This window comes from Lycium barbarum, chromosome 3 (assembly GCF_019175385.1).
Source record: "Lycium barbarum isolate Lr01 chromosome 3, ASM1917538v2, whole genome shotgun sequence".
Taxonomy (NCBI): Eukaryota; Viridiplantae; Streptophyta; class Magnoliopsida; order Solanales; family Solanaceae; genus Lycium; species Lycium barbarum.
The window spans coordinates 5,352,998-5,497,176 of record NC_083339.1 but is presented as its reverse complement, the minus strand read 5'-3'; the positions used below and the strand labels follow the sequence as shown (position 1 = coordinate 5,497,176).

Here is a 144,179-nt window from a genome sequence, read left to right as displayed (position 1 = left end):
ATCGTTTAAGGTGATTCCTAGTACTTATTCTCTAGTATATTTAGTATTTTTTGAACAAACCATTATTCCAATGTAATATTTCCTCGATCTTTGATATAACTTTTTTTTTTTAAAATCTATATTTAAATAAAAAATTACTCATGAAAGTGCTACATGAAAATATATTACTCATTGTTTTTGGTATATGTAGTATGAGTGTGAGAATAAAAGATGTGAAAAGAGGAGGAAGTAAGCCGACAACAAGAATCCTTAGAGGAATGTGCCTATATATTTATAAATGCAAGATAATATTTCTCTACACATATATTTTATTTAATTACTTCCTTTGTTTCAAATAGAGCGCATTCATGATTTAAATTTTATGATTAATTTTAGGATTATTAGCATTAAATCTATTATATTTTTAAAGTTATAAGTTTATATCTATATTTATTACAATTTTAGTAATTTTCTCACATAAATTTACGCTCTGTGTTGAAAGTTAGGAGTTGAACCCCTAACCATAATGCTACATACGCCTCTGGTCCCAAACTATTCCAAAATAATTGTTAGTTTAGAAATTCAAGACTAAAATTTGTAATTATTTTCAACTATACCTTTGATATTTAAGAAGTATTTAATAAAATGCATAATATTTAAGAGAAAAAATTAATCTATTTACTCTTATTAAATAGGAGTAACTTAATAAGCCATACCATAATTTTTTTTTTAATGAAAATGAAAAGAGCTAACACTATAATTAAAATAAGATGAGGTGAGTATTTTAATTTTAATTTTAACTGTCAAAATTAATTTATTTAATTTAATGCAAAATATCATATGCGAGACAAATTTTTATCATAGTACTACCTTATATAATTGGGCTAGGACTTAGGAGTGGGTGGTCCTTAGCAGTACGCAGCAGTGTTAGCTCACCCTCCTTTTATCTTCCATTTTATGTTCTTTTTTGGGGTCTAAAATCTCTTACTTTTTCTTTGTTTTTTTTCTAAAAGAAACTCAACTCTCGTTTAGTCATAAATTTTGAAGTTGAAACTTGAAATTTTGAGTTTTTGAAATAGTGTTTAGATATGCGTTTTGCTTGAAAAAAAATTAAATTTTGCGAGTGGAAGCGAAATTTCTCTCAAAAACTGATCTGAACAGGTAATAGAGATTGATTATTACCACAAACACATTTGCTAGCGGTGGTTGGCAATGAATGGATCAATTGACCATTAAGCGATGTGTTGGTTGGATAAGATGTCTTTAATTAAAAGTTTTGAGTTCTATCCCTAAATATGATTTTTTTTTTTTATAAAAGCGCTTTCCTCCATAATTGAAACTTATGTTATACAAACTCGAATTAATCGAAATTCTGACACAGGTATAGGATATCTTGTGAGAAACAAAAAATGGAGCAATAGTACATATCTCATTTAGGGCTGTGTATATTAACGGTTAAATCAATAACCCGAACCGATTATTGGGTTATTGGGGTTAATGGTTCGGATTAATGGATTACTGGTTCGGGTATCAGGTGGTGCCTTGTGGTTATTAGCTTATTGGGTCGGGTCATGGTTTGGCCATTATTGTTAACGGGTGAACCGATAACTTGATAACCATTTATTTAATTACAATTCTACCTTTTTATATACAAAGTCACTTGACTAGATTTAGAGTTACTTGATTTCCACTTCATAAACAGTCTCTCAAGTCTCACGCGGCGATTTCACTTGACTAGTAAACATTATTTTGTTTTACTTTGGAAAGAAAAGAAGTGAGTCTTTTTTACATCTTCTACATTCTTTTCAATTCTCACTCTTATTTCTGTGTTTTTGTATTTCTCTTTCGTTCACAATCGTGCATGAATTCTTGTTCTTAAAAACTTTTTGTGTGAAATCTTAACGGTTAAACCGATAACTGAACCGATAACAAACAACAATCAGTTAACCGATAACCCATTAACCGATATCTTAACGGTTCTTTAGCCGTTTAACATATTTACAAATTGATAACCAATAAGTTAAATCGTTAACTTTAAAATCCGAACCGAACAGACGGATATACAGCTCTAATCTCACTACATCCACCGTAAGTATTTTAGTAAGTGTTGGTAGGTCAAAGTTCAAGGAGAATTGGTAAGTGTAAATCATATGGTAAAATTACTTTTGCACGTGAATCTCTGACAACCTTTGAAATTCACTTTGGTTGATTTGCTAGGCTTTTATATTAATGACTTCTACGTGGAAATGCACGTATGCGCACAAAGTAAGAAAAAGTACTTGTACCTTTTTAACCTGAGTTGAAATTATACATACACTACTATAGAATTCCACCCTGTCGAATTACTCAAAGTTATTTTTTAAGAAATCTTATCAAAACGTAGCTAAATCAAGATTGACGGTAAAGTCAACAATTTTCATGATGATGTTCAACCTTCCCATAATCTCAGTCCATAGTGAAAGATTCTGCCCTCAAATTTCGTTAGACTCAGCTAAAGTGTAAAATGTAATTGAAGAAATCAAATTCGTCCCTTAGCCTACTCTATTTCCACAATTGACTTAATTCCATGCCTGCATCTTTTCATGCCTACATCTTTTCATTTTATTGAAATTGATTAACAGCTAAGCGCTTTTATAACATAAGTTTTTTTTTTTTTTTTTTTGTAAGAGATTGCTTTCCTCCGAGGCTTGCACTATACATTGTATTTATCTTAGTGAGGGCAAAATAAGAAGGAAAAAAAAAAAGAATGCGCAAAAGAATAAAAATGAATAAAATAGATCATGAATTTAAGTCGTATATACTTGTAATGTAATGGCTTTTTACACAATCAATGTAATTTAAAATGTTATAGCATGTTGATTATTTATCATTTATTTTAAGTTATCAGTCACTGCTATTAAATAGGATTACTTACCATGACTTAAAAATGATTTGATCGTGTAGATATTTTCTACAACACCACGACATAAATATGTAAATAACTTAACTATATCCATGAAAACTTCAATTTTGCCACATTTTTTTTTACCTTCAAACTTGTCAGGCGCATGTCCCATGCAAATCTGGATTTTCTTTGTGCATTGATATATCTAGGATTGTGGAAATTATTGCACTTTCTCTGACTCTATACACGAAGGCCTCGTCATATTAGTCAGAACAAATTAACATGCATGGTGAAACTGAACCATTCCATTCTTTGTTGAATTCACTCATTGCTTAATTTTTATGTTTTTTTTTCTCATTTTCTTTTTTGCTTATTGTTTTATGAATGTTATTGATTGTACGTAAAAACTTATATATTTCACGTTTGGGACGCAATATTAATCAATTCAATTAGTGTTCCTACACATATTTTTCTCGACTTGATAGATTCATCACTTACACTCATAATAACTAAAGTCACTAATATTTTACCCTATTTTATAATATGTATGTGGTAGACTAATTATATTTTCCTGGAGAACTGATAAATAATGATACTATGTGAAAAAGGATTGTGATAAGAAGCACTCAATTTTTTGTGCCCTTGACGCGATTAGATGACCCTCTTTGAATAATTTGTCCAATTCAAAGATATCTATAATATCCTGAAGTTCTTTGTAACGTTGTAAGGTTTGCTTAACTCTTTAGGAAGTATCGTAATATTCCTCACCAACGATCCAAGGCTGAAGCCAAACTGCTTCGATACAATAATTTTGGTCTAAAAAGCATAAAACTAGGATGATCGATACAACAAATGCGCTACAATAATCAACATACACATATTATAGGTTATGTTTGTCAGACTTGAGTTATATACACTGACAGTATAAATGTTTTCTAACTCAATATCAGTATCTATGTACTTACCCTAAATTTAGGTTATGTAGATGGAAGCCGAATAGCTTATTTAACATGCATGAGAGGCAAAGTGGCAGAAGGTATAGTGTGGTAGGGTAGAAGGTGCACCCTTTTAGCCATGATGGGTACGGTGTTTATGTCAAGGCCCAAGGTGTCTCTCTTCCTTTTAATTTCATTGCACATAGCTAGTGCAGCATCATTTTGATTTGATGTTTTTGTAACTGAAATATCTTCATAGGTTCTTCCATTCATGTGCTTGCAAGCTAATAACTAACTGTGATCAATAAGGCCTTTCTTTTCGTTGAGCACACAAACTGCTTGACAAGAAGATCGTCGTGTGTGTCTCTGCAAGTTTCGTCTAAATGGGCAATGTGTTGTCTTGAGTTTCCTTTCCATCAAATTGCTATTATTTTCAGTGGTTAATTGATAGCCAGTTAGCATCACCAGACAATCAACTTGCTTGGAATACAACTTTAAGTAACCTAGGGAGGTTTGTATTGGACTACTTTATTGACCTCTAATTCTCAATCGAAGAATATATGCTCGACTTCACGATTCAGATAACGAGTGTGATGTTATTATACATACACATTATTCATTGAATGTGTTTGCACATGCATACATAAATTTGAGCTAAAAGTACTGAATTCAATTGAACCCCGTAAACTCGTTCTAGCCCGTCTCTGGAGGGTATCCTAATTTTCTCCTATATATGGTCCTAAGTAGGGGTGTACATGGACTGGGTTGGTTCGGATTTTTTAAATACCAAACCAAATCAATTGCGTCGCCTTTTTAAATTTATAAACCAAACGAAACCAATAAAATTCGGGTTTTTCAACCTCAGGTTTTTTCGGATTTTTCGGGTTTTTTTTCCGGAAAAGTCTTCATACAAAACATATAACTTTTACTTCAATTATTTCTTTAGTCCAGTAAAATATAATCATATAATCAAGGTGTTTCTTAAGAAAAGAACACAAAATGTGAGATGAGTGATGACATTGTATTAAAATATTCAATAAACAAAAAAATCTGTTAAAATATAAAAGATAATAAAATCAGTTAAAATAAATATCGGAAAGCAATATGCAAAACTAAAGAATAGATATCTAACATTACTGTCATTCCTAGTGGTAGAATTGAATTTCTTTTGTTAGTATTAGTGTTGAGTTGGTTTTGGTTTGGACTTTATTTGAGTTACTAACATCCATGAGATATAAAACTTATAAACATTCAAAATTTTATGTTCAAGCTTGAAATAATATGATAAAAGACAAAAAACTACGAAAAAATTTCAAGAAATATTTATAAGTTACATTACAAATAAATATTTTAAAAATTGAATACATGTAATGTGAGGTTGGTTTGGTTCGGTTTGACTTTTTTTAGCTAAAACCAAACCAATTATGATCGAATTTTTTTTTCTAACACCAAATCAAGTCAAACCAAACACTAATCGGATTTTTTTTTCTTCAATTTATCGATTTGGTGTTATTTATCGGTTTATCTTTTACACCGGTAGTCCTAAGTTATTTTATTAAATGTGCGTGAAGGGACTCTTTCGTATATGCACGATACTCCCATTACTGCAAAACATCATGTCAAGACTAAGCGTAACATGGTTGGTGCTAGCTATATATAGTACAACATTAATTTCTTTTTTATCACAGGAAAAAATGATAAAGTTTCTTGATTAGATTTGACACCATTATATTATATCATGAAAGAGGGAGAAAATCCCATGAGAGAATGTCAGAAAAATAGGTCAATATATGAACATGCAGCGAATAGGCTAAGAATTTCATTGAATTAGGAGACAATAATCTTGAGTCTCTAGCATATTCATGTGGACTTGCTTGCTTTGTGTTCGTTTTGTGTTCCTTTCAATTTAAAAAAATACTTGCAAAGGACAACTTCTATCTCTAAACAATAAAATTTGTCGCTAAGTCTATTTAACGATAGATTAGCAACGGATTATCAAAAAATCATGTTAGTTACGGGATATTTAGCGACAGATTAGCAATAAATTTCATAATTAAATCCTATTTTTTTGTAGTGTTCCTTTTCAAACACATTTAAATGAGATATCCCTGTTCTGCCTTAATTTTAAGGAACATATATGACTCATGTAAGTCCATGTTCCTCCTGCATTTATACTTTTCTAGTACTTCTTAATTAGGGTCAAAACCTAATAATAGTGGAGTCTTGTATTTCAAAGATACGACATTAATATTTGTAAGTGGATGACCAGATAGTAGAGTTCGTACATGAGTATTGATATTATAGGCATATGCTCTCACGAGCCTTAATTAAGTCAGTTCCATAAACCAACTAATTAATTTTCCAGCTTTCCTAATTTCTACTGCTAGGGATCAAGTAAGTACCATTTAACAAATAGAAGTAGGATCAAAAGGTGTAGTCTAAACGTATTGAAAAAAGGTAGCATTTCAAATAACGCAATGTTACAATAAGTTTAAGCAAGGTGGCATTTTGTTAAAGAGTTATGCTTAAGTTGGCCTCCTTCAACTAAAAAGGACGGCACATTAGTGTGATAGAAAAAATTTACCCGCACTCAGCGTTTATATCACATCAATAGATGCGTGATCATATGTATTTGCTAATAACTATTATCACTTAATTATGATTAATTAATACATACTTTCACTCTATTATATCCTTTAAAGATGATAAGTTGATATAATTTGGTGTTAATAACAGGTGTGGGTAAATATTTACCTATAGTGCAATTAATGAACTCATAAGCGTATCTTATGATAATTTACTTTTCGTCTAATTAGGCACATTATGTTTTGGGATTAATTTGTGACATTTTAAACAAAACATTTTTTTCTTATAAGTGTTTGTTTTACTGTATGGTCCAGTATCTCAACTTCAAATTTGAAATAGAAAATTTAAAGCTTAAAAAAAACAAAAAAACACAGGTGTGGATGACGAAATTTTATTAAAAGTAAATCCATAAGAAATTTGAATTACGTTAAATCTGTGGTATATTAGTCCAAATAAATATCATGGGCTAATATAATTGGATCAATTGAGTAAGTCTAATTGGTATGGATTTAATTGAAAGTCCAATTTCACCGGGCTAGTCTATTGAGTTGGTCATCAAATCATGAGCCCGCTCCATTAGCCCAAAGTCCATGCCACATATTAAATGACGTGGCGCGCCAAGTCAAGTCAAGCACCAATGAAACCGTGCCACGTGTATAAGTGATGCACCATGCCAAGTCAATAGAGGAACCAATCAATCAAATGTCGCCAAATGTTCAAATGACATGATTTAACCAATCACATATATACCCTAGCTCTCCCTGGTGGTATCAAAACGCCGATATGTCTCGCAGGAATCAATAGAAAAGGCAAATCCCTTATGATACACCAAACCTAAGGGTTCCTCCGCAAGGTTCGTCCACGGAGGGTGAGTCAGGGTTTCGGTGCGGGCCGCGAGAGCGGTACCAAATCGAGGCAAACTCTGAATACTAGATATGACCTCAAAACAACAGGGGTCAAGTATAGAGGTCTTCATAAAGCCAAAAGGAGATCAAGAAAAATACATAGAGAAGCTCTCATCCGCAAGTCTTCCGCATACTAAGAAGTCTTCGCTCCAAGTGGTGAGCCACAAGTTTCCACACCTCTACGTTTATGATTAAAGCTCAGCTCCGCATTCGTAGTGAAATCTCGACAACTAGTAATCCGTTCATTCAAGAACAAGCAAAGTCCTTGATTGACGGCCGTATCGTGAGGAGAAGAATCAGAGGATTACATCTTTTTATTTAAGATTTCATAAAGATTTTAACCCCTGCACAAATTCTTGAAATCAAATATTATTCTGTCACTATTTTTTTTCTTGTCTTGATTATTATTTTCAGGAACGAAAGATTAGTCGTTACAACAAGTTAGAGGAGTAATTCAAGTTAGGAATTAGAGGACTAGAACGAATGCGATTTTCTTGTTCTTACAAGTTAACATGGTGACGTTAATATGTAACTCTAGACTAAGTAGTAAATTGAAGTGCTAATTTGAGTTTGACATTGATACATGTAGCATTAGTTGCTAGATCCCTCATATCATTGTTCCCTCAATGATCTATACGATAAAAAGAAAGGAAGGAGCAAAGTAAGCTTCTAAAAGAATAGACGGAAAGTACCCTAGCATACCTATGTGGTACCCCTTTTGAGCATCGATTTAACTAAATTAAGTGTGAACAGACCTATGTTTATATGGGCACCCATTTTTGTATATACACTTGTATCATTTAATCAATGATTAGTTAATGCATATTCTACTATATTAAATCACTTATTGATAAAACTTTATGCTAGTTTGGTGAAAACACTCAATACGAGTAAATATTTACCTAAGTCACATGCGTACACTCTAGACTTTGATTCAAAGGCGGATCTACAACTTAAAATTAACTGAATTCACGTGAACCCGCACATTACGTTTTAATTCTGCCCCTGCTTTGGTTCACCTCAAGGGGTCCCCCTCTAATGAATATAATATATCTTCTTGATACATGAAAAAGAAAATTTCCTTAATTAAACCTCTCCATATGCGTTCAATCTTATGGTTAAAGTTCCCTGTGTAACAATTATATGCAGCAATACAAGTTGTGCTACTTATCTGGTGGAAACTTCAGTCAGAAGGGAACTCTCTTTCTCAATAAGATCTAGTGCTTTTAAATACACAAAATAATAGCTACAATATTTTTTGTGTAAAGCTGAGAAAGATCAAAATAATATTACAAACTCTGGGCAATGAATGGAAATACCGAATTTGCCAACTCCAAAGTTTCTTCAGAATAATTACTAATAAGATAATGAAAATAAGTTTTGATAATCTAGCTATATAGGTCATCTTCATCTGCAGCACCAGCAGAAGTTGCAAACGGATCAGCAGTTCCGGTGGTGTGACCCGTGCCAGCCTCTGCGAACCGGAACTCAGAACCAAAACCTCGGGACTGCTGCAACGTTTGAGCAAAAGCTTGGTACTTGCGGATATCAGCATCGCTGACACTTCTCCTAGCATATTTCATTGATTCCTCAAAGTGAGCAGGCTTGATCTCAGATACCTCATCATCAACGTCTTCCTCCATGGCTTCCGGATTATCTCTTCTCCTCCTCTCCCTCTCAATATCCTGCAAACACAATGCAACATTAGTTTGTACTCAAGATGTAGCAACTACAGTGTTTGTGTTTTTGTTGGAACTGATCTTTCATGTTATGTTATATTATATGTTCTCTATGACAGCATTTCGCTAAAACAGCCAAAAAATATCAGAACAAAGAACGCTATAATAGAGAGGTTTGACTGTAATATCTATTGCCTCAAAATCTATCGGAAAAACTTACTTTCTCAATGTTCTCTCGGATAGCATATTTGCATGCACGTTGGCAGATCTCCGTAATGTCAGCTCCGCTGAACCCTTGCGTATATTTTGCAAGAGCTCTGAGATCTATATCCTTAGAAAGGGGTGATTTCCGCAGGCATGCCTTGAAAATTTGATGGCGAGAGTCCTCGTCAGGTAGAGGAATGTAGATCAATTGGTCAAGACGACCGGGCCTCAGAAGTGCAGGATCAATAATGTCGGGCCTGTTGGTGGCACCAATAATGAAAACAGTTTTCTTGGCATTCATCCCATCCATTTCAGTGAGGAGTTGATTCAAAACTCTATCAGCCGCTCCTCCGGCATCTCCACTGCTACCTCCTCTCTGCAAAAGCAAGTCATATTTAGCAAACGAAGCAAATAATTTGCAAAGAATACAGCGAACCTTGGTTGCTGGTTAGAGTTATACAGGATTAATTATGCAAGGTTTCGGTATATTCATGCAGCAGTTATTCTATCTTCTACCCTGCATAAAATAATTACATAAATTGACTCATAATTTATACATGTTTTAGTTATGCGGGATTGTAAACTAATAACCAAATACCGTACTTGGTGTGCTGAATTGCTACCAAACATGGTACTAGTTATGCTGGTTTGAATACATGAATAACTCATTTACTAACCAGCAACCAAATGGACCCTAACAGTTCAATGGAAACATGAGAACAAGGAACAGCACCTGAGTAGCAATCGAGTCCAACTCGTCAAAAAACAGGACACATGGAGCAGACCCTCGAGCCTTGTCGAATATTTCTCTAACGTTGGCTTCACTCTCTCCGAACCACATAGTAAGCAATTCTGGACCCTTGACACTAATAAAGTTGGCCTGACATTCATTAGCAATAGCCTTCGCCAGTAAAGTTTTCCCACATCCAGGTGGCCCATAGAAGAGAACACCCTTTGAGGGAGACATACCAAACTTCTCGAACTTCTCAGGATGTTCCACTGGATATTGAACAGTCTACAAAACAAATAATAGGCCAAGTAAATCAATAAGCTTAACAGAATAGACCCTAATATTCATCATTATATGTTTAGTATCCGTATAATATACAAACCTCTTGGAGCTCACGCTTGACAGTCTCAAGGCCTCCAATGTCCTCCCAGGAGACATTAGGAACTTCAACAACCTGTTCACCCAGGCATACATAATTAGGAATCAAATGGAGAACTGTGTAGCAGAAAAAGCTGAAAATGTAACGAAATCTAGAAACTTACAGTTTCACGCAAGGCAGATGGATTGCTTGTCCCAAGGGCAGTTGAGAAGTGCTCATTAGTCACGGCCATGGAGTTCAATATCTCGGCATCGATAGATTCATCTTCCAAGTCAATCACGTCCATCTTCTCTCTGATGCACTGAAGTGCAGCCTCGGTACACAAAGCTGCCAAATCCGCACCAACATGACCATGTGTGTCTCTAGCAATTCTTTCCAAATCTACCTGCAAACAAACATCAATATATTACCAAACTGCAAATCTTTTAAAAGTCAGAATACTAATAAAAAATTGAAGATATGAAATTACATCTTCGGCGAGCTTCATGTTCTTTGTATGGATACGAAGCACCTCAAGGCGCCCGACTTCATCAGGCACACCGATATCTATTTCCCTATCAAATCTGCCAAACCTTCTTAGGGCGGGGTCAATACTATTAGGGCGATTAGTGGCACCCATGACAATTACGTGAGCACGTGATTTGAGACCATCCATGAGAGTCAAAAGCTGAGAAACAATCCTCCTCTCAACCTCTCCATGTGTCTTCTCACGTTTAGGAGCTATTGAGTCAATTTCATCAATAAAGATGATCGAAGGTGCATTCTTCTCGGCTTCCTCGAATGCTTTCCTGAGATTGCTTTCACTTTCTCCAGCCAATTTGGACATGATCTCTGGCCCATTAATGCAAAAGAAGAACGCGCCAGTCTCATTAGCAACTGCTCGAGCTATCAATGTTTTACCCGATCCAGGAGGTCCATACAGAAGAATTCCTTTGGGAGGTTTCACACCAATAGATTTGAAGAGTTGTGGATGCCTCAACGGAAGCTCAACAAGCTCGCGGATCTGAGCCATTTGTTTACGAACGCCACCAACATCATCATAACCAACCTCATCTAGCCGATTCTCATCTTCTCTGTTCACAGGTTCACCCTCGCAAAATATCTCGGTATCTGGGGCAACAACACAATATTCAGGAGGATCAGTCTCGATAACCTTGAACTCTACACTTCTCATTCCTCCTCTTACAATAAATAAATCGCCCTTTCTCACTGGTCGATATGCTTCAAGGAAATAGGCTGCAGACAAATAACAAAAGGAAGACAAGAAGAATCAGCGTTTGCATATACAATTAGGTTCAAGTGCAACAACTGCAACAGAAGAATACCATCAGCTAACTAAAACCTAAACTCTAACAGAAGAACCACAAATAACACCACGTATTCAAAAATTCTAACAAGAAATAAGCAAATCGATAGTAGAAATCTAAAACACTTACGTTTCAAGTAAGCGTCAAATAGATTTCCAGTAACCCCTTCAATGGTGTCATCAATGGGAAGAATGTGCACACGTTTCCCGTACTTGACATCAGGACATTGATGCACAGACACAACATCACCAAGACGAACTCTAAGGTTATTTCTAACAACCTTGTTCATCCTAATCTTTGGCTCCTCGCAGGTGTCATCAGCAAGAGCAATGCAGATTGTATCTTTTCGTTTCTTTCCCTATACAACAAAATACAAAGTTTAAGAACTATACCAACTCCAGTTACAAACTAAACACAGAGTAAAATAGAAAGGTTAATAAAGTAGACCAACAAAGGGCACCAAACACTTATCACCATTCTTCATGGTTTCACAAGGCACAAAAAAATCTGTGAGCGAGACAAATACACAGGACAACACAAAGCTGAAGGCTTTAAGAAAGAACCAGCCTTTTTGGCTTATATCACAAATTCATTGACCTTAAGCTTTTTTCACTTGCACAATTGATTTCCAGCAAACAAGGAGCAAGGGCACCAAACTTTCCCATATAGCTAAAATATCTAACCTACTGTAATATATCATGTAAATCTGTTCCTTCCTTTTTGCATCCTTAATCTTATAAAACCTTATACCTAAGCACAAGCAGGGATAAAAACATCAATCTTCAGTAGAAGAATTGAAGAACATTCTCAAAAAAATTGAAGAACAATCGAAAATCCAAGAACCCTCAATTCAGTTCCAAGAAAACTCCCCCTAACTCATTAGAATTCTCAGTTTATCCACATTGATTATTAATATTTGCATTAGGAAATCCATTAAATATGTATAAATACTTAAATGCGGACTCAGTAACTACATGGTTCGGTGGCAAATTCTGAACCCATAAACACTAGTTACAAACTTACAACCCTTGTCACATAAGTGACAGTTAACCCCAATAAACTACCAAATTTACATATTACCTATGAAAACACAGCAAATTTCAAGAAAACTTAAACAACACAAGGCTAAAAATCTAACCTTTATCAAGATTGTGTCACCACGGAAAAGCTGAAGCTTTTCCATAGTATCAGGGTGAAGAGAAACAACAGAGTTATCATCATTGATTGCTTCATCAACAACAAGTCGATTAGGTGACTTCTTTCTCTCAAGAATCGCTGTACTAAAATCCCTCTTAGTCCCTTTCCTACAAAAAATCATTAAAATAAAGCACAAAAATTAAAAAGCTTTTATAACCAAGAATCAAAATACAAATACACCAACATATTATTATGCAAACACACAAAAAAATTGAAAAACTTTAAGGACCCGTTTGGCCATGAGAATTTTTCACTATTTTCCTGAATTTTTTTCTCTATTTGAAAATCAGCTTTTGGCCATGAAAAACCCCTAAAATCCTGTTTTCACTTTCAGTACATTCAAACCAGATATTACTTGCAAAAACTATAACCAAACACAACTCCATTTTCAACTCCAACTTCAAGATTCCAAATAAAGTGAAAAATATTTTTCTTTCATGGCCAAACGCCTACTAATAACCAAGAATCAAAAATACAATTACACCAACATATTATGCAAAAACACAATAAAACAAAATTTGAAATACTGTAGTAATAACCAAGAACCAAAGTACAAGTACACCAACATATTTTTATACAAACATCACCAAAAAAATTGAACAACTTTAGAAACCAAGAATCAAAATACAAGTACCCCAACATATTATTATGCAAACATACAAAAAGCCAAAAATTGAAAACTTTTAATAATCAAGAATCAAAATACAAGTACGCCAACATATTTTTATACAAACACCACCAGAAAAAATGAAAAACTTGAGAAACCAAGAATCAAAAATACAAGTACACCAACATATTATTATGCACACAAACACAAAAAAAAAAAAATTGAAAAATTGTAATAACCAAGAATCAAAATACAAGTACACCAACATATTATTACGCAAACACACAAAATAAAAATAAAAATTTGAAAATTTGTAATAACGAAGAATCAAAATACAAGTACACCAACGTATCATTATGCAAAAAAACAAAACTAAAAAAATTGAAAAACTTAAATAAGCAAGAATCAAAAATACAAGTACAAGAACATATTTTTATACAAAAATTTGATAAAGGGTACTTACAAATCAGATGATTCAGCTTCGTTAGTCATGATTTTCTTTTTTTCTTTTTGGTTTTGTAGAGTTCAAAGAGTTTTCTTATAATGTGTACTTATAAAATATCTGACAATGGCAAGGTGTTCTATATATATAGGACTATAGAATATAAATAGTCCGTTTCTTGTTAGGAAAGAAATGCTTATTTTATTTTTTTTAATCACTTTTTCTCTTTTTTAATGTTGCCTTTTTTTGCTTTTTCTTTTTATGATGTTGATGATATTTTTAAAAATATTTTTCCTTGCTTTGGTTTTATATGAAAATACGTTTTGAGGGAATAATTGATAATGTGACATGTCAACATTTTGCTAACATGGCATTCCTTTATTTGTTCACCAAACAAGTCACCAATAATAATTTAGACTTGAAGAGAAATATAGTCAAACTTAATAAACTCTTAATAGATATTTTATCATGTATTATTGAAGTGAACACTTTTTAAAATTTTCTTTTGAGCATGTATTTTTTCTATGACAAAAATACTTGTTTGCTTGAAATTTTGGATTTTTTTTTTTAACAAAAGTTGTTTGTTTGAACTGTTTTAACTTACTTGTGAAATTACACTGAGTATGTTGTTGTTTTTTGTTTGAACAGATTTTTTTTTTTTTTTTAGCAAAAGCTAATAATTGAGTCTTGAAAGGTTTTAAAAACTAAATTTAGACATTCTCGAAAAAAAATTAACCCTTTATTCAAAAACAATTCAACAAACACTTCCAATTGTTTTTTTAACAAAAAAACCTCAAAGCTAAGTTTTCAAATATCAACAAACAAGTCCAAGTCAATAAGCTATCAAAACCTCCTCTTCAAATGCAAAATTCCAGAACATTCCAGCCAATTCTATTGTCCCAAATTCCCTATTATCATAAAAGGACAACTAATTTTTCCACTTTTCAGGCATTTAACCTTAGTAATTACTTATAAATTAAAATGAAAATTTAACCATAAATAAAGTGATAATGTGGGTATAAAAATATAATTCTTGCATTGACTAATATGGAGTAAATGTAGAGCATAAACAAACTTTTTCAACTCTATACTGATACTTATTTTGTCAATTTCATTCCAATTATTTTGCAATCTAAAGGTAGGCTAAGATTTTAAAGCACCTTTGCTTGTTATGCATAGCTACTAGATATTCCTCCCAATGCTTTCAAGAGCATTATTTTCTTGGAATCATCATATTATATAATAAAGTCCACAACCACCAACCTTAACTCTTGCCCAAGTTAGGCAGCTGAAACTCACCTCCACTTCTTAGTAGGTTCACAAGAAAGTTACTTCAAGGGAAAAAGAAAAAAGAAAAACCCCACCAACTAAATTAAAAAGAAACAAAAAATAAAGTGTTTTTTTTTAATAATTGAGATATCTGAACTAGTTTACGCGCCCATTCCATTGTGTACTTGATATCACTAATTCTATCCATTAATATTTGCACATATGAGAAAAAAATATTACCTAGTGCTTATGTCTTTATCGTGATTTGAATCTGAAACCTCATGATTCTTTAATACACTTCATTGACCACTAGATCACTCTCGAATGCATAAAGGCTTGATACTTGCAAAACAATAGTAAGATCCATACAAATAGATGAACACCTTACTAACTACATTCAAAATCCTTTGTTCTTCCAACTTTTCGATCTTCCCATACCAACGAACTCTATAAAATAATTTGTAAATCTAAATATGTTAATTGTTCTCAGGTAGCACATTTGGCCATTTCCAAGTACCATATAATATAAACCAGGACGAAAGAACAAACAGTTATCTTTTCATTGCATAAAACAAAGAAATTGCCTTGCAAAAACTAGGTGCATATTGAAAAACTAAAGAACAAAAGCAACATTATTAATGGTTGTTTGAGCAAGCACAGTTTTTCAAACAGCAGCCTCCGTAGTTTTACTTTCATACATATGGATTCAGCTGCAAACAAAAATAACAAAGATAATTAACATGAGCTCAAGCTATCAAGAGCATGAATAACTTTAAAGCCCAATGTAAGGGAAAATGAACAGTGATTATTCATACGCCACAAAATATCCTTAATCTTCTTTGAGAAACAATCAAACTCCAATCAAAGTTACTCAACAGAATCCGGTCATCACTTCCGAAAATAACAAAGAGATGGCCACACGTCTTAAAGAATATATAGCCATAGCCACTGCAGTAAAGAGGAAAAATAGCAAAACTTAAAAACCCAGCTTAACAATCCAAAACAAACCATAAGGTTAAAAAGTGCAGCACCATAGCCATCATAAAGCCATCCAATCTCATGATTATCATCCCTGCTACTTAGAACTCTATCTATAAGTTTCCTCAACCACTACCACTATGCATAGCAGTCAATTCAATTTTCCAATTATGCTATTAAGTCCTTTTCCAACAGTTTCTCATGGTGGAGAAACAACAATCTCTGAAAGCCTAATTAGATGTCAATTGGCTACAAAATGTTGTATTTTCTTCCTTTCTCTCCAAAATATACTATCAAGGCCTGACTTTGAGGGAGAATATGACCGTTGGAAGAGAGAGACAGTGCTCTCATGCGAGCTTCTCTGGCGAAACTAGAAAGTATCTGGCACCACGACAGACTCTTCAAGACCAGCAAGACGTAACATATCCGGAGATTTCACGTGCCTGCATGCACCGGGAAAAGAGGCAGCTTCTTCCATGACTAATTTACACCTAGATCCGAGCAAGGTAAAGCATTATGGGGATCGGCTCCCTCTCTAGATTTCATCCATCTTAAAACCACTCGTCTCCGACAATTGTAAAGTGGGCAGATTCTCAAAAAAAGCGATGGCTAGTGAGAAATGCACATATATACTTGTTCGTAGAATCAAGGAAGTTAAGAGTCCATATCATCTTTCAAAGAAGCTCTTGCCTGGCCAGTCCTCTCTAATAGCTCAGTAATGAACATAAATCAAAAAGGGAAAATAACAGCCAAATACCATTCGGCCACAAGGGGTTCTAAATCCAATAAAAAAGACTCACTTTCTTAGCCCAATTTTAAGGGATATCTACATTGTATAGCCACCCATCAAAATAATAGCTGGAAAATGTATATTCTCTGTATACAAAAATCAATACACAAGAAAAATACATATTTTATACAAAATTGTGTATATTTTTTGTATATTTGGCTAGCAAATGTAATTTCTTTTTTCTTTTTTCTTTTTTTCCAAATGTGTAACTTTCCCTTTCAATAACTCAAATGTTCTAGTCTCAAACAGCTGAAAATACAGAATAAACCCAAAAAAGGGTGTAAAAAGTATACCTTTACAAGTATGGAAACCAGTGGGTTGGCAATTTTTTCGTTTGTAGCAATTTCTTGGACCCCTTTTGGCTGTGAGAATGTCAAGAGAAGCTGTGTTCTTCATTATAAAAGTCCTTCCTCTTCCAAGTAACAATCCCAGTGCCATTTTCCTCCGATTTTCAACAACATGAAGAACTTATTAAGAAAAAGAAAAAGTGAAACACAGTAGAGTTGAAGGTCTTATGGGGTTTTAGACTCTACGTATTATTTCATAATGCATCGTATTGTGTTGTACTGTATTGTTTTGATGAATATAACGTTTGGATAGATTGTATCTGTTTTCCGTTGTTACATAATGTTAGACTTGAACAATTTGAATGATAAACCTACAATAGGGTACAGTATGAGAAAATGTATGATAAAGGATAAAATATGATTATAAGATAATAAGTAAAAACGAAATAAGAAAAAATAAATAAGCTAAGACGCAATAACACCAATTCGATGTTACATAAAATGAGACTTTTCGTCGTATCCTAACGATGAATTTTACGATACGATACAATAAAGTAACAATCAAAACAAGCTATTAGGCAAGGTTTTGGCCTTTCTCTTTTAGCCAAATTCAACTGCATCAAAAGCAAATTCTGTATCAGTAATGCGAGAAAATGACAAAATTGGTCCTTTTATGTTTTGAGGGTAGATTCAAAATAGTCCATTAAGTATGTATTGAACTGTTTTGGTCCTTCAAGTTTATAAAAAATTAACACCCTTTAATTTCTGTCAAATATTACTGAATTCTTGTTAGTCAGATTTGAGGGAAATTATGGGGGGGGGGGGGGGGGGGGGGGAAGGAAATTGGTGGTAACTCACAATTTGATTTACAAGTTTTGTAGTTTCTGTTATTTTAAATTTATTTCTCGAGTTTGGTGTAGCTTTTTGAAGTGTAATTTCTGCTAATTTATATTTTTTGTGTTGCATATTGTAGAATTTGATGGTACTTTTTTGGTGTTTATAGTTAAATCTTTTTGCTACTGTTTCCGTCAAATCTAACAGGCATAATTCACCAAAAATATTTGACAGAAACTAAAAGTGTTAACTTTAAGCAAACTTAAAGGACCAAAATTGTCCAGTTTATATTAAAAGACTATTTTGAACCTACATTCAAACATAAGGGATCATTTTTCCCATATGTTGTCACTTGTACCCTTGTAATTTTTATAAGTGTGGGTCAATACTTCTACGATGAAGCAAACTCTCCTGGCTCGAAAGAATAGAAACTTCCTTTCATCACATTAATCTCATAATCGTTAGACAAATAATTTATTTTTTCATGAGATGAAAAAATCTATTTTGGAAACTAAAGTTTTCGGCCTACAAAATATTTTGGAAATCAACTCTAATAGTTAGTTCAACTGAAAAACTAACCATCAAAACATATAATTGGCATCGTTGATAGCAATTGTTTGCAACTACTAATAATTATACATTTCTTTGAATAACCTCATAACATTGTCAAAATATAAGAGGACCTTTCCTCCTATCATCTCAAAATTTTTGAAATAAACTCAACTAAAATATTTATTGAACAAACAACTTTTATATTCAGTGGCCTGAATTTACCTAAGCAAAAATAAAATTCAAAGAGCAAAAAATATAACAAGAGCACAACATAGCCAAAAAAGAAAAGAAAGAGATAGAACCATAGCCCAAATGCAATGGCCCAAACTCCTACACCTAACTTGGGCCCTTTAGCCCATATTCTTACAATTAACATTAGATTTCAAAGATTCAATGGATCAGCCCATTACCATTTTGGTAAATTGGACTAGCATGCCCATTAGAAAGCCCAGCCCTTTTCCTCACATTGACCTTTATGTCTTCCATGAATTGATGAAAATTCTTCTCTGATGATCCATCTTGTCCTAATGCATTTTCTAATGTCTTTCTCACTTCCTTCACTGCCTTTCTCAATGCTTGAGTACTATTTCCACACATAAAATTCCTAACCTTTTTGGAGACTTCCTCGTGTGTGACACGTTCTTTGTCACACAGATTAATTCCGATCTTCCAATCATTTACAACTAGTTTTCGGTTAGTGAATTGATCGGTCAACAAAGGAAAACAAATTAACGGTATACCACACCATATACTTTCCAATGTCGAGTTCCAACCACAGTGAGTCAGGAATCCACCTATAGCAGGGTGCGAGATAACCTCAATTTGTCTACACCATGGCACGATCAAGCCACGGTCTTTTATACTCTCCTCGAACCCAACGGGCAGGAAATCTGTCTCGTCCGAACTCACAATATCGGGCCTTAGAACCCAAATGAAGTTCACCCCACTAAGTTGAAGCCCATGGGCTATTTCCAAAAGATCTTCTTTACTAGTGTGAGCATAGCTACCAAATGAGACATACAAAACTGAAGTATTGGGCTTGCTATTGAGCCATTGAGAGCAATCAGACTCAGACCATAGGCTAATACTGAATGGGGCCTTAGTGATCCCAGATGGAAAAATGGGCCCAATAGCATATGTGGGCTGGTTCTTGTTTAGGGCTGAGAGAGTGTCATATTCAAGTTCTTGGACTGTATTACAAATGATGATATCAGCCTTTTTAATATCTGCAAAGGCCTTGTAGAGTACCCTGTGGACACAAGTCCAAATATCAGTTGCTTGGAGATATGACATCAAGTCCCTTGGTTCAATAGCTTTAACTCCTGGTATGTAATCTATAGTGTCCTTGCGATTATCTGACAAATAAGAATATAATTTATTCAGATCATAAAAATAAATAATTTATTCAGATCATAAAAATAACACGAGTAAGTTGAGTTGGTTTGATGTTAACACCCACAAATATAAAGTATTCAATCAAAAGAAAAGAAAAAATTCCAAAATATAGTGGGTTGGTGTGGTACTTGTAGCACATATTGAGACAAAGAGGCCTACTCATAAGCTGAAATGTCACATCATTAACATCAAATAATTTCAAGTAGACTCACCAATCCCACTATGCACCAATAATTAGTTAGTAAAGGATTCTCAATATAAGAATGATTAGCTAACTTTCTTAAAATTAAACAATTATGTTCCAACTCTATGGTCCAAATTTAAACATATAAAATGAACAAACGTTTTAATAACTCCTTTCTAGTAAATGAAATACAAATGTGACAATCCACTGGGTCAAGGCCATGCTAGGAGGCTTAAAAAGACAGCTATTGAAATACTATAGTAAAATGAAATCCTAAGCCCACCAAACATGCACAGACTTGGCAAAGTTTAGGCATCTTTAATATTTTTAGTTAGCCAGCTAAAAAGTTTCAACCACCTAGTTGTTATTGGTGTATATTCAGTGTATAACAAGAGTATAATTAATGTAAAATCGTGTAAACACATAATTATACATTTATTGTTGACTTTGTTGGGTTATTATGTGGTGTAAAAATTTCTAATTTTTTATTCTAAGATATCTCCAAGTGTGATTTCTAATTTTTTATTCTAAGATATCTCCAAGTGTGAACACCTATCCTATTATGATGTCCACATGCGAAAATAGACGAGAAAAAGAAAAAACCAACTAAACAATTACATTAAAGACACCATTAGACCAATTTAACTAATTTATCTGATCATGTGAAAATCTGTTTCATACAAAAACCTTTTTGTTGGTATATCTCAACCAACAACCATTAATGTTTTCTGAAAACAAAACAAAAACATTTCTAGTTAAGACATAAACTATTTTTAGAAAACAAGTTGTTTGTTCTGAAAATCAGAAAACTAGTACTGTAGTAAATTGGTATCTCAACTAACCACCGTTACCACCATCAAACTTTCTTGGGATCCCACAACCAAAAACAGGACAAAAACAAAAAGAAAGAAGAGAGACCCACATGGCCACTCCACTGGTCTACCCTGCATTTTACACCAGTTATGTAGGTCCATTGTCACAATCCAATTTACAATTGAAATTATAATTTGACTATATTAGTCGGTGGCATTTAAGGGTATCACCTGGTGACTAATGAAATTGATTAAGAATAATGAGGCTTTATATTCAAATGAGGCAAAAATATTACTATGTAATTTTTCTCCAACTGTTTAAGTCTTGATGGACAGTGTTATGTGATACATGTTGATGGGGAATAGCATGTACCTGTAAAATTAGTTTAGTCAAAGTACGCCCAAACTAGCCTGAACATTATGATTATTAAAAAAAAAAATATATGTTGCTTGGTTCTCAGACTTCACATGTTGGCTGGTTTTGAGACTTCACTTTCTGATTGACATTTATTCCATGTTAATTTAAAGCAGGGCGTCGGTCGCCTACTGTATATATACATTATTATATTTTTACAAAAAATACTTATACACATTTATTTACTTATTATTAATAATTTTTTTGGCAAAATGACAGAAAAGGAATTACACTTTTTTTCTATAAGGTGATCAGACATGCAAGGTAAAACAAGATTTCGGAACGGATTGCGAAAGAAGTATCAAATCGATCCAAACTCCGAATAGTAGATATGCTCTCAAAATATCAGAAATTACTCGAAGTGCGCGCAAGTGGAGTACATTAAAGTTAACAAAAAAAAACAAGGTTGGTTGGTGAAATGAGGGAAGATAAATATCATTATCGAGAGAGAAAGAGCCCGAATCACGAAGCTAGGATCCTAAACATAACTCAGTGATAAAAGAGGAATTGTAAAACAGCTACCATGCATGATTTTCCAATTCCACTAATGAAACTCCGTGACATTGATAATTTATCAGAAATGACTCAAAAATATCATCTTTTTATCTATTCGATTAATTTTTTCCTAAAGTTATTTTCAGACTTAAAATTACATGACAGAGTCCATTTTTCTTGAGGAGAAAAAAAAAAAAAAAAAAAAAAAAGGTGAAAGCAAAGTGGCACTAACCTTGACAAGCAAAATGTCCATTTTTCTTGAGGAGTTCCATATGATAATAGAGATTAAAAACCAAAGCAGGTTCTGTCCAAAACGAAACATAACACAAATTATACTTCTCAGCAATCATGGCTGGCCACACATAAAATGTATCAGCAATCAAGCACGTCACAGGTGGGTCCCCTTTAACCAAATCTTCAACCAATTCATCAAAATGTGCCGAAAAAACATGCAATAATCCTTCAACAAATTGATCATGATTTAATGACCTATCAAACCTTAATGGAAATCCATCATTAACTGTCTTGTAACGAATGTCTAGTCCAGATTCACGTGCTCTAGCAAATAAATCATCTTTGTTTATAATTTGGCAATTTTGTTGAGATGATTGTTGTGAGTTTGAAATCTTGGAATGTATGTAATGTGTGTTAACAAATGTTATTGTGAAACCATGTGAAGCTAGTTTAATGGCTAGATAGACAAAGGGTGTGATGTGACCTTGATATGGATATGGAATCATTATAGCATGAGGTTTTTGGCTATGATTTGTTGCCATTGATGATGGTGATGATGAGTGTTTTTTTTTTTGTTTGTTTTTTTTTTTTTTTTTTTGAAGATGTTTTTTCGAGATTTGGAGAAGATGAAGATGATTGATTGACTAGTTTTGTGGAGTGTTTTGGGGTCTTATGAGTATCAAGTGGCATTTATTTGTGTTCCATAATTGAAGGGAAAAGGAAGGGAAATGAATTAAAGGAGGGCAAGAATTTCTAGGAAGGGAATTAAGTTTTGTAAAATTATAATTTGAGTAACCAAACAAACTTAATTTATTTATTTTTATTTTGTTTTTGTATAGGTAAGGCATTAATTGGGCCATGGTTTAGTCAATAGATATTGGAAAAAAAGGAGTCAATTGATATTGACTACTCTAATGTCCCCTTTAACTCTCAGGCACCAAACATGCTCATAAAGATTTATTTGATTTTCCTCATACTTTAGATGTGATTGCATCTTTTTCTTATTTTCATTCTTTTCGGCTCGTCTGGTTCCGGACTAAGTTATCCGAAATTATGGTCTTGAAATCATAATTTTTTGATTAATTTATCTCTTCTGAGGCGAGATAAAATAACACCAAATTTGATGAGATAAGATTGGATATTCAGTACTAAGTTTTAGATTAAATTTATTCGTTATTTGATTGAATTTATTCTAGAATAATTTATACCTTCAATCAAACAAAATATAAATTTAATCTCAAACTTAATTCTGGAATATCTCATCTTATTTTATGAACCAAACGACCCCTCATCGGAGTCCCAAATAATTGGTTAAAGATATGTATTGTTATCTGCTTATACGGTCTTTAAATAAAGATTTTGGTAAGACCAAGGTTCATTCTTTTCGCATTATATCATAGTCAGGTCCATTTCAATTGTTGATCTATCAATGTTGCAGCTCATGTTATATTGCAAGTCCCATGTTATATTGCATGTCCAAATGTCCAGTCCTACGCATGCATATGAGTGTTAGAGTCTCTCAATGATTTAGAGTATAGATTGTTTTCTCCTTATATAATTTTGGTTAAGTTTTCACCTTATGAAAGGTTGAGCTAGATTGCATCTCTATTTTCCTTGCTCAATAATCATCTATTTTCTGATTTATCTTAATCTTTTAACATAGCAAATAATCATCTATATTGAAGGGGGAATATGATTAGTTGGAAGTCATGATGGCCAAAAGTAGAACCCATAGGTATCTGCAATTTTTGCTTTGCTTAAAACTGTACAATTAGGTATCCCATGTTAGAATTTTAAGAACTCTGATACCCTTTTTGAAATTCTACAAAAAACAAATTAAAGGTTGTTGCACTTTAGATTCAGTGTGTGTTAATAAATTTATTGGATCTTAGTGGCTTAGAATTGGCATCTCAGAATATGCATATAAAGTAAGAGTAGAAAGTAATTAAATTAAAAATTTGAAGTGACTTAAGAAACGAAGGGATTGGTGGCTCAGAGGAAGTGGACCATATGAGGTTTGGTGAGACGGGGAACATAAGTTAATGATTTTTTTTAAAAAAAAAAGTAATCTCTACAAATAAAATATTGCAGGATCTTAGAGTTAAACAATAAAAAAAAAATTGACTCTATTTGGGTTGAACAAGTCTAAAGTTGTCGTCTGTCAAACGTTTAGTATTTTTTTATGCCAATTGTGTTTTTTTCCTCTGCTGATAAGCACGAAAATAAAAGCTTCAATCGTATAGATACACTCAATTTGTCGAAACTTATTGTCCATGAATAAAGAAAAACCCTTCAATATTGAAAACAATAAAAATTAGAGTAAACATATAACAGTGCGATGAAGAATAGATCTGAAAAAAGACTTTCATTTCCAGTTCCTATTTTATTTTTAATTGAATTTTACTTTTTCTAAAAAAAGAAATAATAAATTGAAAGTGTATGCCAATTAAATTGTTACCGCTACTTCTTCACTATCCACATTTGATGTTTACACTTGTTCAATGAATGTAAGACATATGTTTTGCATATACAGTTTTAACACTTAAACATGGTTAATGGTACTTATTTTTACTTTGATTTTGTAATTATTGCATGATCTTAGAGTTAACAATAAAAAATATTGACTATATCTGGGTTGAAGTTTATGTCAATTGTTTTCTTTCTTCTGCTGATAAGCACAAAAATAAAAGCTTGTACTATTATATAGATACTTTCAATTCGTCGAGACATATTGCCCATGAGTAAAGAAAACTGTTCAATATCAATAACAATAAAAATTAGAGCAAACATATAACAATGTGATGAAGAATAGATTCGAGAAAGAAACTTTCATTACCAGTCTGCTACTTTTATCTTTATTTTTTGTTTTTATTGAATTTTGAATCTTTTAAAAGGAAAAATAGTAAATTGAAGAGTTTATGCCAGTTAAATTGTTGTTTTTTCTTTTTGCTGAGAGCCAATTAAATTGTTGCGGCTACTGTAAAACTACTACTTTTCACTGTTTAACTTTATTGCTTGACCTTATCATCATTGTCCCATTTAAATTAGGGGGGAAAGGTGAGTCGTTTTTGTTTTTCTGGAGTGTAGCAAAACTTTCTATAGTGCCAACTTTATTTGAAAATTTCACGGCTATTATATTGAAATATTGTTATATATATATACTGACATTTAATGTTTAGATCTCATTTAGTTGTTATATATAAAAGTACGCAAAAAAAAACTTATATTTTTTATATTATAAACGAACAAAATACTTGTTAATTTTAAAATTTCAATTGATTTTCATATTTTATTATTATTAATTAAATTGACTAACAAATCCATAACTAAATTGTACCGTACTGATAAAAGAATTAAATCTAAGGAACATATGCTTTTAAAATTTAAATATTTCAAGTTTGACATAAGAATTCTGCAGTTATGGGTTGTTTCGTAAATTTCAGTCTCTTAGTGATCATATAATGTTTGAATTGACGAAATATTTTGTCCAAACTTTCTTTAAAAAGGAATTTAATAACTTTCTCTTGATGATTACCATACATATTTTAATATTTTATATATAATATATTTCTTACAAAATATTATTACACAATGTTTGAGTATGGCTGCTATAGAAAGACAATTTTACAAAGAGTGTGCCGCTATAATGAATGTTACTGCTGTTATAGATAGAATGTTGTTATAGAGAAGTAAAATATAACATGAAAAATCGGTGCCGTTATAATAAAATGTTGTTATAACGAATGACAATTATAGAGAGATTTGGTCCTAGTATATAAAGACAATTAAATGACAAAGGAAAAAGAAAGGACAATTAAATTGAGTAGTCAGCCTTAAAAATGGAGGATTAAAACTCTGAAAATTGTGCTTTTCTTTTTAAATTTTTTTACATCAAGCAGGGAAAAGAAATTCACCGAGCCCTCAACACATAAAAATGAGCAACTTCTTATTTTTGGAAAGAATAGCAACAATTATTTAAAGTTTTCTTTTCTCTTTTTAAATTTGTGCAAGTGAGCCTACTGATATTGGCATTGGATGTTTACACTTGCTCAGTGAATGTAAGACATATGTTTTGCATATACTAACACTTAACCATGGTTAAGTGGTACTTATTTTTATTTTTATTTTGTTAATTCTTAAAGTTAATTATTGCATGATCATAGAGTTAACAATAAAAAATATTGACTAACAAGAAGTCCAAAGTTGTCGTCTGTCAAACGTTTAGTATTTATGCAAATTGTTTTTTTTTTCTTTTTTCTTTTTTTGCGCTGAAGAGTTTACGCCAATTAAATTGTTACTACTAGTTCTTTTCACTACTATTATTTTTATTGCTTGCCCTTATCATCATTGTCACTAATAAATATGTGTGCTATTTTATATATTCGTGTGGGTGAGCCTATGGATAATGAGGAACTGTAAGATCACTAATCTGTAATTTAAATCTCTTTTTATCTTTTTGGATGTTGCATTTGATTTTTTTTTTTTAAAGGTTAGTTAGGGGGCTCAAGCTAATAAAACAAAAGCCTAATATTTGAAATTCGAATCTTACACCTATAAAACATCATAAAATTTAAAATACCAACTTCCGTAAATCTTGAAATTCACAACGACATGTTACAAAACATTCTTATCGTTAGCATATATATGTGAATATCTTTACCTTATTAGCTTGGGGGATTATGTTATCTGATTATCCCTTACAAAATCTTTTCACATATGTTGCGGACAAGGATCAGACTTAGGAACTTATGAGTTTGAATTCTAACTCGGTTGAATTATTGGGTTCTAAATTTATAATTTATATATATATTGTGTGTGTGTTTAATAAATCTCGTAATACAAATACATAAACACAGGTCAAAGCTATTGGGTTTGACGTAACGGTACATTTGCCCCGGAGAACATGAATAATATGTTGTCAGTTATCACAGCGCAACATGTACTCCAATTTCTGATACTAAAATAATGCACCACCATTTGACACTTATAAATAATTTGTTGATTAGCATATACCCACAGATCCTAAAATTATGAAATAGCAATTGCACATGTCTTAGGTAGAAATGATTGGTCTGCCAAAAAAAAAAAAATGAGAGAGCAGTGATGATATGGCGGCTTCTTCAAGAAAAATGATTTTTTTTTTAAAAAAAATGGTAATAGAATGGAAATAATATACTGTTAGGTAGTTTAATTTGTAATATATAGAGGGCTTAAAATTGAACAGGCACATTTGTTCATGAAAGAACATGACGATTCTGAAAAGTCATTTCTCAAATTCTATAAATATAAAGACACTCGTGAAACAACATATAGAAAAATCGACTGGCATAACCACAAACTTTGTTGTATCCTAAAGGGAATTGCTTATATTTTCACCAATCTTTATACGGGCAATATTTCTTTAAGAAAGGTCGATTCTTCGCACCTCAAAGCTATTTCTTCTTTAATCATATTTACCTATTTTTCTAACATATACTACTGGTATTTTTTTTTTTTTTGGTAATTGAATATTAAAAACACGAATTTGGTAAGCCAACAGGACAAGCAAATCTATGACTATCCTAAGAGACCAAGAGAGGTCATAATCTAATTGATCTATAACCACTACATCACTACTGTTTATTAGACCATTTTTGTTCTCTTGTTAATTAAATTTGTTATGAAATAAAAACACCTATTTTTTTCTCAGGAAATACCTATTTAAATATTTCCAAGGACAACATTTACAGTAGTAGGATTAACGTGGGCAAAGTTTCAGTCTTGCCTCATAATGGTGAAGTAAATGATTTACTTAGATTAAAGGCGGCTTGAGGATTATAAATTTACAAATTTTGAATTTTAGGACAGGCATGTGGCATTCCATGATCATATTGCCACTAAGATAAAGGAGAATCGAGGACGGTTGTCATAAGCTGACAGCCAACGTAAAACATGTCAGCTCAATAATCCTCATTGGAGTTCAAAATTGCACCTAAATGTGACCTCTCCTTACAAGTTTAGATTAGTGAGGTTAGTCAATCCTGCATACTCGATGATTGAAAGAACAAGTTGAAATACTTACAAGTTGAAGGATGTAAAAATCTATTTCTTAACCTTTCCCAATGGGCTTCAGAGTTTCAGAATGTTGAGGCTTGGATTGTGTGACCAATTATAATAGGAGTATGGGTTTTCTTTAATCAGTGTTTTCCACTTGCAAATTTTAAGGCCCCCCATGTTTCTAGTTTACAGACCATGTATCTATTTGTTTTTTAAGTTCCAAGACATCATCGAACCAGCTGCCTCTGTGGCAGAATATTCATCTATATATGATCAAAATCTTCATGAGCATATTCCATGAATAAAACTAACAAGTGTTTAACGGTTAGGAAGCGTTTTTATTCGAACTATGTAACTTTTTTTAATTACATGTATACATATAATAAGATCATAATTATTTTAACACTACTAATTTTATTAATTCTAAATGCTGAATTTAACTGAATGCATTATTTTTTCAATCGAAATATATATGCATATGTACACGAATTTTTCTTATAAAAATGTACGTAGACATAATCTCCAGTTGGAATCAGTCAATTACATTGAACGTGTAAATATGTTTTACGCCATTAGTAGATTAATTACAAATTTTTTTCTTATTTTAATTCACGCTCTGCCTTACCAAATGATGTTATGCTGGTCCACTTACTAGATATCTAAGTGAATTATTTTATGGAATATTCTAAATATAAATACCAACTGGACTTACTGATTTTTTTTTAACTTAGTATACATAAATTACATTGAATATATACAATTATACATATAATATATATTCATCGGATATTTTTAACTTAGGCAATTGATAAACGTCTATTTAGATTAATCCTTCTCTCAAATAAAACAATAATGCATAATCTAGTCTAGGATAGAAGGAAAAGATAAGTTCAAAGAACAACATACTTAATAGGGAAAAGGGCCTGATTTACCCCTCTACTATTGGAAATAGTCCATAAATACCCCCCGTTATACTATCAGCACAGATTTGCCCCTGTCGTTACATTACTTGCAATATTTGCCCCTATTTCTAACTGTGCTCCAGCATGGCTATTAAAATTCCACGTGGCTGACATTTGGATAAGGTGGGTGTCACATGGCATGCCACCTCACCGCCCTCTCCCCTCTCCATTTCTTTCTTCCATCTCCAACCACCATTAAAGCCACACAACCCCAAATCAGATTCAAGTAACTTAAAATTTTGTGATTTTGATTTTAAGCCACACAACCACCATTGAAGCCACATCAAGAAAGTTGTAATATAGCTCTTTTTTCTAGGGACATTTCGACAATAAAATAAAACCCAGAATACTACTCCATAAGTTTTCTCCAATATTTTATTTTCAGCAATCAGCATCAGTCATAGCAAGAGAGATTCAGTATATTCAGTATACAATCATTAACCAGCAAAATCACTTTTTTTTTTATAAAAAATTAAACAGCAAAATAACTAAATATTGGGGTTCCTTGGTACATTACTTACATCATAGACCGAAACCTAATATCATACCAACATTTTCAGAGAGAAAAATAAAAGGATAAATTAAACCCACTACCCCATTTTTTCAGAATTGAAAAATAATCGCCACTAAAATCCAATTAGATTTGTAGATTACCATATTCCAGATTTTTTATCTTTACTGTTGACATCTTCAACATTGAGGGAGGTCTCTTTTTCTGTGGACTCAGTCAAGCTAGTCTCCGTTTGAGGGTTAGTTCAGGGGTGTTTTGATTGGATGAAGAATCATTTTCTGATGAAGAGAAAAATCTAATCTTTGAAGGAAAATTAGAAACAACTGGGCCATGAATGATTTTACTACTGTTGAAATAATTGGGATTAGATTTGAAGTTTTGAGAGGGATGGAAATTGCGCGAGCAAAGAGAAAGAGCTCGTCTCATGGTTTTAGGGTGGAAGATAGAAATGGAGAGGGGAGAGGATGGTGAGGTGGCATGCCATGTATCCAAATGTCAGGCCACGTGAAATTTTAATAGCCATGCTGGAGCACAGTTAGAAATAGGGGGCAAATATTGCAAGTAATGTAACGCCAAGGACAAATCTGTGCTGATAGTATAACGGGGGGTAAATATGGACTATTTTCAATAGTAGAGGGGTAAATCAGGCCCTTTTCCCTACTTAATATAATTGCACGGTTTCTCTTCAAATGGGTTGGTCTTTAATTTTTCCCTTCAAATGGTCTGGTCTTTAATTTTTGTGCTTCAAAATCAAACTTCTACCTAGTGTGTATAAGTTTTTTAAGGCACCGGCCATAAGTTATGGGATGTTATGATCCGAAAATATAAATTTAATGCCCTGAGAAAAAGTTGTTTGCATTGAGGGGCAAAATTAAAGACCAGCACAAAATAGAGACAAAAGTGCAAATGACCCACATACTTTGGTTTGGGCCATTCGGGATCGTCACCTTAGAAAATGGCCCAGCCCGACTCAATGGCCTAAACAAAAGCTGAAAGTTCCAAGTATAAGTTGGGCAATTCGCAGAATTGCCCTTCTTTTGGGGTGGTCTTTAAATTTTGCCCCTCATATTTGAAATCTTTAAGTTTTGCCCTTCGGCTAAACCCCATGGGTTTCAGGTTCGAACCTCCACACAATCAAAATTTTAAAAAAAAATCGCAAGGCAGAGTTTAAATTCGCTATGCCCCCACCGGCATACACTTATGAAGAAATTACCAAAGTTATGCTGGACCCGGCATACTTATGCCTTATGGGCACACTTGGCATAAGTATGTCGGGTCCGGCATAACTTTGGTAATTCCTTCATAAGTTTATGCCGGATCCGGCATAAAAGTTTGCCCATTAAAAGTATGTCTCCAACGGCATAAACTTGTTAAGGAATTACCAAACTTATGCCGGTCCCGGCATACTTATGCCTTATGGGCAGACTTGGCGTAAGTATGCCGGGTCCGACATAACTTTGGTAATTCCTTCACAAGTTTATGTCGGGTCCGACATCAAAGTTTGCCCATTAAAAGTATGCCCCCACCGGATGAGGGTACCTAGGAAGAATTTCATTGTCCTCCTTCCAATATTATTACAGAACTAAAAGGCTTCATGGTAAAAACTTTGTGCGTGACCTCTTCCACTCATCGTCATGCAAATGCTGTCAACAATTATCATAGTGTTAATACTCATGAAAAACTAAGCTTAGATATAATGGAACAAAATCACGACAACTACTCTTTTCTAACACTACCCCATAATATATTAACAAGAGCAGTTATAATATATCCAATACAGGAAATGTAGCAAAGAAAATCTTTAGGCCACATTGACACAAAAACCACTTGAATTTTAATAGAGCATTTTGATGTCACTAAAAATCTGTAAAAAGTTGACATGAGATCTCAAAGTTATGCCGGACCCGACATAAACTTATGAAGGAATTACCAAAGTTATGTCGGACCCGGCATACTTATGCCAAGTCTGCCCATAAGGCATGAGTATGCCGGATCCGGCATACACGCGACCCAAACCTTGCCTTTCAGTTTTCTTTTTTAATTTATGTTTGAGCGAGGGTTCGAACTCAGAACCTCATGATTTCTGCGTGAACGCTCAGTGTTGTAATGCGAAGGGCAAAAATTAAAGACCAACAATATGAGGGACATAATTTAAAGACCACAAATATGAGGGGCAAAATTTAAAGACCACCCCAAAAGAAGGGCAATCCGCGCAAAAAAATGGTATAAGTTCCTCCAAATCCAAAAATACGTCCTTTCCACGAGAAACATTTATTAACTTGAACAGAAGAAGACAGGAAACAAAGAAAGAAAATTTTCTTTCTTAAATGTCTCTTTTTAAAAAACATCTCTCAAGCTAAACTAGTCTTCATCTTCAGTTCTTCAACTAACTTGTTAAAATTAACATTTGATGATCCATTCATGGCCAATGCGTTATGAAATGTCTCTTTCACTTGCGCAGTATTCTTCCTTAAACTGCTCGAAGTCTCTCTGTTCATCAAATATTTAATCTTGTCATGTACTTCCTCCCTCTTGATCAACTCCCCATCACGAAGATTGATTCCAACTTTCCAATCGTAAACCACTAATTTTCGGTTAGCAAGTTGATCGGTGACCAAAGGATAACAAATTAATGGCACCCCGCACCAAATGCTTTCCACTACAGAATTCCATCCACAATGACTCAAGAAACCTCCGATTGCTGAATGTGAAATCACTCTCTTTTGATTGCACCATGGCACGATCAATCCTCGATCCTTCACCTTCTCTTTATACTCAAGGGGCAAAATACTTTTTTCATCTTGACCTAACTTAAGTATCCAAATGAAATTAACTTCACTAAGCATAAGGCCATGAGCTAGTTCAAGAATATCTCCTTTATTAACAAGGGCTATACTCCCAAATGAGACGTACAAGACCGAAACACGGGGCTTGGTATCGAGCCATTGGGTGCAATCAATCTCAGACCATAGGCTACTCGGGATAGTCAATTCAGTGAAATTCGCGGACACAATTGGACCGATTGAGTAGAAATTGAGATTTTCTTGAATTGTTGTGACAGTTTCCAATTCAAGTTCTTCAATTGTGTTAGCAATTATGATATCTGTTTTCCTAACATCTTGAAATGCATTGTAGATACTTTGGTCCACCATTGGATTCTGGAACAAGAAGGGCAAGTCACTTGCTTCAATAGACTTAACTCCAGGAATATAATCAACAGGGTCTTTGCGATTTTCTGTTCAACAATAATGGAAATATCAATTTGTTGACAGTGCTATATTATACTATAAGGTTAAAAAATGGAGAAGCATCGTATTTTTCATGAAAGAGAAGTCTTGTTCGTTTATTTCGTTGTTACGAGTATTAGCCTTGATAAATGTTTTAATTAAAATTAAAACGTCTGAATTTGAATATATATTTGAACATTAAGATTAAAAAATTTGAATAAGATTATGTATCTGAATATTAATATGTCATATTAAGTTATTATAATTAAGATTGATTATTTTCTCTCTATCCGGATGTATAAACATTGTCTTTATTTAGAATTAATAAATATTAAATTTAATAATCACTAATAATATATCAACAAAATATTTTGAAAAAAATATATGATGGTTGGTGGCAGTGATGACTAACAATTGCAGTTGTGGGTGCCCGCGAGAGGTGATGATTGGTGATGATGGTGGTTGATAGTGGTGGTTAACGATAGTGGATAATGGTGAGTGATGTCGACATCAACGGTGGTTAGCATCGAAAGTTGATAAAGTAGCTGTGAAATGTCACCTTTGAATAAATTCTTCAACGAATAACATCTTAATATAAGATACTTAATGATTGAAATATGAATAATTAAGATTCAAACCTCAAAAACAAACATTCTTAATGATGAAAATCTGAATAATTAAGATTTATACCTTCATCAAGTGAAAACATGCCTTAATTATTACTCCCTCCGTCTCAAAATATTTGTCGCATTTTTTATTTACACGCCCATTAAGAAAGCATTTATAAGGGTGACATTTTGATTATTTTACCCTCTTAATATATTTCATTATGTTCTCTCTCCGCAATAAATATTTACTCTATTAATGATGAAACCTCTTAGGTGTTGGTATATGAACTCACAAAATCAGCTCATTGGTAATTAATACAAGGTAAAATGGGAAAAAGCTACTTAATTTTGTTTTGGGTAAATAAAACGACAAATATCGTGAGATAAACATTTTTAGTAAGGACAATAAATATTTTGAGACTGATGGAGTACTACTATTTACTTCCCTTTTGGAAAGATCAACTAATTATTACTCTTTTTATCATATTATTAATTACTATTTATCATAAAAATTTACTTATAATTACTTTATACCAAACCAAATTGTGTAAATAGTTTTCAGGTCAATCCATAGAACTTCGAGAAAACAACAGCTTTGTAAGGACCACAAAAAGAGATGTGGATATGCTACAAGCATGTGGAAATCCCACAGGATAACTGATAACATACTTTAAGAAGCAATGACCATATAAGATCAATCGCATACGAATATCTTTACCTAAAATAATTTATTAGTACTAGTAGTTTGCTTGTATTTACTTCCTGCGCATTAATCTACACTAAATAATTAACTTGGCATCAATCGAAATTTAACCAACTTATCTACATGTGATTTCTTGTATGATTCTTATTTACGAAATATAATTAACTAAATAAAGTGTGTGTTTTCTAACTACTTGAATTTTTAGATGATATGATCATACATTTCAACATTTGAGTTTCAACGACACATATTATATAAAAGAATACCCACTTGCTTGGGGCATAGAAAAATCAGCTACACGGGTGTGTTGAAGACATAATATAATTAAGTAAATAAAATGTGTTCTCTCAAACAACTTAAACGTAAATGAGATTATCATAGTCACAATCTTGCGGTCACTCATTTCAAACTTTTTTTCTTTTTATGATGGTATTTGTCTTGGTATGAAATTCTAACAAATATCATTAAAACTTATGATCTTAAACATGTTAGTTTAAAGACGTACCGTCAGAGTATGGCCATTTTGTGTAAGCAAATCCGAGTGATAATACAAGGCAAAAACCAAAGCTGGTTCAGAGAAGAAAGAGACATGAACAATCTCATATTTCTTGGCAATAATTGATGGCCAAGAAAAGAAAGTATCAGCAACCAAACAATTGATTGGATCAACACGATTATCCTTCACTGATTTCCCAACAAGTTCATCAACATGACCTGAAAAATTATTTGCAAAACCTTCCCAAAATTGCAATGAACTTAGGCTTCGATCAAAATCTAATGGAAAACCATCAGAAATAGTTACATAACGTATGTCAAGCCCAGATTCACGGGCTTTAGAGAAAATATCATCATTGTTAGGCCCTGATGATGTTAATTGGGCTTTTGTTATTTGAGAGTGAATGAATTGAGTGTTGACAAAAGTGACGATGAAACCTTTCGAAGCAAGTTTTAAAGATAGATGAATTGTTGGGTTTATATGGCCTTGAAAAGTGTTTGGAATTACTAAGGCATGAGGCAATTTTTGGTCTCTAATTTCTGCCATTTTTTTTTTGTTGGTGTGTGGTGCTTAATTTGGTGAACTTCAACTCTATTTATCTTGAAGAGTTGATAGCTCTTCAAGATAACTCTATTGATAACTCTATTGCTTGATTTGACTATAAACCCAAGTGTCTTTCATTTTATTCCAAGTGCGTCCACTGCATAGAATCTTGGGTCCCCTTCTACAGCTACGTATGATTTGGGCTAAATATTTTATGGCATATATCTCATGATTACATCTATATGATCTCTTTTCAATGTAACTTTTCAACCACTAAACAAGGGAAACGGGTTTTTACAATAAATGCTTTGATGAGAAATGGAAAAGACACTTGCTTTTATTCCCTATAATTGAATTCCTTTCATTTTCAGCCTTGTTAATAAAAATAAAAGAAAGATTTTGAACACTCCTTCAAAACACTCCTTGAGTTCTAAAAGTACCAACTTCCACATCCCAAATGGCATTCTAAATGGCTATGCTAACCCCCATCCCCCGCACCGCCTGCACAAGCTCCTGACCCTCGTGTTGGCGGACTACTATGGGAAGTACCAGCTACCAACGACAGCATTAACACGTTACAAGACTCTGTGTGTCGTCTTGAGAAGGAAATGTGGTATGTCCGTTACCTTGTTTTGAACACGAGAGTTGAGAACGAGCAGCATCGTAGAATCAATAAGATTCTCGGTGAGCTCCTCGGTGAAAGACACTCAATGACTACAAAACATGACTTGGTCATCAGTATGCTTTAGGGTGGAGCTGATAAAGAAAAGGTCTTAGGCCCAAAATTTTTGAGGCTCCATTTTTCACTATTATAGGTTTATAAATTAGTTTTTGAAAAAAAAAGAAGAGTATTTTAAAGTAAAAAGTATAATTATTTAATCTTTTTATTCTAATACGAAATTATTTATCACAGGACCATCTCATGTTGTACAGATACATTTAAAATTTTAAAACTTTATTATTTCCTTTGTTCGTTATTTGACCTGTATGTTGACTTTAATAATACAATAACTCTCCAATCCAAGTTTTGTTTCCTACGTTTTTATATAACATTAGATGGCCTATGCCCGTGTTGCGCACGGGCCCAACACTTCGGATTATAGTGTATCTATGTATATATAGTTGTGTTTAGATAATATATATATATATATATATATAGATTATGTTCAAAATATGATTAATATAGCATTGTAGTTTGTGCTCCGTATCTAGAACTTTATTTTATTCGTATTTGCTACGAAAATTTATTAATACTTTTTAAAAGAGAAGACTTGTATAAAAAGAAACTATTTTCCTCTCTTTGAGATAAAACAATAGCAATATTTAAGCATCAGTTGATACTTTCAATTTTAATTCGATTAATTTAACGGTGTAAAATACTTATTATTTTTTATCAAATTTTGATTTAGATAATTCTAATTCAAATTATTAAATTAATTTTACATGTTTAAAACGAAACAAAGTAGAAATTGATTTTTTCCTTATTCTAAAGAGTCCATCATTATTGATTTAATTGTTTGATTTTCTAAGCATTTGTTTTTTAACATTGTTTGTTTTATTAATATGCGATTCACATTTTTTTTAATATTGCTTGATTATGTTAATATGGGGTCCACTTTTTTTTCCCGTGAGTTTGGATGTGGTCAGTTCCACTTTTTTTCTTCCTTTTTTTTTAAAGGGACAACGGACGATGAAGCATGGGTCTAAACCCATGCTTTATATAGCTTCTTCTTCTTCTTTTTTTTTTTTTTTTATATTGCTTGGTGTCGTTTAGTATGGGACCCACCCTTTTGGACATTATTAGTTTGCATTATTTTTATGTATAATATATATATATATTGTAATTTGTGCTCCGTATCTAAAACTTTATTATATTAGTGTTTGCTAAGAATACAAAGTCTGCACTTTTTTTTTTGACATTGTTTATTTTTTTAATATGGGATTCACTTTTTTTATATATATATATATATTGCTTGATTTTGTCAATATGGGATACTATGTTCAAAACACGATTAATATAACATTGTAGTTTGTGCTCCGTATTTAAAATTTTATTATATTAGTGTTTGCTACAAATACGCATGGTGTTTAATATGGGAACCACAATTATTTTCACATTTATTAGAGTAAGGAAAAAATGAAAAAGTAACTAAATTCTATCTTATTTTAATATATAAGTATTTTAAGTATGTTACTGTACAATAATTTCATTTGCTCCCACTAATGTATTGATACACACGCGGTAATGAATCCATCATTATTGACTTAATGAGATACTTTAGAAATTACATGAATATTGTTTGATTTTTTAATATGGGGTGCATTTTTTTTTTTTTTTGACATTATTAATTTGCATTATTTTTATGCATATATATATACTATGTTCAAAACACGATTAATATAACATTGTAGTTTGTGCTCCGTATCTAAAACTTTATTATATTAGTGTTTACTACGAATACGAAGTCTTTTTTGACATTATTTTTTTTTAGTATGGGGTTCAATTTTTATTTTTTTGATATTGCTTGATTTTGTTAATACGGGGTCCACTTTTTTTACCGTGAGTTTGGAGATGATGGGTTCCACTCTTTTTTTTTTATATATATATTGCTTGATGTTGTTTAGTATGGGGTCAATATATATGGGGCCCACAATTTGTTTTTTACAATTTTGTTTTTTTTATGGGTCTGTTTAATATGAGGCCCAATTTTATTTTATTTTTTTATATATACTATGTTCAAAATATGATTGATATAACATTGTAATTTGTGCTCCGTATCTAAAACTTTATTATATTAGTGTTTGCTAAGAATACAAAGTCTGCACTTTTTTTTTGACATTGTTTACTTTTTTAATATGGGATTCATTTTTTTATATATATTGTTTGATTTTGTCAATATGGGATACTATGTTGAAAACACGATTAATATAACATTGTAGTTTGTGCTCCGTATTTAAAATTTTATTATATTAGTGTTTGCTATGAATACGCATTGTGTTTAATATGGGGCCCACATTTTTTTAAAAATTGTTTGTTTTTTAAATATGGGATTCACTTTTTTTTTCAATATTGCTTGATTTTGTTAATATGGGGTCCACTTTTTTTTTCCCGTGAGTTTGGATGTGGTGGGTTCCACTTTTTTTTTAATACTGAATGTTGTTTAATATGGGGCCCACAATTGTTTTTAATACTGGATTGTTGAATATGGGGCCCCCATTTTTTTTTTTAATTTTTTTTAGAGCCTGTTTAATATGGGGTTTACTTGTTTTTTTAATATTGCTTGATTTTGTTAATATGGGGTCCATTTTTTTTTCCCGTGAGTTTGGATGTGGTGGGTCCACTTTTTTTTTAATACTGGATGCTGTTTAATATGGGGCTCACAATTTTTTTAATACTGGATGTTGTTGAATATGGGGCCCACAATTTTTTTAGGGCCTTTTTTTTATTATTATGTTGGTGGGGGGGGGGGGGGGGTCCACACACGGACGACGAAAGAAGCACCAACCGGTGCTTCTAATATAGTAGAAAATAAAAGAAAATAGTAAGTGATATATGAATGCCTTAAATCTTCTTTTCAAAATTTAAAAAAAAAATTAAGTATGTAATTTAATATCTCTAAGTTACAATTACTTTTAGATTCTCCGGTGAAATTAACAACAAATTTTGTCTTATAACCAAAACGAAAAGGACTAAAAATGCCCCTGAACTATCAAAAAAGGTCTAAAGATATCCTTTGCTCATCTATTTTGCTAAAAATACCCCTCTAGTTACATTTTTGGCTCACTTAAGCCTTTTCACTAACGGTCAACACTGAGTTACAAAAGCTGTTTATTTAAACTCCACGTGCCAAATTTTTTTGGGTGAAATAAAACACCCGACCCATTAAAAAAAAATCCACCCATATGTACCCATTTTTTGGACTAACCCGACCCACCAAAAAATCTAAGTAAAAAAAAAAAAAAAGACCTCACTTGATCCAATTGCCAGCTGCAACAGAACAGCAGATGAGCAGCTTGGCCATACCCCCTTGAGCATCAATATCATCAGCTTCACTACTATGCCTTCACCGATGAAGAAATTAAGTGAATAGTGGTTTTTGAAGCAAAGAGTTCAAAAGAAAGATAAAATATTTACAAAATTTAGAATAGCTGATCTTCAAATATACTCTATCTCCACTTATGTTAAATCTAGTATGGATTAATTACACTCAGCACAAAATAATCTAATAGTTTTCCTTTCCCGAACTAATGGAAGAGCAGATTAAGTTTTCTTTTCCTTTAAATAATTTTCATGGGGCTTTTGCTTCTATGGAGTTTAATTGAAACGAGGTTCTATTTTTAGAGTCCGGAATCAAAATGTCCAAAAAAAAATCACTTTGAATCAAAATATTCCAATAAAAAAAAAAGTTATCAAAGTACCTTTAGCGCAGTAAAATACTGCGCTATAGCACTTCACGGAGACGGAGCCGTTAAGTGCTATAGCGCAGTATTTTACTGCGTTATAGGAAAAAAAAAATTCTATAACGCAGTAAAATACTGCGTTATAGAAAAGAGTACCAAATTTTTTTTTCTATAACGCAGTAAAATACTGCGTTATAGAAACAGTACCAAAACAAAATAAAAAATTGGCCAACTTTATTTTTTGCAACACTTAGTGTTATTTTCCATACTTTGACCAATGATTAGTCGTGTGTCAAGACTCCAAAACGTCAATATTTTATATAGAACCTGATATTTTTTTCTGCATACAATAATGTAGGCTCAATACATCAAGGATACGTAAACGTTCAGATAGTCATTTTAGGGGTTGAAAAGGTGCTCGAAGTAAGTTTTATTTGTAAATTTTAGGTTTAAGTGTTCTATATACATAGACGTCCATTTTTGTTTGAAGACTCTGAAACGTCAATATTTTATAAAGAACCTGATATTTTTTTTGCGTACAATAATGTAGGCTCAATACATCAAGGATACGTATACATTCGGATCGTCATTTTAGGGGTTGAAAAGATGCCCGAAGTAAGTTTTGTTTGAAAAAACTTAGTGTTTAACTGTGAGGTTATTTTAGTCAACTTTATATGTCGAGAAAATTAGTCAACTTTATTTTCAAAAATTGAAACCGCAGAAGTGAAATTGATATTCACAACTACATTACCCCGGGATTTTTACGTTGAAATCTATTGCGTATCATCATCTTATAAGTAAATAAAACTGAAAATTTCAGACCAATTTGGGGGGAAATTGAAATTGAATGGGATAAAAGGTGTTTTTTTAAAAATCGGCTCGGTCAAACCGCCTTATAGTAGTTTGTCCGCGTAGATCTCGAAAAAATTGGCAAGTTAAAAAAAAAAACGCGTAAAACGGACGTCCGAGCGCAAAGTTATGACCATCTAAAGTTTAACGACTTTACAACTAGTTTTTCTCCCTATATTTTTTAGAATTATATTTATATACAAAATAAAGTTATGTCTTGATTAAAAAATAACACGCTTAAATCAAAATCTTAAAAAATAAAACATCCTAATTTTTTCAAACAAAACTTACTTCGGACACCTTTTCAACCCCTAAAATGACGATCCGAACGTCTACGTATCGTTGATGTATTGGGCCTACATTATTGTACGCAGAAAAAAATATCATGTTCTATATAAAATATTGACGTTTCGGAGTCTTGACACACGACTAATCGTTGGTCAAAGTATGGAAAAAACACTAAGTTTTTTCAAACAAAACTTACTTCGGACACCTTTTCAACCCCTAAAATGACGATCCGAACGTCTACGTATCCTTGATGTATTGGGCCTACATTATTGTACGCAGAAAAAAATATCAGGTTCTATATAAAATACTGACGTTTCGGAGTCTTGACACACGACTAATCGTTGGTCAAAGTATAGAAAAAACACAAAGGTTTTTCAAACAAAACTTACTTCGGGCACCTTTTCAACCCCTAAAATGATGATCCGAACGTCTACGTATCCTTGATGTATTGGGCCTACATTATTGTACGCAGAAAAAAAATCAGGTTCTATATAAAATATTGACCTTTCGGAGTCTTGACACACGACTAATTATTGGTTAAAGTATGGAAAAAAATACTTAGTATTGCAAAAATAAAGTTGGCCAACTTTTTTTTTTTTGGTACTGTTTCTATAACGCAGTATTTTACTGCAAATACTGCGTTATAGAAAAAAAAATTTGGTACTCTTTTCTATAACTCAGTACTTTACTGCGTTATAGAAAAAATATATTTTTTTTGGTACTGTTTCTATACTGCGTTATAGAATTTTTTTTTTCCTATAACGCAGTAAAATACTGCGCTATAGCACTTAACGGCTCTGTCTCCGTGAAGTGCTATAGCGCAGTATTTTACTGCGCTAAAGGTACTTTGATAACTTTTTTTTTTGTTGGAGTATTTTGGTTCAAAGTGATTTTTTTGGGGGCATTTTGGTTCCGGACTCCTTTTTTTTCGGTTAGACTTTTTGTTCGGGTCGGGTTGGTGTTTGGGGACGGTTGGTCTGAAAGATGGGTATATATAGGTAGGTCTTTTTAATGAGTTAGATGTTTTAATTTCGGCTAGTAAGAAGTTGCCACGTGCAATTTAAATAATTTTTTTTAATTCAGTGTTGAACGTTAGTCAAAGGACATAAGTGAGCCAAAAACATAAACATATGAGTATTTAAACATATGCAAAAGGGTATATTTAGACCTTTCCCGATAGTTCAGAGGAATATTTAATCATTTTCCGTAAGCAAAGATTAGAACTAATGCATGATGGGCAACGGGGGCAAAGCTTACCTATATTGCAGAAATTCAGGATATTTCAAGACTGTGAACCTGCTCAATTGACCACAAATTCTGCCTTACAGGTAAAAGCTAGAGCTTATGCCTGATGGGCAATAAAAAAAATTCCCAACGAATTTTTTCAAGTTAAAGTCATTTTAAAGATTTTATTAAGCGGACACAAAAATTCTAGACTAAAAACTTTTCTAAACCGCACTTCATTTACTGCCCAAAGACAAGTAATATTTAGAAACTTCTTTGATAAGACTGATTATCCAAGAGAGTCATAGTATGAGAATATTGGACTTTTATTCATAGCTTAGCTTTACCTAATCAGTAATTGTGTTACTTCTTCATTTTTTTTTTTAAAGACATGAAGAACTACTTAAAACTCCTTGGATACTGACAAGTACAATTCTAGCCATGTCTATCAACAACAAAATCAGTTTCAAACATAAAGCAACAGTGGTGAAGTATGTTGCGATCAATACAAATGATAGGGTCAAAGACTATCAATAAGAAAAGACAACTGAAGCGTGCCGAGAGAATCTGGGAAAGCTTTGAAACTCTTTTTCCATTTTAACATAATCGTGAGATGCATTACTCCCTTTAGACTAGGCAACAACAATGACAAAATTTTCTATTACTGGTGCATTTTTGAGCAAAAATTTCACTGATGGCAGTACAGACTTATTTCCAACAATTTAATGACCTTGATGGTCTTCAGATGTGGCAAAGAGCCGTAAAATTATGTGTCTTGTGGTCTGGCCTTTCCACGGACCCCACGTATACCGGGGTGTACCTTGTCGGCTCTCTTGGTTCGTGATTGTAACAGTCAATGACTAAAGTCTCAAGATTAGATGAACTCCGTAGAAGGTGGCAAATTCCAGGAAAGTCAAACTGTTTCAAGGCTGTGTCAAGTTTTAAGAACTTTCGGTTTCATGGTGGAGACTGTCAGCCTTCCGACTCCAGTATATGCACCAGGGACCTAATTCAAGATTTCATAGGCAACACTTTGAAGAAGTTGCTTCAAACAACTAAACTCCTCCTGAAATTTGTCTCAAACTCCAAAATCAAAATCTAGAAAAAGGACTGCAGTGACAAGTGAAGCCACATTTCTCAAGCGTATCCCACAGCACGAGCCCAGAAGTTGCAATTTTTGAACATGGGGGCCTAAGATTTCGAACCAAATGTCATGTTTCACTAATTCGTAGTTTTGTATGGTGAATTCTCTCACCTTCTCAGAACCAATTTCCAGACGTTGTATGTACGTAACAATATCCAATTCCAAGCACTCCAAGTAACCTTCTCCATGACAACTTCTAACAACCTCATGGGGCTAAGTGAAAGAGAAACAAGACCACTCCAGTTCACATTAGTGGTAGGGTAGAACATGCAGTTTCTTACAACCAAATTCCTCAGGGACGGATTCTTAAATGCAAACTCTGGAAAATCATATGTGTCAGTGTTACTGACAATGAGAAATTCTAGAGCAAAATGTTCAACATCAGCAAATTTTGTTGCAAAATACAAATTTTCCAAGTACGTTGTTAGACAAACCCTTAATTTTCAGATTTTCTAGAAAGCCCTCCAATAATAAAGCTCTCTATGGCTGGAAGTTAGGAAATGAATAATCTCCTCTTTTTCGCCGACAATATGCTTGTCCGCACCGCTTATTTTCCGTCTAGCAACATAGATAGTATATGAATTAGAATCGGCACTGGCAAATCACTGAGCTGGTCTCCTCTTGCCTTCATTTGCTTCTTCATTTCCAGTTGAGGGAGCTCCCTATTGAATGTGAAGAGCAAAGTTTTTTGCAAGGGCAAAGGAAGAGGCCTGACAAGCCGTTTTGGCTTTTGCTTTTTGGTCTTTAGATGGAGAGATATGTCAAGTAAAAACTAAAGCTGGGGATAGTTTATTCATAGGTTCTTTTCATTCTATTAGATTCTATTCATAGGTTCTTTTCATTCTGTTAGTTAAATTTTTCGTCTTTTTAGAACTTTGTCAATTATTTTAGAATGTTCAATTAATTATCCTTTTTTTTTTTTTGTTATCTGGCAGGGAAGTAGGCAAAGCAATGTATGTTTTGAACAAAGCTGGTCTGTTTAGCAAAAATATTATGTTTATCAATAATATCATTCATAATGCTGAAAACAACTATCTAGGCATTTGGTTTGGGAGTGACCTAAGACCTAGGCTCTCCAGTTTCAAGTTTGGAGATAACAATTTCAAGGACTCGATGAAAAATGAAGATGATCTAACAAAGGAAAAACTCTAAGAGTTTTACAAAGTCGAGAAAAAACATTGGACCAACAATGACTTGAGAGAAGATCTTCTTCAATACAAAAAATTAATTTCAGTATGTGGTGAATAACAATAAATCAAAATTTGTTTTCCGACCTCTGCCTACATTCAAGGACAACACCACCACATTTCCGGACACAAGTACGCTCATAGATATATTTTCAACTCATCCTGGTAATGACAAGCATATTTAAATTATTGGATGAGTCTGTAGATTACAACTTTGAAATACTTTCTTAGAAATTACTGTTTCAATTCTCTGATTGACATGAATTTTTTAAACACCACGATGCAACAATGGAAAAAGGTTATAACACACAAGATGATCAATTACAATATTCACCTCAAGAAAAAAAGTGATGAATCAAAGCATTATTCAGAAAGGGGTATGGCTTTGTGAGATTTGTCACAAACTACGCAGAACACTTTAATCACGGAGATTACGAAGATACGATCCGGAAAGGCAAAAAACGCAATTAGAAACCTTCGAGGAAGTCTTCAACATATTTCCATACATAACTGTATTGATTCATCAAGATGTTTGCCTAGATATGTATTCGCAAACAACTGCAAACTCCGATAATGTTCAATTCCATCACCGATTCTTGTCATTGGGTGAGCCATTTGTTCACCCAAGTCTTTGACGGTGAGATTGATCCTTACATATAAACTAAAATGGTAAGATTATTAAGAAACAAAATAATGACAAAAGAGTTAGGCTAACGGTAATCGTTTCTATCCTAACGCGCATGTTACTTTATGGGGTGTTGAAGAGTTCCACATCGGACGAAAATGGAATGAGTGGTCTCTTTATATGGATTTGAGCGAGCTAGCTTTTAGAGATTGAGTTAGGCTCAAAAATTATTATTTTTACACATCTCTGCATAAATGTTTGCTTAATCAACATACAAGAAGATTGTATCATAAGTTCGAATTCCATTCCCTCCGAAACTAAATAGGTGCACAAAATTATGTGAGAAAAAAAAAAAACCTTTTTGAAGCGATCAATTAGTTGGCAAGTCAAAGTTGCGGATCGAATGGCCTCCTTGAGCCACAACCTGGCCAACTTATACATTTGCACAGACTTCAACTTGCTCCCTAGACAAGTGAAAGGGCTCCTCAACACTGACAGATGACAACTCCCATCTTTTCGAGTCGAGAAAAGAAAATCAAGCTTGCTCACTTTTGAGCCACCTTGAATCATTAGCTTTATTACTACCTTAGTTCTCTCAAAGTACTTCTCTCTACTTCACTTTTAGCCTGGAAACAGGCTCTTTTGTTAAAGAAGGTTAGGCCTAGTCCCCTTCTTCTTTTGTACTTTTGACAAATGTTAGCAATAAAAAAAAAAGAAAAAAAAGAATTTGCTGATGAAAAAAAAAAAAATAGTTGGCAAGTCAGGAAAAATGGATGAAGTTAAGCATTCTTTTCGAATTGATTCCAAATTAAAAAAAGTGTCATCTAAGAGGAAAAACGGATGAAGTTGAGAATTCTTTTCGAATTGATTATAAATAAATAAAAAAGTATCATCTAAGATGAAATTTGAGTACAATTTTCATTTCCACTATATCGTGGTCAAAAAGAGAAGAACCCAAAAACAATTGTGACATTCAAGGCTATCTAACAAAAGTAGCCATGTAATGTCATTCATTACTTAAAAGGTGCTATTTTTGTTTTGGCCATTACATCTTCTACAAACAAGTCAAAAAAATTCTCTGACAGCCTTCCTCAACCCCATTGAATTTTCTTCAGTCATATTTTTTTTTTTTTAAATCTTTTTTGCCACTTCCTCCTTTGTGATTGATTTACTATAATTATCACAAAGATTTATCCCGACTTTCCACTCATCAACCACCAACTTTCTATTAGTTGTTTGATCAACAGCTATAGGATGACATATCATTGGAACGCTTGCCCATAAACTCTCCAGAATCGAATTCCATCCACAGTGCGTCAGAAATCCTCCAATAGCCGAATGTGAAAATACTACCCGTTGATCGCACCACGGTACAACCAACCCTCGATCTACGTTTTTTTGGAATCCAACTGACAAAAAGTTTGTTTCGTCCGTAACCGCCAAATTAGGCCTAAGTACCCAAATAAAACTCACTTTGCTAAGCATTAAGCCTTGAGCAAATTCCATAACATCTTCTTTACTTAGACTAAATAAGCTACCAAGTGAGAAGTACAACACTGAGGATTTGGGCTTAGTGTTTAGGCATTCCAAACAGTTTGATTCTGGGCACAAACTTTTGGAAAATGTGACACTAGTTGATAAAACTGGACCAATAGCATAAAAGGGTTTTTTTTTATTTTTTCTAGGAGTGTTAAAATTACTTTGGATTCAAGCTCTTGTACTGTGTTACAAATTATAATGTCTGATTTCTTGGCATCTTCAAGACCTTTGTAGATAGTTTGATGAATGATAGTGGATGTCTCTTTTGTTTGGAAGAATGAAGGTAAGTCACTTGGCTCAATTGCTGAAATTCCTGGTATATAATCTATAGTATCCTTGCGATTATCTACGAAAATATAGTAGAAAAAGTTAGCCAATTCAATATCATGATGAAGTTAATTAAATGCAAATAGGCAAAACATGAGTGACTTATTGTTACAAAAGAAACAAAAGTGACTTTACTAGGTAATTTTCACAACTTAAATGACCATGCAAGTAATGAACTTTGCAGTGTGCTATGTTTCTCGGGGCCCTCCAAAATGTCCGTGGGTGCGTGTCAAATCATCCAAAAGTAGTGCTATATTTTGGAGGATTAGACACGAATATCAGCAACATTTTTAGAGAATTCGTGCAACGCAGATTGCAGTGCGTATAAAGCTTAATCTTTTTTTCCAAAGAGAGGCAGAGGGGCAAAATGAACATACCTTTTGAACCAAAATGACTATTTTTCAGAAGAAGGTCAAGATGATAGTCTATAGTAAACATCAAAACAGATTGAGTGAAAAATGAAACACTAACAAGTTCATACTTGTTAGCAATTGCAGTCCCCCAAGCCAAGAAAGTGTCAACAACCAAACATGTTGGCCTAGGATTTTCCAACACTACTAACTTCCCAACAATTTCATCAACATGAACAGAATAATTCAGCAAAAAACCTTCCAAAAAGTCATCATGATTCGACCAGGAAAATCTATCGAATTCTAAAGGAAAACCATCACTAACTGTTTGATAATGTATGTCAAGGCCAGATTCTTGAAATTTTGCAAATATGTCATGAATTGTTATTGTTGTTGAGTTTTGGTCTAGTTGTTGTGATTTGGTTATTTGGGCATGAGTGTACTCAGTGTTGATAAATGTTACGGAAAAGCCTTTTGTTGCAAGTTTGAGTGAAAGGAGAATACTAGGATTTATGTGGCCTTGAAATGGGCATGGAATTACTACTGCATGAGGCTTTTGGTTGCCATTTGCCGTTGTTATTTTTTTTGCTTGTTGTTGATAAGGGGACTCTTATATTTAGGCGTATGTAGCCTATAAGGTTGGGGTTCAATTGAACTCCAAATTTTTGATGCGGAGCCTAAATTTATGTGTAAAAAATTATTAAAATTGCAATAAATAGTAGATATGAACCTTAACTTTAAAAATATAATAGGTTCAATGCTAAAAATCTATAAATTGAACCCATAAAATTTAAATCCTGAATCTGTTTCTGCTTATATATATATATAAGAAAATGGGTGGATATATCTCTCTGATTCATTTTATTCCACAAATGATGGTGCAAGGGGATGCCACAAAATATTGTTGGGCTTTTTGAACATATGTTTTACTTTCTTACCAAAAATAATAAAATAAGTAAGAAAATCATCTATTTTTCAAAAAAAAAAAAAAAAACATTTTCGATAAAAAATATTTTCCTCGGTACCAAATAAACCTTAATCATATTTTTTAAATCATACATACATAGAGTAAGAAGTGAATCTAAGAAGTCAGAAATGAAGGGTCTTGGCTTTTAGAACAATTGCACAAAATAAATTCTTTTCCACTCTCCGGCGCAACCAAACATCAAAAAATAAATAATAAAATTTATTTTTCATTATAAATTTTTCCTATCATACAAACACGCCCCAAAAGAAAAAGAAGCACGAGTAAAAAACTTCAACTTGTGTCGAGCTTCTTCGGCATCACAGTGCATATATTTGAGAATGAACGAAAAGTTATTACAATGTTTTCAAGTGCATATATTTGAGAATGAAGGAAAAACATATAACAGATCGTATATTTCAACTCCAAGCACCCATCACCAGTGGCGGAATCAGGATTTTCACCTCGAGGGTTCAAAAATATGAAGAAATTAATATACGAAGGAGCCAAGTGGGTTCAACATCTACTATATGTACATAAAAAATAATTTTAACCTTGTATATACAGTGTAATTTTTCATCGAGGGGGTTCGGATGAATCCCGTGGAGCCTACCTAGCTCCGCCTTTGCCCATCAATACTCTGGAGTTTTAAACTACGAAGAGTAACAGAAATTAAATTATAGGGGAAAAACTGTTAAAAGTTGCCAGCGTTAACAAGAAGATATTTAATCAATATAACCGTATGTGTAAAAACAAATGTGGGAAAAGCATAATCGTGTTATATATCGTGGTTAAGTATGGAATATTGTAGTTCAAATGGTCAAGCTATATTACATTTTAATGGAACTGGAGATGATCGAGGATTCGAACTAATCCTTTCTAATTATTTTAATTAGTATGAATCAACTCCGCCTTAACTTGTCGTATAATATTTTCAATAAGGCCTCCCAAATCATCATTCCCTTGACAATTGTTAACAAAGCCTAGGGCAGCAGTAGCTGAGGAAATAACATAATTGTACTGTCTTTCGTTGTATCCCTGGATTGCAGCTTCAAGGTTGCTTTGTGCATTCAAGAATTGCTCGATACAATATTCGTCCTCCACTTGGCCAGCTTGATTTGCTTTCAAGTTAGCAAGTGCTTTTGCTGAATCAAGATCGCTTTCTATACAATTTTGAGCCACAGTATATTGGGAAATATTGAATAAGAACAGTGCTAGGGAAAATATGGATAAAGCCATGAAGGTGGTGCCAAATAGAGAAGTCATTATATATATGTTATATTCTCTCAAAGCTCCTCTTATAAATTATTAGAGCCAATGTTTCTTTAATTTTAGAAGGGCAAACACGAATCTGAAATTCGGTCATTTCAATTATCGTAGGACTGAAAAATCAACTATCATACTTGCAATGCATTTTATGATTTCAACTAAGTCCAAGTAAAGAAAAACAAGTCAAAGGTCACTGCTAACTATACTTCTGATTCCAAATCCTCGGTGGTGTTGTTTCCAATAAACGTTTGTTCTTGGATTCGGAAAACCTTTAATTTTATAGGTTTGTTTATGTCTACAGATTAGAGCCTGTTTGGATAGGCTTATGCCTATAAGCTGAAAACAGCTTATAAGCTAAAAAAAATAAGTTGGGGTAGTCTAACTTATTTTTTTTGGCTTATAAGCTGTTTTTAGCTTATAAGCTGCTTTAGATAAGCTAAGTCAAATGGGCCAAATTATTTTTTGGAGCTTATTTTAAGCACAAAATGACTTTAAGCTGGCCAGTCAAACACTCAAAAAAGCTGAAAACAGCTTATAAGCAACTTATAAGCCAATCCAAACGGGCTCTATATAAGGTGGAATTTTAATAGGATTAAACAAATTCTACAAAAAAAACTAATGCATTAGTGGTGTGAAGAGCAAATCCAGTGTTATCTGTGGCCGTGCTTAAAGTTGTCCGCCGACCTTCAGTGAACTATTTAAATAAATTTTGAATATTATTCAATGAGTACAGTTTAAGTAGAGATGGAGTCAGGATTTGAAATTTATAGTTGCTGAATTGTAAATTAATAATATGTACATACTTAACGGATTCTCAAGATAAATATAGAGTTTGAATCAAAGTTTAAGCCAAACCCATAACCAGAGGCAGTGCCGGAATTTGAGGCATACGGGTTCAAAATTCTACTCATTTTAAGCTACTAGCTTTAAATTAATAATTTGTACATGTATAATCAATTTTTAAAGATAAATATAATATTTGAATCAAAATTACTGAGTTTGGCTGAGCATGTAACTTGTACTCTTGCTTCGCTCCTGCCCATAGCTCACACTAGCTCCGCCCCTAAATTTATGTCATTATCAAACTTACATAAATAACTATCTTTTAGGAGCAATTAACCATCCATAACTACCATTTGCATATTTACAATTCATAGCTACATTAGGCATTTTCGCTGTATTTGATGTATTTGAATACACTGTTCAGTTGTATCCAATATTATCTGATGTTAAATGTATTTGACTGTATTTGAATGTATTCGAGCTGCTGCGAAATTGAATATATTCACTCTATTTGAATGTATCTCATATGTATTTGGCTCATATGTATTCACTCTATTTGAATGTATCTCAAATGTATTTGGCTCATATGTCTTGTATCTCATATGTATTTGGCTTCTTGTCTTGTATCTGAATGTATTTGAGCTTCTTGTCTTGTATCTGAATGTATTTGGCTTCATATACATCCAGATACAAGACAAGAAGCCAAATACATATGAGATACAACATAAGCTAAATACATATGACAAAATAAACTCAGGCCAAATATATATGAGATACAATATGAGCCACGACCGCTTGATGTATTTTGATATAGCTATGAATAGTAATTTATAAAATCATTATAGTTACTAAATATAAATAAATTAAAATTAGCAATAACTACCTCTTAGAGGTAGCTATGCAAAGTAATTATTTCTTATTATTAAGCTGGCATATAATGTAATATTTCTTCTTTATAAATAAATAAGAAAGCATGACTCAGTCAGTCACTAACGGAATAAAATAGTTATATCCCAACATATCATGAATAAATTAATAAACTAACACCTTTAGAGAGTGTTTGGCTAAGCTTATAAGCTGGTCAAACTAGTTTATAAGCACTTTTTAACTTATCTGCGTGTTTGGTAAAACATAACAGTGCTTATAAGCCAAAATAAGCAATAAGCCATAAGTTGGTCTTTCCCAACTTATTATTTTTTTAGCTTATAAGCACTTTTAGTTTGACTAAGACTTTTACTATTCTATCCCTAATATTATTTGTAATCTCTGAAATACCCTTAGCTTGTAAGCACTTTTAGTTTGACCAAAACTTTTACTAATCTGTCCCTAATATTATTTTGTAATCTCTGAAATACCCTTAGCTTATAAGCACTTTTTGTTTGACCAAGACTTTTACTATTGTATCCCCAATATTATTTTGTAATCCCTGAAATACCTATACTATAAGAAAACCCCTAACCTTCTCCATCACGTCATTTCCTCACCCTACATCTTTAAAAATTAAAACCCAGCAACTCGTGATTTGATTGCTCAGAATTTTTATCACAGTTGAATATTTTAATTTTAGTAGCATCAAACAAAATTTCATTAATTGCATATGCGTTTCTTCTATTCAAATATTTTGTGTACTATTAAAGTATGTTATCCTAACAAATTTTAGTATAATTATTAAGTATTTTATTAAAGCTTATGATTGTAGTTTTGCTTATCATAAAATAATTTATATGCATAAGAAATAATTTTATCTAATCAAGTTTATATTAAAAATAAATGAGGCATAAATTATTTTGTATTTGAATTTATTTGGAATTTACATTCTTATTAGTATAAACAACTTTAAGGGTATTTAAGTCATTCTAACAGAAAAAAATGCTTATCAGCACATTTTTGCCAAACACTTCAGCAACTTATTATCAGTTTCAGCAATTTTATCCAAACGCGTAACTGCTTATTTATTAAATCAGCTTCAGCGCTTAAAAATACTTATTAGCACTTAATGCTTATCAGCTACTTTAAATCAGCTAAGCCAAACGGGCTCTTAATCCTTGCTACGTGTCTCTCTAATTAACCTGTGATAGAAAGAAAGACCTTGATACATATAAAAAGTATCTTTTAAATTTATGATCTTAAATATATCATGACATTTATATAGTTTCAAGAACAATTCATTAACACTAAGAGTAAAATGATAAATTTAAATTTAAAGAGTTCCCAAATAAAAATTTTGGAATTATTCTTTTCAAATGTACTATAAATGCAAGAGTGACATTTAAAATGAAATAGGAGTACAATTTTCATTTTCCACTCAAGAGAAGAATCCCCAAAAACAATTGTGACCTTGGAGACCATAACAAGAAGAGGTCCATTACATCCTCAACAAACAAGTCAAAAAATTTCTCTGAACTTCCATTGGCTAATAATGCAATTTCCCCAGTCTTTGTCACTTCCTTGACAGCCTCCCTCAACCCCTTTGAATTTTTTTCACTCATAAGAAAATTAATCTTTTTTGCTACTTCCTCCTTTGTGATTGATTATTATAATTATCACAAAGATTTATCCCAACTTTCCACTCATCAACCACCAATTTTCTATTAGTTGTTTGATCAACAACTATAGGATGACATATCATTGGAACACTTGCCCATAAACTCTCCAGAATCGAATTCCATCAACAGTGCGTCAGAAATCCTCCAATAGCGGATGTGAAAGTACTACCTGTTGATCGCACCACGGTACAATTAACCCTCGATCTACGTTTTCTTGGAATCCAACTGACAAAAAGTTTGTTTCGTCCGTAACCGTCAAATTAGGCCTAAGTACCCAAATAAAACTCACTTCGCTAAGCATTAAGCCTTGAGCAAATTCCATAACATCTTCTTTACTTAAGACTAATTAAGCTACCAAGTGAGAAGTACAAAACTGAGGATTTGGGCTTAGTGTTTAGACCATTCCACACAGTTTGACTCTGGCCACCAACTTTTGGAAAATGTGACACTAGTTGATAAAACTGGACCAATAGCATAAAAGGGTTTTTTTATTGTTTTCTAGGACTGTTAAAATTACTTTGGATTCAATCTCTTGTATGTGTTACAAATTATAATGTCTGATTTCTTGGCATCTTCAAGACCTTTGTAGATAGTTTGATGAATGATAGTGGATGTCTCTTTTGTTTGGAAGAATGAAGGTAAGTCACTTGGCTCAATTGCTGAAATTCCTGGTATATAATTTATAGTATCCTTGCGATTATCTACGAAAATATAGTAGAAAAAGTTAGCCAATTCAATATCATAATGAAGTTAATTAAATGCAAATAGGCAAAACATGAGTGACTTATTGTTACAAAAGAAACAAAAGTGGCTTTACTAGGTAATTTTCACAACTTAAATGACCATACAAGTAATGAACTTTGCAGTGTGCTATGTTTCTCGGGCCCTCCAAAATGTCCCTGGGTGCGTGTCAAATCATCTAAAAGTAGTGCAGTATTTTGGAGGATTAGACACGAATATCAGCAGCATTTTTAGAGAATTCGTGCAACGTAGATTGCAGTGCGTATAAAGCTTAATCTTTTTTTCCAAAGAGAGACAGAGGAGCAAAATGAACATACCTTTTGAACCAAAATGACCATTTTTCAGAAGAAGGTCAAGATGATAGTCTATAGTAAACATCAAAGCAGATTGAGTGAAAAATGAAACACTAACAAGTTCATACTTGTTAGCAATTGCAGTCCCCCAAGCCAAGAAAGTGTCAACAACCAAACATGTTGGCCTAGGACTTTCCAACACTACTAACTTCCCAACAATTTCATCAACATGAACAGAATAATTCGGCAAAAAACCTTCCAAAAAGTCATCATGATTCGACCAGGAAAATCTATCGAATTCTAAAGGAAAACCATCACTAACTGTTTGATAATGTATGTCAAGCCCAGATTCTTGAAATTTTGCAAATATGTCATGAATTGTTATTGTTGTTGAGTTTTGGTATAGTTGTTGTGATTTGGTTATTTGGGCATGAGTTACGGCAAAGCCTTTTGTTGCAAGTTTGAGTGAAAGGTGAATACTAGGATTTATGTGGCCTTGAAATGGGCATGGAATTACTATTGCATGAGGCTTTTGGTTGCCATTTGCCATTTTTTTTTTGCTTGTTGTTGATAAGGGGACTCTTATATATATAAGAAAATGGGTGGATATATCTCTCTGCTTCATTTTATTCCACAAATGATGGTGCAAGGGGGTGTAGCATATTAGCTACGAGTTCAATCACACCCAGTATTTTCAATATAGAATATGAATGAAGTGTGTGTGAAAAGTACTAACATATACCTCTAAGGAATATAGTGGGATGGATGGAATCCCCCCTCACGTACGCTCTTAACCAGAGATCTACAGTTCGATCCTAAAATGGATCCCAAACATGATTTTCCTATTCTGAAAGGGAAAGGTAGTTCCCTTTTGGACGGGTAATTTTGTGCGGGCAGGGATTCAAACCCTTGACAACATTGGTTTGTAACCACATGTAGTTATCCTTTGTGCTACAGGTCAACCCCGTCTCCACGGGTATTCTCGAGGTATCCTAAAAAAATAATATGGTAAGGAGCGGTTTCTCTTAAAATAGGTTTTGTGTAGCAAATTCAAATAAATTAGGTTATTAGGTTTCAGGTACCAGATAATTAAATGAAAAAAATACTAAACTTCTATTAAATATTATATTCTGAACGCATAATTTTAAAAATATAATAGATTCAGTATTATGAATGGTAAAGGCTAAACCCAATCAAGTCCAAGTTTTGAATCGGTCTTTGATGGTGCACAACTAGTATTAGTTGGTTGAGTTAGAGGGACTATGCAATGAGACAATGAAATGTAACTATCTAGCAGAACATTAAATTGACCCCTTCCGCCTCATTTTAATCTTCTATAATTTAATATAAATTCAATTTAGCCGGTAGAACATATATATTTCAATATTAAATTTATTAAGAAAAGGAGTAAAAAAAATCATGCACATGAAAAAAATAATCAGGTTCGCATATGAGGAGGTATGTTGAAGATACTAAATAAGTAAAGTGTGTGCTTTCTTGAACAGTTAAGCTTTTAGATAAAATGATCACATATTTTAACATGAATTTGTGGTAGAAATTCTTCATGATTTTACATAGCCAAATGAAATCCAAGTCCAGCAAAATTTGAATTTTCCCAAGAACACATCGTGAATCTTTTGTGTTTGTATTGGAGATAAAACACATATGTTCATATATACTTTAACCGTTGAGAAAAAGGCAATAACAAACACACTTCCAAGTTAAAATTCAAACTTGACTTCTCTTCTCCAACTCATTAGAATTTGGGTCTAAAATTTTTGATGTAATGGGTCTCATTTTCACCATACTTTGGCCGTATTAAGTCGAGTTTTGTACCCTTCTAAATTATATTAGAGGATTACAATTACCATATGTTAGGATCATTTTAAAGTGCCTTTACTTAAAATTAATTAAGCGCATCTGGTGAAGGGGAGTCTTGGAGTAGTGGTAAAATTGGGAGATTTGGAGTAATGATAAAATTATTTCCGGCTGGGTTATAAATTACGGGTTCGAGCCGTGAAATCAACCATTGATAGTTGTGTTAAGATAGACGGTTTGTATTACACCCTCTCGAGGCAACCCTCCCCCAAATCATGCCTGAACAAGGAATACTCTATGCTTATACACATGGTAAATTAATTAAGGGACAATCACAAGTAAAGTGACTTCAAAGTGGTCTGGCTATTGTGGCATTATTTGACAAGAAAAATGTCATTGTAAGGGTTGGACGAAGGATAGCTCATCTTTATAACTTTTGTAGGTTTCTTACTAACCCTATCCTGCTAAAAGGACATTCTAAAGTCTGACTATTTATCGGGACAAGGCCCCCGGCATACCTGACTGACTAGAAATACTGAAAGGACTATAAAGTGTGATAACGCCCCAAGGGAACTGGGGCTCACCAAATAGCTGGTACGATAATCCTCGACCTGTAAATCGTGAAATGCAAGCCCCTGGGCAATAAAAGGGGATGTCAGTACATTTGAATTGCACTGGTATGTAAAGCAACTGAAAGAAAGAACTTGTCACGACCTATTTTGCCTAAGTCGTGCGGGCACTTACCTTCCCACCTCGGTAAGCGAACCCTCAACCCAATAATGAATAAATACATAAACGGATGAAATTAAGCAACGGAATCGAATAAATACGTAAGTCTCACGATATATATATATATATATATATATATATATATATATATATATATATATATATATATATATATATATATATATATATATATATATATATAAGTAGTAGAATAGTGCGGAATGACGATAACACCCCCAGGATCTAGTCTGAATAACACAAGAGTAGCTAAAAGGGAAATAATACAATCTGGAATACTAATACATAAAGTATCTATGTCTCTGAATAGAATAGGACATAAAAATAGAAAAGTCTTCAAGGCAGCGGACGGCCATGCTCACCCTGGAAACTCAAAGAGAAAGCTGAAGCCAGTATCAGCCACGCGTAACAAAAGTGGATCCAACCTGATACTCTGCATTCATAAAAGAATGCAGCAAGTGCAGGTCAGTACAAAACAACAGTACTGGTAGGCATCATCAGCCGACTAAGCATAGCTAATACAACTCAGATAATAAAGCAGATAAGCAAATAAACCAACAGGTATAAGTCAATGTAATGAAATCCAAGTATTCGTCATCGCCTATGTAGAGTATCTAATCCCAAATGTGCCAAGTCTGAGTATATCCAATCCAATCCAACATCACAATACAACACCAAACATCTCAAATCAAGTCATAATGCAATGCAGTGGTGTATGTCATGCAAATGCGGTGTACACATGTACTCCGGACGGAAATATCGACGTCTCGGTAGCACAACCCAGCGTGACTCGCGAAGTCTAAGTGCCACCCGTCCCGGATCTTTGTCCAACAGACAGACGGGACCCCGGATCTTTGCCCACGGGGGATTCTCACCAGCACCACTCTGGGGGACCTGCGGAGTCCGTGCACTATCAACGATTTCGAAACTAACATCGAATATCGGCCATGCAACAACGATTTCAGAATGAACATCGGATATCGGCCATCTCACATCACTCAAGTAAAAGAGTTTCATCAAGTATCCATTTCACACAATCAACGATTCCGGAATGAACATCGGATATCGGCCATCTCACGTCACTCAAGTAAAAGAGTTTTACCATTGTTATAGTTACTGGATTGTAAATTAATAATATGTACATACTTAACGGATTTGAAATTTATAGTTACTAGATTGTAAATTAATAATATGTTCATACTTAATGGATTCTCAAGATAAATATAGAGTTTTAATCAAAGTTTAAGCCGAACCCATAACCAGAGGCAGAGCCGGAATTTGAGGCACGAAATTATACTCATTTTAAGCTACTAATTTTAAATTAATAATTTATACATGTATAATATATTTTTAAAGATAAAAATAATATTTGAATCAAAATTACAGAGTTTAGCTGAACCCGTAACTTGTACTCTTGCTTCGCTCCTGCCCATAGCTCACACTACCTCCGCCCCTAAATTTATGTCATTATTATTATTAAGCTGGCATATAGTGCAATATTTCTTCTTTATAAATAAATAAGAAAGCATGACTCAGTCAGTAACTAACGGAATAAAATAGTCATATCCCAACATACGAATAAATTAATAAACTAGCACCTTTAATCCTTGCTACGTGTTTCTCTAATTAACCTGTGATAGAAAGAAAGGCCTTGATACATGTAAAAAGTATCTTTTAAATTTATAATCTTAAATATATCATGACATTTATATAGTTCCAAGAACAATTCATTAACATTAAGAGTAAAACGATAAATTTAAAGTTAAAGAGTTCCCACATAAAAATTTAGGAACTATTCTTTTCAAATGCACTATAAATGCAAGAGTGTGATCTAAAATGAAATAGGAGTACAATTTTCATTTTCCACTCAAGAGAAGAATCTCAAAAACAATTGTGACATTCAAGACCATAACAAGAAGAGGCCATGTAATGTAAATTTAGTTCTAAAGAATAGCTATTTTTGTTTTGGCCATTACATCCTCAACAAACAAGTCAAAAAATTTCTCTGAACTTCCATTGGCTAATAATGCAATTTTCATAGTCTTTGTCACTTCCTTGACAGCCTCCCTCAACCCCTTTGAATTTTCTTCACTCATAAGAAAATTAATCGTTTTTGCTACTTCCTCCTTTGTGATTGATTTATTATAATTATCACAAAGATTTATCCCAACTTTCCACTCATCAACCACCAACTTTCTATTAGTTGTTTGATCAACAGCTATAGGATGACATATCATTGGAACACTTGCCCATAAACTTTCCAGAATCGAATTCCATCCACAATGCGTCAGAAATCCTCCAATAGCCGGATGTGAAAGTACTACCCGTTGATTGCACCACGGTACAACCAACCCTCGATCTACGTTTTCTTGGAATCCAACTGGCAAAAAGTTTGTTTCATCCGTAACTGCCAAATTAGGCCTAAGTACCCAAATAAAACTCACTTTGCTAAGCATTAAGCCTTGAGCAAATTCCATAACATCTTCTTTACTTAGACTAAATAAGCTACCAAGTGAGAAGTACAACACTGAGGATTTGGGCTTAGTGTTTAGCCATTCCACACAGTTTGACTCTGGCCACAAACTTTTGGAAAATGTGACACTAGTTGATAAAATTGGACCAATAGCATAAAAAGTTTTTTTTATTTTTTCTTGGAGTGTTGAAATTACTTTGGATTCTAGTTCTTGTACTGTGTTACAAATTATAATGTCTGATTTCTTGGCATCTTCAAGACCTTTGTAGATAGTTTGATGAAGGATAGTGGATGTCTCTTTTGTTTTGAAGTATGAAGGTAAGTCACTTGGCTCAATTGCTGAAATTCCTGGTATATAATCTATAGTATCCTTGCGGTCATCTACGAAAATAAAGTAGAAAAAAGTTAGCCAAATCAATATCATGATGAAGTTAATTAAATGCAAATAGTGTAAATATTTTCTAATAACGATATGCTCATCTAGTGTTTGGAATCCAGTGTTGGTCCGACTAATTTAGATTCGCATCTCGTAAAGTTCATTAAAAGGGGAAACATTTCCTATTAAGGGTTCTTCCATTCGTAGGGGTCGAACCCTAGGTTAATATTGTCTGTTCCACAATGCCCTTTGAGTGGTGTAAAGTATTTTACACTATCCATATGTATTAACATGCTACAATCAATATATATATTAACATGTTGTAGCATATGACTTGCTTAAATTTTTGTGTTACTAATCATATATTATTAGGGGTTTTTACACTATGCAATAGCCCAACAAAAGTATAATAAGAATAGCTCTAATCCTTAATTTTTACAAAGAGTTGAAATAGTCAAAAGAAGTTGTTTTCTGACTGGAGTGATTAATGGTGAAACAAAGAAAGAAATTTTCCGGTAGGAGTGATTTGTAGAATAATGAGCAACATGAGCGTTTTATTGTTGTAAAAGAAACAAAAGTGACTTATTAGGTAGTTGCTATAACTTAAATGAACATACAAATAATTAACTCAACATTACATGTCAGCTATGTAGCCGGACTCTCCAAAAATGTCGTCGAATGCATGTCGGATCCATCAAAATTAAATAGTTCATTTTGGAGGATTAGACACGAATACAACATCGTTTTTGGAGAATCTACAGTACATACATTGTCAGTGTATATAAAATTTACTCCTATTTTCAAAGAGAGACGGAGAGGATATAGAATGAAACTTACCATTTGAACCAAAATGACCATTTTTCAGCAGAAGGTCAAGATGATAGTCTATAGTAAACATCAAAGCAGATTGAGTGAAGAATGAAACACTAACGAGTTCATATTTGTTAGAAATTTTTGTCCCCCAAGCCAAGAAAGTGTCAACAACCAAACATGTTGGCTTAGGATTTTCCAATTCTACTAACTTCCCAACAACTTCGTCAACATGAACAGGGTAATTTAGTAAAAATCCTTCCAAAAAATCATCTTGATTCGACCCCGAAAATCGATCAAATTCTAAGGGAAAACCATCACTAACTGTTTGATAATGTATGTCAAGGCCAGATTCTTGAAATTTTTCAAATATGTCATGAATTGTGGAGTTTTGGTCTAATTGTTGTGATTTGGTTATTTGGGCATGAGTGTACTCGGTGTTGATAAATGTTACGGCAAAGCCTTTTGTTGCAAGTTTTAGTGAAAGGTAAATACTAGGATTTATGTGGCCTTGAAATGGGCATGGAATTACTATTGCATGAGGCTTTTGGTTGCCTCTTGCCATTGTTGTTTTTGCTTGTTGTTGATAGGGGAGAATTCTTATATATGAGAATGGGTGGATGTGTTCTCTCTCTTCACTTTATTCCACAAATGATGGTGCAAGGCGATGTAGAATATTAGCTACGGGTTCAATCGAACCAGTATTTTCGATATAGAATATGAATAAAGTTTTTTTTTTTGTGTGAAAAATACTAAAGTTTACCACTAAGGAACTTAATGGCATGACGAATCTCTTCAACCTTAACAAGAAATTTACGGTTTGAGCCCTGAAATGGATCCCAAACATGATTTTCCTATTCCGAAAGGGAAATGTACTTCCCTTTTTGACTACTTGTGTGTGAGGAGGAATTTGAACCCTTGACAACATTGTAACCACGTGCTCTTATCGTTTGAGCTAAGCCCCACCCCGTCTCCACAAGATGTTCTGTGGGTACCCTCAAAAAAATTAATTAAAATTTTTGCTAAAGAGCGATTTCTCATTAAATAAATTTTGTGCGGTGTGAATTTGAATTAGGTAGATCACTGAATTTCAAATATCAAATGGTTAAATTAAAGTACTACTAAGTTTTAATAAATATTAAATTCTGAACTCGTAATTTTTAAAATATCATAAATTCAGTATTATGAATGGTAAAGGCTAAACTCAATCAAGTCCAAAGTTCTGAATCTGTCTTTGAGGCTGGACAACAAGTATTAGTTGACTGAGTTAGCAGAGGGACCACTATGTAATGAGACAATGAAATGTAACTATCTAGTAGAACATTAAATTGGATCCTGCCGCCTCATTTTTGTCTTTTATTTATTTATTTCATATTCATATAAATTCAGTTTAGCCGGTAGAACAAATCTCAATATTAAATTTAATAAAAGGAGTAAAAATTATCATGCACATGAAGAAAATAATCAGGCTCGCATGTGAGGAGGCTTGTTGAAGGTACTTAATAAATAAGTGTGTGCTCTCTTACGGTTAAACTTTTAGATAAAATGATTACATAATTTAACGTGAGTAGTTGCCGAACGAAATCCAAGTCCAGCAAAAATTTGAATTTTCGCAAGAACACAGCTTGAATCTTTTGGGTCTGTATTGGAGATCAACACATATGTTCAACCGTCGAGAAAAAGGGAATAACAAACACACTTCCAAGTTAAAATTCAAACTTGACTTCTCTTCTCCAACTCATTTACACTAACATCCAACCCATTAGAATTTGGTCAAACTATCTTTGTATCCACAAGATTGATATAATGGGTCTCATTTAATTTTTACCAAAGTTTGGCCATCTTAAGTCGAGTTTTGTACCCTTCTAAATTATATTAGAGGATTACTATAACCATATGTTCGGATCATTTTAAAGTGTCTTTGCTTAAAATTAAAATTAAGCGCATATGGTGAAGGGGAGTCTTGAAGTAATGGTAAAATTGAGAGACCTGAAGTAATGATAAAATTATCTCCATCTGAGTTATAAGTTACAGGTTCAAGCGGTGGAATCAGCCTTTGATAGTGATGTCAAAATAAACGGTTTGTATTACACCGTCCGGTGACAAACCTCCCCAGATCAAGCCTGAACGAGGAATACTTTATGCATTGAACTTCTTCTTTTTCTAGTGGACCACACGTGGTATATTAATGGCTTAATACCTAGATGGACCCTTAAACTTGACATGTTTTGTAAGATAGGCATATAAACTTATAAGGTGACCAGATAGACACTTAAACTTACTCAAAGTGTATTTTTCAAGTTTTTCAGTTGTTTTGAAAACAAAAACTATATTTTTCAAACACTCACAATTTTCATAGCCAAACAAGCCCTAAATATATCACAATTTTTTTTTTAAAATGCAAAAATAAGGCAAACGCATATACATGAGACTATAAATGTGCACTTAAACCAATAAATACTCGCTAATCGCAATTTTGCAGCTTTCAATTAACTCGGTTTTTTTTTTTACACTTGAATAATTAAAAAAAAATAACTTTAACCAATAAAAATCCTTAAAAAAAAGAAATTTCAAATTAAGAAATTTCTAAGTTCAGTATTTCAAGTGTAAAAGAAATTTCAAATTAAGAAAACTGTAAAGCCGAGAAGAAAATCCTTAAAAAACAAAAAAATCTTAATTTGAAATTTCTTTTTTTAAGGATTTTTATTGGTTAAAGTTATTGTTTTTTAATTATTCAAGTGTAAAAAAAAAACCGAGTTAATTGAAAGCTGCAAAATTGCGATTAGCGAGTATTTATTGGTTTAAGTGCACATTTATAGTCTCATGTATATGCGTTTGCCTTATTTTTGCATTTTAAAAAAAAAATTGTGATATATTTAGGGCTTGTTTGGCCATGAAAATTGTGAGTGTTTGAAAAATATAGTTTTTGTTTTCAAAACAACTGAAAAACTTGAAAAATACACTTTGAGTAAGTTTAAGTGTCTATCTGGTCACCTTATAAGTTTATATGTCTATCTTACAAAACATGTCAAGTTTAAGGGTCCATCTAGGTATTAAGCCTATATTAATCAAAGGACAAGCACAAGTAAAGTGACTTCAAACTGGTCTGTCTATTGTGGCATTATTTGACAAGAAAAATCTCATTGTAAGAGTTGAACGGAGGACAGCTCATCTTTATAACTTTTGTAGGTTTCTTACTAACCCCATCTTGCTAAAAGGACATTCCAAAGTCATATCCCATCAATTAAACCAAATTATTTTAAAATCGAAAAATTGCAAGACATGTGAATTTCCTCCTTGAGTTACTGAATATATAGAGAGAGAAAAACGGTAAGGATTTTCTTCTTTTCTTTTAAATTATTTTCTAGGAAGAGCTGGCCGGAAATAGCGATAACCAAAAGTCAGAAGGAAAAAAGGATCTTTGTAGGATTAGAACCTTCCACCTGAGTGATAATCAAATTAGTATCATCATATATTGGGTCATATTGATCAGATAAAAACTACTATCAATTAATCCTATCCACAAGCATATTGCTTTATCCACATTATATTTACGGCATAATGGAGTATACTTTTGTATTATAACTACTAGAGTAGAAAAACAATCAGCAACATTGAAGTATAGTGGGAACATTATAGGAAGCCTGAATTTGGGAGATAAAACAGTGAATATTTTGAAATTTTGGTTTCCCCATGTCTATTTATAATATTCACGTTCTTTTTGTTATCGATTAATTAATATCGATATCAACCTTGTCATGCCAAAGTCCAGAATTTGCAACATCCATCAGTTGAAAAACCAAAAAAGATTGGCATTTTCACATGCTGCACATAAGATCTACACAATGTACAACATCCAGAGACACCTGAAATACTCTGCATTAAGTAACATTTGTCCCGTTTCAACCCTTTTCTCTTTTCAAGAGCCATGCTTACTTGCGCATGCAGGAAGTTCTGTACTAGAGATTGTTGTGACAACGACCCCTATAAGTCAGTCGAACTAAGTTTAACAAATAAACACCGCTTACTCCAGTCCCACAGTCAAGAAACTTAGACCTCAGCGCCGATCTTTAAGTCTGAAAATGTAGTAGTCTTAGTCTCTACGGGTTCAACAGTAGATCCAGGATCTTTCTTGTCCAACCCAAAGAACGAGCAATTTTGAAATGCATCCAGACTGCTAGCTATGAGACGGTGCAAGCCATCAATACTATCACCCAGAATTAGGTCTTCACTATGATATCTACATGAAGGTGGTGCATCCAATTCTAGCGGTCCTAAAGAGTCCGTCTGCAGAAAAACGAGGAATTAGGTAAATAACACCTCAAAGCCGACATATTAGAGGGTTGTATATATAACTGATGCCAATTGCCAGCACCAGTATTAGCAGAAAGGCAGGCGTTAATTATCCAAAATGCCTCCACATTCAGAAGCATAAGCAGGACAAGTAAGAAACGATTTACCCAATATATTTCAGAGAGCCCATTAGGATCCTTTGAAGAACCATCCAAAGCTTGCGCATCGGATTGACACCCATCCACTGGGTCATCACGAGCAGTTTCATCAGTAAAGGATTCCATGTTCCCAGGTAAATCCTGCAAAAGAAAATAAAAATGATGTATATGCTCCATCTATAACTAGCACAAAGTGATACTTGATAAGATTCTCTTTGACATAAACCTTTATTCCTGAATCCAATACTAGGGAACATGACTGAGCAATCCGCTGGCAGTTCTCAGCACCAATATTGCTGGATGAACTCTGCGCTTTGTCATTGAAAGCAACATTTTTCTTAAATGCAAAAGCATCACATGTATCTTCAGCATTCCAAATGGAAGATGCTTGAGGTGGAAGAGCCATCTGAGAATCAGCTTTGCTTTGATGCTTATATATATGAGCAGCAATCGCTGCATCAAAGGAGTCGCAGCTAAATGCCATCTGTTGGAGAAACTGAGAGCTTCCAGGTAAAGTTGAGTTAACGCAGTCTGTTTCCTCATCATCAGGTGCATCAGAGAGAAGATCTCCAATGCTTATGTTGGTAAGGCTATCTTCCCAACCCCCTACTGATAAAACACTGGCCTTACCTCCCTGCATATCATGATAATGGGAAGTAGGAAAAAAATCAGGAACAGAATAATGAGCAAGTTGCAACTTATTCATCTATCTGCAACCGAACATTCTTTTAAAGCAAAAATTACTCCCCTTAACACACACACACAAAACAGGCAAAAAGAAACAATAACCAGAATAAAAAAGGGAGAACCTCAAATGACATTTGCTAAAAATTTGACCATCTGGTGATAAAACTTCAGTTTCTCTCCACCAAGTAAAAACATGTTTTACTCAATCATTATCTTGGAATCTGATAGCTTCACAATCAGACAAACGAGTGCCAAATGATGTGTCCTGGGATGCTACTTCAAATAGGCGGTTTCTCTATGGGAGTCCATGTCCCCTTTGACATGCTTTACCAGTAGATTTTACTTTGATTCCTACCCTAGACCAAAACCAATGCTAACCATGTCGTTAAAAATTTGTACCAAGAATGGTTTCCTTAATAAGCTATTGCATCATCAAGATAAGGCGGTCTTCAACATATCTCACATAGAGCAAAATCCGAATACTAGAAGAATAGAAATAGCCCGTATAAAGCAGACAAACCCAAGTTTGCTGAAGTTCATCATGTAATAGGATAACTCAGCAAGTTACAAAAAAGGTGTGCTATTTTTTATGCATCACACAAAAATATAGACAATAAAAGCAAACACAATGATAAGCTGAACGTAAAAGAGCCAAAAGGAATTCAACTGAATTGCCAGTTCTCTGAGTTTCTATAAAGCAAATTAAGCCAAAATGATAATGAGAATGAAACTAAAGGAAAAAAAATACCACCTCAGTTTGTTCTGCTGTGGTTGCATCCCCGTACTCCCTTCTATGCAATGGCAAAGTTTCATCATGATCAGAAGTGTAGGTATTCAGACCCACGCTAGCTTGCAAGTCTGACTCGCCAGACAGCTCCATTGAGGAGGATGTCACAGTCATTCTTGGGTTAGAAACTAGTGGTTCTTTAGAAAATCGTACAAGTTTACCATGGGATGATGCTAGTATTTCTGCATTCTTTTCTTTTGTTATGTTAGTGTTAGAATTTTGCGTAAACGGGGTGGTAGATGACAATGGTTCTTGAGACATTCCAAGCTCAGCATTTGGAAACCAACCATATCTAAAATAAGAAAAAATAAATCACTCCCACAAGGCCACAACTATTGTAGAGATAACTTCCGAAGGATACAAAAAGAAAACGTAAAACACGGACCTGAGACGGAAAACTGGAGGGCGTCCAATCAGATTATGCACATCTGCCGCACTTTGTGCAGTATCTTTGGTCCATCTCAGGGAGTGCACCAGGTTTTCCATCTGTACATGGTAAGGAAAAAGCACCAGTTCTCCAGTTGCTATGCTCGAACTTCCCCATTTACGATTGAGATGTTCCAAAACAGATGACATCTTCTTTCGATTACTTAGAGTGAGTTCCAAGTACGGGTTATGATTATCCTGGCACAGAAAGGAAAAGAGAAGTGATAGGAAATAAATTTTGCATCAAATGTTGTAACCAGTTAATCACAGAACAGCAAAGAGATTTAGTTAACCTACCATTTCCAGGGCTCTCCTAGTTCCTTCATCAACAGGAAACAGCTGGAGCTTGAGTTTCATACAACTCTGTAAATTGGCCTCATTTAACAGATTTTGTGATAAAGTCGCCAAAGAATGCATATCTTTGCCAACATGTTCAAAACCATTTATACCTGCAAGTTATTCGCATAAAGGATGGCTAGAAGTTAGATGCATTTGATAGAATCAAAAACCCACAATGGAAACAAGAAAGCTTCAACTAATTACTCACCCTGTGAATTCTGGACCTGTCCGACATCTTTATCAATAGTTGCCCGTTCCAAATGCTCGGCAGCATCAGCTACCAATGAAACTCCAGCAATTGCAGCCTTCTCCCACCTTTTATATGCAGCTGTTGATGCAGAACCTGCCACCCAGAGACAATACAACTCAGAGTTGAGCTCAGAGACAGCCTTGTTATTTAGGAAAATGATAGAACACCAAAAAGAAAAAAGACAAAGCAGTAGATAGACTATATCAGTCACAGGAATATCACTATTAACCCTCCTCTGAACAATGTCAGCTAAGGTATGGAGGGTGGGAGGAAGAAAACGTTTTGGCTTGTCACTCAAGACATGTGCAACGCAGTCAGATAATTTTTCTGATGCCATCTGGAAGTAGTGTGTAAGAAGACCAAAAACAAGTATTTCCATGTAAAAGAAACACCTACACTCATAGTTCCATAATATGTCATACAAAAAACAATTACTACTCTATGTAAAAGAATTGCGCAACGAACTCAAAACATACGGAATGGGAGGAGTTCACAAACCTATGCCCCAATATATCCAGTATGAAGCAATGTATATCTCTAAAATATGCTTTGGGAAAAGATGCAGGGGAAGCATAAAATCCAAAGAAGCAACAATTGCAATTCATTCATGAGTCTATTAACTAACAAACCTATCCTTCGTCGATGTCTAGCATTTTTCACAGAAGAGTCTGCTTTTGCATTGCTTCTATTGACACCCATAGTGACATGGCGTTTCAGAGAAGAGCCTTTTCCAGATCCAAACTTTTGTACGTCCTGGTTGTCGAGAAGAACCACTTTAACCGTCCGATTATCAGTAGTTGACACTCTTCCATGACTTGAAAGAGATGCAGCAGCTGTAGAACTACTTTCTCCTTGAGAAGGACGCCTTCTTACATTCTTTTTCCGGTCTTTCAACAGCTGACTCTCCTTTATGACAATATAATGTTTGTTCAGTCCAGCTAAGAATAAAACAAATCATGCTGAAACCTGGAGCGTTATAAAGGAAAAAATTGATGTTCTTGACTGACCAAAGTTTCAATAAATATTTTAAATCTCCGTGGTTTCAAATGAAGCTTTGAAGCTTTACAGCTATACTTTTCCAGTAAAGACCACCTGCAGACAAAGTCAAAGGTAGCTATAGCATTAGAAGTAGCTATTTAACATGTAAAAGTGTCAAATGTAAGCTACATTTCGCTTCAAGTTTACATAATAGATTTTGTTGTGAATATGACAAAGTCAGTGAGTTACTTCTCCAAACCAACAAACAGAACATATTATATTAGCTGGTTTGCTTCACCATGGGAAAGAAATACAAGTGTAGCATGCCTTTAATGCATAATTACCACAGCAATAACACTACATTTTAAATGCTTAAAAAAAGACAACATTGATCCCATGACTTCATTTTGTTACTACAAACACCATCCTTACATTTAACGCATACCATGCTTCTATGTCATAAAAAATGGACCAAAAGAGGATCGCGCTGCTAACAAAATGGCAGAAAATATTTCCGGCCAATAGTTTCATTAGTTTGAAATAAGCAGAAGAGAGATGAATAACTAGGTAATGGCTCCCACATACCATCGCAGCATTGCAGCATTAGTATCTTTGGAATTTTTGGCATCAAGACAAAGATCCGGACCCAACAACTTGTTCATACGCCTCACAAGACGATAATAATAATGTCTGACCTGCCAAATCAAAGGAATAGAAGAGTTCAAAAAAAAAAAAAAAAAAAAAGGAAGCAAAGAGCATAGAAGAAAAAGATATGTGGCCAATTAAATAAATAAATGGCGCCATATATACCTGATCCTTGTTTTTGCTCTGCACGCGACTAGTAATTTTCTCGAAATTCTGAAACAGAAAGTGCCACAGCACAATAATTATTGATCCCACGAGAAAAACAAAAAACAAAAGAGGACTCTAGCTATATGCCTATATATACACCAAAACAGTGAATTACGTACCTTGCCAACTTGTCGCAGTGCAGAAAAAAAGCTTTCTTCCTCCTGACGTGTCCATGCAGCCCATTGGCGTGTCTGCTTTTTGGCTGCATTAGTAATCAATATCCCAGCAGCAGAAATGACAAGTTAACCACCCGCAACTAGGGAATATCAAGTGTAAGACAGCTAAGATAAAGCGTATATTTCGATGACATACCTGGCTGCAGTAGCATAACCTGGTCTTGAGAGGATGGTACCAGCTGTGTCACCGCATGATCATGTGTCAGCACAGACTGCTGTGAATCAGGATGATCTTTTGAGGGTATCAATGGGAGTGCTGCTGCAGGATATTGTGTTACACCAGAAACCCCATCCTTTCGCATAAAAGTCTCAGGATGGAGGCATGTGTCACACTCTAAGGAGACTCGTTGCTCCATTTGCATGTTGAAGTCATCCAAAGTACTAGCTTTGCATTCTATTTTCAACTGCAAACACCAGAAGATACTTCTCAAACCTCCAACAGATAAAATGCGCAGATAAAAAGTACCTACCAAAACAAATAAAAGACCACTCAACATTCAAACAGAGAAATTTAAAATTGATTAAGCCACTTATAGTTAGACTTGCAGAAAAAGGAAGTAACATCAATCACTGTATATATCAAGATACTACCCTGAACAGATCCATGCATTAGCACATGCTCACAATACGACAACTTACTAAAGCCCACTATTATTCCAAAGATGTCCCTTCGAGACCCATTATCCTTGGTATAAGATCAGGTACGCACTAATTTCAAGGTGCAAAAAGGAAGAGAGGGAAAAAAGGAATAAAAAGAAAAAAGATGGGAAAGAACTAAATGTTGTAACAGTTTCATTATACCTCACGTGTTAAAGCAAGCAGGAATAAATGTGGAAGAAAAAGATAACTCATTTGCAAACTATAGTTGTTAGGAAGGATCATATAGAAAAGCCTTAGAAGGAAATGGTTTCAGTGAATCCTAATATTCATCTGGAACTGAAAAGCTAATACGTTATAGCCGAATTTCAATAAGAAGCTGTTTAGTACAAAGTATGGGTGCATTTTTTGATAATAATATCAAAAGATATAATTAAAATTATATTAACATCGCTAAAGAAGATCAATTAAAATTAACATCACTTTTACTTAGAAAACAAGTTAATCATGCGAATAAAAGCTTGAATGCATAAAGGACTAGAAGGAATAGTAGCAATAAAGTAACAAATAATAATAATTAGTAGTAGTAGTAATAGTAGTATTTTATACGTAATAAAGTCGCAAATTATTTATAGAACGTATCAAATTATATACAGATGTGCCATTCAATACTTAAATGTTTTAAAACTTGCAAAATTCATATCTTATCTTTACATCATAATTCTTCTGTGCACAAACTATCGGTTTTTCCTTTTAAGAATAAAGTAAGCATGTAATATTACCTTTCTGAACAAAATAAAAAAGAAAAAAGGAAGCATGTAGCGGAATAAATACATTTGGTACGTCCCTGATTCAAAAATGTTAGGAATTAGTAAGGTCAATTAAAGCATCTACATTGTTAACATATTTACACCTATAGCAAAAGGCAAGAGTCAGTAAACACGTTGACTTTAATATGAGCAGAAATTGGTACACCGTCAAATCTCTGATATTTCTTCCTCCATAAAAGCCACAAGATAATGCTGGGAATAGTATAGATTTTGTGTCTTTCTCCCAAACCAACTCAATATGCATATTGCCCAATGGATCCCTAATAGGTTTAGGAACATATACCACAGCTCCCTTGCTGCCCACAACGCAGGAACACATTTTCTTTTTCTTTTACAATTCGAAAGTATCAACTTATAAATATGCACCAAGATGAAGCCAGAAGGTTACATGGTAACATGTATACTGTTGACTGGTACCGCAGTGTAACAATACATGATTAGGATCTCCAGTGTATCAGAAGCCAGAACCCCCTTTTCCTAACAAATATCTCTTCTGAGGCATGCTTCATTAGCTCTCCACCTAACGCTAGAGACTTTTCGGGGTCGGGGGGGAGGACACGGATTTGTGCTTCCAAAGCAATTGTAATGCCATGGTCTCTTTGTTCTGCCAGAACATGCCTTCACAGGAAAAAAAACCTTAACATTACTTTTCCACTTCATGGAGTGAAGCTTTGAGACCCATTTCACCTCCCTATTTCCTCAGTAGACGAATCAAGCTCTCACTCGTCCACCCTTAACAATTTCTTTGATGTCCAACAATGGTTTTTAGCACTGTGCTATGTTAGCTTCAGAACATGAAGTAAATTTGAAGGGATTAGGAACTATTTCCTCAAACGAGTCAGACCAAGCTATTGCTTGTTCAAAAAAATTATCTTCAGATAATCCCCATATTCAACATATATGATTCTTTTAATTTCCTCCCAGAACATTGAAAATATCTTTCCAATGCTCCACTCGATAAGTAGAGGAAGCAATTCTAGTGTACCAGTGATCTTCTATGACTACTTAGCATTTGCAACCTTTCCCTAACAAAATAATCTTCTTAGTGGTTAAACCTCTATAGCTATTTGTATAGAAGACTTCAATTTTGAATCTTCATATACAACAGCAACAACAACATACCCAGTGTAATCTTCATATACATGATACTTTATTACAAATGCCTCTTTTCTTGTAAGATCTTAAACTCATCCCCATTATCAAATGGTATTAAAGTTGCCAGCTATTAAGTTCTCCAAGTTTCTTCGAATTTTGTCTAACTGCTTCATGACCCTAGAGCAGTGGACAAACTATCTTTCCTCGTGAGTTAAAAAGCTTTGGATCACTTTCCTTCATATCTGAAGCCTACATGTCATGCTTTGTTTTCTCTAAGTAAGATTTTGTTGATTAAAAGCACTGAGAAGTTACTGGTATTTACATAGCAAGATTCTTAAAGGTACCGATTCCCCTACAGTTCATGAAAAGATTGCAGGAACCAGTGGTGTTAAAGGCTCATTTAAGCATGCTTAAGTTCTGAAGCTAGGTGAAGCTCACGTTGCAGCGCTAAGGGCTAAGGCGTACTCCTCATCATCTGGGGCTCTATTCTAGGAGAGTGACAATGTGGAAAGAAAGGAACACAAGATGTATCGAAGAGAAACTAGTACACAGAAGATCAAGTACAAATGTTCATGGCTTTTGGCTATTGGTGCAGCTTTTTTAAGCTATATTCAGTTGTTCTGTAAGTCCTATTCAATCCTAGATGATACGAGGAATGAATCAGAAGAGTAGTCAACCCCATGTTCGAAAAGAGAAGAAAGATATGCAGCTTGCTTGAAGATTTTAAAGGGATCTTTCCTTCCTTCTCTACCCACTTCTTAGTTCTCAATAATATTTACCCCTTGGAAAAGAGCCCGAGGCACCTCTTCACCAATAAAAAGAATAGATAGAAAGAATGGGTTTGGTGAGTGGAGGAGAGAGCTTTTCCAAGAGAACCTTTTGGTGGTCGCTCTCTTCCTTATGATTTTGGGGAGTCTTTAATTGGGGTGAGGCTCTTGACTGCCCCGTCGTTCTTATATGGATCGGTTATTCCTCTCTGATCGTATCACTTTTTTCGATTTCGACCTCGATTAGTTCACAATATTGAGGCCAATTCTCCTTCAAACCCTCGATTCGATTGTTCAAAAAAAATAGCAAATATAATTGGAAAAGAGATTAATTGTTGAGGGAACGTTATTAATGAACTTTGTACTTTTCAGGACAAAGAATTTAGAGATCAATACTAGTCACTTAAATTGAATTAGAAACTTGACTGCACTTTTGTGTTTAAATAAAAAATTTTAATTGGTTTTTGAACTTAATTTGCAAGATCTTTACTTCACTTCAAGTACCTAAAAAGCTTCTTAAAAAAAGTAAATTTGTGCAAACAATCGGACACTTTCTCGAATGACTCCTTTTGTTTTCTTATCATGCTTTTTTGTATTAGTTAGCTTCTTTGTTTTCTATTTTTATATGGTATAATTTGAAGTAACTGTGGGGTAGTCCAACCACGGGTTAAATCATCTGGAGCAATTGGCCATTGTTGGAGCTTTAAAACAATATGATGAAGTGCTTCAACCGTAAGAATACGTAATAGAACTAAGTGTGGGGTCGTAGCCAACCCCCTCTGGTTGTTGAAGTATGTACTAATGGTTGACCATTTGCATTTAGAGATCAATACTAGTCATTTAAATTGAAAATTGACTGCACTTTTGCATCTAAATCAAAATTTAAAATTGGTTTTTGAACTTAATTTGCAAGATCTTTACTTCATTTATTTCACTTAAATATAATTTACTTTTTTTAAGAAGCTTTTTAAATACTTGATTTCTTTTCCTTTTTTTAATGATGGTCATGTCCGGACCAGGGTGCTCAAACCTCGATATTCTATTCTACCAGGTACCCCCTTCCTCCCACCAGCACAGGAACCCACCATCTGTGCAGTTTGGCCTTCAGTGTCCCACATTGACATCGGTAGAAGGATGAGTTTGTCTCCTTATACTCACCTCATGAGCTAGCTTTTGGGTTGGTTCACCGAAACGCATGTAGGATGGCACTATGATCAATAAGGCTTTAAGCTTCTCATAACTAATTAAAAGATTTTTGGAACTTGTCTTAAACATGACATGGCACTTATGTGGCTATAAAATCATGTCCTTAAGCGTAAAACAAAAAGCCAAAACTAAATTGTTTCTAAGAATAAAAGAGTAATTGCTTTTAGCCTTCCATGTTACAAGATTGTAAAGCTATTATTCCTTTATCAGTCTTGATTCATTACTCAATTAGGCCAGATTTCAATCCCGCTAGATGTTATACAAGGATTGATAGTGAGGGAATCCAAGGCAAAAGTCTTGATTCATTACTCCATTAGGCAAGATTTGGCTCCTGCTAAACGTTATAAAGGGATTGGTAGTGAGGGAATCCAACGCAAAAGGATGGTGGAGTTATGACTCTAATCCAAGGCAAAAGGATGGTGTAGTTATTCTTTTGTCGTGCTCGGTTTTAAGTGAAATTAAAGCTCCAGGGTATTCTCATCCATATCTCATGTTTATAGCTCTCTAATTACACACTTTCCTAATACATTTTCGACTAAAAAATTAAAGCTTCACGCCATATTCAGTTTAATTTAGTCTTTTTTATGCTTACAATAACTAGATTTATTCGTTTCCTATTACATTGTAGTCTCAGTTATACTTATATCCTATGTTACCCGGACTCTTCAAAAATGGACACGGGTGCGTGTCGGATCCTCCAAAAGTAGTGCATTTTTGAAGGATCCGACACGGGTGCGGCTACATTTTTGGAGAGTCCAAGCAACATAGCTTATATCCATAAAAAATCAAGCAAATTCTAATCAATACCACATCAGCTCATTAATACAGACAACAAATAGATGCACAACAAAAAAGAAGTAAAGTCCTACAATTTCTAAAATTGAATATGGAAAAGGCCTAAAAGCAGAAATTTAGAATTTCTATAGACCATGTACAAGTTTCCTAGGGAAGAATGTACTATATAATTCCGTACCTACAGTAATCAACAACGAATAATCAAATTAAAGCTGTGAATCTAAATAGTAAGCAAATAAAACAGGAAAAGTTAGAGAAAATTCGTGAAATTTAGGTCGGCTTCAGAATACAAAGAGTTAGACAGTTACCGTAAAATGGAACAAAAGGAGTAATAGCTTTTAGCCTTCCACGTTACAAGATTGTAAAGCTAATAATCCTTTACCAGTCTTGATTCACTACTCAATTGCGCCAGATTTACATTCCGCTAGACGTTATAAAAGGATTGGTAGTTAGGGAATCCAAGGCAGAAGGATGGTGGAGTTATGACTTGAATCCCGAGCTTAATTCATGAGATTCAAGGGGACATATCAGATACCTACTATTACTTTGTCGTACTCGGTTTTAAGTGAAATTTAAGCTCAATAATATTCTCATCGGTATCTCACGTTTATAGCTCTCTAATTACACACTTACCTAATACGTTTTCGCCTAAAAAAACCTAACGATTGGCGCCAAATTCAGTTTAATTCAGTCTTTTTGATGCTTACAAAAACTAAACTTATTCGTTTCCTATTACATTATAGTCTCAGTTGCATCCATCAGAAATAAAAACAGACAAGAAATCAATGCACAATAAAAAAGACACGTAAAGTCCTACAATTAACCACTCAAATTATTAAAATTATATATAACAAAAGCCTAAGATCACCAATTTCGAATTTCTATCGAACACATACAAGTAATGTAGTATACAATTCGTAATCAACAACGAATAATAATCAAATTAAAGCTAATGAATCTACATAATAACCAAATAAAACACGAAAAAAATCGACAAACATAGCAAAATTCAGGTCAATTTTACAGTTAACTTGAATCAATACAATATAAGCTCATTAAAACACGAACAAAATGGACGAACTACACTTAATCATCAACAAAAAAAATTAATATCATGTTTCAATTACTAAAAATTGAATACAAATACAAAAAAAGCCTAAAATCAGCAATTTCAAATTTCTATAGACAAAAATGTAGTATATAATTCCATACATACAGTAATCACAAACTAATAATCAAATTAAAGCTATTAAATATAAATAAAACAGGAAAAAAAAAAAGAGAAAAATAACGAAATTTAGGTCGGTTTAGTTACCGGAAATCACCGTCAGGAAACACAAGCGGCAAGTCGGTGAAAAGAGGAAAGTTATTAAGAATTGGATCGATTCAATTGGAAAGCAGAGGAACAAAAAAGTTAAATATACAAGAATTTAGCTTTAGGCTACTAATTTTAAATCACGTTGAACTACATGTAAAGACGGGGGGGGGGGGCAAATTTGTCATTTAACTCTAGAGACTCTATTTGGAAGGTTGTTAGGTATATTGTTTGAAAGATAAACCTACAAGAATTATACTAAATTGGTGGTTACATAAAATGGAATTTTTCGTCATTATGTAATGATGGATTTAATAATACGATACAATAAATAAAGTAATAATCAAAATAAATATTGTATATAAACTAATAACACAATACGATACATTAGGTAACAACTATTCAAACAAGTTGTTCATCCCGTAAAGGGTTGATTAATGAATCGTTTTTTCTTTCTTTTCATTTTATAATTTACTTTATATGTTTAGGTTCGGGTTACATTTTGATTTCATTTGATTGCACTCTTTTGAAATGTTTTAATTTTAATAATCTGATGTGTCATTTCAAGTTCAAATTATTGGATCAATTCAACAGATACTCAACCCGACAACAGAGCGGAAGGTAATCAAAGATCAAACGTACCAAGAAGACATCAAAAAAAGAATCAAGCAAATATAGGAAGCAAGAATCAAACTTGTAACATTAATTAAAATAAACTTGAACTAGGAAAATACAATTTTAATCTTAGGGCCCGTTTAGCCGTAAAATTTTCACTTTTTCTCGGAAAACGTTTTCACTTTATTTGAAAATCAACGTTTGGCTTGAAAATTTCAAATACAACTTCAAGTTGTATTTGGAATTTGAAAAACACCAAAAAAAACTTGTTTTCACTTTTTTCACTTTCAATGCATTCAAACAACCAAATATTCTCTACAAAAATTATGAAATATTCTCTACAAAAATTATGACCTAACACAACTCCATCTTCAACTCCAACTCCAAAATACCAAATAAGGTGAAAAATATTTGATTTTCATGGCCAAACGCCAACTTAGTTTTTCTTACATAAGTACACTTACAGTGTACGATTAAAAATACAAGAGAATCCCTATAAAACTCGGTTTTATATATGGTAATTTATAAGAATGATCTTGGAGACGGGTGATCTTAAACTTTGATTTCGCTTGCCCCATGGGGCAAAACTTCAGGTTAACAAGCTTTAATTTTTAAAGGTTTGCTCATGGAACAAACGAAAATTAAAAGTTTAAGATCACTGTGTTGTAAAATTATTCTAAAAGAGTAGTACAATCAAAAGATGAAGCAAAAACAATAAAGAGATAAAGAGACACAAGAGATGAGAACTTTCTTATTCATCCAAGTATGTTCAAGTGTGTAGTACATCACATATCATACCCCTATTTATACTACTTCATAGAGGGGGGTTGCAAAATTGTCTTGAATATGTCATTAACCCCTTGAGAAGGTAGGGAAGAATATGGGGTTGTGGGAGATGAATGAGGGAGTAGTGGAGGTGTGGTATAACTACACATAATGGTGAAATAACTCCTAGAAGTTATGGACATCCACATTATTATCATATTTACAACACCCCCCTTGGATGTCCGATAATGAGCCTCGTTAAAACCTTACTAAAAAAAAAAAAACCTGTGGGAAAAATTATAGTGAAGGAAAAAGAGCACACATAACTTGTACTAGGCATTATTTGTTGCTTCGTTAAAAACCTTATCAGGAAAACCCAATGGGACAAAACCTTGACCAAGGAAAAAAAAGTGCAGCGCGTATTTTCTCCCCTGATGAAAAGACTACTTTATTTGTCGGAGACGACACATCTCAATCTTGTATATCAGCTTATCAAATGTCGAGGTTAGTAATCTTTAGTGAACACATTCGTCAAATCATCAATCGAGCGTATTTGTTGAACACATATTTCACCTTTCTATTGAGGTGATGTTTAGAAAAGAACTTTGACGAAATATGTTGTATATTGTCTCCTCTGTTATATCCTTCTTTAAATTGAGCTATATTGTTGAAATCTTCATTTCCAAATAAACATCATACTATTGCAAAATGTGTTGAATAATTGATCTCAGCTAGACACTCATCACTGACTTGCTTTGTAAGTAGCTATCACATGCAAATCGGTAACTCGCTTAAAGAATAAACTTCATGTAATAATAAAAATAATGCTCTGCATTTTACATAACCAACAATACCTTCATAATATTTGTTAGGATAAACAAATCTATATTAATAATTTCTTCTGCGGTATGCAATACAATATACTCATTATTATCACAAGGTCAACATGATGTTTAATTACATTTAGCGACATCACAATCATTGGGGTACTCAATGGAATCGCTTTAACCTATATAAAGATTTGTTGAAGCTTTATTTTCGTAAACCTTAAATGTTTCAAACCAATTTAAATCCCTTCAGATTTTCTTTCATTGTCTGTATAACCATATTGACAACATTTAATCATACGCATTCAAAATTTTCATATATTGCCAGACTGATAGAAAACCCTATTGCATCCACCACAGAAGAATGCGTACATCCATACAATAATGTTTGGACTTTTGCGAAAAACTTTATGCCACAAGGCACAAGCCGTATTTTATATTTACGGTTTTTATTTCCCATTTTACCTTTCGCACAAGAACCCATTTGTACCCCCATTGACATTATACCTTGAGGTCCTTGGACTATAGGTCCAAAACATCACTTTTCCAAGTGAAACAAAATATACTTGAACTACGTATTTTATTTGGCCAATCATTATATTTGTCCACATCCTTTGACAGATTTGAATTCAAATTCCTCATCACCATTATAATGTTGAGCTCTACATTATTTCAAAGATACCGCCGACGGTCATTTGATATCGGTTCCAATGCGACATAAATTCTCGAGATCTCTTCATTTTCCATCATTTTCAGGTACCTGAACCTATCCCAAGGTTTGATGAAGTGTTATGTCTTGGTGCTCTTTAAAGAACTTGCCTCATTATATAACCGTTTTAATCATTTGCTCCTCTCGTTCATCTAGGAGTTTTATCTTTAGAACCGATCGATGTATCGCCATAGACTCTATTCTTTAAAAACTTTAATTCTAATTGGAGCATTTGCGGCTGAAATATAATATTCACTTTTGGGTCAGTAAATGTGTCTGGCAATTAATTTGAATTATCTTTTCAACGAGGATCATACCAGTGATAATTCATTACATATACATTATTTTACAGCTGCTTATCATCCCTCCCCGTAATGTTAGGAAATCTAGCATTTACCTCCCAACCTTATTTGGGGGGCCATCTTTGTACTTTGTGGTGGAGCAATTAAACCATATACCGCACATTTAAATTTCTAGACGGAAATTATTTGGTTCCTGACCCTGAACCACTTGTAATAGGGGAACTTATTATCACTTGTTGGCTTGATGCATACAAGTGCAGCTACATATTAAATAACATATCTCATCCCAAATTTCTTTTTAGAAGTTTTGTTCTCATAACCAATTGTTTAGCTATAATTGGAGGCATACAATTTCTGCTAAATCAACTTGGATATATACCAGCATTATCAACATAGAGCCTGTTTGGATGGGCTTATGCCTATAAGCTGCAAACAGCTTATAAGCTAAAAAAAATAAGTTGGGGTAGTCTAACTTATTTTTTTTTGGCTTATAAGCTGTTTTCAGCTTATAAGCTGCTTTAGATAAGCTAAGTCAAATTGGCCCAATTATTTTTTTAAGCTTATTTTAAGCACAAAATGACTTTAAGCTGGCCAGCCAAACACTCAAAAAAACTGAAAACAGCTTATAAGCAACTTATAAGCCAATCCAAACGGGCTCATAATTTCATAGTTTGGAGCTGTGCTCTTCAAATAGCAATTTAAGCAAACAATCTTGCAAAAACCAAATTGCAAGTTGATACCAAATGCATATGTGACCATAACATAGATGCATCTATTAAAATCATATAATACTAAACTGGTCCACATGGTAGGTGATTGGGCCCATATATATATATATATATATATATATATATATATATATATATCACATTTTATACGTTCAAAAATCAGGGAATACAATCCCAACCTTAGCTGGTACAATAATTAATTTTTCATGAGAACACACAACACAAGAGAATTCGTGAAGGATTTTCTATTTATTCAATATATAATAACCACATGAATTCTCAATTATTTTTGCATCATATTTGAACCGGGATGGCCAACCGATCATGCCAACCTTCCATCATGCTTGTATTTATGTGTATAAATTCTAAGGAAAAACATGCAACATTTCACATACATTTTGTTTACCCGCTATAGTTGTAGTAACATGAAGATATTAAACTTTCGCATAATTTATAGTCTCAATATAATTCATTTTCCGCCAGTGCCCTTAGAAACATAATTAGTTTCTTTTGAGACTTACTACAAGTCTACAACACCAATATTATGAAAAAAAAAATCTTCCACTGGGTAGTAACTCTTTAGTTCTTTCAGAGTTCCCAATTAATTTTGTACTGCCAAATCTTTCATCACACCATTTGCAAGGTGAACATCTCCTCTTAGAGAGAAAATTATTGTCATTATGGTCTATAGGTAAGACTTATTTCTTGCATTTACCCTTCGGTAATTAATGATAAGGCAACCACAATATCTATGACGAACTAAAAATATGTGGCCAATGACCATTTATTCCAAAATAAAACTTAATTATTTCTCTCAAACCTCCTGTAGAGGTGAGTTGTTGTATGTATCCAACCATATATGAGCACGTCCTTATCCATAATTTTACACATTTCACTTTCAAAAATGGGCGCATTCATAATGCTTATCACAAGTCACGTTCTTTTCAAGGAATGAACCATAATCATATATACGTGCTTCATAAACTTTCATTATAAACCCATTGTCTTTATCATATTCATAGACCCACCTCGACATCACTTTGAAATTGTATTCCTTTCTTTTGATGGAGGATTTATAAAACTTATCAAATTTGGTCGCACGACAAGCGCGTGCCCAATGACCTTTCATACCAAATTGATGACAAAAATTACCTTCACCTTTAGAAGGACCATTGCTGCACCCTATTTTAACCGAGGCTAAACAAAGCACAACTTATGGGACTCTAAAATAATTAATTATGTACAGAGTCGCCACCTAGCATTTAAGGTATACTAGGGTACCTATAAATTGTTAATATATGCAGCTTAACATGGTCTACGAAAATAAGTGAGATTCTAGGTAAGGGTTCAAATTATTCCGAAGGGAAGGTGTTAGGCATCCTTCAGAATCCACAAATGTGGTTCCCGGCTGGACCAATTTAACTATACGAGGGATGTGTAAAAAAAGGCTTGATTATTATTTATAAAAAATATTAATGGAATTTAGACTAAAGAATAACTAATATGACTATTCACGTAATAAAGGGTGTAAGTATTTACATATGTAGAAAATACGTATACATGATTATTTACAAGTGAACAAAGTGCACAACTACAGTGACTAACAATTTTGGCTTTACATGAATATATCATAAGGTATTTACTTAACAATGAACGATTTACCTTTGAATGAAAAAAGAAAGATTCAAAACATATGTGATATAATAATTATTTAAAAAAAGTTAAAGTTATCTGCAACTTAAGAGCTTGTATGAAAAAAGGTATAAGGAATGGACATGAAATTATTTTGCACTCAAAGTGAGTTAACTAATTTAACTAGCTAAGTATATACGCCTAATCAATTAATTATGAGAGTATATTCTAAAGCCTAAATATTGAGGCAAATCACCCTATTTATTCACTTAAGTGTGCTAAGCTACTAAATTAAAACTCTAGCGAAACGTGGTAACTATAAGAATATTAGCTACGAAAAATAATAACTGTCTAATGTTAATTTGTCTAAAAACACATAAAAATTTAAATCACGTAAGCGGATCATAAATAAATACCACCAACCTGCACCCTAAAAAGTAAAGTTTCACTATATTTTATGCTTGCATAATTTAAGAATGTAAATATATATATATATATATATATATATATATATATATATATATATATATATAAACAAAGAATTTAAGAAGCTATTTGAACTTCTTTTGAGTGTCATCTTCAAAAGCAACTCTGGATGCCTGCATGAGACTTAATAAAAAATGTTAGTAAGAGTATAAATAATTATCGGATGAATTTAAAAAAATAATGAATAAACTTAAAATAAAAATCCGTCTTTGTACATGGAAGGCCTTGGAAATCGACGGAAATTTCTTCATCGGCCAAACAATCTTTCCCTCAGCTTTCCATCCCAATAGTTCAAAATGAAATTGTGGGGGCAAGTCATACATAAAAACTTTAAGGACTTTTTTACTAGAACTACACTTAAACAAATTGTATTTTTTTTTTCAATGTTTGACTACTGGAATGTGAATAACCTTCATCAGACAAAGCAAGAATCTTGGACTTAGGTAATATATTGACGTAAAGAAAGTTATGCCGACCAGTTGAACGCAAAACAAATAATTTGTGCTATAACATGAACAAGATTGAAGTAATTGAAAACATACTAAATAAGGATTTTCGACCGAAAAATCCCCTAACAGAATGTACATTTCTCTCTGCCATTTCAATTCTCTAAATCAGTAACAAGTCACAACTAATATGTGCTATAAGCTACCTTTTTTTTGCTCCAAAACTTAGGATTTATCAAAGAAGATGCAAAGCCATTAACTACCATCAAAATAGTGGGTTTTTTTGTTTTGCATTATTAGACCATAAAACAGATCATATTATATAGCCAAGAACTATATAATCATTTCATTCTAAACAAAACTACACAAAACTCCTAACATTAGCTTACACCAAAAATCATATCTTTATCATTCCCTAAGCATTTATCACACTATGAAACAAAAAATAATTCAAGAAAATGATAGAATTGAAGACCCTTTTGTTAAAAAAGAACGGGGTTGTTAAAAAAACAAGAAAACAAAAAACAAAACAAGAAATGCGTTTTTATGATACCAACAAGAAAATTTGTCTATGGAACTGAAAAAAAAAAAAAAGTTCCAGAAATCACAACCCCAGATCAAGAAATTGAAAACCCATATCAGAATAACATCAATTTGATACCCCAAATATAGAAAAAAAATATGAAAATGAACAAAAAAAGGGTCAAAAACAAGAAAGAAAAGAGGTTAAAATGGAAGAAAAAGACAAAATGGAGGATAGAGCAGTTACACCAAATACAAAAAGGGTGATTTGGTTGTTGGCTGCTTGGGTTCAGCAGCGAAAGAGATGAGGACGAGAAGGGGGGGACTATTTTGGGTTGCTCCGGCGACGTGAGTTCGCCGGAGAAGGTGGCGGAGAGGCGGCTGGAAAGAGGTGTGAGGGGAGGAGAGAAATGGGGGCAGTGGCGTCATTGGCGGTACTGGGTTGGCGAGGACAGAGGAAAATGGTGGTGTAGTTGGGTGAATCGCCGGAGCTCGTGGTGTGGCGGCGGCTAGGGAGAAATGGGGGGGAAAATGTTTAGGGTTTTTTTTAGAGAGAGAGAGAAAAAATCTGAGGTTCTTTTGTGCTTGTGTGTGTATGTGTAAATATATGTACAACATGAATACCCCTCCTTTTCTTATAATGCAAAATGGCCCCTTATTTTGTCCAAAGAATAGAAGATTGCACTCTTTTGTCTCCTCAATGCTTACTTTAATCCCTTTTTTTTTTTTAAAGTGATGAACCTTGACTTGATCAGATTTTACTCTGCGTTAAAAAATTAGTTACTCCGATTTTCTCTGCACTGTCGGACTATACTAAAATATAGTTAATTAATACATGTATAAATAATAACGCAAGTATAAAATATAAATATTAATGTCTATGATATGAAAATGTATTGATATAAAATTAAGAAACAATTATTAATTGCATAAAAATGGTAATAATACGCTGTACATGTGCAAAATAATGATTCTTGAAAAAATGACAATAAAATGAGAAAATTTCTAAAATAATGATAATCATCAATAAATTGTTGAAAAAGTGTAAAAATGTGTAAAAATGTATTTCGTGCTCTTTAACGAATCAGGGCCCCCCAAAACGTTAATTTTAAGCACGTCGAGCCAAAATTAGGTGTCAACAACCATTATGAAGACACATAATGTTCTTCCTCTTATATTACCACAATGATGATTAACATTATTTTTTGCTTTGCCACGTCCACGTTCATTCGTTTAACCACTTGTTTTCATTGAGACTTATTATGCACCTACCACATTCCCCTCACAGAATGGAGCATATCAAGTGGGATGTGCTTTACAATTTTTTCATCAAATACACATTATTTTATCTTAATCATTATTATATCATCAATATAGTGAATTGGGACTCAAACACAACGTCTTATCCATATAAAAGCTTGTTAGGCCATAAATCGATGGGGCTCGAACTCAACATTTTATCATCATGGTGCATCGAGACTCCAACCCGATGTCTTACCCTTTTGGTGCAATGGAACTTGAATCCACCGCCTTACCCTTAACAAGTGGCATAAGAGGCCAAAGTACGATGAGACTCAACCACGAGCCTTCAAAGTATTGCCCCTTGATCGCATACATAAGCCAATTAAAAGATGAAATATCAGACGAATCCAATATACCTTTGTTCATTCATCTCAACTCACTAATCAGAACCAAGTAATTGTATGAAAGTACATCCAAGTTAGTGTGATATCACATGAAAAACTTATTATAAGTTAGATCAATTTGTTAACTTGGAACCGTATAAGTAAAGAAGAAGTAATGCCTAATCTGATAAAATAAGCAAACTGACTTCTTTGAACAATGATATATTTATTATATTCTCAACGGAAAAGGGCCTAAAATACCCTCGAACTATTGAAAATGGAGTAAAAATACCCTCCATCCACCTTTCAGCCCCCAAATACCCTTATCATCCACCTATTGGGTCTAAAATACTCTTATCACCACCTATTGGGTCTAAAATACCCTTATCACTAACAGAATCTTTTCATTAAACACGTGTCATTTTTCTATTGGTTGGATTATAAAATTAATTAAACTAATTAACTTTTGCAATATTGACCAGATAGTGCCCCCACCCCCCGACCCGACCCCCCCCCGGTGAAATTTTTTTTTTTTTTTTGAAAAAAAAGTTGACATTTTTTTTTGCACCCCACCCCGCACCCTACCCCTACCCCCCCCCCCCCCCCCGACGCAAAAAAAAAAATATTTTTGAAAAAAAAAGTTTTGACGTTTTTTTTGGGTTTTTTTAGCTGGGAGGGGAGGGGGGCGTAGGGTGCGGGGTTTGGGGGGTGGGGGGAGGGGGAGGGTGCGGGGTGAAAAAAAAAGTCAACTTTTTTTTTCAGCTGGGAGGGGGGGGGAGGTGTAGGGTGCGGGGTGGGGTGCAAAAAAAATATTGTTACGCTTCTCAACTTCCTAGTAAAAAGCACAAGTACTGTGAAATGTCTTGATAAATTAAAATGTCTAATGTAATTGAGTTACCAAAAAAAAATATCTCACCCTAAAAAACATGGTATATTTTCAACCAAAAATCTAAAAGGCACAAGTGTAGACTACAATATTTTTTTTGCACCCCACCCCGCACCCTACACCTCCCCTGCACCCCCCCCCTCCCACCCCCCAAAAATCTAAAAGGCACAAGTTGACTTTTTTTCCACCCCGCACCCTCCCCCTACGCCCCCCTCCCCTCCCAGCTAAAAAAACCCAAAAAAAACGTCAAAACTTTTTTTTTTCAAAAATATTAATTTTTTTTTGAGTCGGGGGGGGGGGGGTAGGGGTGCGGGGTGGGGTGTAAAAAAAATGTCAACTTTTTTTTCAAAAAAAAAAAAAAAATCATCGGGGGGGGGGGGGGGGTAGGGGAGTGGGGGGCACTTGGGTTATCTGGTCAATTAGTTTAATTAATTTTATAAGTTAACCAATAAAAAAATGCCACGTGTTTGACCAGAATATTCTGTTAGCAATAGGGGTATTTTAGACCCAATAGGTGGATGGTAAGGGTATTTGGGGGCTGAAAGGTGGATGGAGGGTATTTTTGCTCTATTTTCAATAGTTCGAGGATATTTTAGGCCCTTTTCCGTATTCTCAAAAAATGGCTAACCAACTCATCGAATCAGATAAATTATTGAACGGATAATAACATAGTTTCAACACTCAAGGAGATAAACCACATGTGCTCATTAGGAAATTAACTTTATTTATGCCATGGTTATTAAAGCTGGTAAGATAATTTTCTAACTGTTCACCAGATTTTAGTGCCTTAAAAATCAAGGCTACTGTCTTGTATATATCAAATCATTATATAACACACAAGGATTAGTCATAATTACATGGCAGAGACATAACTATAATATTTCTAACTAGAATATGTTATCCTAATATACCGTTTGGTATGAAGCACGTAATAGTAATTGCATATATCATCTTTGCCTAAGATTAATAACCTAGTGAATCATTTACAAATTAGTAGAACATCTATCCTTCCGTGATCGAAACTAAACAAACTGACATTAAATGTAAAAACTTTTCAATCTACCAGACGAATATATTTTATATCAATATTAAGAGGTGGTCAGATCGCATACCAGAAGCGGTGAGGCTAAAACTAGAAGGAAAATAAAACCTTACGAGACGTACAATAAGCAAAGTGATAGGATCGTTAGGCAAACTTGAGCAAACTCGTGCTGATAACGTGTTGTAAAATCATTCTAAAAGAGGTAGTACAATTTATCACAAGATGAAGCAAGAACAATAAAGAGATGGAAGCTTTCTTATTCATCCAAGTATGTTCAAGTGTGTAGTAAAAGGGCCTAAAATACCCTCAAACTATTAGAATTGGTACCAAAATACCCTCCATTTCACCTTTGAACCTCCAAATACCCCAGACGTCCACCTATGGGGTCTAATATACCCCTGCTGTCTACCTATGGGGTCTAATATACCCTTATTTCTAACAACCCCATCTCATTGACATGTCAGCATTTAATTGGTTATCCCATATAATTAACTAATGTAATTAATTTTAAACTATGTTGACCGGATCCCAACCCACCTACCCGGCAAATCCGACCCGCCCCAAATTAAATAAGGCTAAAAACAAAGCAATTTTATCAAATTATCACCTATTTCTGTTTGAAACAATAAAAATTATGGTACGCTAATGCTTAATTCAAGCACTAATACCAGGCTGCATAATAGTTTATCCACTGTTCGCTCAGTTATTCTCATCCAACTAATAACCCTTATATAACCATCTAAAAGGAAGAGTAATTTAACAAAAACCAAAAGAAAAGGAAAAAAATAGTTAAAATTAGCAAAAAAAAATAAAACCAGTATGCAACGAGTGATGGGTTACCATTTCCTTTCGTACCTACCAGGAAATACTTATGGTATACTTGTGGTGGGTCGGGTTTGACGAGGTGGGTTGGGATCCGGTCAACATAGTTTAAAATTAATTAGATTAGTTAATTATAAGGGGTAACCAATTAAATGTTGTCATGCCACATCATAAATGAGATGAGACTATTAGAAATAAGGGTAGATAGACCCCATAGGTGGACGTCAGAGGTATACTAGACCCCATAGGTGGACGTCAGGGGTATTTGGGGGCTCAAAGGTGGATAGAGGGTATTTTTGTACCAATTCTAATAGTTCGAGGTATTTTAGGCCCTTTTCCGTTTATACTACTTCATAGAGGGGGTTACAAGATTGTTTTGAATATGTCATTAACCTCCTGAGACTGTCATTTGACTTTTTAAAAGAGTTAATTTTAACTTGTTAGTTTGAGGGGTATATTTAAGCCAAAAACAAACCTTAAGGGTATTTTTAGACCTAAAATGTGGATGGAGGGATATTTTTAGACCAAAAGGTGAAAGGAGGGTATTTATGAGCCTTTTTCAATAGGTTAGAGATATTTATGAGCCTTTTCCGTTTTATATATGATGTTAATATTAATGAAAATTCGGGCTTGAAAAAAGTAGATAACTTCCTGCAATTGGTATGTTAAAAACACTCACATTACTCTTTTATGAAGAAATTTCCAAATATATTAATCTCCATTTTAAGCACTCTCTTTGTCTTCTATTACTACTATACTATAACTATATAGTAAATTAAATAAAAAACAATAAAAAATAAAAAAATTCAAATAAAAAAATATTAATTATGATTATGGTAGAATGATAAGTACTCTTTCATCATTAACTAGAACATTTGAATAAGAGCATTAGGTATGTAGTCGCCCTTATTATATAGTGCTTTACCCTTAACCTTAGATTTTCCGACGCGAATCGAATTTAGTTGAATTTGAATGCGGTTACAATAAAAAAATCAAACAAATTATCCTTATGACAAAAAAAAAAAAATCAAATAATTTTAATTATAAGATAAACACTCTACATTTGTTCCAAAAATATGTGATTTGTTTTTCCAGTCAAACGTCATATAAATTTTCAGGTTTTGCAAAAACTTTAAAACTTTTCTCTGGGAGTATTTACATGAAAAAGTTTTTTTTTTTTTTTTCTTTTTACAGAAAACCTTTCTGAAAAAATATTTTTGTTAGGCTTGGCCGCTTGGGAGTGAACGTTAAAACTAAAAACGTATACAAAGTTGTTCAAATTAGGGCTCCTCATTCTTTCAACTCTAGTGTACAAAATTTCCACCTTTTTGCTTTGCAAAGTTATTAAGGCATTAACAAGTGTTGGAACAAATATTGAGACATGCCTTCAATGGCTGCTAATAATTTTTCAAGAAACACTCATCACCATCAAACGAAAGGGGACTTTTTTGCCAGGTATTTTTTTTTTTAATTTTTAGTATACTCCATTTATTTAATTTACTTGTACACCTTGTTGGTTCAATCCAAGAAGCTAAATTATGTTCAAAGGTTTGATTTTTTTGGTCAGGTTTCTACTTTTTAGCATACCCCATTTGTTTATTTAGTTTATCTCTTGTTGGTTCAGTCCAAGAAGCTAAATGCTTCCATTTGTGGCTATTTAACTATGTATGTATTCAAAGGTTTGATTTTTTTGGCCAGGTTTCTAATTTTTAGCATACCCAATTTGTTTAATTTGCTTTTATCTCTTGTTGGTTCAGTCCAAGAAGCTAAATGCTTCTTTTTGCGGGTATATAACTATGTATATGCACATGTTTATGCTCAAAGATTTGATTTTTTTTGTCAGGTTTCTATTTTTTAGCATACCCATTTATTTAATTTAGTTTTATCCCTTGTTGGTTCAATCCAAGAAGCTAAATGCTTCCTTTGTGGGTTTTAAACTATGTGTATGCACGCATTTATGTTCAAAGATTTGATTCTTTGCCAGGTTTCTACTTTTTAGCATATCCATTTGCTTAATTTTGTTTTATCCCTTGTTGGTTCAGTCCCAACAACAACAACGACAACGCACCCAGTGAAATCCCACAAAAGTGGGGTTTGAGGAGGGTAGAGTGTACGCAGACCTTATCCCTACCTTGGGTAAGGAGGCTGTTTCCGGTAGATTCTCAGCATAAGAAACAAGCAATTCAAAGTAGGATGAAATAGAAATAACGAATACACCATGAAAACAAAGTAATACAACCGTCAAAGGACAAGAAACAACAAATAGTAACAGTAACAGAAATCGAAGGGCAAGAAACTACAAGAGTAATACTACAACCACTAGTATGGAAGGCTAAGTGGGACAATACTCAACTACCTACTACCCTTTTACTCTAATCTGTGTCCTCCAAAACCTCCTATCTATGGTCATGTTCTCGGTAAGCAGCTGGGACTGTGCCATGTCCTATCTAATCACCTCTCCCCAATACTTCTTCGGTCTACTTCTACCTCTTCTGAAACCGTCCATAGCCAACCTCTCACACCTCCTCACTGGGGCATTCGGGCATCTCCTCTTCACATGTCCAAACCACCTCAGTCTCGCTTCTCGCATCTTGTCCTCCACCGATGCCACCCCTACCATGTCCCGGATATCGTCATTTCTAATTCTATCTCTCCTAGTATGCTGACATATCCATCGCAACATCCTCATTTCCGCTACTTTCATCTTCTGAACGTGAGAGTTCTTGACTGGCCAACACTCCGCCCCATATAACATAGTCGGTCTAACCACCACTTTGTATAACTTGCCTTTAAGTTTCGGTGGCACCTTCTTGTCAGATAAGACACCTGATGTGATACGATGTGTGACATCACCGTCAATTTCCCCATTTCCTCCCAGAAACTAAAAAATGCTTCCTTTTTAGGGTATTTAACTATGTATATGCACAGTTATGTTCAAAGGTTTGATCTATTTTGCCAGGTTTCTACTTTTTAGCATACCCCGTTTGTTTATTTTAGTTTTATCCCTTGTTGTGGTTCAGTCCAAGAAGCTAAATGCTTCCATTTGTAGGTATATAACTATGTATATGCACGCCTTTATGTTCAAAGGTTTGATTATTTTGGGTCTGAAATTTTTGCAGGAAGCAAAAGATTGAGCAACAGAGAAAAAATTTACCAATTGCTGCAGGTATTGCTTTAGTTATTTAATTTGAACCCCTTAGTCTAATGCCTGCTCTTTTTTGTTGCCTTTTTTTTTTCACTCACCCTGTTCTGAGTATTCAATTGTGAGCTGTTTTTCAGTTTACTGACTGTTTTATAATAATTTTTTTGTTGGGAGTTGGCATTTTATTCAATTATTGTATGGCCTGTGGGAAATTTATTCTTTCTTGTAGTTACAGCCAATTTTATTTAGAGATTCTAGGTTACTGCGTAACTGCTCGAGATGACGGGGGTTGCATTATTTTTCATTTTAAGGCTATTCTGTTGTTCCGTTTTCAACTAATCTGGGTTTTGGTTTGCTGTATTCTGTAGATTTTAATCTTACGTGTTATTTGATTGACTCTAGTTGAAAGGAGACTCTTGGAGGAGGTGCGGAACAATGACACTCTGATAATTGTTGGAGAAACCGGAAGCGGAAAGACAACTCGTAAGTACTTTGCTACACGTCCTCTTAGATTGACTGACATGTATTTGAAGCAGAATCATTTGCATTGCAGTACTTTAAGTACTACTTCAATGATGGTGGTCATTTTATGATGTTGCATAGTGTCAGTTCTAAGGCTTTCCACGGCTTCAGTTGGAGTAGTAAACAGGATAACTCTTTTTTTTTTTTTTTAACGAATATTGCATCTTTCTTCTTTATCTGGTTGTTTGTGGGTTGGCTTATGTTTGGTTTATCAATCTTTACTGAGGTGTATAAAGGTGTCTATCTGCCTGTTTGTGCAAATCAATCACTATAGAGCTGGGGAAAATTTGAAGATCGATGGCATATATGATTTATTGATTCCCTGGTGAACATGTGACAGATGATGTACGTGTGGATTTAGTAATCACAACACTAAATAATTTCTCAGGTTTATCCTGTTGTGGCCTATATCTTTGCAGAAATACCTCAGTATCTTTTTAAAGGAGGATTTTGCCGTGATGGTGGTATCATTGGGATAACTCAACCTAGACGTGTGGCTGCTATCACTGTTGCTAAACGTGTTGCTGAGGAATGTGGAGTTCCGTTGGGTCAAAAGGTTGGATATGCTATTAGATTTGAAGATGTAACTTCTGGCCAAACAAAAATCAAATATATGACAGATGGTTTGCTTCTGAGGTAATAAGGCAAAAAAAGTTTGATGCATAACATGTATGAGTCTCACTTTTCTTAAAAAAAATGAGAGTAATATACCCATGACTATTAAGACCGTTTGGCCAAGCTTCTAAAAAGCACTTTTGGTGGCAGTTTTTGTTTGGCTGATTAATCTGAAAAGCACTTTTGAGCAGCAGTTAATTTAAAAAGTGTTTCTAAGTGCATTTTCCCAAAATGTGCTTTTCAAAAAAGTACTTTTGGGGAGAAGCTACTTTTTTCAGCTTCTCAAAAACAACTTTTGCTTCTACTCAAAAGCACTTTTCTTCCCGCAAGAGCTTGGCCAAACACCTCAACTTTGAACAAAAAAGCACTTTGGCCAAACCGGCTATATGGGCTCAATTTTTTGCATATGTGGAGGGATTGTTCATATTCGATGTGGAGTTTACTTCACATCACATGATAGAGCTATATATGATTGAGTCCGGAACTAAAATGACCCAAAAAAAGATGAAGTGAACCAAAATACCCCAAGAAAAAAATGTGTTACTAAAATACCTTTAACGCATTAATTTACTACGTTATTGGACTTAACTGTAACGGCTCAGTTAAGTCCAATAACACAGTAAATTACTGCGTCATTCTGCTCGTTTTTTTACAACTTCAGTAACACACTTTTTTTGTGCGTTCTTTGCAAAACCACCCCTTCTCTGACACTCTCCACCCCTTCTGTTCCCCACCCTTCTCTGACACTCTCCTTACACCCCCCCACCACCTTACCCCTTTCACTTAACCAATTTTCTGAAGTTTGTAGAGCCACTTCTTATATTATGCTTTGCTTTTTCTTTTTAATTTTTACATGTCGCTTAAGTATAAAAATCAAAATAAGCACTTACAAAATCTTTTCATAGAAGAAAAAGTAACAGCGTGCTTAAAACTTTCATTTAAACATTAGTTTTCATCTTTGTATGTTCTCCATAAACACAACGATGACATTGTAAGTAGAATTTACACATTAAAAAATTACATGAAAATGCAATCATAATTTTTCAAAATTGTTGGGAAAATAATAATTCGAATAGTAAAAATATTATTCCATATATTTAAAAATTTTGTGATAATATTTGATTAAGTCATTTATCTTGTGTACACCCTAAAAGATAAATTAAATGATATAAACTATTACAGTTTTAGATTTAGTCATGTATCTTTATACTCTTTAACATCAATAATTTCAATATATTACACAAAATTTAAAATATCCGTTTCAATTTATGTGAACCTTTTCGGAGTACAAAGGTCAAACTTTATAACTTTGACCTTAATTTTGTCATAGATTTTTCAAGTTTGTAAAAGTAAAATTTATATATATTTAGAAACTACATAAAAAGTATTATAAGTCATGATAATTTATAATTCAAATAATTTAGAAAAAACGTCAGGAAAACATGGTCAAAGAACCACCTCGAAGACTCCCCAAATAGTAATAGGTTCACATAAATTGAATCAGGGGGAATTTTAATGTTATATACAAAAAATTTAAATATATGGAATAATATTTTTACTTTTCGAAATACTTATTGATTTAGTGTAATATCTAGAACTGTATATAAACTAACATTAAAATATTATTATATTTTAAATTTTGTGTAATATATTGAAATTATTGATGTTCAAGTGTATAAAGATACATGACTAAATCTAAAACTGTAATAGTTTATGTCATTTAATTTTAAGTAGAATTTACACAGATAGTTTATAAACTATTACAGTTCCTTCAAATAATGTTAGTTTATAATACTAATATTAAAATATTATACTATAAGAAGTGGCTTTAGAAAATTGGTTAAAGTGAAAGTGGGAGAGAGGGGGTGGGGTAAGGGGAGTGTCAGAGAAGGGGTTGGGGAACAGAAGTGGGTAGTGTTGCAAATAACGCACAAAAAAAGTGCGTTTATTGAAGTTGTAAAAAAACATGGCAGAATGATGCAGTAATTTACTGCGTTATTGGACTTAATTGAGCCGTTACAGTTAAGTCCAAAAACGCAGTAAATTACTGTGTTAAAGTTACTTTGGTATCATTTTTTTTTGGGGTATTTTGGTTCACTTCGTCTTTTTTTGGGTCATTTTGGTTCTGGACTCATATATGATTATCTAAAGCTGTATCTGGAAAAATCAATTGACAAATGTCGGATGACATGTCGCTTTTACAGGGAAGCATTATTGGATCAATACCTCTCCAAGTATTCTGTTATTATTGTTGATGAGGCGCACGAGCGGACTATCCACACTGATGTATTGCTTGGCTTGTTAAAGAATGTACAGAAAGCAAGGTCAAAATCTATTAATGGACTGGTAAATACTGATCATAATAATTCTACTAACGGTCATGCCTTGGCGGAAAGGACTGACAATCAGAATGACGGGAAAAAGTACAACCCATTGAAATTGATCATCATGTCAGCCAGTCTGGATGCACGAGTTTTCTCCGAGTACTTTGGTGGTGCAAGAGCTGTTCATGTTCAGGGACGGCAGTTTCCTGTCGATATATTCTACACGCATAAGCCTGAGACAGATTGCATAGATGCAGCTTTGATTACTATATTTCAGGTGCTTACATTGATCTTGTTGCTCCGCAAATTAGAGTTTGAACAGATCGACAGTGTCATTAAATTTTCAAAAGGCATAGCTGCTTTGTGCCTTTGTTGTTGCTTTCTCATAGTATCTTTTATCAGCTCATAGCTTGATTCGTTACTACATTGGCCTTTTTCCATAGCTAAGTTTAATGTTCCCTTATGTTTGAGGGTAGGTTCAAAATAGTCCCTTAAGGAGCAAAACTGTCAAGTGCATACTTAAGGGAGTAAAACCATTTTTGTCATTTTCTCTAGCATTGGGGGGTTCAATTAGTCAAGTTTACAGTTTGTGATGTTGCTGAATGTCTTATTTTCTGTTCATTCATTTCCATTGTTTTGCTAGATACATCTAGAGGAGGGTCCAGGTGATGTACTTGTATTCCTTACTGGTCAAGAAGAGATTGAATCAGTTGAGAGGCTTATCCATGAACGCCTCCGACAATTACCTGAATGCAGTAGGAAGCTCTTAACTTTTCCCATATTCTCATCACTTCCCTCTGAGAAGCAAATGAAAGTTTTCATGCCTTCACCAGCTGGATATCGTAAGGTTGAATTGTTTCTTCAGATAGCTTATTTTTTGAATTTTGAGATGGATTCAATTTTTTTCTATATCTCGGGGTTGCATTTAGGTCTTGTGTGTAACAACATGACTTAAATGAACTTCTTTCATTGAATTGTTCAAACGATAATTTAATAAGTATTTGCTCCGAGTTGGCAAGCTATGTCCATTAAAACCAGATTTTAATTCTTTCATTTGGTGTTTAGGTGATACTGGCAACAAATATTGCTGAGACATCGGTGACTATACCTGGAATTAAGTATGTTGTTGATCCTGGACTGGTGAAAGCACGGACATATGATCCTAAGATGGGAGTTGATTCATTGATCATTGTCACAACATCTAAAGCTCAAGCTCTTCAAAGGAGGTACTTTTGGGGAGAAGCTACTTTTTTCAGCTTCTCAAAAACAGCTTCTGCTTTTACTCAAAAGCACTTTTTCTTCTCCTAAAAGTGCACTTTAGGGGTTTAGCACCTGAAAGTTATAGTTCAGGGGGGTAACGTAAACAAGACATAGTTAAGTATAATGATGAAAATTTTGTAGTTTAGGGAGGTTTTAGCACCTGAAAGTTATATTTCAGGGGGGTAACGTAAACATGGCATAGTTTAAGTATGAAACTAGTAAAAATGTGACAGTTTAGGGGGGTTTTGATCCATTATCTCTTTTTGAAAAACGTTTTTCAAAATAAGCTGATTCTAGAAGCTTTGCCAAACAGGCTATAAATCACCTCTTTTCCTCAACTAACTTTATTCAGAAGCATCTTTTGTCCAGCTTTTATAAAATATAGTAGTGGTTTGAACCATAATTCCGTTCTTACTTTTCATTGTTCAAGAATGCGCATATACCAATAAGTCCTCACATGCATGGCATGTTCATTCTCGTGCTTCATAGATTTTTTTATCTTGGATCTGTATCTACCACTTAGGTACAGATATCCTTCAAAGGGCCAACATAATATTGATGAGATCAACATAGGAAATAGAAGAACTGTAATTGTAACCGTATTTTTTTCCGAAGCAGAGAAATTGTGTTTCTTTTCCTGGCAATATATAGAAGCTTAAAATTTTAAAATTGCAGTAAGTAGTGTATTCTTTCCATCTGTCTAATCTTGGGTAGGCGGAGTTGTTTGGTACTTGTATTGGTGGGAGGTAGGAGGTACCTGGTGGAATAATCTAGGTGCCCACAAGCTGGCCTGGATACCAATGTTGTCAAAAAAAAGACAAAGTTAAACCTAAAAATTTCTGTGAGAAGTAGGATTTATATATACAGGAGTGAAATGGATAACAGACCTTTGCTCTAGTTTGGTTATATTGTCTGTTAAATATCAGATCAAGGGCTAATTTCTTGATTTTTTTTTTTATAGTGGACGTGCAGGACGTGACGGACCTGGGAAATGCTATCGTCTGTATCAAGAAAGTTTCTTTGAGAAACTTACAGATTCTACATTACCTGAGATTAAGAGATGTGATCTCTCGAATGTTGTATTGCAGCTCAAGGCTCTAGGCATTGATGATGTCATTAACTTTGACTTCATTGAAAAACCAGACAGGTAATTACCATTTACCCCAATGAGAGAGACAGGTTTTTCAGTGCATTTTGTAAGTATATTTGGCTATCAGCATTTATGATGCCTTTTCTTTGAACAGGACTGCGATAGTCAACTCACTATGGTCTCTCTACTTGTTGGGTGCTGTAACAGAAGAGAATAAACTTTCAGACGTTGGACATCAAATGGCCAGGCTACCCCTTGATCCAGTCTATTCTAAGGCTCTCATTGTTGCTAGCCAATTCGGCTGCTTGAAAGAAATGTTGATTTGTGTTGCTATGCTTTCGGTGGAATCTATTTTCTATGCACCCCGTGAAAAGTTGGAAGAGGTACCCCTTTGTGCTGCTAGTTGTGATTCATCCTGCCCATTTTCCTCTATCTGTGTTGAAATATTTCTTTAAAATTTCTATTTGATGAAAAAAAAAAAATTATGCCAATCATCTGTGCCCGAATATCTTGTGTGCTCAAGATATAGTAAAAGATAACATCATGTTGATATAGATTTTGTCAGTTAAAGGCTTTTAATGAGTATGTCTAGTTGATAAATAGGGTGTAGAGCTTAAAGCACGACCCCCTTTTTGAATTTGGTTGAGACATTTCCCTTTGAAGGTTTGATTCTGCTAATGTTGATTTTGGCCATGAATCTACAAAAATTACCTTCAATATTTTGAACACCACCATTGCAGTAAATAAAAAAATTCATGTCGTTTTAGCTGTTCTAGTTTAGTTTTTTCTCTTAATTTCTAAATCTGACTTTTCAAAGTTCAAGTAAATCTTGTTGTATGAAATGAGGAATGGACTGTAGAAGAATATTATATGCGGTTTTAGCAACTGTCGTCAAGTATTATCTTGTTCCCATGTTATTGACTTTTCTCTTTTCCTGTGTTATCTTTCAACTTAGCATTCACCTCGAGTTTGTTGATGTGTTACACTATTTCTGGCATGTAATATTAATAGAAACACTCTGAACAATTTACCTGTTTTCGCCAGTCACGAAATGCGTTGAAAAGCTTTGCAAGTCCAGAGGGGGATCATTTGACATTGCTTAATGTATTCCGTGCTGCTGATGAGTTCTTTCAGAAGAACAAGACAGTAAATAGTGTAGAAAAGGCTGAAAAGAATCTTCGAAAATGGTGCAAGGATAATTATATTAACAGCCGCTCTCTAAAACATGCTCGTGATATCCACAGGTGATGCATATGTACTTCAACTTCAAGGAAAAAATATTGAAAATCTATTCTGCTATATAATTTCTTCCACCTCCATATAGTTTTTTGATAAACGTTATTCCCTTTGTCTCAATTTATGTGGCACGGTTCGGATTTCGAGAGTCAAAACTTCTTAATTTTGACTGTAAATTCAAACATAGAAGCTTTAAGTTTTTTTAAATAAAATTTATATATTTGAAAACTACGTGAAAAGCACTATCACAACAGTTGACAACTTAAAGTATTTAAAAGGCATATGAAAAAACCGTGGTCAAGAAAAACTCGTCCACATAAATTAGGACGGAGGGAGTATATTCTTATGTCCATGCTTGTCATATTTCACTGTTATACGATGTATTTGCTTCTTCTTATCATTTGCCCGGGTCTTCCAAGCATGTGATATCTTAGGCTCCCTACTTATGTTTGCAGTCAAATTCTGAGGAATGTTGAACAAATGGGTCTTCGTGTCACTTCTTGTGAAGATGATACGCTTCTCTTCCGCAGATGCCTTGCTGCCTCGTTTTTCCTTAAAGCAGCTATGAAGCAACCTGATGGTGCATACAGGTAAAGATTTTGTGGTTGCATCGGTCGGTGTCTCTTTGGATTTCTGTTGAGAAAATGACAAAAATGATCCCTTATGTTTGAGGCCAGGTTCAAAATAGTCTCTAAAGTATATACTTAACAGTTTTGGTCCCTTAAGTCTCCCAAATATTAACACTTTCAATCTCCGTCAAATATTTATCAGACTGTCAACGAGAACTAGGAAAAAAAAGGAAATCAGTTGGGACTAACATTTAGAGATACAATCTTTATAGTTTATGTTACTTTTGATTCATTTTTCGAGTCTGGTGCAACTTTTTGAGGTATAATTTATGTTTTTTTTTTTATATCCTTTAATGTCTAGTGCAGTTTTTTATGTTGCATATTTTAGAATTTGACTGAGACTTTCTTGGTGTTTACAGTTAATGTTTTTCTTCCACTATTTTCGACAAATCTAACGAACATAAATTGTTAAGTACTATTTGACGGAGACTGTCTATCGGAAGCAACCTCTCTCCCCCACAAATGTAGGAGTAAAGTCTGCATACATCCTACCCTCCCCATATCCCACTTGTGGGATTACATTGGGTATGTTGTTGTACTATTTGACCGAGACTAAAAGGGTTAACATTTGATAAACTTAAAGTACGGAAACTGTTCAGTGCATACATAAGAGGCCATTTTTGTCATTTTCTCGATTTATGTTATATTCATCTTTTCTAACAAAAGCAACTCTGACATATTATCTATTCGTCCTCTTGGTATCTGACATTTATTTTATCTATTTACTGGCAGGGTCACATTAAGTGGTTTGATAGTTCAAATACACCCCTCTTCCGTCTTGTTCCGAGCCAAGCCAGAGTGTATAGTTTTTAATGAACTAGTCCATACTAATCATAGTTATGTCCGTAATGTTTCTAGAATCGATTACTTGTGGCTCATTGAGCTGGCTCCCCACTTGTATGCCGTGCAAGACTAAATGTGTTTACTACCATATTATTATTTATATTGGTAAGAGATCCCTTCATTGTCATATATTTTGGTTTTACCAATTTCTCAGTTCCAACAGCCTGATGAGATCCATGTGATTAGTTTTCATCATTTGTATGTTGTGAAAAGCCGCTTTGTAGTGAATGCTTTTTGCTTCTTGAGGCACGCTGTGTCCAGACGTGCCAAAAAACAGGAGTGAAACGATGAATACATATATTCCTCACTTGGCTAGTTCAGGAACTAAAAGGTCTCGCTTCTGTTTACTCAAACGCCTCTTTCTTATCGAAGACTTTGGTAGCTGGAACTTATCGACGATGACTCGTACAACTGCAACCTAGGTACTTAGGCCTAGGAGCTAATATCAGTCTACCGTTACAACAAACCTCTATTTTGAAGTGAAGCGATTTCTTTCATTCCCGAATTGATAATTGCCAAAGGGTGGAACCAAGTAATGGCACATCAGCTTACCGATTCCTTAATAAGCATATGGAACCAAGTAATGACACATTAGCTTACTGATTCTTTAATAAGCATTCGTTACTGGACTTTACGAGTAACAAGGAGGCACGATATATTTATCTTGAGAAGGATGGTGTTGAAGCTGGAGAAGTCTACAAGGAGTAATATTTAGCACTCTGAATTTCAGGTGGGAAGGTTTGAATTCTTCATCAGAAATTTATAATTCTTCGGAAAATGTAACTGCTTCGTAGAGAGCATTTTCCATCCTTGGTGGGTTGGAGTTTTGGATTAGTCGGGCAGTAGGTTTCAGATAGTTGATGACCATGAAAATGTGAATGGAAAAACTGTCTTGGATCGTAGTTAATCAACAAAATATACAAAAGCACCAATTTTAGCCACTTTCTTGACAGACGGAGGAGAACAATTATCAAAGTTGGAGTATTTTGTCTTTCAGTAGTTTTTACTAATGCAATAAACTTTTATTTACCTCCATTAAAACAAGTTAAAACATACCATTTTCATGATCTCAATCTCGAAGAGACTAAACAAGAAATAATAGAAAGTACTTAAGTAAAAATAATATATTTACCTATTCATCACATGTTGATCAAGTAGAACAACGCTTTACCTTTCTATCAATGGTATGTACCGACTTGTTAAGTAAATAACTCTACGAACGAATGGATCGGATCGACTTGGAAAATGGAAAGATTTGTACAAGTTATACGTTTCGTCATCACTTTGTGAAAAATTGTTAGGTATGAATATGTTAGAAACCTGCAACACAATCAATATCTCGAAAATATGAGATATGTGACCTGACATTGCGTATGTAGTAGAAGTACTTAGCGGATAAAATCAAGTTAGGTATATTTAGCAATGAGAGAAAATTGGTAATAGAAAGTAACGAACTAGAGACTTAGAGAGAGATTAGAAGCAAGCTTAATAAGGAGAAGGCAGAACACGTGTGATACACTACACTAGGTGTTACCTGGGGCCGCACATCAGGCAGTTCAGACCTTTCCTTTGTTGTATCAACTAATGGAGTCTTCCTTTCATTCTTCCCATTTCTAGTACCAATCTTTAACATTCTCAGTGCGTAAAAGTTAAATCCTTAACCAATAATATTATTTTTATAATTTTCAAGAATTGAGATTCATTAATTAATTAAATTTTTACCTCGGCATGATGTTCTTTATCAAATTTTTATTTTTATTTTAATATTTTCTTCTTCTACTACTATTAAGTTAAACACTGATGTAAATGAGACGGAGGGATGGATGTTTGTATTATTTTAACCTTAAAGGAACAATATTTTCAGTTACTAGACTTTTGCACAATTCAATTAAGATACTCCCGCTATCTCAATTTATGCGAGGTGCTTTCCGTTTTAGCATGTCTTAAAAATAATGATTCCTTTTTAAGTTTAAAAATATTTTACTTTTAAAAATTTCATGCTGAATCAAGTTGCATCACACAAATGGAACAAAGAGAGTAGTATAATTTAAGCCCATATATGTCAAACATAGAGTTTTATAACAATATTTTGAATAATTTCCTGATAGATTATTTCATTGGTCTAAGCAGGTGTGTTTTTTAACGTGAGGAAAAAGTTATTCAACTACATTTTAAATAGTGATGCGTAGGTGTTGAACAAGCTTTATCCTTCGATGTGAGATTTCCGGCGCGAATTCAAATTCAGTTGGGTCCTAATGCAGATATTGGACACCAGGCTGAAAAAAGAAAAAAAGAAAGAAAGATAGTGCAACACATTTTCTAATTGGAAGGTCAAAATTACACTATTGCATTTAGGAATATATTTTTCTCTTCCACACTCCTTTCCAAAACCAACGTTCCTATTGATTCATTCTACACTTCCTTGAAACCCAAAAAAAAAAAAAAAAAAAAAGAAGAAGAGATAATGCAACACATTTTGAATTTTTAGTTATTCTTTTAATTTGAGAATCTAATATGAATCAATTTTCAAGTATTTAGGTATTAAAAAAGAATTTTACTTAACTTTGACTTCAATTCGAAAAAGTTTACCTGAGGTCGTTGTAGGAATCCATAAACTTTAAATTTTGGATCCGCCTCTGGCCTACTCACATGTCATGCCATATACTGAGGAAAGCCTGCCATTAAAATTAGCTTAAGAGTAACTTTTTTTTAGACTTTATTTGAACAGAATGACTCAAGGATAAGCAAAATGCCAACTACCAACAACAGATAGGAGGTCCAAGCGATATTCTTCTACAAACACAGATATAGACATCTTCATCCATATATCCAATGAAAATTAAAAGCACATAAGATTATGTTTCAATCCTTACTTAAGTACCTTATCTTGACTTCACAGGTTATTTTTGGACAACTAAAAGCACAAGAAAACTACACATTCTGAAAGACAAATTGTGTTTTCAACAATTGTAGCTCCCTTTTTTTTTTTTTTTTTTTTTTTTTTTCGGAACTGGTTAAGTTGTATTCCTCAGCATTAAGGGTATGCTGGCCACCTCCAAAAAGTGACTAACCAGAAGAAAGGAAAAAGACTTACTGAAAACCTAGTAGACCTACAATCTGATCTGTTTCCTCTATACAAATTTGTTTACACCAAAAAAGTAAAGATACAATACAATTCCATTTAACTTTTTGAATAGAATTGGATCTATCTTCAAAACATCTCCAATTCTTTCTCTCCACACAGTCCACCATATGCAGGCTGGTATTATCCTCCACCACCTTTTCTGACTTTTGCCCCCTCCCCTTCTAATACAGCAACTGAACAGATCTGCGGTGTGCTTTGTTATGATCCATCTAGCATTAGATTGTCTAAGATTTCCCAAAGATGGGCAGTGAACTCACAATGAAGAAACAGATGTTTGTTAGTTTCCCCTGTTTTTTTGCAGAGAAAACATCAGGGCACTAACTGCATCCCTTTCTTTTGTAAAACTTCTTGAGTGAGACAGGCTCTCTTTACCACTAACCATGTGAAACATTTCACCTTGGTGGGTACCAAGGTTTTCCGGATGGAATTCCATTGTTATTGTGGCCTTCCAACTACACCTTGCATCTCTATCTTGTATGCACTGTTAACTGTGAAACAACCATCCTTGCTATGCTTCCATATAATCCTGTCAGGTTCTGTTGTGATACCGCTGGAGCCTCCTAGCTTTTCTAGTAATGATGCCACCCTCTCCACTTCCCAATTATTTTGCAATCTTCTAAAAGAAAGATCCCACCCCTGGGGTGTCCAACATTCACACACTCTTGCATCAGGATTATTACAAATAATGAACAGATCTGGGAATGATTCCAATAGAGGAGTTTGGTCAATCCATCCATCTTTCCAGAATTTAATCTTGTCCCCATTACCCACCTTAAATTTCAGACTTGCTTCCGTCAATGGCCATAGATCCCTGATAGTTCTCCATACTCCAATCCCGAAGGGTTCGTGACTGTTTCTGTACACCAAGGGCTAAGTTCACCAAATTTAGTCATGATCACTTCCTTCCATAGGGCATTTTCCTCCCCATTATATCTCCATATAGCCAATTGTAGCTTAAATTGCATGATATAAGAGATGTCAATTAAGAAAATAAATATTGTGATCGATAAACTGCAAGATGGAATATGAGAAAATCAAAGATAGAATTCAGAGATAATACTTCTTGGCTGAACAACGCATTTAAGGCAGCAAGGAAAAGAATTAACGACTTAATAGCTACAGTTTAATTGCACAAGTAAAATTTGTTTCAGAGGGATAATATACCAAATTTGAAAAATTTAGCATGAAATTTACCTCGGAGAGAGAAGAATAGCCACTGAACAAGAGTGTCCGTAGATTTCATTTTAAGGATGATTTTGTTCGTGAATAATCCACCTTATTGCAACTACCTCACCCAGAAGGCGAAGATTTCAATAGCAGTAATCTGTACATAGGAGCTCCACGGTCTATAACATGTTGCTCCCAATCTGATCGAATACCAAAGGGATTTTCCTTCAACCACCCATCTTGAGTCCTGGTGTTATCTTCCAAATCATGCACTACTGTGAGCTTGCCCTTTCCATATTTCATAAATTCTTCTTTCATTCTCACGGCAACTTGTTTTACATCAGATTGGAGAAATACCTGTGCTTAGAGAACAGCTCTGAATTAGAACTCTTAGCTCATGAAACAATTTTGTTCTGTCTCACGCAAAACATATTAGCGCAAGCCACATCTTGGGCATCTGATGAAGAATATGAATGTTTTCACCTTAGAACAAACCACTGAAGGACGAAACAAGAAAAAAAGGTGAACCCGGGAAGTCTTTATTGGTTGATTGCACCACCCTTCAAGATTTTCTTTATTCAAGTATAATGAATCTAGAAATGTATGAATTTAGGCACATTCTCTTGATATTCTAACAAGTTCTCACCTTCATGAGCTAACTTCTGAGGTTGAGTTAGACCTAAGGTCCAATTACTTAACATGGTACCTAAGCCGAACTCATCATTGTCTTCAGACATCTAGTCCTGAGCGTGCAGGCGGCGAGAGTGTTAAGAGCGTCCCACATTGATTGAGGGTGTGTTTGTTATAGAGGAAAACATTTTCCAGAAAATGCTTTCCAATTTTCCCATGTTTGGTTGGTCAAAAACTTTGGAAACATTTTCCCCAGGAAAACAAGTTTCTTAAAAATGAGGAAAGTAGGAAAAACGAGTTTCACAATTGTCATTCCACATTGATTGTCTCTTCCCCACCCTCCAACACATCTCACCCTACCCCCATCCCCACACTGTTACTGCCTACCCCAACCTCCCATAGTGTTTGTGTAGATTATATACAAATGTTTTTGAGATAATATTTTCTGCTTACATACCAAACACACGAAATAAGTAACAAACCACTTATTTTCCAGGAAAATATATTCCGTGGAACGCATTTTCCTTTGTTACTACTTGAATTATGTCAACTGTTTGTTGCTCATTTAATCAAACAGTTAATCACAATTCAATAAGAGACTAAATTGCATATCAGAGACGCATAGGACCACAGAGCTTCATTAATTATACCTTCCCATCAGAAGCCAGCAAGTCCGCTATTGCTTCAACTAATGATCTCTGCACCATCCTCCATCGGTGTTCTGTTCTATTGAAATCTGGATTTGGACACTGCACTTGCAAGGAAGGTTACTTTAGTGCTCAACAAATTTAATTTTCTCGTTTCCATTTTTGACGTATCACCAAAGGAGAAAAGAATAGTAAAATAACCCAGTTTTCATAATCGCATGGACTACGAGCTGCATCCCAGTTTATATGACAAAGCCTGAGTGGCACGAGGGAAAAGGACTTACCCAGTGCACGGAGTCCTCCCGACTAGTGAGGGGTTTGAGGGGATCAAAAACCAATTTGAATTTATTAAATCAAGTCATCCAAGAATTATTATTATCGTTGAAACATGACATCAAAATTCATTCTATTAAATTTTGAATTCGTAAAACCATTTGAACGTCAAATGGAATATGATAAGCCTTTAATATGTCAAGTATTTTGGGATATCCATTCCACCCACTAGCAAATTTTTTTACTTTTGATGTTCCAAATGATTAATAAATATTTTTAATCTTTTTTTGCACATGATTATTAGAACAAAGGGGTAGTAAAAATATCATTTTAGTGGTTTACTAGATTTGTCGTCTCTTGTTCTTATTTGTTTAACATGCAGAACCCTTATGGTGTTTACATGGCCAGCCTTGACCATGGCATTTTAATATGTATCTTAGACTCGATTCAAAAGAAGCAACAAACGCCACCTACCTGAATTGACACAAGAACCAGATCACCAGGGTAACTGGAAACAATGGAGCGAAATGTTGATGTGGCATTTGTTGCTATGAAGTATCTAAAAACAAAACATGAAAGAAGAAAACAAAAAATCAGAACAAAATAGAGGACTATCTTCTGCTATAATGAAAGTACTATGGTTAGTGCACACACTTTTAAGGCAGATACTTTGACATTTTTCAACAGCATATTTTAGGAGATTAGTGGACCTGAATTCATATTTCGTTATTATTTATTACATATTCTCCCTTTCTGTTTTCCACTAATATACCTGTTTGGCCTCTTACTTAGTCTGCCGCATTAGTTTATCACTGATATTTGTAGGTGGCATATGGGGATGGGAAAGGTACTGCTTATTCCTATCAGCTGAACTTTTTGAGTCCAGTATTGGCCAGAAGCTATTATTGAATGAGGAAGCCACAAGGAAGTTTCTCCCGGTTGATTATGCTTGAGAGGATTATATATAAGACTACAAGTACTCATGGAATTAATCATTAGGTTCATGCATGCACCTTATACATTTACAAGACGATCACAGTGGCTTTTCTTTTCCTCGTTTGTTCATTCGACCTCAAACTATAATGTGCGAAAATTTCTGGTAGACTTAAATCTTAAATCATAGTCTAGAAAGTGCTGCTCGATGATAATAGGGTAGAAGATGTTAAAGCTCAATGTTCAACAATGAGAAAGAGCGCAAAGTATAAAAGCAATGAAAGAGTACAAGATATAACAGGTTGCCAGGTTTTCCTAATCCTATGATGCTATGAAACCAACACCGTTGTATGATCCCCAAAAAATGTAACTTTAAATATAAGTAATTTTTTTCACTTTGAAAGAAAGCAGTCACTACATGCATTTGTATGAGAATATGTAGAAAAACTTTATTTTGTGCCTCACACAACTGACACTAGTTTTGTGAGGCTTCTTTTTGTCTCAGAGGTTGGTGGACCCAAATCTTACATTTTTGGGTCCTCTAACTCGTAAGATAAAAAGAAGTCTGAGACATCTATTGTTAGTTGTGCGAGGCACAAAATAAATTTTTTCGAATATGTAACACAGTTATATAAAGAATGTAGGAATAATGATAACATTACTATAAAATGAAGTGTGAATTCATTCTAAAGCAATTAGAATTTAAAAGAAATAAGGCATATTGGTCGCTAACTTAGAGTTTAGACACAACAGCTAGCTGAAAATAATGAAGAACGGCACTTCATTTAGAAACATAACAATTTCAAAAAATGTTTATGCAGCACCTTATGATAAGTAGCATGCATTTTAAACCTGAAATCAGCAAATATATCCCTCCAAATCACACCTGTCTCTTGTTTATATCCTTATAAGTCATGATAAGATGTTCTACTGTAATAACTCAAAGTTATTTGTGGTCTTTATAGTGCACATACTTATTGCCAATTAATTGAGGTGGTATGAAGCAAGGAGAAGCGCTTAACTGTTTTAAGTTGTCAATGAGGCTATATATATTTGGAACACATTGACAACTTAAAACAGTCCGTCATGTACTTACAACAGTTGCCTTATACTGGGAACAATTTGTAACACAAATTTCAGCCCCTTGAGAAAATTCTAACATGTGTATATCTTATAGAGAAATTACATTGGGAGGATAACACATACCTATTTGACATGCCAGATTGAGAAACGTGATCAAGACAACGGCTCACCAACTGGCAACAAGGCAAAGCAGAAATTATTAAGCTTAGAACAGAAAGCAGAAGAAACTCTCTGCATAAGACTAAACCTTTTCATTTAACTCCATCCCAAGAAGGTTCCAATCCCTCCTCATCTTTGCCATTCTGAACAGAAATAAGCCATTGCCTGTAATTTTATGATTTCTACTATGAGAACCAAGAACTCATTGTGTTAAATGCTGTACAACAATGCGGATTTTGATATGTTAGCACTAAAGCTAAGGAAATGGAAAAATAAAACTAAAAGTTTATCTTATTAACATAAGATGGCACGAAATGAAATGAAAGTTCTACGAAATGGTTGTAAGACCAGCAATGTTATACCAGAGAAAATTGGGCTTCTAAGGCCCAATATATTTGCAAGATGAGTGTTGTAGAAATGCAAATTTAAGATGAGCACGGTCATACAAGATCTGAAATGATTACATCTGACATAAAGTGCAAGTATAGAGGATTAATATGAAAAAAGATCGTTTGAGATAGTTCGGTCCTGTCATACGTAGATCTCCAAATTCACCAACTCGTAGTTGTGAAACTACGATGACTGAAGGTGTTAAAAAGGAACAAACTAGACCTAAAAATCATACAGAAAAAGGTTGTCTCAAAAGACCTACAATTTCTTGAAATCACAAGATTACAAAAAATAAAATAAAGAAAAAAGATACATACAGGCAAAATAACCAACTAGTTAGGATTAACGCTTAGCCATATTATTAAGCTTACATTATTTGCAATGTTTGTTAAAGAGTCTTTTTTAGAATGTTTAAAGATTTGTATGTCAATGGAAAATATCAAACTTCTACGAATAGAGCACCCTAAATTATTGAGTAGTGGAAAGAAACAGGTACAAATGGAGTGAAATGAGCATTGAGGATTTATATAGCCAACCCCCAAAATAGCTTGAGATTGAAGTATAGTTGTTCTTATTGTCGAAAGTCTAGCACAAACATTGCTGGGGATAACTAAGTCTAAAGCTGATTTGCAGATATATAAAACAGAGAAACTAGGGGCTCTAAACTTCCTTCAAGAGTAAGAACTCTTTAACGGTATTATTAAAGGGATACAACCAGTGTATGGGGGAACAAGTGGATTCATTGCTCACAAAATATGATTAGAGCCCCTCCACACAAACTCCCTCAGGAAAATTTTCACGTGTCATTGTAAATATGGAGTTGTTACTTGCATAATCAAATGACTACACACATTCAAACCCAACTAATATGGTAGATTTATAGAAAAATTGAATCAAGGAAAAGAGAGATTTACCACTTCCTACGTCAACAACAAGAGGTTGGGTCGTATTAGCATATATAGCATTCCAATTCAACTCAAATGGGTATGCCTGCACAAACGCCAAGCACTCAATTATTTCTCAGGCTAATACACATCTATTGGAAAGCATACCCATGTGGACGATTAATAGCACTTCAATTGAGTAATAAAGTATTTAGAAGCCAGGAAATGTTAAAAAAAAAAAAAAAAAAAAAACATGCAAGGAAAGGAGTCGAGGTGGGCGACAAGTAGGCCTACTTCCTTCATGTGGAATTAAAGCTCTGACGCCTTGCATTAATACTCTACTCTAGTAAATATTTCTACACATGTATGGTACTGCAGCCCCAGTTCCACTTCTCAAAAGAATAGTCGGAATTTTTCAGTACATAACATGTGGCGAGTAATGAGAGGGGCTTTTGATGAGCTTGCTTATTCTTGTTTCATTTCCTATTGAATGAAATCTTTGTCCTTATCCGTGTATCTACCTCCTTTTCTCTATCAATGCCATTCCGTGGAGGGCGGAGCTAGAATACAGGTTACGTGTTCGGCTTAAACTAGCAGCTTTGTTCCGAACCCTCTATTTGCCTTAAAAAAAATTCATTGAACATGTATAAATTATTAATTTAGAACTCATTAACTTAAAAGGATTAGAATCCCAGACCAATAAACTTCAAATCCTAGCTCCGCCTCTGATTTATCCAAGACAAGCAGGATGGTTGTTAACAGATGTGTTTCAGGTTTTTAAAGTTTCTTTAACACAGCATGTTGATTTAGAAAAGGCATACTCTATCTAGTGCCAAGAGCCCATGAAGCTTTCTCCCTTTCAGAAACTCCCAGACAATGGAAGCGTTTTCAATCGTATCAGCTGTTACATAGCTTGATTTCCCAACAAATGTCTCACATGCCTGTTTGCCAACCACAATAAGATCACAGTTTTTTTGACTAAGATTATGAAGCATTGCAGCCAATTTGGATGCTCCAGCAGATTCTTGATTTGATGAGCTGAACTTTACAGCTCCAATCCATAAAATTTTCTGAAAAACAACGAAAGCATACTTCCCTGAGCATATTTTTATTTCCACACAACGGATTGTACAAACATAAAATCATCATCTCAGTGAGCAAGAGAAATTTTGCAATAAATGCACGTGGAGAAGTACTAAGCAGGCAAATTTCAAATAAAAGGATTTAGTCTTTCCTATGTTACTGGCACAAGTATTTGTAGGAAAAGAAGATTAATACCTTCTACCGATATCTAAGCTACAAATTATCTTTTAACTTCAGCATCTGGAGCAAGAATATGAAAGGACAAAAATCCTAGAATAGCAATAGGACATCTAAACTGTTCTGTTAACATGGTAACTCCAGCACCACCCACAAAGATATTTGTAGGAAAAGAAGGCTTGATAAGGCGAAAAAAGGGAAAGAATAGCGCAATAAATAAACCCTAAAGAAAAGGAAAATATAGCATATTATACTTGCGGCACAAAAGTACTACTGCCGAAGCGGTTACTTAATTAGTTTTGACATCATTTTCATAGATGCAAATCAAAGGTCAAACCTACAATTGCAATCATGCACAAGAGATATCCTATGAACTCCCATGGAACTAGTCAACGAACACCAAATGGTGACCTCAAAATTGAGCAAGTAATTTTACTTCTAGGCATTCAGCAGAAGGAACTTCAGAGATTACCTTGCATCTTGAAAGCATGGGAAGCATTTCCTCCAATGTGGTGGGTCCAACATCAACAGGTTTCCATCCTAAGGAAGCACATTTGAAAGCCATAAATATCTCAAAAACTATCATCCAATGGTAAATACTAGAAAGACATGTTCTCAAACTTTCAGAAACGAAAGTAGGAGCTTACAGGAATGAAGTTTCCTAAATAAAGACCAATTCTGTCAGAGAGGGATCATAATTTATCATTCACCAATGGTAAACGATGCAATATTTTAATTGCAATGATGAGCGATAGCTATGTTGGGTAGAAAACCACCACCTAACAGAACTGAGAAGCGTTTTTTTTTTCCGATAAGCTTATTTTCAGGTGATTCATTAAAAAAAAAAACTGAAATTCGCTACGAACTTCGTCATTAATTCGTCGCTAAATTGCTTGTAGCTACATAATTTGTTGATAATCCGTTATAATTTGTTGATAATACGTTGTTAAATAGGATTAGTGAAGGATTTTTCTATTAGCTACAAAATTTGTCCGTCCTAATTCCAGTTCTTTTTTAGTATTGATTGCTAGTCTCATTTCCGAGAAGATGATAAAAAGAGAGCACGGAAAATGGCATGGTTCAAAATGCTTCAGAATGTTCAGTTGCTAGATCCAAAATCAGAGACTTTCACATTTGGTGGCTAACCCTGGCTATATGACGGAGCAAATAGAACTTAAGACGGTCTAATAGCCAACAAATGAAGTTCGTTTATATATTTTCACTTTTTAAAATTGTTTAGCAATCTCTTGTCCATTTGGTCCTTAATCTAGCATATGAAACAGTGCAGACCTTGGGGCTAGGTTGAAGATAAGAGATTCAACTTTACCATCCATGATATGATTAGCAGGAAAAATCTTCATCTCTAGTGGATAATAATCATGTAGGCACCAAAAGTCTTTTGGTAATATGATTTGCACTCCTCTCGCCTTTGCAGCCTCAACTAGCATATTGGCTGCCTCTAATGATTCTCGTTCCACGAATTTCATAGGAACAGGTAATCCAAAAGCATGCATTATTTGAAATGCAGCATCTCCAACAAACACTAAACCGTCACATTTAGATGCCAAAAATTGCAAGGCTGATGCTTTCCCAGCGAGATTAGCTCCACCAATCTGCATTGCATCTCAAATTATCACTTGCAATAATATGTGACAAAAAGACCTTTTCTCATTTGAAGCAAGAACCTGAAAAATCTTAAGAAAAAGAATCTTGGATGCATACTATTGCGTAATAGGGCCTCTTGTTCATCTCGATTATCTTCTTCAGTTGAGACATTCCATCATCAAAGTGAAATCCCGCAATGGAGGCATAGCAGAAGCTGGTAATACCAACATTTGATGCAAGAATCTTATGTGATTGGAAAAATGCATCATTAACAAAGATATCCACCCCAGATGATAGGCGTCGTGCAAACTCTGAACAATTGGCTTGCTCCTGCTTAAACCGAGAAAGGTTCTCAAGCAGAAGGATGTCTAATTTATGTCTGTCTTCCATCTGAGACTGCTCAAATCCAGAACCAAGCTCCACTGGTATGACTTTTAGTTCAAGTTCCGAAGACAGAAATTCTGAAGAACACATTATCCAGATCAATTGAACTCGATTTAAAACATGTTTTGTGAACATAAAATGAACAGTTCATTGCGAATAAGTGTATCAGCACAGGTCCCTTCATTATTGCCTAGAATACTGGGAGAGAAAATGACAAAAAGGTCCCTTATGTTTGAGAATAGGTCCAAAATAGTCCTTTAAGTATTCCCTGAACAATTTTGGTCCTTTTTTAAGCTTGTCAAAAGTTAACACTTCTAGTGTCTGTCAAACATTTACCGAACTCTGTTAGATTAGACGGGAACTATGATAGAATAAATAAATTAGCATGAACTCACATTTAGAGGTACAATTTTTGTTATTTTTTATTTATTTCTAGAGTCTGGTGCAGCTTTTTGACAATCTTAAAGGACCAAAACTGTTCAGTGCATACTTAAGGGACTATTTTGAACCAACCCTCAAGCATAAGGGACCATTTTTGTCATTTTCTCTACTCTGGGAAGCTAAGTCTAAGTTCTCAGATGGGGAGAAGCAGCATGAACAATAAGGGAAAAGTAAGAACTTTGCAAACCTGCAACACGTTCCAATTTGAGAAGCTGTGAATCAGCTCTCCGACTCCAGCTACTTGTTAGAATTAATTTTGCCCCAGCTTTGTGTAGATACTTGATGGTTGAAATTACACGAGCTGCTGGAGACTGTTGTTGCTTCTTCTCCCTTAGCAAGATGGTCAAATCCAATCTGACCAAGACAACTTTTCCAATTAGCTCCTCCAGTGGAAAGTTTCTAAGGGTTCGCACGTGAGGTAAAATAACTGGATCTCTCCCATCACCAGCTTCAGCCTAAAAGTGGATTCTTGTCTCGGTAAGAAGAAAAGACAGCAGACTGAATGGCACAGGAAAAAACAATAAATATTGTCACGTTATCTTTTATGTGTTTCTTATACTCTATACATTCCTAATCAGTTTTTCAAACAACCTGGTACAATTTAAGCTATCAGATCAAATCCTACTCAATTTCAAGTCTAACTGACTTTCAGAAAGAGCATCATATACAGATTTACTTCCTAAGTTTCAATTGCTCAAAATCAATTTTGAAGTTTCAAAGATTCATCTTCCTTAGATATGCTAGATGCGTCACGTTCTGAAGCTGGTAAAACTGGTAAGGAAAGATTAAGCTTTTTCAGTTAATGATCACATAAGCAATCAAAGCAAACATGCATGTAACACTTCACCTACCCATTAAACAACACACAATAAGGTATTCTCTTTCGTCAGAGGTGTCTTTTTCAATTTTTTGGCGGTCAAAATCTCTAATAAGCTTCCCTTTAAAAAGCCTTTACCAGGTTCCAATGACAAACTAAGAAGACTGGTTTTTCAGTCCAATGTTCAGTAACACATTTTCCTCTCTAGGATGCAGAAGTATTTGACCAGAAATGACAGGCCAGTTAAAAACACGTTGAATTCCAGTCCAGCAAACAAATAGTTTTATGCACATACGACAACTAAAATAATATCAAGACAAACTAACTGCTTGATCTCCATGCTCATTCAAAAGTTTATCGTGTAAAGTGGTAGATAGGAGCACTTTGATACATCAATACTTTCCTAGTTTTTTTGCTGAATTAACTTCAATCACTGTAGAAAATTACAGCATATGACATACAAAAATGACTTTTTTAATCACCGAGAAATTCATTGTTTTTTAGCTTCGAAGCCGGTGCGTAATAGGCCCACCTCTCTACCCTTCTCCACTTCAGTACCCGACTTGGTTCGACAGCTAGGTATCAAACTCGTGACGTGCAGTGCAGTACCTTGGCCGTTGAACCACAACCTTGCGACTGCTGAATCGAAGTGACATAATAATACTACCGGATAAACAACCATAACTATCCCAGTACTATAGTAAAACCAAATTATCCAAAGACTTTAACTCTTTTTAACATACGTAAAATAATAGATGTAAGCATCTAAAATGCAACCTAAAGTCAGGGGACAGATTCACTTACTGACAATTTCTCCTTAACAAAATGGAAGACCTTCCAATGAGGATTTGAGTGATAATTTAAGCAAACAAATTTTTTATATATGTTATTCCACAATGATTGGTTAGGAGATACTAAGGCACTTACTAATGATTAAACCACAACTGCACAATTTACAATAGGCTTGATTCTAATTTCAGATTCTTTAACAATAGCAAATACGTATTGCATCACTAAATACGAAGATCTGCCTATACCTCATTCATGAAAGTCAATACTTTCATTGGTTTATATCAAGAGGAGAAATGTCATCTCATTCAATTGAATATGATGCATAGAAGTATAGAAATAAAATAATCAAAGCTGAAGCACAAAAATAGGGAAGAGAGATAAAACTAAGAGGCTAATTCAGATTTATGGGTAGCGAGAAAATAAGTGCATTATATGTATGTTCATTGTATAAGGTACATTCTTTGACTCTTGGGGCTTCAGAAACAACAGTTAGCAGCAGATTCCATGTTAGCATAAAACATCATTTAGTAGGTAATGGACCAATTGGGGTATGTATCTATTAACTTAGATACGAATTGAAGTCGAGTACTCAAATTCTATGTTGCTCGGACCCTTCAAAAATACTGATACAACAGTGGTGCACTGCATCCTCCAAAAATGCATAGCAATTGGAGGATCAGACACACACCATGACATATTTTTGAAGAGTCTGAGCAACATAGCTGAAATTACCTCGTCTTGAAATGAATGCAAATCAGCATGATCATCCAGCTCCAAATTCAAAGCTGAAAAAAAAAAAAAAAAACACAAATTGACAACAACATTTATAACAGGATAACAAGATTTTAGACTTTCTTTTTTTGTTCTCATCACTTGGGGACAGCAAGTTTAGTACTAACCTTTCAGTAAAAATTGAATCTTTTTACATTTTTGTACTGCAGAAGACTTCCCATAAGACAAAACTGGTCTAATTTGTGGCAAATCTTGAAACTTTGAAAAACCAATGTGACAATCTAATTTTCTTGGTAAAGAGTATCCTAAGAAGAAATTTAGAACCTGACTCATCCTTTCTTGTTTACTTTGAATCAATTTGGAACTACAGGCTGCACAAAAAAAAAAAAAAAAAAAAAAAAGATAGAAAGAATAAATAAACAAACAAACAAATTAATGGTACCAACACAACTAAAAATTGATGCAAAAATGTGTAAACTTTACTAAGTTTCTTTGGTTACCCGACATAGCTGAAAAGAGTGACAGTTGAATGAAGATAAACTGTCTAGAGGAATTTAAAAAAAAAAAAAAAAAAAAAAAAAAAAAAATTAAAGGAAAAATGGGTCGATTGCACTGACGTCCCTCTCTAGTTTAAGACAGTACACATACATCCTACAAGAATTATGAACTACACTCTCCTCCCTCAAAATAACCTTTGATATATAAAGATTCACACCTTTTCTTTTTCTAGAATTTTACATCTATATGAGATAACAGTATTAAATGTGATCTTGTATGTTAATATTAATTTTAAAATATATTTTATTCCTAATTTAATTCAAAGTTCATTGATCTAATTATGTGTTTAAAGTTTAGTGTAATTTTATTCAAATTTCATTTGACAAATCATATGTAGTGAAAGAGAAATAAAGAAGAGCTTGAAAAAGACGATAAACAATTAAATTCATGTGTATGATGTTGTTTATTATTTGATGACCAAACTAATATATTAATCTTTTTCCTCTAGCCTAAAGAGAAAGACAATCGAGATTTGTGTATCATTTCTTGTCTTTTTTAACATACTAATTAAAATGATTCAGCAAGCCTAGTTTGAAACTTTGGTGAAATAAAGCTAGTAAAAAATATTAAGCTCATTTAGAATTTTAGATTGTACAAACTCTAAAAATGCGGCCAAATCTTATTGTCATAAAGCATAAATCACAAACGGATAAATCTATATATAATTCATTTTAGCATTTCTGAATGTAATGAATTAAAAATATATCGCGTAAATTAAATTATAATATCCGATTAATACCTTTAATTAACACCTAAGTTAATATCTCTGAAGAATTGCACTTCAAGTGAGAAAATCCCCCAAGACATATGCAGAGGGACTGAATTTCTTTTTCTTACTTCTAAATCACAAATTCAACATGACTTATTAGATTAAAAAATGAGAAAGAAAAATGGCTGGCATAAATAAATAAATAAATAAATAAATAGTGAAAATACAGGGTCTACTACTACAATAAAATATCCTTAAACTAAATATTACATTGGGTAAGTATTGGATCCACGCTACTAAATCTTCGAAGTACAACTATCAAAGCCAAAAACAACATCCATTAAGCTTACTTCACTTGATCTTAGCCGTCCAAATTTCTTCATCTTCACCCGCCACCGTCCGATCTAATTCTCCGACCAAGATGGGTGCTGATTTCCTCATTGGCTTCATCTGTGTTCTAATTTTATCTCATCCTACTTATTCCACAATTAATGAGGTAATCCCTTAGTTTATTTTCCTTGTTTTTTCCTACATCAATTTAAAGACTCATTTTCTGTTAGAAAATATTTTCCAATTTTTTGAAAAATTAAGTTTTTTGAAAATAAGGAAAATGACTTTTATCAGTGATGTATGCAGGATTTTTTGTAAGTAGTGTCGAAATTTAAAGAAGTGAACAAATGAATAAATCACTATGATGATATCATATTTCAGGAAAAAAATTCAAGTACACTACTACAAGTCTTCTCAATGAATTATCATTTTTTAAAATGTACGATAGACGATAATGGATTCACTAATTAGAAAAATTAATAAATATTTTTCCCCCTATATTAGACACCAAACAACAGTTAAAAAGGCTAGTTTTTTTTTTTTTTTTTTGAAATTTCAACTAGAAAGAAGAAGAATGAAAAAAAAATTAAGACAACTTAAAACCGAAAGAGTAACACGTAGTATGTATGATCTCCTAAAAAAATGCAACTTATAGAAAAAAAAACACTTAAAGGAGTCAACAGTTCAAAAACTTTGTTGGCATCGGTAATTTAATGACACTAAAAAAGGATTAGATTAAAAAAGCTCGGTTTCCAGGTTCGATGCCACGATCGCAGTGGATAAATGTGAGCGATGCACCAATGAGCTAACAAAGACCTTATGTCGAGTACTGCCATTTCATTTAATTTTATTTATACCCTGATTGGTTCTGCATATGCCTATATATAAGTTAAAAAAAAATTACCGACCAAGCGGTGTCGGATGACACCCCTTGGATATACGTGTGCCCGCCCTTGACTTTTATAAGGAAAGTAGAGAAAACAAGTTACAAGTAACATTTCACGTTTTTTGAAGCGTTTAATTTCACATAGCAATATTGATATTTATAAAAGTAAGGATTAATTCTAGTTAATAAGATGTTAGCCATTTATTTGCAATACCTTACTGTGATGTTGTTCTAAAAACTTAATTTATTAATATAAATATTTGAGTTGTTTCATTCAAAGTTTTAGAATATTTCTGGTAAAAAAATAGGTTGTTTTGCTTCTCCTATTATATGGAGTATTATATATGATATGTATTCTATATATTATGTATTTTATTATATATTATTATTATTATTATTAAAGTATAGATAGATTATCACAATCATGAATTAAACAAAATAAGATTAGACGTCAGTTTGTGTTGGTATTAAACCACATATTTGGTCCTTGTTTTCTTATTGGTTGGGGAGGGGGTTCTTATTTTAAATGTTAAATTAGTACTCAGTACATCAATTTCTTTTTGTGTGTACATACGTTTTCCTCATAGTAGTATTATTCGGTCTGTTAGTACTATTTTCCTCGACTAGTATACTACCCGCGCGATGCGCAGTTGATATTAAAGGAAATTAGTCTAATTATTATCTTTTTTGTTTAAGCCTATTAAATCTAATTGTTTTAATAAAATTCTAATCATAATTTTGCTTCCTAAGTAGTATTCCAAAACAAAAAGTTATGAAACCAAATATGGTAAAAATTTATGTTTACACGAAACTAATAAATACCTGACACATATCTTCAATTCTTCATACACATTTTTACCATTAAACATTAGTTAATTTCTACACATTTTCTCCTTAATTTATAACTTAGTCATAGTGTTGCTCCCAAACGCACACGCAAGTATACGTGGTCGTACAAGTAATATAGACTGTTAAGTCCAGATATCGATCCCACAGAGACTTAGATTCTACTGTTAAACTAATTCAAATTCGAATGAAACTATTCAAGAAAGTGAAAATCAAGATGTTTGTTGTACTAAACTAAAACTGAAAAGTAAACAATTTGTGATGGGTGTTTTTGTGACTGGGACTATCTTGACAAAGATTGTAAGAATTTTCAGATGAGAGAAAGATTTAGGGTTATGGCTTTCGACAATCCAGTTGATCTTCAGATAATTCCACCTATTTTATTTCCGGGGTTACTAGTTGACGGGTTGATTATGCTTTATGATATTCTCTCGAACTACTCACAAGCCTGTAGATGTTACCTTAATGCCTATATCTCTATGGTCATCAGATGTAACAAGAACGCCTTTATTCCACCGTATTCAACTAAGTAGGGCTAACGGGTATATCTCTATCCTTAGTAGCAAAACGATTAAATCGAACAAACTCTATTTATTCTTATTACGTAAGTGAATTCCCTTTCTCAAGTTCAATCCACGCACCACAGATAGTGTCTAACTATTGGCCAGATAATCAAACAATTAAAACCAAGAATAAATAAGCAACCCACAATATGGAAAATCAATAGATAATAATTGTCATCACATCAACTTTCAAGTCTTTCGCCACAACCCTAGAATTAGGAGATTAGCTACTCATGGTTCGATCATAGACAAAAGAAGCCATGAATAAACTAGGGTTGAAAAAGATGAAAAATAAAATAACCTAGAAAAAGAAAAAGGAGAACGGTGGCTTACAAATCCTTGAATAATCCTAGAATACCGTTCTCAGCTATAAAAACGTGTATATATAGGCTAGGGTAAAAATAATAAATAAGGAATCCAAATTCTAGTCTAATCGGGAAGCTGCACAGAACCCCTCTTTCCTTCCGCATCGCGGAAGGATCGCCTGATGGTTGCTGCAATCTCAATTTTTTTGCTTCGGTCGGTGGCTGCCAGGTGTGATTCCCTTTGTTTCTTTTGTTCTTCACTATGCACTGTTGTTCTCTTACTTTTTCAATTCTCGTGCTCTTTTCATTTATTTATTCCACCATTCCTTGTATGTATTCAATGATTAAATTATTGTAATCCCTCCATTCAACTGCTTGTTTCTTTATTTATTTTGTTCTCAATTTCAACACGTTGCATCTAATTTTGGTCCAAGTTTCTTCATCTTCACACCGTTTTATTCCTACAAAATAAAATATAATATTAAGAACAACTCATTACAATTAATACTCAAAAGACAATTAAAAGTACTAAAATGTGAGACAACTAATAGCTAAATATATGCAACTTTAGACCAACATCACCACCCCACACTTAGACTCTTGCTCGTCCTCGAGTAAGTATTAAAATCACTCTCAATAAATCAAGTTTAGGAACACCACCACTTCTAGTTCAACTCATTCAAACAGGTCTGCAACGGGATTTGGCTAGCATGACTATCTCAAGAGAAAATTTTCAAAACCAAAACAATGAGCTAAGTTGTGAAAGCCATGCCAAAGATTTAAAATTTTCAATGTTTGGCATCCAAGGACCACCTTCCTGAAAAAACACTTCACTTTTAAAACCAATTGACCCAACGACACCACTTTAAAACATGTAAGCAACCTTATGATCAAGAAATCAACACTTCACCACTCTATTGCTAATTATGTGCCCTCACCAAAATAAAGTAGTCCATATCTCTCAAGAATCACATATGTTTAAATCAATGGACCTAAAATCAATAAGTACGCTCACTCTCACAAAGAATATCACATGTAAAATACGACATACCATAGGCTTGCCCGTAGTGTAATCCCTCCACTAATACAAGTAAGACGAGCCTAGAATCAAGTAGGACTTCGCGGATTGTAATGTAGGCTGAGGGACGGGTAGGAATTATTTGGATAATAGTGACTAACCTCCCTAAGCACTTTAATACATATACTTTTATCATTCTCGCACAATTTCTTTATTAGCCCTTATTCAACACCAACCAACCTTTGAATTTCTCCCAATTCACCCATTTTATTTGTTTAAGCACCACTCTTTTTAGAAGTTACACAAGTTAGAAGGGAAACTCTTTTTTTTTTTCAGATTTCTTTCTTTTCTCTTTTTTTTTTCTTTCAATTCCCAGCTAACACGTGAATTAGTTCTGTTCATTCGGGTCTCCCATTGTCTTCCTAGATTACAATTAATAACCATTTCCCCTTTTTATTTCACCTCCCAACTCCCATTATACATGTAAATGATTAAAGTGCTCATAGAGTATTTGGATCAAAAATCAAGTTTTATAGAACGAAGGGGTAAAGGCTAATTAACTGCTATCAAAGAAAAGGCTAAAGGCTCAAAAGGGTTAACTAGGGTGCTACTTGCAAGTTGGTGGGATAACTTTTTAGGATTTTTAGTGACTAATCAAAGAAACACCTCTATCATTTTCTAGGCTCAACCGAACTTCATTTCGCTTTGCGAACACACAGGGCAAGTTCTAGATGTCAATACCAAACATGGATTCAAATACGAAACCTTACTCACACATGGCACATAATCAACGCAAGAGGGATCCGGTTGTCCCTCGAAACAATCAAACACAATGGAAATCAACAATGCCAAGTGGGTCATACGAGTCAACACAAAAACCATTTTCACATGCTTCCAAGAAAAGTAATACAGTTTCACGGCATGCTTTCACAAAATATTTCAAGATCACTCATATGCCAAGACTTCACCTATCCCGTGCACCTAGCGTTTGAATGCACCTAGCCTACGGACTAATTTTCCCTCAAGCAGGTTGTCATCCACCCGTCATCAGGAACAGCCCTTCCTATGACTAAAAAAAAAAAATCTACCTACGCCCGGTTCAAAGACCCCCCCTCGGGAAAGAACCGAGGCCATAAGAAAACCAAAGGGGGTGGATGATGAATGCCTACTAATGAGGGACTTAAGAAGTTATCAAAGAAAAATAAAGAAAATAAAATCTTTTTTTTTCGACACTAAGATGCAAAACTAAAAAGAAATCCTAAAAAAAAATCCTATGGCATACTAATCATCATCCGCAACCTCAAAACATGGTGTTACAAACCAGGGACGTATTTCCCCACCCCACACTTAAAGGTATGCACTGCCCTCAATGCAGGTAAACTTGAAAACAAATAAAACACAAGCGAGGTAAGAAATACTCCCTGGGGCCCACTAGGGCCTAGTCGTCCTCATCGTCAAGGGGCGAATGACCCCACACTTGAAACTCTGGCATGCTTCTCGACTTTCAACTTTGGGTACTCAGACTTCCCCTAATCGTCATGGCACGACATAAATCAACTTTTTCCTCCACCTCGAACTTATGAATTTCACCCCTAATTTTGCATCCAATTTTCTATCACGCTTCTGGGGCGGTGGTGTGAATATAAAGGAACCAATCAATAGATATCGTTTCTTGAACTTCTTGGCCCTTAAGTGAGGAATGTCGCTTTGTCTTTTCGGTGTGGCAAATTTCAGGATGTAAGGCTCTTATTCCTCATCTATACACTTCTTCATCAATGTGAAAGGCTCGATTTCCATGTCGCCAACCACGCATAATGTGGAAAAATGTTTAGAACGAGGACCAACACGCTCTAACTCTAAAACTGCATTATTTCTAACATCCTCACTTTTGTATACCTCCTCAACAATGACATCATCAACAAAGATCTGATCGAATGGTTGGAATTCCTCTATCTGCTTCACATGCGGGCTACTATCCAAGGTAATATGTAGTTGGGCATCAGACGCCTCAACCTTTTTTTTCATTTGTACCTGCAAGCCATGGATATCTAAGCCAAATTGGTCTATCTCTTGTTCGAGCTCAGTTCTACCTTCTATCAGTTGTGTAGCCATGTTTGTAAGACCATCACGGAGAAACCCATGAAATTTCATTTGTTGAGCTTGTTCTGTTAGCCAATATTGGCTCACTATCTCCGCTTCTTCAAAGCTATCTACTTGTGGGAACTCGCTCTCTTCTTCTGTTTGAGGTTCGTCTTGAGTATTGGCTAAGCCTGTAATTTGTAGATCATTACAAGTTCTAGCCTCGGCCCGCATCTCTGTGAGTTTGGCACGAATCCTCTCTATGGTTTTCCACATTTCTGCGTTTTGCTCTCTCATTAATGCATCATGCTCCATCATTTGCTCCCCTATTTGCTTCATCATATCGCTAACCCGAGCAATACTTTCCGCATCCTCCACTTCGTTACTCTTGTCAACGTCACAAATAACAGGAGAATCATAATAGGGGCTCGAGGATGGGGAGTAAGAGTTAGGACAACCATTCGAATGACCATCTTGACCACCACATATTTTACAAATATTCCACTCAAAAGATTGGGAAGGTGCACACAACCCATTCCCGGAAATATTTTGACAGTGTTGCCACAAGTGGGGTCCCTCACAAATCAAACAAGGATCACCAAAATAGGAACAACCAATATTCGACCAATTTTTACTCCAAGATGCCATATCAAGCAAACTAACCAAAATATTAAATTAAAAATAAAATAAAATAATAATAAATAAATAAAAACTTGAATAGAAATTCTAAAATCCAAATTAGAAAAACAGTAATATTGCTAAGTCGCCGGCAACGGCGCCAAAAACTTGTTGCTCCCAAACGCACACGCAAGTATACGTGGTCGTACAAGTAATATAGACTGTTAAGTCCAGATATCGATCCCACAGAGACTTAGATTCTACTGTTAAACTAATTCAAATTCGAATGAAACTATTCAAGAAAGTGAAAATCAAGATGTTTGTTGTACTAAACTAAAACTGAAAAGTAAACAATTTGTGATGGGTGTTTTTGTGACTGGGACTATCTTGACAAAGATTGTAAGAATTTTCAGATGAGAGAAAGATCTAGGGTTATGGCTTTCGACAATCCAGTTGATCTTCAGATAATTCCACCTATTTTATTTCCGGGGTTACTAGTTGACGGGTTGATTATGCTTTATGATATTCTCTCGAACTACTCACAAGCCTGTAGATGTTACCTTAATGCCTATATCTCTATGGTCATCAGATGTAACAAGAACGCCTTTATTCCACCGTATTCAACTAAGTAGGGCTAACGGGTATATCTCTATCCTCAGTAGCAAAACGATTAAATCGAACAAACTCTATTTATTCTTATTACGTACGTGAATTCCCTTTCTCAAGTTCAATCCACGCACCACAGATAGTGTCTAACTATTGGCCAGATAATCAAACAATTAAAACCAAGAATAAATAAGCAACCCACAATATGGAAAATCAATAGATAATAATTGTCATCACATCAACTTTCAAGTCTTTCGCCACCACCCTAGAATTAGGAGATTAGCTACTCATGGTTCGATCATAGACAAAAGAAGCCATGAATAAACTAGGGTTGAAAAAGATGAAAAATAAAATAACCTAGAAAAAGAAAAAGGAGAACGGTGGCTTACAAATCCTTGAATAATCCCAGAATACCATTCTCAGCTATAAAAACGTGTATATATAGGCTAGGGTAAAAATAATAAATAAGGAATCCAAATTCTAGTCTAATCGGGAAGCTGCGCAGAACCCCGCTTTCCTTCCGCATCGCGGAAGGATCGCGCAAAGTACTGCGGCCTCTCGCTTTCCTTCCGCATCGCGGAAGGATCGCCTGATGGTTGCTGCAATCTCAATTTTTTTACTTCGATCGGTGGCTGCCAGGTGTGATTCCCTTTGTTTCTTTTGTTCTTCACTATGCACTGTTGTTCTCTTACTTTTTCAATTCTCGTGCTCTTTTCATTTATTTATTCCACCATTCCTTGTATGTATTCAATGATTAAATTATTGTAATCCCTCCATTCAACTGCTTGTTTCTTTATTTATTTTGTTCTCAATTTCAACACTTTGCATCTAATTTTGGTCCAAGTTTCTTCATCTTCACACCGTTTTATTCCTACAAAATAAAATATAATATTAAGAACAACTCATTACAATTAATACTCAAAAGACAATTAAAAGTACTAAAATGTGAGACAACTAATAGCTAAATATATGCAACTTTAGACCAACATCACATAGTAAATTAATGACTTAGTATAAACACCGAGTGCGTATAAAACTTTACCATCAAATACTAATTTAACAACAACATTCAATTATAAATAATGCTAGTATCCCTTCAATCACCATAAAAAGCTAGTGCTTCTATCTAATAAATACTTTATACCTATCTCCGATTTACAAAGGCGGACTTATCTCGAGTTTCTTAACGTAACATTTTATTCAAGTTTGAATGTAAAAGAAAACTCAAATATTTTTCTTGCAATATTCATTCAAAAAATATTAATGACGTCATATCCTTTTGCATTTTGTGATCTTAACTTATGTTTATTGTCAATTCATTCAAATAAGAGTATTAATATGATCTGAACAAAACGGTACTAATATGATCTGAATAAAACGAACTTGATATATATGATCTATTAAAAGTTACTAATTTTGATAGAGCTGAATATTTCTTCCAAAAATATTCAAAACATGAGCTTTACTCTCCTTACCACTTTTCAAACTCTCTATTTATACACTTTAAATGCTTTAAAGTAAACAAATTTTTTAACCAAATTTGTTGACTGCCTAGTTTATCTTTAGAAAGCAAATCTTCATAAACTAAATGACAGTATTATCTAATACCTTACCTCTCAACATTAACCCAAAAGAACCCAAATTCTCAATAAATCACTCAGTACTTATGAGAATTGCTATCTAATCTCGTCATTTGCAAGCTTACATAAAAAATTAACCTTTATCTAAATTGATGCCACTGCAACTAATTCAAGCATGTTAGAGATAGATCTAATCGACAAATTAGACCTTTCATCATCAGAATATTGGATAGATGAAATCTAATCAAATTAAAGTAAAAATATTGAAAAATAATTAGATTGAACTACACCACATGTTATAATGTTCTAGATTAGACAATGTTGGAGAGAGTCCTTTAATTTTAGAATTAGTTGTAATTTTGCTTAATAACAGTAAAAATAATTAAAATATCTTTTGTCAATCAAAATTATACTGTCTTAGTCTAATATATGCCAAGAATGTGCAATAATGGGGGGAAAAGGTTCAACAAATTGAAATAAATGAACATAGAGATTAACAATTTTTTGAGATCAAAATTATCATGATTTTTGTCTTGCCTTGCTGAAATTAAGGAGTAGGATCTCTTCTTACTTTCTCCTATTAGCAAATGTGTAGTTATCTATACAAATAATTATTCTGAATATCATAACATTTGACCGAAGAAATTTGAAGAAATACCGCTAAAAAGATATATTATACATTTTTAGTCTTTTCCGTTATTAAGACTTTTGGATTCACACACATTTTTCTGTCAATAGCGCAATTTTCGGCATCATACATTAATATCACCTCTCAAAAATGAAAGCTGAATTTCTCATACGATAATTGTATATTCAAAGTTTCATGTATCTATGAATGGAACTTTCTAATTGAATACTTCATTTGTGATATGCTCAGAAAAACAATTTTCTTATCATATATTATAGCATAGATCCTACTATCACATATATACATGTGCTACATATTTTTTAAAACATGAAATATTTATTAATTTATTCAAACCACTTCTTGTATCTTTCGTATTTAGAAGTTGAAAATAATCACTAATTTCTTAGCTGGTATATACAATAAGCTATAATATATTGTATTGTGTATGTACATATCTATCTATATATATATATATATATATCTTGAAATATTCATTTAGGTGTTTTCAGTTCAGTAGCTAAAACGTGATGATTATAAGAATATGAAGGACATTTGAAGCATTTTAATATTATTTTATTAATATATTAAAGTGCCTTATTTAGTCCTAATTACTCCTACACTTTGTGGCCATAAAGTTGGCAGAAGTGGTCTACTTTTCCTCACGTTTTTTGTGCCTTTAATTGGCCATGACTTCTGTTTTTAATCATCTCATTATTGATATGAGTTATGGATGAATGTGGTCTTATTTTCTTTTGTAACCTCCTACTCATAATTCTCCCATATTCTCCATATTTACATCATCTTAATACCCCATTATTCCACTCTTTCATCCAATTCAATTCAAGGATGAATTTTTCAACTATAAATAATTTATCATCTTTATTTTGTGGAAGTAGAGAAAAATATATACTTTGGAGAGTTCTTAAAAAGTGAGGAAAATAAAAGAGAGTTTATTAGTTGAAGGAAGGTGTTCTTCTTTTTAGTGGAGCTTTGAACTCAACATCTTGTCCAGAGTTTGTTGAGTTGTACGATGTGATCGGGCCGTTGTATCTTGGAGGGGACAAGTCAGAAAGATTACTGTTGGACCGGTAGATTTGCTGCAGTGGGCTTGAATCTCCTTAAAGAGAGCGAGATATCCGCGCCTCAGCCGAAGATATATTTATTTTTTTTCAATTGTAATTGTAGTTTCATTATATTATCACCAACAATTTTAAGGAGATTCACATGGCTACAATTGAAAAATTCGCGGATGTCAAAGTGGGAGATCTAAATAAGCCATTTCGGTTCAACGTACTCATTTTAAGAGATGGAAGGGTAAAGTACTTTTCTACTTAAGTTTTCTCAATGTTTATTATGTGTTAACTGAGAAGAATCCAAATAAAGTAGACAACTCTTTAATGAATGATGAAGAACTTATTTCTCTTCAAGAAAAAATTGAAAAGTACGAGGAAGATTCATACAAGTGTCGGTATTATTTACTTAATTGTCTATCAGATAATTTTTATGATTATTATGATAGAACTTACTCTACTGCAAAGAAAATTTGGAAAGCATTGCAGAGTAAATATGATATCGAGGAGGCTGGAGCGAAAAAATATGTTGCTATTAGATTTTTTCGTTTCCAAATGGTGGACGACAAATCAGTGGTAGACCAAGCTCAAGATTTTATAATGATCGTTGGAGAGCTCAGATCCGAGGAGATAAAAATTGGAGATAACCTTATTATTTGTGGCATAATAGATAAACTTCCACCTTCATGGAAGGAATTTCAAAAAACTATGCGCTACAAACAAAAGTCAACCTCTCTTGAGACGTTGATTATGCAAATCCGCATGGAAGAAGAGGCAAGGGGCCAAGATGCACTCTTGCAAACGGAAGAAAGCAACTTACAACCCGTCACAAATAAGGTAAATTTAATTACTTCAAATAATGTTGCTCCTAATGCTAACAAAAATAACTCTATGAAGCCTAAGAAGAAAATATTCAAGAAAAATAATGGTAGACCTCCCAAGAAAAATAATGGTGGTAACAACCAAGCACAAAATCAACAAGCACAAAATGGAGGACCATGCTTTGTCTGTGGCAAGAGTGGGCATATTGCTCGATTTTGCAAGTTTCGGACATGTGGTCCTACACCTCAGGCGAACGTTACCGAAGAGCCACTTGTGGCGGTGATAACAGACATAAATATGGTTGAAAATGTTGATGGATGGTGGGCTGATTCTGGTGCAAACCGTCATGTCTGCTATGACAAAGATTGGTTCAAAGTGTATACTCCATTTGAGGAGACCAAAACCATCATGCTTGGTGATTCTCACACTACTCAAGTGCTTGGAAAGGGAGATGTCGAGTTGAGCTTTACCTCAGGAAGGGTGTTAACTTTAAAAGATGTACTTTTTACTCCTTTCATGAGAAAAAATTTGATGTCTAGTTTTCTTCTTAATAAAGTAGGCTTCAAACAAATTATTGAGTTTGATCAATATGTAATAGTGAAAAAAGGTACTTTTGTGGGAAAGAGGTATGCTTGTGATGGAATGTTTAAGTTGAATGTTGAAATGAATAAAGTTACTAATTCTGTTTACATGCTTTCTTCCACTAATTTTTGGCATGCTCGTTTATGTCGTATTAATAATCGTTATGTGGGAATCATGAGTAGTTTGGGATTAATCCCAATGATTAAAAAGGATTTTGAAAAATGTGAGGCTTATAGTAAAGCCAAAATCACAAAAAGACCTCATTTTCAAGTTGAAAGAAAAACTGAATTGTTAAAGTTAATTCATACTGATATTTGTGAACTTGGAGGAATTTTAACTCGTGGAGGAAATAGATATTTTATTACTTTTATTGATGATTTTTCTAAGTATACATATGTTTTCTTGATGAAAAATAAAAGTGATGCTTTTGAAACTTTTAAAAAATTTCTCCATGAAGTTGAAAATCAGTTTGGTAGAAAAATAAAAAGAATTAAAAGTGATAGAGGCCGAGAATATGAGTCTAATGAGTTTAATTCTTTTGTTAGATCTGTTGACACCCAATTTTGTCCCTCCTTTATTTAATTTACCCGGGTTTTTAAATTTACTAACGAGCTAAATACTTTATTTTTCGCGATATTTTATTGCTACTACTATTAATATCACTACTTTTATTTTCAATATTATGAGCATTACTTTATCACAAATTTTAAAAACAGTTAGTCATCGTTTCGTTTTCAGGTTCCGATTCGTTAAATTAATTACAAGACAACACTTTGCAAAGTATTTATTTTTTACATATTAATTATTTATTGTCTTTACATAATATATATTTTACCAGTTACTAAATTAGAAGCCCGAAGATAATTAAATAACGGAGGAAGGACCAACAAATTAATGGCCCAAAATACCAATACAATATTATTCCCTATCCAAATAAATAACCTACATTTTTATACCCAACCCACATTTTAAACCCCACATTTTCAGACCATGTTTAAATTAATGGGCCAGCCCAAACGGACCAGCCCATTACCCGCGACCCGACCCAGTCCAATTCTCTTTTCTTTACCCTAATCCCATTTCTCCTTCTTTCTTTCGACTTCCGCCTCCTTCATCGTCTTCTCCCTTTTTTCCCTCTTCTCCGCCTCCTTCCTCCCTCTCTCCTTCTCTCTCTACCCCCACCTTTCCCTTCTCAACCCTTTCGCCGCCGCCTTCTTTCCCTTTCTTCTTCTTCCACGCTCCTCACACCTTCACCTCCCCCCACCTTCCTCCGCCTCCTTCTCTCGTCGTCATCTCCCATCTCCGTCTCCACCCACCTCCATCACCAACAACCCTCTATCCTCCATCACTACCCCATACCCCCACTTCACCACGTGATCCCCACTGCCATCTCTGACACTCCCACTTCGTCACGTTATCTCCACCATACCTCTGACTTCACCATCACCCCACGCCCCACTGCTCTGACACCACCATGTCTTGTTCCCCACCCCGTCTGTCACTCCACTTCTTCTGTCCCCCACGCCCCTCTCTCTCTTCTTGACACGAAAACCCCCTAATTCGTTTTATATATAGCCATCTTCAAATCAGTAAAAAAAGGGAAAGAAAGGAAATGGACAGAAAAGGATTTTGGAAACTCAAAAAATCCTCTACAAAACATCAATTTTAATCAACAAAGGGAGCCAACAATAACTCTATTGGCCTTTCCCTTTCCTCCGTTTTAAGATTCTAATTACTTTATAGGGTTTAGATTCGAATTCGTCGCGTTCGAGTGTAGATTCGAGACATCGATACCCACTTCACTGCACCTACAAAAGGTCAGTAAACTTTTCTTCTTTTTATTTTTTTTTTATTTTTGGTATTCTGTTTGTTTAGTCTGATTTCTGTCCATGTATTATGTTAACAATTATGTTGATGTTTGTTTAGTCCAGCTAAATTTGGTCTTAGTTGATATAGCGTAGTATGAATTTAAGCTCGATGAGGTTCATTACCTTTCACTAAGTTAATGTCACCTGGTTTGAACATAGTAATTAATCAAGCGGTAATTTTGTCTAGTCGACGATATTTGTTAGTTCATTTGCTGGCTATGTTAGTTTGAATAACGTTTACATGTTGATGTTTCTGATTCACAGTGATCAAGAATTGCGTTCATTGGGTTTTGAATTATTGTTGTTATATTGTCAGCTCTGAACCTCCTGTGTGTGATCTGAGCTTGATTAGTGCTTATTTTCTATGGCTTTTATACTTTGACATAATGAGTGATATATAAAATGATGTATATCCCTGAAGCATTGCCCATATTCGTCTAATGTATAAGTTTGGCAACCTGTCTAGAAATGTCCATCTAATCTTGTGTTTCTCAAAATAGGTGTGTGGTCTGATACATACTTACACTTAGAGCAGCTGGGGATTGCTTTCTCTATGTTTGTCCATATATCCAGTTGTTAATCAAATTGTTTGTCTGGCTACACCTGTTACCTTTGAAAGAAATCGATGCTATCTTTGTTTAAGTATTTCCTCTCCCACAGACCACTTACACAGCTGCTGTTTTCCATGAGTTGTTTTTGTTATTTGTTGTTGTTATCTAATCATGTGGCTGCTATCACAAATGATATCGTGAATCAGTCGCTAACCAAATTTACTCCTTAACTTTACAAAGAATGCTCCTCTTTAAGTCCATAACAAATGTTGTTTGCTAGATGCTTTCCCTTCATGAGCTGATAGAGTTCTAGTCGAGTTTCATACCAGTTTCCAATCTGCAGTAGTAATGTCTCCCTAATCATGAATCATAGATCTTTTTTTTCATTTTTGCCTAAAAACCAAAGAAGCAGTCACCCTTTTTATTTCAGTTTGAATAAGAGGTTTGCTGTGGTATGGCTTATTTGACAGAATATTAATGCAAGTCTTCTCAAAATCGTATGTTTGGTTAAGCTCTTATCCTTACCTCAGCTAGTCTTAAAATTTCACATTGCCAAAAAGTAGTTTTAAATACAAAAGTTCGACCTATGTATTGTCAGCATTATATTAGCTTCTGAAACTAGAATTTGATCTAGTTGATTCAGCATGATCAGATGTTGTTTTAGGTACCAGCAGTCTAAAAAACATCCTGTAAGATGTATATGGATATCTGACAGTACTAATATATTCATATGTGACTCAAATCTGTGAAATATACCTGTGTTTGACTCTGTTTCCTTGTGGGGAGACTATGTTTTTTGGTTGTTCTTCATTTGAGGAATAAGATCTATGTTACATGTGTGCGAAACGTAGGAGTATTAAGCTGAACTGTTTGTTTAGCTTCTGCGCGCAAAAGATAAAACTGGTTCCGGAAAGACAAAAAATAATAAGTATAAATCCAGTGTTAAGAGAGAATGAAAGAGGGGTCTTAACTTGAACTTTGCAAGATATCCTCTTTCGATTCTTTAAAATCTGTATGAGTGGTATTTGTCTGTCCTCCGCCATTTGTTAAAATTGAGTTTACCCTCTTTTAGAACTAAACATGCACTAGTTTTCTCTCAAATACGAATTGATGATAGACATTTCCTTTCCAGCCTTCTTGTTATATTATCATTTTTCATTTTGTCCCTGCAATGTTAATAGAGCAGATAGGGATATCAACCCCTCGGGGTGGGATGATTTTTGTCGATGGAGATTTCTCTGATGGGAATTCCTGAATGTTTGCATGTCTCATTGATTTAGTTCGTATCCCGTAAATGATGTAATACTGTGATAAGAAGACACGAATGAAATTGTCTTTGAATTTACATTATATACGTTTAATTTCATCTATTGATTATGTACTAATCCCTTTTCTTTTCATTTTATGCATGATCATCTCGCATACGAGTCCGAAGGACTCGCCATTTTCCATATTCGGTGTTGGGCTAAAGCCCGACGTATTTCTCGAGTCATCCAATCCGCAGCCAAACAAGAAAACAAAGTCTGGGCCAAAGCCCAATAGACAAGACGGCCCACAGCAGCAATATAGAGAAAATTCATTGGGCCTAAGCCCAATAAACGCAAACAGTTCAGCAGTTGAGCCCATGAAAAAATGGGCCAAACTCGTTTATTCTTCTACTCCCTTCCTTATTTTATGATTGTGTATTGTTCTCTGTTTTGTATGACTAACATTTTATTTTGTTAACTTAGAAAATTTCCAGTATATTAAGGATTGTAGTTTAATAATGGGTAGTTAATTCCACAAATCACATTCACTTCTATTTTTAAAATTATTTATAATATCTATAATATCTATACTTTTTTAGAATGATTAATTTTCAAAATAGCATAATTACATCTTTCGGCTAAGGGAATCATAATTTATGCTTACTATTTTAGAAGTCTAAAACGTCATAAATCTTGCACTAACGTTAGCCTATTCTAAGAAATAAAGGCAAATTAGTTTCAACGGATAACTTTCTCACTTTAATTCCTTTCTAACACTTGAAATACATAATTGTTTGAGATAATTTTAGCACAATACAATATATATATATATATGTATATATATATATATATATATATATATATATATATATATATATATATATATATATATATATATATATATTAAAATACTAATCTTCATATGAAGCCTTTAATATTTATTCCACATTAATCTTATGATAACTCTTTGAATTTGTGAGTCGGCATAGCTCACTTTTCGTCGAATACATATAATCATTACATATTCTGTTTCTTTTAGTTTATTTTAACTACACTCTTTAAACAAGTTATTGTGTTTTCTACAAGTATTATTTTAAATCATACTATTACACTTTCATTTAAAATTTCAACAACATTTATAAGTTGTATTTTTAAAATAACATAATGAGTATTCTTTTATACAAATTATTATTTATAAGTTCTATTTTTATAAATAGCATGTTTACATGCTTATCTATAACTTTAGCCATACTTACAAAGCTACTTCCTTTTCTATAATACTATATTTACACTTAGCCTAGCTAATCATAAGTCCGGTCGGTTAACCATTGTTAATGGGTCTTAAAGGATGCCTAATACCTTCCCTTTAGACTAATTGAACCCTTACCTAGAATCTTAAGTTTCGCAGACCTTAAACAGAGCTAACTTTAAATATAACTTTAATAAACTTTAGGTGTCCTAATTCACCGTAAATAATTAGGTGGCGACTCCTTAACAAACCGACAAAAAATAGGAATCTCCAATATGTCGTACTTCTACTTTAACTCCCGGGTTAAAAAGGGGTGTGACAAGATCATTGGGAATAATTCATGAAACTACTCCACCTTATTCTCCTGCGTCTAATGGTGTAGCGGAGAGGAAAAATAGAAATTTGGTTGAGTTAACAAATGCCATGCTTATTGAGTCTAGTGCACCTCTAAATTTTTGGAGTGAAGTTATTTTAACTGCTTGTTATGTGTTGAATCGTGTGCCTCATAAAAAGACTAAATTAACACTATTTGAGTTGTGGAAAGGTCACAAGCCAAATTTGAGATATCTAAGAGTTTGGGGTTATCTAGCTTATGTAAGGCTAATGGATCCCAAAATAAGTAAACTGGGTAAAAAAGTTACTACTTGTGCTTCTCTTGGTTATGCTTCAAATAGTACAGCCTATAGATTTTTTAGTCTTAAAGATAATATAATAATAGAATCAGGTGATGCTACTTTTCATGAAAATAAATTTCCATTTAATTCTAAAAATAGTGGGGGTCAGAGGATTGAAGAAAATATTTTGTCACTACCTAGTTCTTCTACTTCTGTTTTGAAAAATAAAGAAAATGATGATTTTGAAATACGAAGAAGTAAAATAGCTAGAGTAGAAAAAGATTCTGGTCCTGATTTTTATGTTTTTAATGTTGGAGATGACCCTATCACCTTACAAGAAGTTTTATCTTCACATGATGCTATTTTTTGGAAAGAGGTTGTAAATGATGAAATTGAATCACTTATTTCCAATAAAACTAGGAAGTTAGTTGATTTACCACCGGGTTGTAAAACAATTGGGTGTAAATGGGTCCTTAGAAAAAAAGTTACGACCGGATGGTTCCGTTGATAAATATAAGGCTAGACTAGTTGCTAAGGGTTTTAAACAACTAGAAGGCCTAGAATTTTTTGATACTTTTTCTCCGATAACTAGAATTACATCCATAAGGCTTTTAATGCTATTGCTGCAATTTTTGATTTGCATATTCACTAAATGGATGTAAAAACAGATTTTTAAAATGGGGACCTAAATGAGGAAATATATATGGAACAACCTGAAGGTTTTGTTGAAGCAGGACAAGAAAGCAAAATGTGTAAACTTATTAAATCCCTGTATGGCTTGAAACATGCACCAAAGCAATGGCATGAGAAATTTGATTCCTGCATGATTGAGAATGGTTTTAAAACAAACGAGTGTGATAAGTACATTTATCATAAGTCTTGGAATAATTCACATGTTATTGTTGCCTATATGTTGATGATTTATTGATCTTTGGCTCAAACATGAATGTTATTGGTGAAACTAAAAATATTCTTAGAAGCCATTTTGACATGAAAGATCTTAGTGAGGCAAATTTTATTCTTGGAATAAAAATTACTAAAACATGTGATGGAATTTCCTTGACCAGTCACATTATGTTGAGAAAATTTTGAAAAAATATAACTTTCTTGATTGCAAGCATGTTGTAACTCCTTTTGATTCAAGTGTTCACTTGTTTCCTGTTCAAAGTGAGAATGATGTGATAAATCAAAAGGAATATGCTAGATTAATTGGAAGTTTTAGATATGTGACTGATTGCACTAGGCCTGATATTGCGAATGAAGTTGGAGTACTTAGCAGGTTTACAAGCAAGCCAGGTAGTGAACATTGGCATGCCATAACGAGAGTTATGAAATATTTAGTGGGTACAAAAACTTGTGGTTTGTTTTATAAAAAATGTCCTGCTGTACTTGAAGGCTTTTCTGATGCAGATTGGAAAACTTTATCTGGTGATTCCTGTTCTACCACTGGTTATATTTTTACGTTGGCGGGTGGTGATATTTGTTGGAAATCAAAAAAGCAAACTATTATTGCTAACTCTACCATGGAGGCTGATCTAATTTCTTTAGCTTCAGCTAGTGAAGAAGCGAATTGGTTGAGAGATTTATTATTTCAAATACCTTATTTTGAAAAACCAATTCCTCCTATTTTAATTCATTATGATAGCACCGCTGCGATTGGTAGAGTTCAAAACCGTTATTACAACGGTAAATCCAGTCCTATAAGGAGAAAACACATTACTGTGAGATCATATTTGACAAGTGGTACCATTAACGTTGATTATGTCAAATCTTGTGATAATCTTGCAGATCCACTAACCAAGGCCTTGGCAAGAGAAAAGGTCTGGAGCACATCGAGGGGGATGGATTGAAGCCCATAAATTCATGAGTCGTATATGAGGAAACGCATCTTGGGGACTAGAGATCCTACAACCAGGTTCAATGGGAAAAACAAATCATATGATGACTTATTGAGAAAAATGCACTATTTTATTTATTCCCTCCCTGTGGTGTGAGTGCATTATTATGTAACAATTGTGGAGGTTGAGTTTATAAACTCTTAATGAAATTCGGTAGCTCGTATGATTGGGGTGTTAAGTTACAGAAGCACCCTTGACAGATTTCACCTATGTGAGTGTGGAAGTAGGCCGCTTCCTATGAGAATTGAGCTCATTCTCAAAAGCACTCATGAAACCGGGATAGCACAAGACCGTAATGTGCTGGCTGTGAAAGTTCATGTCAACACCTTGATTATTATGTGTGAGCAATAATTCTTTATTTTCCTTAAGCAGTCATAGTTCAAGTCTGAGACCACTACGACTCTGGAGTAAAGATTATTGTTTTACTAAATGAAGGTTCAATGTAAAGCACACCTTCATTACGTATAATAATCTACCTTCAGCTGGTATACTCTCTTATATTAATATTAAAATGAGTGGGGGATTGAAGGACATTTGGAGCATTTTAATATTATTTTATTAATATATTAAAGTGCCTTATTTAGTCCTAATTACTCCTACACTTTGTGGCCATAAAGTTGGCAGAAGTGGTCTACTTTTCCTCACATTTTTTGTGCCTTTAATTGGCCATTACTTTTGTTTTTAATTATCTCATTATTCATATGAGTTATGGATGAATGTGGTCTTATTTTCTTTTGTAACCTTATACTCATAATTCTTCCATATTTACATCATCTTAATACCCCATTATTCTCTCTTTCATCCAATTCAATTCATGGATGAATTGTCCAACTATAAATAGTTTGTCATCTTTATTTTGTGGAAGTAGAGAAAAATATATACTTTGGAGAGTTCTTAAAAAGTGAGGAAAATAAAAGAGAGTTTAGTAGTTGAAGGAAGGTGTTCTTCTTTTTAGTGGAGCTTTGAACTCAACATCTTGTCCAGAGTTTGTTGAGTTGTACGACGTGATCGGGCTGTTGTATCCTGGAGGTGATAAGTCAAAAAGATTACTGCTGGACCGGTAGATTTGCTGCCGTGGGCTTGAATCTCATTAAAGAGAGTGAGATATCCGAGCCTCAGCCGAAGATATTTTTATTTTTTCATTTATTTTTCAATTGTAATTGTAGTTTCGTTATATTATCACCAACATAATATAATAATCAAATCTGGAAGAACAAATAACATGACTCGATTAAACTGGTGGCAACTTGGATGGTCCAAGAAATTAAATTGTTTCCTAATAAAATGATCAATCTCCAACAATAACAAAAGCATGTATCTTTATCATTTTCCACTATCGATAGCTTCATACCTAAATGATCTCAATAACAATAACCAAAGTGCATATTCTTCATCGTTCCTCCTGCGAGCAATACGAAGTCTCGTCCTTTGCTTCACCTTCTGTTACTTTCATTAGTAAGTCAGGCCACATCTATCAAAATAAATGATATTTATTTTAAAAAATTGCTTCCAAAAAATAACACTAACAAAGTATAAGACATACATGCCAGCGTAATAGCCATACTAAGTTAGTATCCTAGAGTTAAAAGATAAATGCAAACAAAACGAAACAACAAATAAAATAAAGTTTTACTTGAGCAGTACTTTTCTATCGTGAGAAATTTGGTAAGCATGAATAGAACCAACGACCAACAACAAAAGAGGACGAAAAATAATTCTTGAAAGAGGTTAGGTTGGCATTGGAAGTGACTCTATGAAGCAAACCTAATTTTAATTTATGTGCCTAAGGTATATATATGAGGTTAAAGAAGTTGGAACTTCATCCCAACTCAAACTTTATTTACATTCAAATTTCGAAAAATCATATCAGATAATAAATTGAGACGAGTAAGATATGTTTTCTGACAAAAACTATGTATATTTAAAAATATAGGATTCCAAGATCCTATATAACCTTATCTGAAAGGATATTGTTCTCGTGATAATCCTACAAATTTTTTTGAATGATATTTCAAAATTTTTTGTGCACCCAATTTTTGATAAAACATTAAAGAAAATAATATTATACAAAACTTCTAAGCTATGACCTCGAACATGGTGCATAAAGCACGTAAATCAATTTATAAGAGCTTCGCCTTTTCTTTATCTGCCAACTTACATCAAATTCAAAACTACATGCATTTCGATCTTTCCGTATTAGCAAATCAATTCGAAATACACAAAATAATATTTTTAATTCATTTTTTAAACAAAAACTAATTCTATTATTTTAATTATAATATTTATAATTAAGTTAAGATATCGATTATTATTATTATTATTATTATTATTATAATACTTACTATTATTACAATGTGCAGATAAGACCCTCATTGTAATTTTTTATCTCTTTAATTAAAAAAGTTAACGTAGAGGAATATAAATGTTAAATTCAAAAAGAATATATATTCTGTCAAATTTGACTTTAATTCTTCATATTTTTCTATTCAAAACCCACATTTTATCTCTCAAATAGAGTCTAATTTAAAGTAAATGTGATGTTTTAGTTAATAAGTAACTCTTTTAAAAAAAAAAAAAAAAAAAAAATTAAAGTCCTGGTTACGATACTGATAGGATAAAGCTGAGATATAGTTTTCAAATTCAAATTTTATTTTTTGGATATTCAATTCAAATTCATAATATTATCTATAAATTCAAAAAACTTTGTTCTGTAACTCAAAATTCATTTTTATTACATAACTTAGATGGCATTATCTTAAAATTGCATAGTGGCTTGTTATTAGCTTGGCATTTGACTTAAGTAAAAAATTTTACCGACCAAGCGGTGTCGGATGACACCCCTTGGATATACGTGTGTCCGCCCCTGACTTTTATAAGGAAAGTAGAGAAAACAAGTTACAAGTAACATTTCACGTTTTTTGAAGCGTTTAATTTCACATAACAATATTGATATTTATAAAAGTAAGAATTAATTCTAGTTAATAAGATGTTAGCCATTTATTTGAAATACATTACTGTGATGTTGTTCTAAAAACTTAATTTATTAATATAAATATTTGAGTTGTTTCATTCAAAGTTTTAGAATATTTCTGGTAAAAAACATAGGTTGTTTTGCTTCTCCTATTATATGGAGTATTATATATGATATGTATTCTATATATTATGTATATATTATGTATTTTATTATATATTATATTATTATTATTTTAAAGTATAGATAGATTATCACAACCATGAATTAAACAAAATAAGATTAGATGTCAGTTTGTACTGGTATTAAACCACACATTTGGTCCTTGTTTTCTTATTGATTGGGGAGGGGGTTCTTATTTTAAATGTTAAATTAATACTCAGTACATCAATTTCTTTTTGTGTGTACATACGTTTTCCTCATACTAGTATTATTCTGTTTGTTAGTACTATTTTCCTCAATAAGCAGCTGTTTGCGGAAAGGAGCAAGTGAGCACGCTCAAAACTAAAAAATATAAAAAGGAATTAATGAATAGCATTGGCTAAAGTTTAGATTTGGTATATTATTACTTTACTCTACTACCTCCACTAACGGAAGATTTAGGTGACAGGACCCTAAAAGTTTTTTTTCTAAGCGGCAGAGTCCTTATTTTCTTTTTTATTTATTTTTACTTCAAAAATTACTAATGATAGGATTAGCAAACACATGGAGGCCTCTTTGTATTTTTAAAAACTTCAGAGTTAAGCTTTAAACTTTTGAAAAAAACCCCGTTCTCTTTCTCTTTCATGTTCTTCTTCTCCGAAAATCATTCTTTTACTCCCAAATTCTCTCATTCCTTCATTTTTTATGTGTGTAATTGTTGTTGAAAGTTGAACTTGAAGTATATATACATTTTGGTTGCTGAAAAATGTGAAGAAGGAGTTGGAAGCCATTAATGGCCATTAACAAAGCTTCGAAGCTCTAATTTAAAAATGTGGGTTATCATAAACGAGCTCCGTTTGAGTGAGTGATACATTAAAAAATCCGAAACATCGAGGTGAATTTATATCTGAAATTTGAAGCAATTTCATTGAGATTTGACATAATTTTTTATCGATCTATTGCAGCTCTCACCTCTCACAACTTTTTCCTCAACTCATTATTAACATTACTGATTAATTATCATTATTTTAGATTATTATAGTATTGTTTCACTAATTTCATGGTGATAACATATTGTTTAGTTACAACTATAAGTTTTATAATCTAAAATTAGTTCACTTCTTATTTTAAAAAAATCTTCTTTGATTACAAAAGCAAGTGTTAGGTTGTAGATTCTGATAACATGTAGCTGACTTATTAGCAGAGTATGCAAGTGTGGTGTCATAGCTCTTTTGTGGACCCCATTTTGCTATAATAGATCAGCGGTCTATGCATAGACATTGTCTCGTCTATAGTTTAGTTATAAATATGAAGTGTTCATCTTCAACCTTAACTTCAAATTTGAAATGATCATCTTTTACCTCAAGCTCAAATCTGAAATTTTATGCAAAATTCCCTTTAATTTTTTCCAAATTCCCTTAAATATGAGATTTTAGACTCCTTAAAAGATCACAACAAAATCCAATAACACCCACTTGAAATAAATCAGTCCTTCATAAAATCAATTTTTCAAGTTTGAAGCTCAACCTTCAATAATGGCTATCCTCAAGCTCAAATCTGAAATTTAATCCAAAATCACCTTAAATCTTCTCGAAAATCTTTAAAATTTGAGATTTAAACTCATCAAAAGATCTCCAATAAAATTCAACAACACCCACTTGAAATGAATCACTCTTTCGAAAACTCATTTTTTTCAAGCTTGAAGCTCACAGCTCCAACAATGACTGTTAATGGAGTATATTTCAGATGTAGGAGGAAAAAATCGTGGGAATGAATTGAGAAAGGGGAATGTAATTTTATATATTTTTTTTATAAGGTATATTTTTAGATTTTTATTTTGGTTTATTTCATTATTTCTTACTTAGGATCAAAAGGGGATTTTTTTTTAAAACTTGGGGGCTGGTTTAAAAGCTTGGAATAGTTTTTATTTTATTATTTTTATTTTTTAAATTCTTGGACCAAAATATATTTTTTTAAAACTATCGAGAGTTGCTTCTGGTCTGCCAGTGAATTTACCAATGTGCCCTTTTGCTGATCTAAATATCAGCGTCATCACGCTCGCATCTTAGCACGTGGATTTCTACTCTCACACCTCGACAGTGACCACTTGGGTTCCCTTATTGCCCTCTTCTTGGTGAATTTTCTGTCTATCATAATTCTCCGACCAAGATGGGTGCCGGTTTCCTCGTTGGCGTCATCGGTGTTCTAATTTTATCTCACGCTACCTATTCCACAATCCAATGTAATAATAATAATAATAATAATAATCCTTAGGGTTTTTTATTCCCTCTTTTTTATTTAGGGATTTATTTTTTGTTGTGTAATTTCAGATAGGGCTTTGCTCAAAATTACTGAGGAAGAGTTTTCTGGACCACCCATCAACGTAAATTATCATTTATTACCCTTTTTTCTTGAATCTATAGAGTTATTACAGTTGATAAAAACATTGAACTTTTATATGTATGTGATGTGTTAATGTTCATACTAGTAGCCTTAGTATTACTCTTGTAGTTTCTTGTCCTTCGATTTCTGCTACTATATGTTTTTTCTCCTACTTTGCTCAAGATTACTGTGAAAGAGTTTTCTGGACCACCCATTGAAGTAATTTATCGTTTTTCACCTTTTTGTTGAATTTACAGAATTGCCACTGTTGAAAAAAAATTGAATCTTTATATGTGTGTGATGTAAATTATTATTTATCACCAATCTATAGAGTTATTACAGTTGATAAAAAGTTGAATTTTTATATGTATGTGATGTGGTAATTATCATTTATTACCCCTTTTATTGAATCTACTGAGTTGTTTACAGTTGATTAAAAAAATTGAATTTTTATATGTATGTGATGTGGTTTGAGGTAGTTTCATGCTAGTAGTCGTAGTGTTACACTTGTAGTTTCTTGTCTTTCGATTTCTATTACTATATGTTGTTTCTTGACTTCTATTATCGTATTCATTTGTGGTAGTTACTGCTCGTTTTTTCGGACTGCTATATCATGCTGTTTGTAGTATTTTGCCATGGTTTATTTGCTTCCGTTATTTTTTTTTCATATTGCTTTGAATTGCTTGTCCTTGTGCCGAGAGTATACCGGAAACAACCTCTCTACCTCCCAATGTAGGGATAAGGTCTGTGTACACTCTACCCTGTGGGATTTCACTAGGTATGTTGTTGTTGTTGTTGTATATGTATGTGATGTGGTAATGTTCTATGTGGGAGAGACAAGGGGCTAGTTCCCTCTTCTCTTCTTCTTTGTATCTTGTAGTAATATATAGTATTTGCATAGTTTCCTATTCTTCAATTTGTACTACCTACTTGTTGCTTCATTTGCTTTATTTATCTTGCTATTTTGTTGTCGCTATTTTCCTTTCTATCTTATTGTCGCTATTTTCCTTTGTATCTTGCTTTGATTTCACTTCTTTTGAGCCGAGGGTCTATAGGAAACAACCTCTCTACCCAAATAAAGGTAGGGGTAAGGTCTGCCTACATCCTACCCTCCCCAGACCCCGCTTGTGGGATTACACTGGGTATGTTGTTGTTGTGATGTGGTAATGATTGATCCATGTATTGGGTAATGTGCAGGTTGTGATTGAATTGATAGTTAGTTTAGTGTTATGCTTGTGGGCTGCACTTGCTGCCCCTGGAAAATTCAAGTCAATCCATCCTCAATCTGAGGAAAACAGGTACTTAACTCATTTTTTTAGAATTGGGGTTTATGTATTTTTGTTATTTTTCATTGTTTTGTAGTAATAGAAAATTTTGGAGTTCTAGGGCTTGTGGAATATAGATTATTGGTATAAATCCACAGTTATGGGAACGTCTATTCTCGCTATCTCATAGTTGTGAGCACTCACTTGCGCATATCCTCCATGCATTATATTTTGGTATATATTTTTGTTCTTCTCTAGCATTCACGAAGGACTTTTCTTGGCTCTATATTTTTTTTTTTCTAAGTCAATGGATAACTAGGGCTAATGTCATGCATGAAGTGCTCCTTGTCTAGTTTGGAGGTAGAGCTAGGCCAATGACTATCATGTGGAAATCCTCTTTCCTCTCCCAATATGTTCATCAATTTTTCTAAGCAAAAAATGTAGCCTCTATAAATTTCCATCAATTTTTTTTGGCATATGGCATCCGTTTAATCTAATAGATCCAAATTAGTTCTCTGTCACCCTTGTAGTATCCCTAAATATTTGCTTTATCCTTCTTTTCTCGAAATTCGGACAACTTTGAATATCACTTTCATATTTATGCATCACAACTAAGGTACTCTTTCTCCACTCATTTGGGTTATACTTAAAATAAACTTTCGTAGCTTGGTGAGTTATACTACGAATTCCTTAAGGCTCTTTCAGTCCCCCACAAGGATACCATTTGAACCACGCGTTTTTCTAATTCTCATATTTCATTGCGTCCTTTACTTCAGTGGATATGATGCTTAGAGTAAGCTAATGTTTCTTTTTTGTCATGGGTTTGTGAATCTTTAAAGTTATCCTTGTGATTTCTAAACTAGCTTCTCCACCTTTTTTTGATATCACTACCTTGTGTTGTAACTTGTTAAAAATTGTCTTTAATACAACCTTGTTCAAGTCCGCCCCTCATCCTTCTTAGCCGTGCTAGCTTATAGGTTTCTTTCTCTCTTTTTAGTGTTTATTGCTTTTAGAGCCTGTTTCGATTGGCTTATTTTAGGTGCTTTTAAGCCACAATAGCTTTTAAGAACTTTTGTAGTGTTTGGGTAAAATAAAAAAGTGCTTTTAAGCACTTGTTTTATGCCTATATAGCAAAAATAAGCGAAAACCATAAGTTAGCATTCCTAACGTATGGCTTATGGCTTATAAGCCATAAGTTATAAGCGCATCCAAACAGGCTCTTAGTACAAGCAGTCTAGGATTTATCACGGGCTTTGCTAGTCACCTTCTTATCTTATCTCTTCACTCTCTTATGTTCTTCAAAGGGTCCTCTATCTTCTGTTGTTGATAACTCTTTTTAAAAGTAGCCTTACCCCGTACCATTCCAGCGTCACAGTTACTGTGGTCGAGGTCTTAGACTTATAGATATAGCTACATGCTACATTTTAATGCAACTTCATATTTTCTTGCACTGGATAACTGTGTTGGCTTCTAACTCCGACGCTCCCTTCTTTATGCATATGTCTTTAAATGTGCTTTGGTTAGTATTCACCACAGAATCCTTGTGCTTGCAGCTCTTCTTCTTTTTTGTCATGTCTGCCGCATCACATCTAGAGTCTCCAGTCTATTTAGGCCTTTTGGGTGGTTGGAGCTTCTCCCAATAACCTATTCCTACTTGTGGCCTGAACATTTTCTTTTGGTAAAATGGAGTCTATTTGATTGTAATACTTTGTGATTCCCTCTTTTTAGAGTGTTAAACAAAAAGTAAACATAAGTTAGGGCATCCCCTAAAATAGCAGACGGTGTTGTGCGGGCCAGAACACATGCATCTCAACTAATCTACTGGGCACTTGCCTCTCACTAGGGGTGTCAATTATGGCTCAAAAGATGATGGCCCGCCCAACCCACCCAAAATTTTATGGGTTGGGCTCAAGATAATTTCATATTGGCTGATTTTAGCCCAACCCAATATAACCCATTTTAAAGTGATCTCCAACTTAGCCCAATACTAAACCATCTTTAAGATTTACTTAAATTTGAGTTTATTGCTTGAAATTTACTTTATTTTTTTAATGCATACAATTTTCTTGTATCATGTATCTTATAAGTTTGTGGTGTGTTTAATATGAAGGGAAATATTTTTCAAGAAAAATGTTTTTCTCAAAAATATTTTCCAAGGAAAATGTTTTCCTCAAAAAATTTTCCACAAAAATCCGCGAAAATATTTTTCAGGAAAAATAAAAATGTATTTCTAGAAAAAAAAAATCTTGTGAAAAATGTTTTCTAGAAAATAAACCCATCAAAAAAAAAAAAAAGGAAAAAAATTGGGTCAAGTTGGGCGGGTCATGACCCAACCCATTTTTAGCCCATTTCAGCCCAAGTAAATTTTGGGCCAATGTTAGCCCAACCCATTTATTAGCTCAGCCCATTTTGATTGGGCCAATTTCAGCCCAACCCGCCCATTTGACATCCCGACCTCCCACCGACACAGGTACCGGGTAACTCTCTGTTACCACAACCATAGCTCCTTGTACTCGGTCGACACCATGATAGCTATCCATCAGATTTCCCAGAATAAAGATATGTTGGTCATTTTTTATCATTGGACATACCTATATCTTCCAAAATTTAGTATTTGTTCCTTTTAATCCAGTTTTCGAAGTGTAGAAAATTTGCTTGCAGTTTTGAATATAGACACTACAGACTAGTTTTTTTTGAGAATGGTAACAGTTGACAATACAGACTAGTGATGTTGATTGTTTACTTTACCACACTGGTTTTTATTTGACAATTCTATCATTACTTCACTCTGTATCTACAAACTTTATTTTTGAGTCAATAGTTTTGTGAGGGTCTATTGGAAGCAGCCTTCCTACCTCCCAAGGTAAGGGTAGGGTAAGGTCTGCGTACACTCTACCCTCCCCAGACCCCACC

General features: G+C 33.9%; 8 protein-coding genes across 17 annotated transcripts in view; 2 read left to right on the top strand and 6 right to left on the bottom strand.

The window, feature by feature from the left end:
* Positions 1 to 8,471: 8,471 nt before the first annotated feature.
* Positions 8,472 to 14,002, bottom strand: LOC132630021 (cell division cycle protein 48 homolog). Its single transcript, XM_060345516.1, has 9 exons — positions 13,856 to 14,002; positions 12,727 to 12,892; positions 11,718 to 11,946; positions 10,751 to 11,517; positions 10,445 to 10,666; positions 10,285 to 10,356; positions 9,906 to 10,187; positions 9,189 to 9,548; positions 8,472 to 8,974 (listed from the first exon to the last, which is right to left on the bottom strand). The coding sequence occupies exons 1-9, from the start codon at positions 13,882 to 13,884 to the stop codon at positions 8,678 to 8,680; spliced, it is 2,424 nt and encodes an 807-aa protein (XP_060201499.1). The 5' UTR covers positions 13,885 to 14,002; the 3' UTR covers positions 8,472 to 8,677.
* A 4,695-nt stretch (positions 14,003 to 18,697) lies between these two features.
* LOC132630020 (UDP-glycosyltransferase 86A1-like) lies at positions 18,698 to 22,859 on the bottom strand. The gene is made up of 2 exons (XM_060345515.1): positions 22,078 to 22,859; positions 18,698 to 19,899 (listed from the first exon to the last, which is right to left on the bottom strand). Exons 1-2 carry the CDS (start codon positions 22,619 to 22,621, stop codon positions 18,935 to 18,937), a joined length of 1,509 nt encoding a protein of 502 aa, XP_060201498.1. The 5' UTR covers positions 22,622 to 22,859; the 3' UTR covers positions 18,698 to 18,934.
* Positions 22,860 to 31,840: 8,981 nt separating this feature from the next.
* LOC132630019 (UDP-glycosyltransferase 86A1-like) lies at positions 31,841 to 35,916 on the bottom strand. Its single transcript, XM_060345514.1, has 2 exons — positions 34,628 to 35,916; positions 31,841 to 32,823 (listed from the first exon to the last, which is right to left on the bottom strand). Exons 1-2 carry the CDS (start codon positions 35,166 to 35,168, stop codon positions 31,940 to 31,942), a joined length of 1,425 nt encoding a protein of 474 aa, XP_060201497.1. The 5' UTR covers positions 35,169 to 35,916; the 3' UTR covers positions 31,841 to 31,939.
* A 22,110-nt stretch (positions 35,917 to 58,026) lies between these two features.
* LOC132630018 (UDP-glycosyltransferase 86A1-like) lies at positions 58,027 to 60,705 on the bottom strand. Its single transcript, XM_060345513.1, has 2 exons — positions 59,947 to 60,705; positions 58,027 to 59,114 (listed from the first exon to the last, which is right to left on the bottom strand). Exons 1-2 carry the CDS (start codon positions 60,482 to 60,484, stop codon positions 58,204 to 58,206), a joined length of 1,449 nt encoding a protein of 482 aa, XP_060201496.1. The 5' UTR covers positions 60,485 to 60,705; the 3' UTR covers positions 58,027 to 58,203.
* A 2,912-nt stretch (positions 60,706 to 63,617) lies between these two features.
* On the bottom strand, positions 63,618 to 75,625 carry LOC132630017 (TSL-kinase interacting protein 1). Of its 3 annotated transcripts, none has more exons than XM_060345510.1 (14): positions 75,471 to 75,625; positions 69,002 to 69,269; positions 68,809 to 68,891; positions 68,648 to 68,695; positions 68,423 to 68,532; positions 67,867 to 67,951; positions 67,489 to 67,765; positions 66,818 to 66,952; positions 66,568 to 66,719; positions 66,230 to 66,468; positions 65,809 to 66,136; positions 64,597 to 65,016; positions 64,380 to 64,511; positions 63,618 to 64,206 (listed from the first exon to the last, which is right to left on the bottom strand). In XM_060345510.1, exons 2-14 carry the CDS (start codon positions 69,225 to 69,227, stop codon positions 63,970 to 63,972), a joined length of 2,472 nt encoding a protein of 823 aa, XP_060201493.1. In that variant the 5' UTR covers positions 69,228 to 69,269; positions 75,471 to 75,625; the 3' UTR covers positions 63,618 to 63,969. The 3 variants fall into 3 exon arrangements, with proteins under 3 accessions (XP_060201493.1, XP_060201495.1, XP_060201494.1); XM_060345512.1 differs by having other exon boundaries at positions 64,597 to 65,004; XM_060345511.1 differs by having other exon boundaries at positions 69,002 to 69,331; positions 75,471 to 75,619.
* Positions 75,626 to 88,078: 12,453 nt separating this feature from the next.
* On the top strand, positions 88,079 to 98,667 carry LOC132630016 (pre-mRNA-splicing factor ATP-dependent RNA helicase DEAH10-like). Its single transcript, XM_060345508.1, has 12 exons — positions 88,079 to 88,332; positions 89,997 to 90,043; positions 90,422 to 90,502; positions 90,961 to 91,177; positions 93,361 to 93,757; positions 94,124 to 94,327; positions 94,546 to 94,706; positions 95,702 to 95,887; positions 95,985 to 96,213; positions 96,875 to 97,074; positions 97,522 to 97,656; positions 98,428 to 98,667. Exons 1-12 carry the CDS (start codon positions 88,259 to 88,261, stop codon positions 98,609 to 98,611), a joined length of 2,115 nt encoding a protein of 704 aa, XP_060201491.1. The 5' UTR covers positions 88,079 to 88,258; the 3' UTR covers positions 98,612 to 98,667.
* A 2,334-nt stretch (positions 98,668 to 101,001) lies between these two features.
* Positions 101,002 to 115,596, bottom strand: LOC132630015 (uncharacterized). 8 transcript variants are annotated; one of them, XR_009578459.1, is made up of 15 exons: positions 114,381 to 114,465; positions 114,048 to 114,251; positions 113,881 to 113,933; positions 111,727 to 111,994; positions 110,832 to 111,175; positions 110,437 to 110,722; positions 109,582 to 109,649; positions 108,671 to 108,919; positions 107,880 to 107,955; positions 106,664 to 106,740; positions 106,540 to 106,589; positions 104,875 to 104,959; positions 104,131 to 104,229; positions 102,878 to 103,207; positions 101,002 to 101,213 (listed from the first exon to the last, which is right to left on the bottom strand). XR_009578459.1 is itself a non-coding variant. In XM_060345504.1 (14 exons), exons 2-14 carry the CDS (start codon positions 114,211 to 114,213, stop codon positions 102,974 to 102,976), a joined length of 2,055 nt encoding a protein of 684 aa, XP_060201487.1. In that variant the 5' UTR covers positions 114,214 to 114,251; positions 115,498 to 115,596; the 3' UTR covers positions 101,491 to 102,973. The 8 variants fall into 8 exon arrangements, 5 of the variants coding, with proteins under 5 accessions (XP_060201487.1, XP_060201486.1, XP_060201488.1 ...); XR_009578458.1 differs by lacking the exon at positions 101,002 to 101,213 and adding an exon at positions 101,491 to 102,694; XR_009578457.1 differs by lacking the exon at positions 101,002 to 101,213 and adding an exon at positions 101,491 to 102,636.
* Positions 115,597 to 139,690: 24,094 nt separating this feature from the next.
* LOC132630014 (membrane magnesium transporter) overlaps positions 139,691 to 144,179 on the top strand; it is a 6,257-nt gene continuing 1,768 nt past the window's right edge. Inside the window, exons 1-3 of the mRNA XM_060345502.1 lie at positions 139,691 to 139,861; positions 139,950 to 140,002; positions 141,199 to 141,299. Coding sequence (XP_060201485.1) covers positions 139,789 to 139,861; positions 139,950 to 140,002; positions 141,199 to 141,299 — 227 coding nt within the window. The 5' untranslated portion in view covers positions 139,691 to 139,788. The remainder of the gene's footprint in view (positions 139,862 to 139,949; positions 140,003 to 141,198; positions 141,300 to 144,179) is intronic.

Excerpts from the sequence above, each read along its gene's own strand:
- LOC132630021 (XM_060345516.1), bottom strand. The coding sequence starts at position 13,884 with ATGACTAACGAAGCTGAATCATCTGATTT. Across the intron at positions 12,893-13,855 it reads GAAGCTGAATCATCTGATTT|GAAAGGGACTAAGAGGGATT; the intron begins GTAAGTACCCTT and ends GATTTTTTGTAG. Across the intron at positions 8,975-9,188 it reads TCCGAGAGAACATTGAGAAA|GATATTGAGAGGGAGAGGAG; the intron begins GTAAGTTTTTCC and ends TTGTGTTTGCAG.
- LOC132630020 (XM_060345515.1), bottom strand. The coding sequence starts at position 22,621 with ATGGCAACAAATCATAGCCAAAAACCTCATGCTATAATGATTCCATAT. Across the intron at positions 19,900-22,077 it reads TGGACATTTTGCTTGTCAAG|ATAATCGCAAGGACACTATA; the intron begins GTTAGTGCCACT and ends CTTATTTGTCAG.
- LOC132630019 (XM_060345514.1), bottom strand. The coding sequence starts at position 35,168 with ATGGCAGAAATTAGAGACCAAAAATTGCCTCATGCCTTAGTAATTCCA. Across the intron at positions 32,824-34,627 it reads TGGCCATACTCTGACGGTAC|AAAATCGCAAAGACCCTGTT; the intron begins GTCTTTAAACTA and ends ATTGTTGAACAG.
- LOC132630018 (XM_060345513.1), bottom strand. The coding sequence starts at position 60,484 with ATGGCAAGAGGCAACCAAAAGCCTCATGCAATAGTAATTCCATGCCCA. Across the intron at positions 59,115-59,946 it reads TGGTCATTTTGGTTCAAATG|ATGACCGCAAGGATACTATA; the intron begins GTAAGTTTCATT and ends TTATTTTCGTAG.
- LOC132630017 (XM_060345510.1), bottom strand. The coding sequence starts at position 69,227 with ATGCAAATGGAGCAACGAGTCTCCTTAGAGTGTGACACATGCCTCCAT. Across the intron at positions 66,137-66,229 it reads CCTCCAGTTTTCCGTCTCAG|ATATGGTTGGTTTCCAAATG; the intron begins GTCCGTGTTTTA and ends TTCTTATTTTAG. Across the intron at positions 64,207-64,379 it reads GGCTCTCTGAAATATATTGG|ACGGACTCTTTAGGACCGCT; the intron begins GTAAATCGTTTC and ends GTTTTTCTGCAG.
- LOC132630016 (XM_060345508.1), top strand. The coding sequence starts at position 88,259 with ATGCCTTCAATGGCTGCTAATAATTTTTCAAGAAACACTCATCACCAT. Across the intron at positions 94,328-94,545 it reads CACCAGCTGGATATCGTAAG|GTGATACTGGCAACAAATAT; the intron begins GTTGAATTGTTT and ends TTTGGTGTTTAG. Across the intron at positions 94,707-95,701 it reads GCTCAAGCTCTTCAAAGGAG|TGGACGTGCAGGACGTGACG; the intron begins GTACTTTTGGGG and ends TTTTTTTTATAG.
- LOC132630015 (XM_060345503.1), bottom strand. Across the intron at positions 111,176-111,726 it reads CAAATTGGAACGTGTTGCAG|AATTTCTGTCTTCGGAACTT; the intron begins GTTTGCAAAGTT and ends TGTGTTCTTCAG. Across the intron at positions 106,590-106,663 it reads GGATGGAGTTAAATGAAAAG|TTGGTGAGCCGTTGTCTTGA; the intron begins GTTTAGTCTTAT and ends CCTTGTTGCCAG.